Raw genomic sequence first — 140,026 nt, forward strand, 5'->3', positions numbered from 1 at the left:
GACTCATAGTTTAAGAGAGTGTATGACTGATGGTTTTAGTGAGAATAAGACTGACAGTTTGGGTGACAATATGACTTCGGTTTGACAGACACTATGAATTAGCTTTTTAGTTAGGATAAGACTGATAGTTTGACTGACAATATGACTGACGGTTTGACACACACTATGACTTACGGTTTTAGTTAGAATATGACTGACAGTTTGACTGACAATATGACTGACGGTTTGACACACACTATGAATTAGCTTTTTAGTTAGAATAAGACTGACAGTTTGGGTGACAATATGACTTCGGTTTGACACACACTATGAATTAGCTTTTTAGTTAGAATAAGACTGATAGTTTGAGTGACAATATGACTGACGGTTTGACACACACTATGAATTAGCTTTTTAGTTAGAATAAGACTGATAGTTTGAGTGACAATATGACTGACGGTTTGACACACACTATGAATTAGCTTTTTAGTTAGAATAAGACTGACAGTTTGACTGACAATATGACTGACGGTTTGACTGACAACATGACTGTTGATTTGAATGAGTGTATGATTGACAATTTGGGTGACAATATGACTCATAGTTTAAGAGAGTGTATGACTGATGGTGTTAGTGAGAATAAGACTGATAGTTTGACTGACAATATGACTTACGGTTTTATTTAGAATAAGACTGACAGTTTGGGTGACAATATGACTGTTGATTTGAGTGAGTGTATGACTGACCGTTTTAATGACAATATGACTGACGGTTTGAGTGACAATATGAATTACGGTTTTAGTGAGAATAAGACTGATAGTTTGGATGACAATATGACTGACGGTTTGACAGCCTCTATGACTTACGGTTTTATTTAGAATATAACTGAGAGTTTGGGTGACAATATGACTCATAGTTTAAGAGAGTGTATGACTGATGGTTTTATTTAGAATAAGACTGACAGTTTGGGTGACAATATGACTGTTGATTTGAGTGAGTGTATGACTGACAATTTGAGTGACAATATGACTTCGGTTTGACAGACACTATGAATTAGCTTTTTAGTTAGAATAAGACTGACAGTTTGAGTGACAATATGACTGACGGTTTGACAGCCTCTATGACTTAAGGTTTTATTTAGAATAAGACTGAGAGTGTGGGTGACAATATGACTGTTGATTTGAGTGAGTGTATGACTGACAATTTGAGTGACAATATGACTTCGGTTTGACAGCCTCTATGACTTAAGGTTTTATTTAGAATAAGACTGAGAGTGTGGGTGACAATATGACTGTTGATTTGAGTGAGTGTATGACTGACAATTTGAGTGACAATATGACTTCGGTTTGACAGCCTCTATGACTTAAGGTTTTATTTAGAATAAGACTGACAGTTTGGGTGACAATATGACTGTTGATTTGAGTGAGTGTATGACTGACCGTTTTAATGACAATATGACTGACGGTTTGAGTGACAATATGAATTACGGTTTTAGTGAGAATAAGACTGATAGTTTGGATGACAATATGACTGACGGTTTGACAGCCTCTATGACTTACGGTTTTATTTAGAATATAACTGAGAGTTTGGGTGACAATATGACTCATAGTTTAAGAGAGTGTATGACTGATGGTTTTATTTAGAATAAGACTGACAGTTTGGGTGACAATATGAATTACGGTTTTAGTGAGAATAAGACTGATAGTTTGAGTGACAATATGACTGTTGATTTGAGTGAGTGTATGACTGACAATTTGAGTGACAATATGACTTCGGTTTGACAGCCTCTATGACTTAAGGTTTTATTTAGAATAAGACTGAGAGTGTGGGTGACAATATGACTGTTGATTTGAGTGAGTGTATGACTGACAATTTGAGTGACAATATAACTGACGGTTTTAGTGAGAATAAGACTGATAGTTTGGGTGACAATATGATTGTTGATTTGAGTGAGTGTATGACTTACAGTTTGACTGACAATATGACTGACGGCTTTAATTAGAATATTACTGACAGTTTGAGTGACAATATGACTGTGGTTTGACAGACACTATGAATTAGCTTTTTATTGAGAGTAAGACTGACGGTTTGACCGACAATATGACTGACGGTTTGACAGCCTCTATGACTTACGGTTTTATTTAGAATATAACTGAGAGTTTGGGTGACAATATGACTCATAGTTTAAGAGAGTGTATGACTGATGGTTTTATTTAGAATAAGACTGACAGTTTGGGTGACAATATGAATTAGCTTTTTAGTTAGGATAAGACTGATAGTTTGACTGACAATATGACTGTTGATTTGAGTGAGTGTATGACTGACCGTTTTAATGACAATATGACTGACGGTTTGAGTGACAATATGACTTACGGTTTTAGTTAGAATATGACTGATAGTTTGACTGACAATATGACTGTGGTTTGACAGACACTATGACTGTTGATTCGAGTGAGTGTGTGCTTGAGAGTTTGGGGGACAATATGACTCATAGTTTAAGAGAGTGTATGACTGATGGTTTTAGTGAGAATAAGACTGACAGTTTGGGTGACAATATGACTTCGGTTTGACAGACACTATGAATTAGCTTTTTAGTTAGGATAAGACTGATAGTTTGACTGACAATATGACTGACGGTTTGACACACACTATGACTTACGGTTTTAGTTAGAATATGACTGACAGTTTGACTGACAATATGACTGACGGTTTGACACACACTATGAATTAGCTTTTTAGTTAGAATAAGACTGACAGTTTGGGTGACAATATGACTTCGGTTTGACACACACTATGAATTAGCTTTTTAGTTAGAATAAGACTGATAGTTTGAGTGACAATATGACTGACGGTTTGACACACACTATGAATTAGCTTTTTAGTTAGGATAAGACTGATAGTTTGACTGACAATATGACTGACGGTTTGACACACACTATGACTTACGGTTTTAGTTAGAATATGACTGACAGTTTGACTGACAATATGACTGACGGTTTGACACACACTATGAATTAGCTTTTTAGTTAGAATAAGACTGACAGTTTGACTGACAATATGACTGACGGTTTGACTGACAACATGACTGTTGATTTGAATGAGTGTATGATTGACAATTTGGGTGACAATATGACTCATAGTTTAAGAGAGTGTATGACTGATGGTGTTAGTGAGAATAAGACTGATAGTTTGACTGACAATATGACTTACGGTTTTATTTAGAATAAGACTGACAGTTTGGGTGACAATATATGTTGATTTGAGTGAGTGTATGACTGACCGTTTTAATGACAATATGACTGACGGTTTGAGTGACAATATGAATTACGGTTTTAGTGAGAATAAGACTGATAGTTTGGATGACAATATGACTGACGGTTTGACAGCCTCTATGACTTACGGTTTTATTTAGAATATAACTGAGAGTTTGGGTGACAATATGACTCATAGTTTAAGAGAGTGTATGACTGATGGTTTTATTTAGAATAAGACTGACAGTTTGGTGACAATATGACTGTTGATTTGAGTGAGTGTATGACTGACAATTTGAGTGACAATATGACTTCGGTTTGACAGACACTATGAATTAGCTTTTTAGTTAGAATAAGACTGACAGTTTGAGTGACAATATGACTGACGGTTTGACAGCCTCTATGACTTAAGGTTTTATTTAGAATAAGACTGAGAGTGTGGGTGACAATATGACTGTTGATTTGAGTGAGTGTATGACTGACAATTTGAGTGACAATATGACTTCGGTTTGACAGCCTCTATGACTTAAGGTTTTATTTAGAATAAGACTGACAGTTTGGGTGACAATATGACTGTTGATTTGAGTGAGTGTATGACTGACCGTTTTAATGACAATATGACTGACGGTTTGAGTGACAATATGAATTACGGTTTTAGTGAGAATAAGACTGACGGTTTGACCGACAATATGACTGACGGTTTGACAGCCTCTATGACTTACGGTTTTATTTAGAATATAACTGAGAGTTTGGGTGACAATATGACTCATAGTTTAAGAGAGTGTATGACTGATGGTTTTATTTAGAATAAGACTGACAGTTTGGGTGACAATATGACTGCTAATTTGAATGAATATATGAGTGACGGCTTTAGTTAGAATATGACTTAGAGTTTAGCTGACAATTGGCTGACAGTTTGAGTGACAATATGACTGAGAGTTTGACTGACAATATGACTGACGGTTTGAGTGAGTGTATGAATGAGAATATAACTGACGTTTTGACTAACAATATGACTGACGGTTTGACATCGAAATTCATTCATATATATGTATTGATCAATGCAATCACCCTATTTAATATTATTATTTATCAATTAATTTTTCATTACTACATGCTCTCAATTATTATGACATTAATATTTATCAATAAATATTTCATTACTATATGCTCCCACCCAATTTGACATTATTGTTCTTTGACAAATTTTTCTTTATTAAAGACACTCTCACAAATTCATATCAATATATTTTAATTATCACCTATTCCAATCCATTTTCATATTCATATTCTTATTGAGTTAGAATAAATTGAGGATGACTGAGAATCAAATTATAATTAGTGAGAATCAATTGAAGAATACTGGGAGTTAATTAAGGTTGTTTAAGAATAAATTGTGAATAAGTGACAATCAATTGAGGATGAGTGAGAATCATTTGATTATTAGTGAGATTCAACTGAACATCAGTGAGAATCAATTGAATAATACTAAGAAGAAATTGAGGAAGAGTGAGAATCACTTGATTCTTAGCGAGAATCAATTAAGGATGAGTAAGAATCAATTAATAAGTAGTGAGAATCAATTTAGGGTGACTGAGAATCAATTGATTCTTAGTGAGAATCTATTGATAATTAATGCGAATCAATTGATTATTTGTGAGAATCAATTGATCAGTAGTGAGGATCAATTGATTATTTGTGAGAATCAATTGAAGATGAGTAAGAGTCAATTGAGGATGAATATGTGTCTATTCTGATATGACTTAGTATCTACTGAGGCTAGATGCTAACATCTTACTTTTATGATCATATTTTTTCAAGAGTAGGTGACAAAAGTGCATACTCTTAAATTAACCTTAAATGTTGATTGTTCGATATTTTCGGTATTAACCTTATTGTAAATTTTTCCGGTGATAAATTTATCACACTGAGGTTATTTTTCCGGTGAGATTTTTAACCTTGATTTAATGAAATTAATATATATAAATTTTATTATTTTTAATTTCGAATGAGTATAATAAAATATTTTTTATGTGTTTTTGTTTTTGATGTGATTTGAATTTTGTTAACTCTTTTCAAAATCACTTCATTTTTATGATTTCGGTGGACTTAGAGGAGCTTATTGCTTTTGGTATTAAACAGGAAGTCAAGGGGGGTGTCCCATACAGAAGAAGAACGGGATCTCCAAAGCAATATGTCACTTATTCATGTTCGTATCCCCTATGCAAGGCAAAATTTAGGGTTGAAGAACAAAATGGAGTGTTTACTATAAGCAAAGTTAATGAAGAACATTGCCATCATATAGGAGTTGAAATGGGTTCACATTACGCGAGTAAATTTTATCAAAAATGGATCGAACTTTATATTAAAAACGGTGGAAAGCAATTTCTTGCTCAAAAAGCATTTTTTGATAAGTTCGGAATTGATACGAATAACAAAGAAACGATGAAACTTTTCGCGCAGTCTACTGATGCTTTAAAGCACAAATTTTATCGCCTTGATGAGATTATTGCACAAAGATTATCAAACGATCCTTACACTTCTTTGGAAGCATTTTTGAATAATTTACAGGAAGAGTGCCCAGATGATCTCGTTCAATTTGATTACAATGGAGATTTTTCCGAGCTTACAATCATATATGCACCTTTTGCTGCAAAAGAATTGGTGCATAGCATTGATAACCCTCTCCACGTCGATTCCACTCATTCTTTAATTAAAGGAAAGATCCAATTGTTTGCAGTAACAATGAAAACAAGTCAAAACACAATTTTTCCCTTTTGCTATTTTTTAGTGAACCCTCAGACATCTGAAAAAATTCAAGAATGTTTGGTGAAATTCTGTGAGTTTGCGCACCTGGATCCACAGCATTGGAGCGCTGACTGTGCGCTAAACATTGCTCGCGCAATTGAGGACGGATTTCCTCTTGCGCAGCTCAGTTGGTGCGCTGTGCATGTTTTACGCGCATGTGCAAAAGTTGGAAGCTATTTTGACAATCCACAGAATTTTGAGAACTTCTATTTAGCAATGGACTTTTTGACATTACGTGCAGATGCAACGAATGCAGAAAAGCTGGCTGAAGAGTCTGATGAAACATATGAGTTCTTGACAACAATGTTAGAAGAAGAAGAACCGCGCGCTTTGAAGTATTTCGATAAACAATGGAGAAGAACCAAAGAACATTGGATGATGTTATATCGTGGAGAAGGTGATTCCACGAATAACATTGCGGAATCACACTTTCATCAATTAAAGCAAACATTTTTCTTGGGTAAGAAAAATGAGCGCATTGATGACATCGTCATAACTCTCATCACTGTTGTGATTCCAAATGCGATTATTAAGGTTCAAGTCGCTAATGTTTTGAATGAAGAAAGAGCAGTAAGAATTCTTACAAGGGCAGGTAATCAGATTGTTGAGCAAAGAGCTTCAAAACACGATGAATGTTTGAAATTAATTCAACACATTTTGGAAATTGTCGAAAGCCGAAGGATTGAACCTAATGTCCTTATTCCATCTTTGAAGGCAATATTAAATTTGGCACAAAGAAGTTTAAAGGAAGAGTAAGCAAGATTAGATAATTTGGACTTTTTTAAAAATTAATGAATAAACAGTATATTTTTGAAGTGTAAGCTTATTTACCTGAAGCTATATTACTTAATATAACATTCAAAGTATTATTGCTATTTATTGGAGAACAAATTTATGTAATTTTTACATGAAAATTGATAAATTTGTATTTCCTTATGATAATCAATTTTTGTATTTGTAGAGAGTCTCCCTGCATGATATCAAGACTTGGCTATAAGTCTTTATCCATTTTTGAAAATTGTATTGTAAATTGTAAGAATTTCTGAATACTACTACTATAAAATATAATTGCTTATCTATGTATATTCTCCCTGCATGATATCAAGACTTGGCTATAAGTCTTTATCCATTTTTGAAAATTGTATTGTAAATTGTAAGAATTTCTGAATACTACTACTATAAAATATAATTGCTTATCTATGTATATTCTCCCTGCATGATATCAAGACTTGGCTATAAGTCTTTATCCATTTTTGAAAATTGTATTGTAAATTGTAAGAATTTCTGAATACTACTACTATAAAATATAATTGCTTATCTATGTATATTCTCCCTGCATGATATCAAGACTTGGCTATAAGTCTCTATTCATTATGAGTATGACCCCATTTTTTTACAAAAAGTGCCAAATTGCAACTTTGTCCCAATCTCTAATTTTTCAACTCCATTAATATTTATAACAATATTTTGATTACTATTTAAATAATTTTATCAAATGATAATTATTAACATATATTAAGAGTATGTTTAATTTTCAACATACTCTTAAAAATCCGAAATTTTAAAAAAGTGACAATTTTTTTAATGCTAAACCATCTTCATCTACCATTAAATGTTTCGGATGATTTGATTTTAATTCAGTTGGGTTCTATTAGATGTAATAGTGTAAATTCTGATTCAACAATTTACCCAGATTGTTTTGGATTCATTATCAAATGCATATGTCGGAGATTCACCATCATATCCTTGGGGACAAATCGTTTCAAAAATCAAAGAATTAAACAGAAATATTAAGAATGTATATAATTTTGGACATAAATTATTTGGATTTGAAAATAAATCTATCATTTGTTATTTGGAGGAACTCAAAGAGCGTTTTATCTCGAATAGCGATGAAGTAAAGTATCTTCAAACATATGAAACAACACCTAAATTTCAGAAATCCGCTGAAGCTTTTACAGAAATGGTAAATATGATTATAAGTGAAAAATATTTGCAAACAGATCTCAGTCAAATTAAAATCAAAATCCCTCGTCTAGGGGAACAATATATTCTTAAATTTTTAGAAGCATTTATAATTGCCCGCCCCAAATTTTATGCACAGGTTATAGGTTTCTTACAAAATTTTTCATTTGACCAGGAATTATACTCAAAAGCAGGAATTTCTAAACCATTAATACAAGCAATAATTAATGGCGATAAAAGATATTCGAATATTTTTGCTTTTTCAGGAAAATCGTGTGATTTAACAATCGAAGATTTTATTAATGTTTTAATTTCAGATCAAACAAATCAAAATGGTGAAGAATATTATCAAATACGTATCAGATCTATATTGGATAATAGTAAATATTCTTTCTATGAACTAGCAGTTAAATTTGAATCAATTAATATTTTAAATTCGTGTAATATAGATAATGTTACACCAATCATGAAAGCATTGATAATGTCAAGCCCAAACGAAACAATTTTCAAAATGAATGATAAATTCAATTTGCAGACTTATCAATTTACAAACCAAATCAAGTATGTTTTATCTTTTGCATACAATATCTCAGAGTTATTTTCTACATTTAGAAATCCATTACTCTCTTCGATTGTTTCAATAAATAATATTATATCAGTAATGAATTTGAATGAAAGCAAAGTTATTCGTTTAAAGATTCATTTAATCTTCCATGAGGCCCTAATTCAAAATAATGATTTTATGTACAAGAACTTTAATGTTTTGAATCAAATAAAAAACAATGACCTTCTGGAAATTTTAGCAAAAGCTTGTTTGAAAGCTGACAAAAAAATTCAAGCAGATTTTGAACAAATCATGGGTATTAAATTTACAGCGATCAAACAATTTCATGAATCCATAGAAAAAATTCCAGTTGATCGGTCTCCAATTACAATAGATGGTAGTTAGTATCCCTAAGTCGTGTACTGTGGCACTGCGCGCCTCCGTACACCACTTAGCGGTTTTGACACTTTACGAAACCGGTAACGTATATTTTACAACACAACCATAACACCAACTTAACCTTAAATATTTACAAAACCATCTGACATATAAACGACTTCACTAATGACTTCACTAATGAATTCACTACCATCCTCACTAAATAAAAATAACCTTATTTTTATTTTTTTTAATTTTTTTATTTCATTACAAAGACATGTCCGACTACATTTACTATGACTCTTTCCCAGAACGTTTCCGTGAACTATTCAAAACTCAAGTAAAACTGAGAAACATGCATTTTAACAAAGATAGACCCATTGACGATGAAAGAAACCCCGAATATATTACAATCCCTTATGACGCAAAGTTCATTGCATACATTCCTTATGGTCGCAGAGGAACGAAAACTATTTCAACAAAGAACAAAAATTATTTCTGGAGCGATGAAGAAAATTGCCTTATCTACATAAATGCATACTTAAATAAAGCTACATATTGTACAAAAGAAGGTTGGACTGGATTTGAGCTCTACATATACGACGACGATGGAAACAGACGCTGTGTATACCCATACGATAATATGTACCATTGTTTTCATCAAGCATTAAACGAATACATAGTCAGTAAGGGTCTCATTCCTGCTGAGTAGATATGCTTTATTTTTGTTTTGTCATTTATATAAAAATAAACTTAAAAATAAAATAAAAAATAAATGATATCACCACCCTCACACGTATGAAAACATAGCACAAAAATAAATTTATGTTAGAATGTTAGATCTAACACGTTTTCTAACCTCATTTCTAACCTGTTGAATTCATTGCTTTATAACTCTCTTCCTTGGTTTCTTTTTAGTTGCTTTCTTCACGTCTGTCTCCAGCTTAACTGTCTTTCTTCTTCGTCCGTAATGATACCAGTTACTTCCACCAGTCAATGGGTCAAATGGTCTTTCGTAAGGATTTCCATACATTCCATAGGGACCATACGGAAGAACTACTGGTGGAGAAGAAACATTTTCTTTAGTTCTATCGAATCTATTTAAATGCATTGTTTCACCTTTCATCTGGTCATTAAAGTCTTTTGCGTGTTTTGCAAACTCATCGTCCTTTCCTAAAGCATTTTCTGACTCAGTCGCAACCAAATTGGATGCTTTATTTATGAGCCCTATTTTATTTAATCTTAACTTCTTTGCAACCCAGCCTCCAATCTTCCCTTTATTTGCATCTAATGTCTTCGAAACCCTTCCTCCACTCATTTTATTTACTGCGTCATAAGCCCCAAGTGCTTTTGCTCCAAATGCTAATGCTTTTGTTCCCATTGCGCCTAAAGCTGTCCAAGCTACCATTTACACCATATTAAAATCATCTCTCTTCAATATTATCTCATAAAAGTTCTCGTTACTGGAGAAAGTCAATGAAACATAAACATTCTCATTCATAAACTTCTTTCTTATCTCATCTATACGCTTCAAAATGTCTGAACAATTGCTAACATCTTCTACAACAGTTATTTCATCATGAATGACCTTCAAGAACAAGCTCATTTAATATGCTATTAAAATCATCTCAATAATGAGTCCATCCTTTCCATCTTTAGGTAGCACAACATCTTTCATTGAAGAAGGTTCGACAAGTCTTATGTTAAACTTACTGACAAAGTTTGTTATACTATAATGCTTCGGCGGCGAATACATGTAGTTTGAAAGACATAATATAGATTCTTCAGCAAATTCACTTATACTGGATTTTATAACAATGTTCTCACGAGACCAAATACCACCAATTGACAATCTTGTAAGCAATCCTGCTGAACCTTCTACTGTAAACGTCGATGGTAACATTCCACGAAGGTCATCTATTGACATCTTTGAGTCACTGAATTTAAATATTTTCTTAAAGCAATCGTCATTATCTAACCATGCAATAGCTTTGAAGTTTTCATTCGAATATACATCTGCTTCATTAAATGTAAAACCTGACTTCTTTGCAGAGACGACTTTAAAATCTATTGCATTTGTTTCAAAATTATATACTATGGTAACTTCTGAAGGTAATGGATGTCCTTCCGCAGTCAGTTGTTCTCTCACTACCGTTTGAAGCTTTGTGTTAAAAACTTTCATGTCATCTCCTGTGTCTAGGTTCACATACACAGCAACAGGAAAACTATCTTGCTTCTTTGTTTCATCATTATACCTCAAAACATTAAAGTTCTTCAATAATATTGTTCTTCCTGCTGGAATACTTCTAACTTGTCTTATTTCAATAGCTTTCTCACCTCCTACATACTCTACCCAGTGTCTTGGATATTCATAAGTATACTGACTTTCTTGAATTTTGGTAGGTTTCATCATAACATGTTCATAGTATATCTTTATACTCTTGTCAGTTAGACTCGGTGCTATGTTCTGAATATTTCTGACTTGCATTTTTAATGAAGATAAAATGAAGCATTTAATACATGACGTAGATGAAGACATGAATGAAAGCAGTGAAAAGCTCAACAGTTCTCTCATTCTTCCTTTCAGTAAGGACTATGAGTTCTGTTCAAATGGTGTGTATTTCTATTGTGGAAAGATGGGTTCAGGTAAGACATTCAACCTCATTCGTCATATACTCATAACAGAGCGTTTAGGAAACGACTCTTACTATGACCAAATCATTATATCAGCAACTTCAGACTCTATGGATTCAACAGCGAAAACATTTATGTCAAAAGTTCAAGCCTCTGTCGTTAAAGTTCCAGACAGTGAACTCATTGAATTTCTTCAACGTTACATTCGACGTAAGAGAAAATATTATGCCATTGTTGAATTTATACAGTCAGGAATGCAAAAGACTTCAGAAGAGATGGAAAGAATTATTGACAAACACCACTTACGTCAATACTCAGGAGTTTACGATATGAAACGACTGACAAACTACATTCTGTCAAAACTTTCAAAATACCCCTTCAAAAAGTATCCTTCAAACACTCTGCTCGTTTGTGACGACTTCGCCGGAAAAGGTTTAGTGTCAAAAGCAGACTCACCATTAGCTAACATCATAACTAAAGTCAGACATTACCACTTAACTGTAGCAATACTTATGCAAACATGGCGTTTCCTTGCTTTAAACATAAAACGTCTCATAACTGACTTCGTTATCTTTCAAGGTTTCTCACGCTATGATATTGAACTCATTTGGAAACAGTCAGGTATAACATTACCTTTTGAAGAAATTTGGGAAGCATATAAGTCTCTCATCTCTCCTCGTTCATACCTTGAGATTCATATCATGACTAATACCATTAAAGTCAAAAATATTCCATGGGAACGACCAACATTGTTTTAAAGTTTAACCTTCAATTGACTGATGGTAAACAAATTCCATGCATCTCTGTCGCCATTTCTGTTAATATTTTTGCTGTCATTCATATCATCCACTTCCCCATCCGTTAGCTTTTGAGGATATGTGTTAGAATAGCTGTTCTTAAATGAAGGCTTTTCACCTTTGAGAGCATAAACTCTATAACTTTCTGCATACTTTATGTTTGAACCTCCTGAGCCATCATTGACATAAATTTTATAGGCTTCCACCCTTTGTTCATATTCCTGCTTCTTCCCTTAGCTCTTTTGTTCAGTAGTTCTACATCTTTATACACAGCTCCTGTCTCAGTGAATTCAACAATATTTTCATTCGTTAGCTTTACATTCAAACCCTTGTCGAGTATATTGTTCATTTCATACATATAAAAGGTTTTTATTCTATATGAAATGAGAAGCAAATCCATCTTAGCTGGTGCCGTTAATGTTCCAATTGAACCAACATCAAATGTTGACTCACGAACGACAAACAATATTGTCATAAAGAACTATAGTTCAGAGTGTTTGAAAGAAAAAGAACCAGAACTTAAGTCGGGAGGGCTCAAAGAGCCCATCTTGGCGCATGGCGCCGTGAATTTAAACTCAGCTTCAAACGCTAACGCTACATCAGATGTTAAGTTAGAGTATCCACCACTGGACCAAATTCTTTCAAGAGAAGCCAACGACAACCCTTAACAAATGTTCAAACAAATCCTTCAGATAACGTAGACCATTACCTTCTTCAGTTATACCAAACAATTTTACTCAAAGACGATAAGAAGCTTTTGACAAATCTTATAAGCAAGAACCAAATAATTCTAACAAAGGAGGACCTTGAAAATGTTATATCACGAATAACAGGAAAGCAATGTGTCATTGACTATCTCGACCCTGAAATCGAATGCTGTGGTCAAACGCCACCATTCATGAAAATAGGTAACATCCGCATCATTGAAACACCAGGAACTACAGGAGTTGAGTTTAAGTATAAATATTCGAACGAGTATACAAAACTTTCAACAGAATATAAGCTTTGTTTGAAATATGTTTTAGTAAATTAAAGCAACTTATAGTATCTGTCCAAAACTTCTTCAACAGTATCGAACTCATCTTCATAATGCAAACCTAATCTTATATGACTTGGTGCAGTTTTCACTAACACAATATAGCGCTTTGCGCTCGGCGCCTTTGACGCCTTTTTCTGTTCTCTTGACTGGCATAACTAACTCATTTGTTTCATCAAACAGCAACAACCAAAGTTCATGACCTAATACATAACATTCATACTTTATATTTTTTAGCTCTGAGTTCTCTTGTAAGCTGTTGCATTTAATATTTTCTAAAAAAGTCAACTTCAACAGTCATTCGCACTGGTGCCTTCAGTTCTACAGGCTCTCTCTTGAAAGTCAACAAGTCTGAATTGCATGTCTTTCAAATTATGAGGACTAATGCGAACCCATTTACCTAAATGAGTTGCTATGACAGGAACGTTTGGAATGAACATTGAATTGACTGCATAACAGAAAGACTTATATTCTACTGAACCTTTACTATTAACTCCTGAAATACCTGTGACATTAGCTATTTTTGACTCAATGTATAAACAATTGCCATAACATACGTATGGAACAGATTTCATCTCAATCGTTTTGTCAATACTTTTCAAAGGAAATGTCATATGGTATGCTCCCAGAAGCAATTGAACTCTATGACTCATTCGTGTTATCTTAAACTCCTTCGCATAACTGAACTTCAAAACTCCTGCAATAAGTTTAACATTCATTAAGTTTTCTTCGTTTCTCCTTGTTTATTGTAGTATTTATGAGCGCATTTAAACACCCAGCTAATGTTTCCATCTTATATTCTACATTATTGTGAAATCTTATTTCATGCTTCTTTCCATCTATTTCAAGCTCCATGAAATCTGTTTCATCTGTTATAACGAATGAAGCGATAGTATTGAAGTCAACCATTCTGAATGCAAGTGGCTCATTCTGTAGACCTAAGTTTGTTTGTAGCTTTACTGTCCCGTATTCGTTTGGGTCTGTACTTTGCAAATAGAACAACATTTTATTCTCATTAAAATATATATAGCTGCATATGCGTATGAAGCTGACAGAGCTAAACGTTTATATTTTGGTCAATACTCTCTCACACTTACTGACAAATATATTGTTATCAGTGATGGAAATACCGAGAAATACATAACATGGAAGGACTATGAAAGTTTGACCCTAATTTTAACTCCATGTACAATGCCATTCATTGTAAATGGTGAAGTTGTCATGAAGAACGACACAACAGTATATAAGTCTGTATATGAAGCATTAGAATATATTGTTGAATTATATCCCGAAAGATTTGACCCAAGCACTACACCATGTGCAATGCCTTTTATTAAGGACGGTGAAATCGTAAGAGTTTCCGGATTCAACGGTTTATACTGCTGTTCAAAACAGTTTTACAAAACATTTTAGCGAATATCTTTAATTCAGAAACTACAGAAATAAAATTACCATATATAACAGATGCTAAAGAAATTAAATCAAAAACGACAACATTATTTACGTCAACTTAATGATTTAATGACTTATATCATTAATATTCCTGCACCAACTACAGCATTTGATCCAACTCGACGGTTTTGCAGTGTACCTTTCATAAAGTCGCAAAGCGACCAGGGCGAAGCCATGACAGTTCATTAATTACTTTAAGGGATTCAACAGTTAATGAATCATTAAAGGCGTCATTAATGAAAATCATTGATTTTAACTCATTCACGAATACATATAATTCATTCATTAATGTTTATATGCTTCTAAAGAAGGTGAGCCAAAAACTATCGATTAAAGCGGTGTAATGAAATAAAAGCATCAACGACGAAATTGAATTCGTTAACTTTTGAACGGTGATAGTTTCGTTAATGACATAACATCGGGGAAAACAATTTTAACGAAAGAATATTTAAAATCTCATGTTAGTGAGTTCGTTGAAATTGAAAAAGAAGGTGGAATTAAGTTCGATCCACTGAATTTCATTTTCAGCTTAGCGAATGCGGGTGTTAGTTTCGCTGAATGGACAACTATACAGAGTGAAATAAATGCAATTGGACGTTTTTGGGGTCAAAAGCGGGAATGGGTGAGCTTGTAAATGCTGCAAGAACATTAGGTGAAACAGGAAATTTTGTAGATGGGTTTTTAAAAGACTTGTTTCAAATGTTTTAACAAACACAAAGAAATTATTTAGATATACCATATCATAACGGACGGATTTTCGAAACAGGTAGCAACAAAACCCTCCGGTTATGGCTGCGTTGATGATGGTTAGAGATATAAAACCACGTAACGACGGGAACGAAGAACATGAACAACAGGATACTGGTCGGGTTATTCAAGACATTAAAAACGTGTATCCTGAAGTTATTGATTTATTTTAGAGGAGTTAATGATTCAATTTCAAAACATTCTATAACCCTCAATGAAGAGAATAAATTAACAGATTATATATTCGTCATTATTGCAGAACTAATGAAGAGAATAAATGAAAAAGGAATTGGTGATATCATTAATGTCAGCGATGTAATGATGAAAAGAAATTTTGACTCATTATTTACAAAACCGAAAACAGAATATAGTCTTTATGACGTAATTACCGAATTAATGAAAAAGATTAATGATAATAAGAGTTCTGGCGGAAGAGTTGAATTAGAAGTGAATGATGTTAATGAGAAATTAGCCGAAAAAGCAGATAAAAACCACGTTCATTATATAACTTCAGACGAACAGATTATAACGGACTACCATGGATATTTTAACACGAAGTGATGAAGCGAAGACAAAAAATGTTAATGAAAGAAGATATAAATACATTCGTGCTAAAGGTTATGACATAAGCTGTACTGTACAGTATGATGTAGCTAAAGCACCAGAAGCATTTGGTTATACCGGTGAAATTTATGCCTCTACTTTCAATGTTAACGGTGTTATTAGTTGAACCAAGATTTACTTTGAGAGTTAAGTCAAAAATAACGTTTGAAGATGCTATTAAAAGTAAAGCTGACAAAGATGAACTTGACGCAACGAACAAAGTTTTGAAATCTCATAACACAACATCTCCGATATAAATGAACTTCAAACTTCTTTAGACAGTAAAGCCGACAAGAACCATACACATAAATCCTTCACTACTGTTAGAGCAGACGACATAATATTGAACTTTGACCTTGGTTCAAGTGCACCTTTAGAGAATCCAAGTACAAGCGTAAAAAGATACACTAAACTCCTTAAATAGTAAATGTGATGAACATTGAAAGTCATGCCAGAAACTTTGAAACACATGAACTACCAGCAATGTTAGATAAGAAAGCAGATAAGAACCATACACATGATTTCTTCACAACTGTTGGTATAGAAAGTATTGAAGGAACGGTTGAAGAACTGGTGGGGATGCATTATATTGGAAACCTCCTAACTTTCCACAAGGTTTAACATCGGAGGAAAACATAACGACGATGAAATACATTAGATGTAGAAATGTTTTATGTCATGGAGGATGAAATAATGTTAAATTCACTGTCAAGATTTATATGATAAGAAAAGCGACAAGAACCATACACATAAATCCTTCACTACTGTTAGAGCAGACGACATAATATTGAACTTTGACCTTGGTTCAAGTGCACCTTTAGAAGAATCCGAGTACAAGCGTAAAAGATACTCTTAACAATTTAGATAAGAGTTGCAGGAATATCGAAGGTCATGCCAGAAACTTTGAAGCATATGAACTACCAGCAATGTTAGACAGTAAAGCCGACAAAACTTATGTGGATACAGAACTAACAAAGAAATTTTTCGAAACCAGATACAATGACATTTACAACAGAAATTATAAATGGTGAACCAGCAACTCCATTTGAATTTGTTAGAGGTCTTCAACCAGATACTTTTTGAATTTTTCTTGGATAATTCTATTGAACTAACATTACATTATAAAAGTGGAACAAATGCAACATTTCATCCGGGAGATACATTCCAAATGGTATTTAATGACATAAGTTCTTTAGAATATGTTTATAGAGTTATGAGCATATATGATTTAATATATCCTATAGGAGCTGTTTATACGTCTATGAATCCAATAAATCCAAACACTTTATTTGGTGGTAGATGGTATGAAATAGTTGACAGTTTTCCATTCTACACTAATACGCAGTCAATGAAGATGGGAGGTTCAAAGAAAATAGGTATTGAAAACCTTCCTTCACATATGCATAGGTTCAGTGGAAGAACATCTGTGGAAGGAAACCATTCACATTCAATAACAAAAAGAGGTTATACAAATCTTGCAGCGGGTTCGGATAGACAGGGAATGCATAGATATGATATCACAACTGACCCCAGAGATTAGCACAGGTATTTTCTGTGGAACTGCAGGAAATCATACACATGTTGTAGCTGGTATTACAGACCCAGCAGGTAATGGAAAAGATTATATGCCTCCTTATATAACAATGCACGCTTGGATACGAGTTGGTTAAAATCTTTAACTTTACATAAATGAGCTTGAAAGAAGTATTCGAACAACATCCATGGAGGTCATTTAAGAAATTCAATGAAGCTGCAAAGAGTTCGGGATTTACTAACAGAGCTGAAGTGAAAAGGTTCTTTGACAAAAATGTTGTACATCAAACAAAAATAAACCCTTACGACTACTTTTTACCAATTTACTCCAACACTCCTGACGCATACCAATTTGACACTCTCATTCAAAGCAGAAAAGGAGGACATAAACCATTCCTCATCTTCATAAATGTTAACACTCGTAAAGCATATGCATATAATGAAAATAAAGGAACTCATGAAGTGTTAAGAGTTTTACAAAAGTTTGTAGCAGAACATAGCCCAAGTATTTTAACATCAGACCAAGACGGTGCATACCTCAGCAACGAAATCACAGAATTTCTCATTAAGCATAACATAACTCACTACACTACTGAAGACCATAACCATAACATACTCGGCATCATTAACCGCTTCATAAGGACTCTCAGAGATTTAAATCAAGAGCGAGACTTTACCGAAGAAACAATGAAACATTTTCTCGAAGTATATAATTCCTCAACACATTCTACAACAGGACATACACCAAATTCAATGACACAACAACAAGAAGAAAAGTATATACAAAAGAAACGAAGCCAAACACAAAATATCAGAAATTCAACACAATTTACCTCATTCCTGGTACAAAAGTTCGTGTAGTTCTTGACGACAAACCGTTGACAAAGAAACGTTTAAGGTTAAGTCGAAATTATTATATCGTAGACTCTACGCAAGGTAATGGATATCTTATAAAAGCTGCTGACGACTCCATAGCATTTTACCCTCGACATAAATTAGTCGAAAGTAGTAATGGCAAACTTGCTGAAACCATTGACGAAGCAAAGCGAGGAGTGGTTATTGAAATACTTGACTACAACATAAACGATGACACTTATAAAGTAAGATATGAAGGAGGCGTTGAAGATGTTATACCATCTAAGAACTTGAGAGATCAAAGCCAACACATCTGGGACCATTAGAGCGGGAGTACTGGAAAGATAAAAACATGCCAGAAAGAATAAGAAAATTCTTCTAAACTTTTTCATTAGATGTAAATCAGACATGAACGAGAACAGTCATGATATCATTAATGGTACCATTTATTTACACCAAAAAATAATGTTTATGTTAGAATGTTAGATCTAACACGTTTTCTAACCACTTTTCTAACATGGTCTAAAACTCTCGAAAATCATGAATTTTTGACATTTCCTTATGAAAGAAAAATAACGCTAATTTTTTTCTAAGAAAAATTTTTATCTTGTATGTAAAGATATGATTTCAACAATCGCACAACAACAATTCAAACTACAGCACCAAACTCGTTAGTCATGAATCCAACATCTATGTTAGTAGAGATGAAAAGCTTCATTCCTTCTTCATATACTTTCGAAACAAAAATCCAGAAGATAAAGCAAGAACTTTTAACAAGTAATTTAGACTGTAGTGCGAAAGATGAAACAAATGAACAGTATCTTTATGAAATGCAGGACATTATTGACCATTTACCCAAATTGCCTGAAATCCAACAACAAAAACTAACTATTCCTGAATTCGACGAAATTGAAGTCAAAACAACTGACTCAGTAGAAATAAAGAAGTTCATACGTAAAGTAAATTATGAATTCCTTGGTTTTCATTGCAACCATAAAGTTATGGACAAAGATTGCGACATGGTTTATAAGAATGTTTCTGACATATATAAATCTGAAGAATTTAAGACCTACGATAACTTTGTTTCATTAGTTGCTGAATGTGTTTGGGAAATAAGAGATAAAGATAGAAGAGGCAAAGTATGGAACGAACAACTAAGACCCGCTATGTTTGAGATGAAGAGAGCAATTGACGCCTTAGTTGTTTTAGCAGGTCAAATTTCAATGTATAACGCAAAAATGAACCCGCAATGTTCAAAATGTAAGGCAGCGATGAGGAAATATAACTACTCCGTCAAAGAGATAGAAAGAATGAGAAACGACTATGCAGATTTAAAGAAAGAAGTAGAAAAGCCAGCAGAAGATAAAATGGACATGTTAGCATTTCTGAACAAAAATTATCCAACTGCTGACGATTTCCTTCTATCTGACGTCAAGAAGAAATATAAAGAAACCTTCGGCATTGTTAAAACATTCGATGTACTAAAAGAAGAAATAGAAGCTACAAAACTGTTTAAAGTCATGAACCATCGCAACATATACCATGTAAAACGCTTGTAAATAGTTATGTTAGAAAAGAGGTTAGAAAACGTGTTAGATCTAACATGCTAACATAAACATTATTTTTGCTGAATTCAGCACAAAATTCTGAGTAAAATGACATATGGCACGTGTCAAACCGTTGAGTTTTCACAAATTTTAAAAATTGCTGCGGAAAGTTCGTCAAAAAAGTGAAGGTTCCCGACGGTTTCAAACCGCCATACTTTACATGAAGATAGTTTACAATGTCAACTAAATATCATGTACGATAGAAACGGTTATGTAAAGTTTACATTTTGTAAAGTTTTGTCCTGATTCAAGACAAGTCTTGTATTTTTTCAGAACAAGTCTTGTATTTTTTCAGAACAAGTCTTGTATTTTTTCAAGACAAATCTTGTCCTGATTCAGAACAAGTCTTGCACTTTTTCAGGAAATCCTATCGTCTAACTTTACAAATGTCACTTTTTCAACATGATTGCATTTTGGTCGGGGAACAACTTTCTCTCATTTTGTCACTTTTTTCTATCGTCGTGTTTTGTCACTTTTCCCTCAGGGTGTGTGTCAGAAAATATCCAAAATCTTTATAGCCTCGTATCTCCTTCAATTCTTGACGGCTTGACATGTATGACACACCATTCAATTCAGAATTATGTGCTGAATCTTATGACCTTCATTTGTTCGTGACTTCTTTTCACATATGTAACCCTGAATTTTTAACATTTCTTTAACACAGAAAAATAAAGTTAGTTTTATTTTTATTTATTTTTTTATTTTGTATGTAAGGACAGATATGTCAACAACAGAGAACACAACAACTGCTATCGTTCATGAAGCCATAAATGAAGAATACGAGTGGGTTCAGTTTAACAAACAACTCCGTCTCATTCGTTCGGTCAAAGACGATATGTACCAAATGCAAAGTATTTTGACAGCATGTTTTGCTCCAGACACTAAACACGCAGACGACTGGTTCAAAAACCAAAGCACACAAGAACTTTTGAGTGAAATTTCTCTAGACCGACTTTTTTCGGTCATGCATAAAACACATGAAAATCGTAAAAATTTGCCAATAAATTTAAGAGGTTATTATGTTCATAGACTTTTAGTAAATGCAGTTGCAATGTGGGCTTCTCCTCGTTATGCATGGCATGTTTACAGACTTCTTGACGAAATTCATAGACAAGAACGTGGAGAGATGGAAAAGAAACTTCAAGCAAAAGATGAAGTCATTGAATCCAAAGACAAAAGCATACAGAAAAGAATACCACGTTCGGTACCAAAAGGAAAGGAAAAGAGTTATAAGTATATGATATATACTGAAGAGTTGGAGAAAGAAGAAGATAGAGATATGGTTATGTTGCATTTAGTCAGAAGAAACAACAAAAGCTTTTATGACCTTGCTAAGATTTACAAATCTGACAGAAACTGGTTCTATCGTGAAAACTTACCGATTTCAATGACACCGAATGAGCAAATAAAGGAAATTGTCAAAAATACTCTTCCTCAAACACACTATGACATCAAAGGTTGCACAATACTTACATTCAAAGAAGACTTAACATTACTGAAGGAAAAAATAACAGAATATTTCGATAACTTCAAAGAGGAAGAATAAAAAAATCTAAGCTAATTTTATTTTTTTTATAAAATTTTATCTCATATGAAAGAACATGAATTTAGAATATTCGGAACTCATGACAGAAGAAGAGAACGAACAACATGTAAAAGATTATGCAAAATTTCTGAAGACATACAAAGCATTTAAACAATATCTAAATGCTTCTAAAGATTATGCAAAATTTCTGAAGGTATATAAAGCTTATGAAAAAGCGTATGAAAAGTTTATACATTGGGGAATTGTTGTAAAATATCGATATGAAGACTAACCAAAAATATATTTTTGCTTAAATGACGTCAGGGTCAATTTCTTCAACCATTTCACTTCCTTCGTCAATGTCAATAGAAGCTTCTTCAACCTTTGGTAAGAACTTTTGTATAACATCTTTGTTCGTTATTGTTTTCAGAGATGAAGAATAATATTTCACATTTGTTTCACCCTTCTTATATTCTTTCTGTTCGGAAAGATTCATAGCAATACTGAAGAAGTCAATGTTGGAGTTCTTTATAATAGTATAATGAGTATCTTTGACATTCACGAAGAAACCTTTTGTTTCAAAACTACTGCTAACTCTTGTGAAGTATAACGTTTGCGGTCAATGACAATAGCTAATGGTCTGACATACTGACCAACTTAGATTCTTTCACAAACTTCTTGTTAAAGATAACATTACGTTTGAAGCATTATTGAACTCATTCTTGATGACAGTAGCGAGAGCATTGTATGAAAAGAACTTGCAATCTTGCATGTGTTTCATTAAAATAAAAATATTAAATTATTTTGAAAAATAACTTAAAAAAATCTAATCTAATTTTTTCAAAAAATATTTTTTTATTTCCTACTAAAGATGTATCGGAAGTTGTCTAAGTTAGAACACTCGGAAATAAAACAACTTCTTACAGAAGCTAATATAGATGTTGCAAAGCATTACACAACAAACAAAAAGGCACTCGCTGACATCCTCAATGACTATAATGGTGAAATAACTTATGATAGAATTCATGAGTTCATAAAGCCGCAACGCGGCGAGGACGAAGTCCATGCAAGAGCATTTCCTTTAAATGACGTTGCTATTGACTTATATCATAGACGTTCAATACCTCATGAAGTAAGAAGAGAAATGTTTGACATAACAAATGCAAACGTTGGTCATACTCGTAAAGCTCTTTCACATGACGTTCGTCAAGAGATGTTTGACATAACAAATGCAAACGTTGGTGAAACAAGAAGAGCTGTACCACATGAAGTAAGAAGAGAAATGTTTGACATAACAAATGCAAACGTTGGTGAAACACGAAAGAGAGATGACACACTGAAACAACAGAGAAGAGAGATGTTTAAAAGTGCTATAGAACAAGTTCGCAAAGCTAATAATGTCATTCGTTCCATTGACGACAAACCAAAAGAAGGTGAGAGATGGTTAAAGAAAGATGAAGAAAATAGGAAGAGGAATGTGAAGTCAGGCAATAGACTCATTGACTTTAACATCGAAGCTTTAGATGAACCAAACAGAGACTACTTACACAAACATTTCGGTAAGGTTTTCATGAGACTCTTAGAGAAAATTAAAATAAACTCCCAACAGAGATGGATGGTATGTTATAAACTTGGTGGAAAGTATGAATGTTCTACGTTAAACCTCAATAATATTGGAACATTACTACATCAGCTCTTGAAGGAGAACTTTATATCAGAGATAGAAGCAAATGCTGCAGGTATTGTTGAAATGCACTATGACTTCTTCTTGACAAACATAAAGAATCTTACTGAAATAAAGATGTATGATTTAACAGAATATGAAGGCTTAACGATGTCAGATGTAAAGAAAGGCAAACCAAAAAAGAGACCATATAGAGATGAAAGCACACTGACAAATGACCAGAAAGCCATTTTGGAAGCTCTTAAGCAAACAGGAAACCCAGCACTTATAGAAAGCTTTTGGAAAGATAATGGTGAAAAGAAGTTTTATAAGAAGAGAAGCGGTCAGTTCTGGAAGTATCTTTGCACATTACCTATAAATCTTGAACGCTACCAAATCTTCAATGAACTGAACAAAAGAACTGCAACACTTATGACAGAGACAATGTTCGTTTATGCTTGCATTCAGGCTGGAGTAAATGAAGAAACTATTGACCACATGAGAGAAGTCATTCGTGTTAGAGACTTTCCTCAAAGTAAAGTACAAGAAATTTCTGACGCAACAGGTATAGCATTTAATGTTACCATTGGTTATTCAATGACTCAAGACATAATGAAATAAAGAGATACATACCAAAAGAATGCGAAACTGTTGAACTATTGACTTACTTCTTGTTGAAGACCACTACATGCTAAATGAAAGACTTCCAATGACAACATATTTCATTCGAAACTATATAGAAATCTTGAAGGAGTGTGGTGGAATGAACATTGAAAACAGATGAAAATATATACAAAGAGAGAAGATAAATATGTAGTTCGCATGATAGAACTACACCGCTATGGGATGTTATGAAAACATTGTGGGAGTGCAAATATTTTGAACCTATTTCTTATGGAGAACTTTTCACATATACGACTGACTTATATAAACAGAACCTTGCACCATTTAAAGATTTGACATATGCTCCAAAGTATTGTGTACAACTGAAGAAGAAAGCAGAGTCAAAAGAAGTAAATAAAGCTAAATGTAAGTTCATACCTGAGCACGTTTTCTTTGCTGACTTTGAGTGTAGTACGGATGGCTTTCATAAAGCTTTTAACATCTGTTATGACAGTGAAGATGGTTCAGTTAGTGAAAGTATTTGGGGTCAAAACTGTGCAACAGAATTTTTGGAAAGACTTCCTGACAAGAGTTTAATATATTTCCATAACCTCAGTTATGACATAAACTTCATCTTAAGACACATGACAGAAGTGAAAGGAACTCCCATCATTAAAGGTTCACGAACAATGCAAATAACTGGTTTATATAAAGGACGGGCAATTATTATAAAAGACTCTTACAGTGTTATAAATAAGAAGCTTAAACTATTTCCTGCTATGTTTAACTTACAAACAGGACCGAAAGAAGTATTTCCATATAACTACTACAGCAGTGTTTTGTTAGCAAATGACAACAGAACTGGTGTCATTTCTGAAGCATGTAAGTTTATCCATGATGCAGATACATTTATGAAGAACATAGATTCCATCAAAGGTTGCAGAATAGATGAAAACCACTTCGACTTAGAAAAATATAGCACGTTTTACTGCAAACAAGATGTAAGAATTTTAAGAGAAGGTTTTGTAAAGTTCCGCAATGACTTATTGAAAGAGTTTGATTTAAACGTTTATGACTACGTTAGTATTTGTTCTATTGCTAACAAATTGTTTGAGAACAGAGTATACTTCCCGAATGGAAATCTTTATGACCTCTCAAATAAACCAAGAGAATTTATTTCGAGATGCATTCAAGGTGGAAGATGTATGTTGTCAGATAACATGAAACAAAAGAGCAAAAAGAAACTCATTGCTGACTTCGACACTGTTTCATTATATCCTTCAGCTATAGCAAGACTTTATACTTTAGAAGGTATTCCAAAAGTATTGAAGGAAGAAATGTTAAGCACAGAGTATCTCATGAGACATTTATTCGATGACGACCAAAAGGAACCCATTGGTGAAAAGTTTATGTCTGGCTTCTTTGTTCTCATTAAGATAACAGAGATTGGTATACCCAGACACTTTCATTTAATAGTTTGCGACCCTGAACTAAATCCAGAACTTAACGTTCCAAGAAGTTCAAACACTTGCTGTCTCATGTATGTTGACCATATAACATTACAAGACCTCATAAAATATCAAGGTGTCAAATGTGAAGTGTTGCAAGGATACTATTACGATGGAAACAGAGATATGAGAATAAGAGATGAAGTAAAGAAGTTGTTTGAGTTAAGGTTAAAGTATAAGAAAGAAGAAAACCCCTTACAAGAAATTATAAAACTCATTCTGAACAGCATTTATGGCAAAACTATTCTATCTCCTATTGAGTCAAAAATAACCATAGTAGATGACAAAGATGCTATAAGATATGCTATAAGAAATTACAACCATATAGTGAAGTTCGAAGGTTTGGATGGTTCAGATAAAACTATTTTCAAGCTAACGAAAAGCATTTGCAGACACTTTAACTTCTGTCCACTTGGTGTTAATATTCTGTCTATGTCAAAACGTATTATGAATGAAGTATTCTGTACTGCAGAGGACATGGGACTTCAAATCTTTTACCAGGATACCGACAGTATGCACTTATATAATGAAGACATCCCAAAGCTTGCAGCAGAGTTTAAGAAGAGATACGGTAGAGAACTTATAGGAAAGAACCTTGGTCAATTTCATAGCGACTTTGCAGAAATAACACCTGGAAAACAAAGTTTAGCTTATAAAAGTATTTTCTGTGGAAAGAAGACCTACATAGACTTACTCACTAACGATTTAAATGAAGTTGCATTTCACTGCAGAATGAAAGGCGTGAAGCAAGATGTTATTGCTTTAACCGCTAATGAAATGTTTCCTGAAGCTATACAATGCTATTACAATGAAGATAAGAACATTCACATACCTGTTGGAACATATGACAAAGACTCTGAGTTCAGTTTAATGAAACTTTACAAAGCACTTCATGATGGTCAAGAGATTGCATTCGACTTATGTAAGTCATGTCAACCTTGCTTTGCTGAAAAGTTCAACTTTTCAATAACGACTAAAACAAGCTTTATTCGTAAGTTGAAGTTCTGAGGTCATTTATTTTTGTCAGCAATGAGGTCATTCGTGATAAAAATAAAGCTAGCGTAGATTTTACAATACTGCGATGGTAGAGTTTAAGAGTTGTGCTTCAATGTAGAGACAGTCCTTCCCATCTGGAGGCAAGAACACTGGACATTTATGGTCATGAGTGGAGTACATGTCTATCCAAAACTCACGATTGAAGCCAGTTAATTTATAGTATTTAGGGTTAGGAAGTGGTGAAGTTCTTGTATGACCAATGAACTCATTTTCAACGCCTTTGGCTATATTAGAGTAAAGTATTGCTTGCTTTCTATCCCAAATGCCAGGTGTTACAATCTTTGAAAATTCATTTTTCCTCGGAAGCATTGCATCATAATTGAAAACATTCTTAAAATCATCACTTGGTTCGGAGATTTGAAATCTTATACGTAATGGATTTTCTTTCTTTTTAGCGACTTCATTGAATGGTGAGAATACAATGAATTGACAGTCATGAGTTCCATCTTCATTTTCATTAAATTCATAATGAAAGTCTATAAGTTGTGGCTGACTACCTTCTTCTTTCAGTTGTGCAAGAAACTCACGTAAAGGCTGTAAAGTTTGTACTTCAATGTTGAACTTTTTCTCGAACATCTCATTAAATGAAATCATACATTGTTGCAATGTTGTATCGTCTTTAAAGTATTTGTATATGTGAATGTTTTGGGCGCTTAAAGACTGTTCGTCATTTTCTATCTCGACTTGAAGTATAAAGTCAACCTTTCTGAAAGCACGTGTTATATACATAGATGTTATGCCAATGTACTTCTCTTCATTTATGTTCACAATCCAGTCTGTTGGAAACTTAAACGTTACTCTGTTCCCCTTTATTTTGACGTCAGGGTTTTCACTACTGAACGCAACAGTTAAAGGTATTTGTCTATACATTTAATTCGGATAAAAATAAACCATTTACTCTTTCTTTGCTTCAGCTTCTTTAGCTTTTGCTTCTTCTCTAGCTTTTTTCGCCAGCAAACGTGGGTTCTTCTGTCTTCCAGCAGCTAATGCAGCAAGTTGTTTTTCACTAAGTTTTCTCTTTGGTCTCTCTGGCTTTTGTTCTTGTTTTTTCCTTCAGTTCGGATAAAATTTGCTCACGAATTTCTTTCTTCAATGCTTCAACATCTATGACCCCCTGGGTCTTGTCCGTAGGACTTGTCTGAGTCATTTGACTGCAGATAAAAAACAAAATTAAAACTTTAACCGATGTAAAATGAGCTTGTCAAAATCAGAGCGAGAGTCTATTATATTAAATGACGCAAGAGGAATACAACATCCTTTCTATTATGTAAGTCAGAGTAAAGATGGTAAAATATACGTAAGAAAAAGAAAGGTTCCATTAGCGAATGCAGAGAGTGACAACATTAAGGTGCATAGCACCAAGGGTGAAGCCCATATAAAACCTTCTATTCAAACTGAAAAGTCAATAGAACAAGAAGAAAAGAAGCCAGATGTCTTTCAATAACGAACCAAGAGCTTATTGCAAAGTTCGTGAATTTCATTGAAAAACAAACCGAGTCAAAGACAGAACTTTAACGATTCCAAGGAAGTTCAAACACTTGCTGTCTCATGTATGTTGACCATATAAACATTACAAGACCTCATAAAATACAAGGTGTCAAATGTGAAGTGTTGCAAGGATACTATTACGATGAAACAGAGATATGAGAATAAGAGATGAAGTAAAGAAGTTGTTTGAGTTAAGGTTAAAGTATAAGAAAGAAGAAACCCCTTACAAGAAATTATAAAACTCATTCTGAACAGCATTTATGGCAAAACTATTCTATCTCCTATTGAGTCAAAAATAACCATAGTAGATGACAAAGATGCTATAAGATATGCTATAAGAAATTACAACCATATAGTGAAGTTCGAAGGTTTGGATGGTTCAGATAAAACTATTTTCAAGCTAACGAAAAGCATTTGCAGTTAGTATACCTATGTTGTGTACGGAGGCACTGCGTTTCACTTTACCCAATACTTGTGAATTTGACACTTTACAAAACCGTTAACGTATATTTTACAACACAAACGACAACACTAACTTAACATTAAATATTTACAAAGCCGCCAACCACTTCACTTCACTAACGTTTTCACAAACGACTTCATTAATGTAAAAATAAACGTTCTCACTTACAAAAGTATTGCAACTCCTCCCATTGCTGTGCTTCACATAACAGCTCATAATCTTCTGACTCACTTTCTTCTTCATATAGGTCAAAATCACTGTCAAAATAAATGTTAGTAAGTTTTGACAAAGCTAATGAAACACGTTTACCGTTTGTATCGTATGCTTGTATAAACTTTCCATTCTTCATTCCTTCATAAACGCTCAAACTAACTTTACCCTTTCTCCCTCGTATCTGATAGAATGTATTTTCACGAGGAACGAAGAACAAATTCTTGAACTCATGACCGTTGTAGTTTGTTATCTCAATAGTTTTCGTCATTTATATAAAAATAAACTTAAAAATTACATCAAAATAAACTTAAAAATTAATGATATCACCACCCTCACACGTATGAAAACATAGCACAAAAATAATTTATTAGAATGTTAGATCTAACACGTTTTCTAACCTCTTTTCTAACCCGTTGAATTCATTGCTTTATAACTCTCTTCCTTGGTTTCTTTTTAGTTGCTTTCTTCACGTCTGTCTCCAACTTGACTGTCTTTCTTCTTCGTCCGTAATGATACCAGTTACTTCCACCAGTCAATGGGTCAAATGGTCTTTCGTAAGGGTTTCCATACATTCCATAGGGACCATACGGAAGAACTACTGGTGGAGAAGAAACATTTTCTTTAGTTCCATCGAATCTATTTAAATGCATTGTTTCACCTTTCATCTGGTCATTAAAGTCTTTTGCGTGTTTTGCAAACTCATCGTCCTTTCCTAAAGCATTTTCTGACTCAGTCGCAACCAAATTGGATGCTTTATTTATGAGCCCTATTTTATTTAATCTTAACTTCTTTGCAACCCAGCCTCCAATCTTCCCTTTATTTGCATCTAATGTCTTCGAAACCCTTCCTCCACTCATTTTATTTACTGCGTCATAAGCCCCAAGTGCTTTTGCTCCAAATGCTAATGCTTTTGTTCCCATTGCGCCTAAAGCTGCCCAAGCTACCATTTACACCATATTAAAATCATCTCTCTTCAATATTATCTCATAAAAGTTCTCGTTACTGGAGAAAGTCAATGAAACATAACATTCTCATTCATAACTTCTTTCTTATCTCATCTATACGCTTCAAAATGTCTGAACAATTGCTAACATCTTCTACAACAGTTATTTCATCATGAATGACCTTCAAGAACAAGCTCATTTAATATGCTATTAAAATCATCTCAATAATGAGTCCATCCTTTCCATCTTTAGGTAGCACAACATCTTTCATTGAAGAAGGTTCGACAAGTCTTATGTTAAACTTACTGACAAAGTTTGTTATACTATAATGCTTCGGTGGCGAATACATGTAGTTTGAAAGACATAATATAGATTCTTCAGCAAATTCACTTATACTGGATTTTATAACAATGTTCTCACGAGACCAAATACCACCAATTGACAATCTTGTAAGCAATCCTGCTGAACCTTCTACTGTAAACGTCGATGGTAACATTCCACGAAGGTCATCTATTGACATCTTTGAGTCACTGAATTTAAATATTTTCTTAAAGCAATCGTCATTATCTAACCATGCAATAGCTTTGAAGTTTTCATTCGAATATACATCTGCTTCATTAAATGTAAAACCTGACTTCTTTGCAGAGATGACTTTAAAATCTATTGAGTTTGTTTCAAAATTATATGCTATGGTAACTTCTGAAGGTAATGGATGTCCTTCCGCAGTCAGTTGTTCTCTCACTACCGTTTGAAGCTTTGTGTTAAAAACTTTCATGTCATCTCCTGTGTCTAGGTTCACATACACAGCAACAGGAAAACTATCTTGCTTCTTTGTTTCATCATTATACCTCAAAACATTAAAGTTCTTCAATAATATTGTTCTTCCTGCTGGAATACTTCGAACCTGTCTGATTTCAATAGCTTTCTCACCTCCTACATACTCTACCCAGTGTCTTGGATATTCATAAGTATACTGACTTTCTTGAATTTTGGTAGGTTTCATCATAACGTGTTCATAGTATATCTTTATACTCTTGTCAGTTAGACTCGGTGCTATGTTCTGAATATTTCTGACTTGCATTTTTAATGGAGATAAAATGAAGCATTTAATACATGACGTAGATGAAGACATGAATGAAACTACAGACAAACTTAACTCTTCTCTCATTCTTCCTTTCAGTAAGACTATGAGTTCTGTTCAAATGGTGTTATTTCTATTGTGGAAAGATGGGTTCAGGTAAGACATTTAACCTCATTCGTCATATACTCATAACAGAGCGTTTAGGAAACGACTCTTACTATGACCAAATCATTATATCAGCAACTTCAGACTCTATGGACTCAACAGCGAAAACATTTATGTCAAAAGTTCAAGCCTCTGTCGTTAAAGTTCCAGACAGTGAACTCATTGAATTTCTTCAACGTTACATTCGACGTAAGAGGAAATATTATGCCATCGTTGAATTTATACAGTCAGGAATGCAAAAGACTTTCAGGAGATGGAAAGAATTATTGACAAACACCACTTACGTCAGTACTCAGGAGTTTACGATATGAAACGACTTACAAACTACATTCTGTCAAAACTTTCAAAATACCCCTTCAAAAAGTATCCTTCAAACACTCTGCTCGTTTGTGACGACTTCGCCGGAAAAGGTTTAGTGTCAAAGCCTGACTCACCATTAGCTAACATCATAACTAAAGTCAGACATTACCACTTAACTGTAGCAATACTTATGCAAACATGGCGTTTCCTTGCTTTAAACATAAAACGTCTCATAACTGACTTCGTTATCTTTCAAGGTTTCTCACTATGATATTGAACTCATTTGGAAACAGTCAGGTATAACATTACCTTTTGAAGAAATTTGGGAAGCATATAAGTCTCTCATCTCTCCTCGTTCATACCTTGAGATTCATATCATGACTAATACCATTAAAGTCAAAAATATTCCATGGGAACGACCAACATTGTTTTAAAGTTTAACCTTCAATTGACTGATGGTAAACAAATTCCATGCATCTCTGTCGCCATTTCTGTTAATATTTTTGCTGTCATTCATATCATCCACTTCCCCATCCGTTAGCTTTTGAGGATATGCGTTAGAATAGCTGTTCTTAAATGAAGGCTTTTCACCTTTGAGAGCATAAACTCTATAACTTTCTGCATACTTTATGTTTGAACCTCCTGAGCCATCATTGACATAAATTTTTATAGGCTTCCACCCTTTGTTCATGTTCCTGCTTCTTCCCTTAGCTCTTTTGTTCAGTAGTTCTACATCTTTATACACAGCTCCTGTCTCAGTGAATTCAACAATATTTTCATTCGTTAGCTTTACATTCAAACCCTTGTCGAGTATATTGTTCATTTCATACATATAAAAGGTTTTTATTCTATATGAAATGAGAAGCAAATCCATCTTAGCTGGTGCCGTTAATGTTCCAATTGAACCAACATCAAATGTTGACTCACGAACGACAAACAATATTGTCATAAAGAACTATAGTTCAGAGTGTTTGAAAGAAAAAGAACCAGAACTGAAATCCGTGAATTTAAACACAGCTTCAAACGCTAACGCTACATCAGATGTTAAGTTAGAGTATCCACCACTGGACCAAATTCTTTCAAGAGAAGCCAACGACAACCCTTACACAAATGTTCAAACAAATCCTTCAGATAACGTAGACCATTACCTTCTTCAGTTATACCAAACAATTTTACTCAAAGACGATAAGAAGCTTTTGACAAATCTTATAAGCAAGAACCAAATAATTCTAACAAAGGAGGACCTTGAAAATGTTTATCACGAATAACAGGAAAGCAATGTGTCATTGACTATCTCGACCCTGAAATCGAATGCTGTGGTCAAACGCCACCATTCATGAAAATAGGTAACATCCGCATCATTGAAACACCAGGAACTACAGGAGTTGAGTTTAAGTATAAATATTCGAACGAGTATACAAAACTTTCAACAGAATATAAGCTTTGTTTGAAATATGTTTTAGTAAATTAAAGCAATTTGTATAATCTATCCAAAACTTCTTCAACAGTATCGAACTCATCTTCATAATGCAAACCTAATCTTATTGACTTGGTGCAGTTTTCACTAACACAATATAGCGCTTTGCGCTCGGCGCCTTTGACGCCTTTTTCTGTTCTCTTGACTGACATAACTAACTCATTTGTTTCATCAAACAGCAACAACCAAAGTTCATGACCTAATACATAACATTCATACTTTATATTTTTAGCTCTGAGTTCTCTTGTAAGCTGTTGCATTTAATATTTTCTAAAAAAGTCAACTTCAACAGTCATTCGCACTGGTGCCTTCAGTTCTACAGGCTCTCCTTGAAAGTCAACAAGTCTGAATTGCATGTCTTTCAAATTATGAGGACTAATGCGAACCCATTTACCTAAATGAGTTGCTATGACAGGAACGTTTGGAATGAACATTGAATTGACTGCATAACAGAAGGATTTATATTCTACTGAACCTTTACTATTAACTCCTGAAATACCTGTGACATTAGCTATTTTTGACTCACGTACAAACAATTACCAAACATACGTATGGAACAGATTTCATCTCAATCGTTTTGTCAACACTTTTCAAAGGAAATGTCATATGGTATGCTCCCAGAAGAAGTTGTACTCTATGACTCATTCTTTGGTATCTTAAACTCCTTCGCATAACTGAACTTCAAAACTCCTGCAATTAAGTTTAACATTCATTAAGTTTTCTTCGTTATCCTTGTTTATTGTAGTATTTATGAGAGCATTTAACACTCCAGCTAATGTTTCCATCTTATATTCTACATTATTGTGAAATCTTATTTCGTGCTTCTTTCCATCTATTTCAAGCTCCATGAAATCTGTTTCATCTGTTATAACGAATGAAGCGATAGTATTGAAGTCAACCATTCTGAATGCAAGTGGCTCATTCTGTAGACCTAAGTTTGTTTGTAGCTTTACTGTCCCGTATTCGTTTGGGTCTGTACTTTGCAAATAGAACAACATTTTATTCTCATTAAAATATGAGTATAGCTGCATATGCGTATGAAGCTGACAGAGCTAAACGTTTATATTTTGGTCAATACTCTCTCACACTTACTGACAAATATATTGTTATCAGTGATGGAAATACCGAGAAATACATAACATGGAAGGACTATGAAAAGTTTGACCCTATTTTAACTCCATGTACAATGCCATTCATTGTAAATGGTGAAGTTGTCATGAAGAACGAACAACAGTATATAAGTCTGTATATGAAGCATTAGAATATATGTTGAATTATAATCCCGAAAGATTTGACCCAAGCACTACACCATGTGCAATGCCTTTTATTAAGGACGGTGAAATCGTAAGAGTTCCGGATTCAACGGTTTATACTGCTGTTCAAAACAGTTTACAAAACATTTTAGCGAATAATCTTTAATTCAGAAACTACAGAAATAAAATTACCATATATAACAGATGCTAAAGAAATTAAATCAAAAACGACAACATTATTTACGTCACTTAATGATTTAATGACTTATATCATTAATATTCCTGCCCCAACTACAGCATTTGATCCAAACTCGACGGTTTGCAGTGTACCTTTCATAAAGTCGCAAACGGACTCTTTGAGTCCTGAAGGTCTTTCAGACCGAAGCGACCAGGGCGAAGCCCATGACAGTTCATTAATTACTTTAAGGGATCAACAGTTAATGAATCATTAAAGGCGTCATTAATGAAAATCATTGATTTTAACTCATTCACGAATACATATAATTCATTCATTAATGTTTCATATGCTTCTAAAGAAGGTGAGCCAAAAACTATCGATAAAGCGGTGTATGAAATAAAAGCATCAACGACGAATTGAATTCGTTAACTTTTGACGGTGATAGTTTCGTTAATGACATAACATCGGGGAAAACAATTTTAACGAAAGAATATTTAAAATCTCATGTTAGTGAGTTCGTTGAAATTGAAAAAGAAGGGGGGAATTAAGTTCGATCCACTGAATTTCATTTTCAGCTTAGCGAATGCGGGTGTTAGTTTCGCTGAATGGACAACTATACAGAGTGAAATAAATGCAATATGGACGTTTTTGGGGTCAAAAGCGGGAATGGGTGAGCTTGTAAATGCTGCAAGAACATTAGGTGAAACAGGAAATTTTGTAGATGGTTTTAAAAGACTTGTTTCAAATGTTTAACAAACACAAAGAAATTATTTAGATATACCATACATAACGGACGATTTTCGAACAGGTAGCAACAAACCCTCCGGTTATGGCTGCGTGATGATGGTTAGAGATATAAAACCACGTAACGACGGGAACGAAGAACATGAACAACAGAGCCCAACGGGCTCAGAGCCACATAGTGGCGAGGATACTGGTCGGGTTATTCAAGACATTAAAAACGTGTATCCTGAAGTTATTGATTTATTTAGAGGAGTTAATGATTCAATTTCAAAACATTCTATAACCCTCGATGAAGAGAATAAATTAACAGATTATATATTCGTCATTATTGCAGAACTAATGAAGAGAATAAATGAAAAAGGAATTGGTGATATCATTAATGTCAGCGATGTAATGATGAAAAGAAATTTTGACTCATTATTTACAAAACCGAAAACAGAATATAGTCTTTATGACGTAATTACCGAATTAATGAAAAAGATTAATGATAATAAGAGTTCTGGCGGAAGAGTTGAATTAGAAGTGAATGATGTTAATGAGAAATTAGCCGAAAAAGCAGATAAAAACCACGTTCATTATATAACTTCAGACGAACAGATTATAACGGACTACCATGGATATTTAACACGAAGTGATGAAGCGAAGACAAAAAATGTTAATGAAAGAAGATATAAATACATTCGTGCTAAAGGTTATGACATAAGCTGTACTGTACAGTATGATGTAGCTAAAGCACCAGAAGCATTTGGTTATACCGGTGAAATTTATGCCTCTACTTTCAATGTTAATGGTGTATTAGTTGAACCAAGATTTATGTTAAGAGTTAAGGCAAAAATAACGTTTGAAGATGCTATTAAAAGTAAAGCTGACAAAGATGAACTTGACGCAACGAACAAAGTTTTGAAATCTCATAAACACAACATCTCCGATATAAATGAACTTCAAGCTACATTAGACAGTAAAGCTGACAAGAACCATACACATAAATCCTTCACTACTGTTAGAGCAGATGACATAATATTGAACTTTGACCTTGGTTCAAGTGCACCATTAGAGAATCCAAGTACAAGCGTAAAAGATACACTAAACTCCTTAAATAGTAAATGTATGAACATTGAAGGTCATGTCAGAAACTTTGAAACACATGAACTACCAGCAATGTTAGATAAGAAAGCAGATAAGAACCATACACATGATTTCTTCACAACTGTTGGTATAGAAAGTATTGAAGGAACGGTTGAAGGAACTGGTGGGGAGGGCGGAGCCCCGCCGCACGCGGCTGCATTATATTGGAAACCTCCTAACTTTCCACAAGGTTTAACATCGGAGGAAAACATAACGACGATGAAATACATTAGATGTAGAAATGTTTATGTCATGGAGGATGAAAATAATGTTAAATTCACTGCTCAAGATTTATATGATAAGAAAGCTGACAAGAACCATACACATAAATCCTTCACTACTGTTAGAGCAGACGACATAATATTGAACTTTGACCTTGGTTCAAGTGCACCATTAGAAAATCCAAGTACAAGCGTAAAAGATACTCTTAACAGTTTAGATAAGAGTTGCAGGAACATTGAAAGTCATGCCAGAAACTTTGAAGCACATGAACTACCAACAATGTTAGATAAGAAAGCAGACAAAACTTATGTGGATGCAGAACTAACAAAGAAATTTTCGAAACCAGATACAATGACATTTACAACAGAAATTATAAATGGTGAACCAGCAACTCCATTTGAATTTGTTAGAGGTCTTCAACCAGATACTTTTGAATTTTTCTTGGATAATTCTATTGAACTAACATTACATTATAAAAGTGGAACAAATGCAACATTTCATCCGGGAGATACATTCCAAATGGTATTTAATGACATAAGTTCTTTAGAATATGTTTATAGAGTTATGAGCATATATGATTTATATATCCTATAGGAGCTGTTTATACGTCTATGAATCCAATAAATCCAAACACTTTATTTGGTGGTAGATGGTATGAAATAGTTGACAGTTTTCCATTCTACACTAATACTCAGTCAATGAAGATGGGAGGTTCAAAGAAAATAGGTATTGAAAAACCTTCCTTCACATATGCATAGGTTCAGTGGAAGAACATCTGTGGAAGGAAACCATTCACATTCAATAACAAAAAGAGGTTATACAAATCTTGCAGCGGGTTCGGATAGACAGGGAATGCATAGATATGATATCACAACTGACCCCAAAGATGTTAGCACAGGTATTTTCTGTGGAACTGCAGGAAATCATACACATGTTGTAGCTGGTATTACAGACCCAGCAGGTAATGGAAAAGATTATATGCCTCCTTATATAACAATGCACGCTTGGATACGAGTTGGTTAAAATCTTTAACTTTACATAAATGAGCTTGAAAGAAGTATTCGAACAACATCCATGGAGGTCATTTAAGAAATTCAATGAAGCTGCAAAGAGTTGGGGATTTACTAACAGAGCTGAAGTGAAAAGGTTCTTTGACAAAAATGTTGTACATCAAACAAAAATAAACCCTTACGACTACTTTTTACCAATTTACTCCAACACTCCTGACGCATACCAATTTGACACTCTCATTCAAAGCAGAAAAGGAGGACATAAACCATTCCTCATCTTCATAAATGTTAACACTCGTAAAGCATATGCATATCCAATGAAAAATAAAGGAACTCGTGAAGTGTTAAGAGTTTTACAAAAGTTTGTAGCAGAACATAACCCAAGTACTTTAACATCAGACCAAGACAGTGCATACCTCAGCAATGAAATCACAGAATTTCTCATTAAGCATAACATAACTCACTACACTACTGAAGACCATAACCATAACATACTCGGCATCATAAACCGCTTCATAAGAACGCTCAGAGATTTAAATCAAGAGCGAGACTTTACCGAAGAAACAATGAAACATTTTCTCGAAGTATATAATTCCTCAACACATTCTAAAACAGGACATACACCAAATTCAATGACACAACAACAGAAGAAAAGTATATACAAAAGAAACGAAGCCAAACACAAAATATCAGAAATTCAACACAATTTACCCTCATTCCTGGTACAAAAGTTCGTGTAGTTCTTGACGACAAACCGTTGACAAAGAAACGTTTAAGGTTAAGTAGAAACTATTATATCGTAGACTCTACGCAAGGTAATGGATATCTTATAAAAGCTGCTGACGACTCCATAGCATTTTACCCTCGACATAAGTTAGTTGAAAGTAGTAATGGCAAACTTGCTGAAACCATTGACGAAGCAAAGCGAGGAGTGGTTATTGAAATACTTGGCTACAACACAAACGATGACACTTATAAAGTAAGATATGAAGGAGGTGTTGAAGATGTTATACCATCTAAGAACTTGAGAGAGTCAAAGCCAACACATCTGGGACCATTAGAGCGGGAGTACTGGAAAGACAAAAATAAGCCAGAAAGAATAAGAAAATTCTTCTAAACTTTTTCATTAGATGTAAATCAGACATGAATGAGAACAGTCATGGAATTATTAATGTTTTCATAAATTTACACCAAAAATAATGTTTATGTTAGCATGTTAGATCTAACACGTTTTCTAACCTCTTTTCTAACATGGTCTAAAACTCTCGAAAATCATGAATTTTCAAGACTTCATCGAACTTAAATGTTTTGTCAAGACTTCATTGTAAATGACCAAAAATAATGTTTATGTTAGCATGTTAGATCTAACACGTTTTCTAACCTCTTTTCTAACATGGTCTAAAACTCTCGAAAATCATGAATTTTTGACATTTCCTTATGAAAGAAAAATAACGCTAATTTTTTTCTAAGAAAAATTTTTATCTTGTATGTAAAGATATGATTTCAACAATCGGCACAACAACAATTCAAACTACAGCACCAAACTCGTTAGTCATGAATCCAACATCTATGTTAGTAGAGATGAAAAGCTTCATTCCTTCTTCATATACTTTCGAAACAAAAATCCAGAAGATAAAGCAAGAACTTTTAACAAGTAATTTAGACTGTAGTGCGAAAGATGAAACAAATGAACAGTATCTTTATGAAATGCAGGACATTATTGACCATTTACCCAAATTGCCTGAAATCCAACAACAAAAACTAACTATTCCTGAATTCGACGAAATTGAAGTCAAAACAACTGACTCAGTAGAAATAAAGAAGTTCATACGTAAAGTAAATTATGAATTCCTTGGTTTTCATTGCAACCATAAAGTTATGGACAAAGATTGCGACATGGTTTATAAGAATGTTTCTGACATATATAAATCTGAAGAATTTAAGACCTACGATAACTTTGTTTCGTTAGTTGCTGAATGTGTTTGGGAAATAAGAGATAAAGATAGAAGAGGCAAAGTATGGAACGAACAACTAAGACCCGCTATGTTTGAGATGAAGAGAGCAATTGACGCCTTAGTTGTTTTAGCAGGTCAAATTTCAATGTATAACGCAAAAATGAACCCGCAATGTTCAAAATGTAAGGCAGCAATTAGGAAATATAACTACTCCGTCAAAGAGATAGAAAGAATGAGAAACGACTATGCAGATTTAAAGAAAGAAGTAGAAAAGCCAGCAGAAGATAAAATGGACATGTTAGCATTTCTGAACAAAAATTATCCAACTGCTGACGATTTCCTTCTATCTGACGTCAAGAAGAAATATAAAGAAACCTTCGGCATTGTTAAAACATTCGATGTACTAAAAGAAGAAATAGAAGCTACAAAACTGTTTAAAGTCATGAACCATCGCAACATATACCATGTAAAACGCTTGTAAATAGTTATGTTAGAAAAGAGGTTAGAAAACGTGTTAGATCTAACATGCTAACATAAACATTATTTTTGGTCATTTACAATGAAGTCTTGACAAAACATTTAAGTTCGATGAAGTCTTGAAAATTCATGAGTTTTGTATGTTTTAGACCATGTTAGAAAACGTGTTAGAAAACATGTTAGATCTAACATTCTAACATAAAATATATTTTTGGTCATTTACGCTCATTACGATGAAGAAGTCTTGACAAAACATGGAATCTCTTTCCTCGGAAAACCGAGAGAAGCAATCATATGACAAAGTCTTGACAAAACATTTAAGTTCGATGAAGTCTTGAAAATTCATGAGTTTTGTATGTTTTAGACCATGTTAGAAAACGTGTTAGAAAACGTGTTAGATCTAACATGCTAACATAAAATATATTTTTGTCTGATTTACGCTCATTACGATGAAGAAGTCTTGACAAAACATTTACGAAGAAGTCTTGACAAAACATTTACGAAGAAGTCTTGACAAAACATTTACGATGAAATCATGAAAATTCATGAGGTGAGAAAACATGTACGATGAAATCATGAAAATTCATGAGGTGAGAAAACAGGTGAAAAAACAGGTGAGATCTAACATGCTAACATAAACATTATTTTTACTGAATTCCGTATGAAAATCATGAATTTCCTTAAGATAGAAAAAATAAAATTAGTTTTATTTTTATTTATTTTTTTATTTTGTATGTAAGGACAGATATGTCAACAACAGAGAACACAACAACTGCTATCGTTCATGAAGCCATAAATGAAGAATACGAGTGGGTTCAGTTTAACAAACAACTCCGTCTCATTCGTTCGGTCAAAGACGATATGTACCAAATGCAAAGTATTTTGACAGCATGTTTTGCTCCAGACACTAAACACGCAGACGACTGGTTCAAAAACCAAAGCACACAAGAACTTTTGAGTGAAATTTCTCTAGACCGACTTTTTTCGGTCATGCATAAAACACATGAAAATCGTAAAAATTTGCCAATAAATTTAAGAGGTTATTATGTTCATAGACTTTTAGTAAATGCAGTTGCAATGTGGGCTTCTCCTCGTTATGCATGGCATGTTTACAGACTTCTTGACGAAATTCATAGACAAGAACGTGGAGAGATGGAAAAGAAACTTCAAGCAAAAGATGAAGTCATTGAATCCAAAGACAAAAGCATACAGAAAAGAATACCACGTTCAGTACCAAAAGGAAAGGAAAAGAGTTATAAGTATATGATATATACTGAAGAGTTGGAGAAAGAAGAAGATAAAGATATGGTTATGTTGCATTTAGTCAGAAGAAACAACAAAAGCTTTTATGACCTTGCTAAGATTTACAAATCTGACAGAAACTGGTTCTATCGTGAAAACTTACCGATTTCAATGACACCGAATGAGCAAATAAAGGAAATTGTCAAAAATACTCTTCCTCAACACACTATGACATCAAAGGTTGCACAATACTTACATTCAAAGAAGACTTAACATTACTGAAGGAAAAAAAAACAGAATATTTCGATAACTTCAAAGAGGAAGAATAAAAAAAATCTAAGCTAATTTTATTTTTTTATAAAATTTTATCTCATATGAAAGAACATGAATTTAGAATATTCGGAACTCATGACAGAAGAAGAGAACGAACAACATGTAAAAGATTATGCAAAATTTCTGAAGACATACAAAGCATTTAAACAATATCTAAATGCTTCTAAAGATTATGCAAAATTTCTGAAGGTATATAAAGCTTATGAAAAAGCGTATGAAAAGTTTATACATTGGGGAATTGTTGTAAAATATCGATATGAAGACTAACCAAAAATATATTTTTGCTTAAATGACGTCAGGGTCAATTTCTTCAACCATTTCACTTCCTTCGTCAATGTCAATAGAAGCTTCTTCAACCTTTGGTAAGAACTTTTGTATAACATCTTTGTTCGTTATTGTTTTCAAGAGATGAAGAATAATATTTCACATTTGTTTCACCCTTCTTATATTCTTTCTGTTCGGAAAGATTCATAGCAATACTGAAGAATCAATGTTGGAGTTCTTTATAATAGTATAATGAGTATCTTTGACATTCACGAAGAAACCCTTTTGTTTCAAAACTACTGCTAACTCTTGTGAAGTATAACGTTTGCGGTCAATGACAATAGCTAATGGTCTGACATACTGACCAAACTTAGATTCTTTCACAAACTTCTTGTTAAAGATAACATTGACGTTTGAAGCATTATTGAACTCATTCTTGATGACAGTAGCGAGAGCATTGTATGAAAAGAACTTGCAATCTTGCATGTGTTTCATTAAAATAAAAATATTAAATTATTTTGAAAAATAACTTAAAAAAATCTAATCTAATTTTTTCAAAAAATATTTTTTTATTTCCTACTAAAGATGTATCGGAAGTTGTCTAAGTTAGAACACTCGGAAATAAAACAACTTCTTACAGAAGCTAATATAGATGTTGCAAAGCATTACACAACAAACAAAAAGGCACTCGCTGACATCCTCAATGACTATAATGGTGAAATAACTTATGATAGAATTCATGAGTTCATAAAGCCGCAACGCGGCGAGGACGAAGTCCATGCAAGAGCATTTCCTTTAAATGACGTTGCTATTGACTTATATCATAGACGTTCAATACCTCATGAAGTAAGAAGAGAAATGTTTGACATAACAAATGCAAACGTTGGTGAAACAAGAAGAAGAGACGACACACTGAAACAACAGAGAAGAGAGATGTTTAAGAGCGCTATAGAACAAGTTCGCAAAGCTAATGATGTCATTCGTTCCATTGACGACAAACCAAAAGAAGGTGAGAGATGGTTAAAGAAAGATGAAGAAAATAGGAAGAGGAATGTGAAGTCAGGCAATAGACTCATTGACTTTAACATCGAAGCTTTAGATGAACCAAACAGAGACTACTTACACAAACATTTCGGTAAGGTTTTCATGAGACTCTTAGAGAAAATTAAAATAAACTCCCAACAGAGATGGATGGTATGTTATAAACTTGGTGGAAAGTATGAATGTTCTACGTTAAACCTCAATAATATTGGAACATTACTACATCAGCTCTTGAAGGAGAACTTTATATCAGAGATAGAAGCAAATGCTGCAGGTATTGTTGAAATGCACTATGACTTCTTCTTGACAAACATAAAGAATCTTACTGAAATAAAGATGTATGATTTAACAGAATATGAAGGCTTAACGATGTCAGATGTAAAGAAAGGCAAACCAAAAAAGAGACCATATAGAGATGAAAGCACACTGACAAATGACCAGAAAGCCATTTTGGAAGCTCTTAAGCAAACAGGAAACCCAGCACTTATAGAAAGCTTTTGGAAAGATAATGGTGAAAAGAAGTTTTATAAGAAGAGAAGCGGTCAGTTCTGGAAGTATCTTTGCACATTACCTATAAATCTTGAACGCTACCAAATCTTCAATGAACTGAACAAAAAACTGCAACACTTATGACAGAAGATAACTGCTTCGTTTATGCTTGCATTCAGGCTGGAGTAAATGAAGAAACTATTGACCACATGAGAGAAGTCATTCGTGTTAGAGACTTTCCTCAAAGTAAAGTACAAGAAATTTCTGACGCAACAGGTATAGCATTTAATGTTACCATTGGTTACTTCAATGACTCAAGACATAATGAAATAAAGAGATACATACCAAAAGAATGTGAAACTGTTCGAACTATTGACCTACTTCTTGTTGAAGACCACTACATGCTAAATGAAAGACTTCCAATGACAACATATTTCATTCGAAACTATAAAGAAATCTTGAAGGAGTGTGGTGGAATGAACATTGAAAAACAGATGAAAATATATACAAAGAGAGAAGATAAATATGTAGTTCGTTATGATAGAACAACACCGCTATGGGATGTTATGAAAACATTGTGGGAGTGCAAATATTTTGAACCTATTTCTTATGGAGAACTTTTCACATATACGACTGACTTATATAAACAGAACCTTGCACCATTTAAAGATTTGACATATGCTCCAAAGTATTGTGTACAACTGAAGAAGAAAGCAGAGTCAAAAGAAGTAAATAAAGCTAAATGTAAATTCATTCCTGAGCACGTTTTCTTTGCTGACTTTGAGTGTAGTACGGATGGCTTTCATAAAGCTTTTAACATCTGTTATGACAGTGAAGATGGTTCAGTTAGTGAAAGCATTTGGGGTCAAAACTGTGCAACAGAATTTTTGGAAAGACTTCCTGACAAGAGTTTAATATATTTCCATAACCTCAGTTATGACATAAACTTCATCTTAAGACACATGACAGAAGTGAAAGGAACTCCCATCATTAAAGGTTCACGAACAATGCAAATAACTGGTTTATATAAAGGACGGGCAATTATTATAAAAGACTCTTACAGTGTTATAAATAAGAAGCTTAAACTATTTCCTGCTATGTTTAACTTACAAACAGGACCGAAAGAAGTATTTCCATATAACTACTACAGCAGTGTTTTGTTAGCAAATGACAACAGAACTGGTGTCATTTCTGAAGCATGTAAGTTTATCCATGATGCAGATACATTCATGAAGAACATAGATTCCATCAAAGGTTGCAGAATAGATGAAAACCACTTCGACTTAGAAAAATATAGCACGTTTTACTGCAAACAAGATGTAAGAATTTTAAGAGAAGGTTTTGTAAAGTTCCGCAATGACTTATTGAAAGAGTTTGATTTAAACGTTTATGACTACGTTAGTATTTGTTCTATTGCTAACAAATTGTTTGAGAACAGAGTATACTTCCCGAATGGAAATCTTTATGACCTCTCAAATAAACCAAGAGAATTTATTTCGAGATGCATTCAAGGTGGAAGATGTATGTTGTCAGATAACATGAAACAAAAGAGCAAAAAGAAACTCATTGCTGACTTCGACACTGTTTCATTATATCCTTCAGCTATAGCAAGACTTTATACTTTAGAAGGTATTCCAAAAGTATTGAAGGAAGAAATGTTAAGCACAGAGTATCTCATGAGACATTTATTCGATGACGACCAAAAGGAACCCATTGGTGAAAAGTTTATGTCTGGCTTCTTTGTTCTCATTAAGATAACAGAGATTGGTATACCCAGACACTTTCATTTAATAGTTTGCGACCTGAACTAAATCCAGAACTTAACGTTCCAAGAAGTTCAAACACTTGCTGTCTCATGTATGTTGACCATATAACATTACAAGACCTCATAAAATATCAAGGTGTCAAATGTGAAGTGTTGCAAGGATACTATTACGATGGAAACAGAGATATGAGAATAAGAGATGAAGTAAAGAAGTTGTTTGAGTTAAGGTTAAAGTATAAGAAAGAAGAAAACCCCTTACAAGAAATTATAAAACTCATTCTGAACAGCATTTATGGCAAAACTATTCTATCTCCTATTGAGTCAAAAATAACCATAGTAGATGACAAAGATGCTATAAGATATGCTATAAGAAATTACAACCATATAGTGAAGTTCGAAGGTTTGGATGGTTCAGATAAAACTATTTTCAAGCTAACGAAAAGCATTTGCAGACACTTTAACTTCTGTCCACTTGGTGTTAATATTCTGTCTATGTCAAAACGTATTATGAATGAAGTATTCTGTACTGCAGAGGACATGGGACTTCAAATCTTTTACCAGGATACCGACAGTATGCACTTATATAATGAAGACATCCCAAAGCTTGCAGCAGAGTTTAAGAAGAGATATGGTCGCGAACTTATAGGAAAGAACCTTGGTCAATTTCATAGCGACTTTGCAGAAATAACACCTGGAAAACAAAGTTTAGCTTATAAAAGTATTTTCTGTGGAAAGAAGACCTACATAGACTTACTCACTAACGATTTAAATGAAGTTGCATTTCACTGCAGAATGAAAGGCGTGAAGCAAGATGTTATTGCTTTAACCGCTAATGAAATGTTTCCTGAAGCTATACAATGCTATTACAATGAAGATAAGAACATTCACATACCTGTTGGAACATATGACAAAGACTCTGAGTTCAGTTTAATGAAACTTTACAAAGCACTTCATGATGGTCAAGAGATTGCATTCGACTTATGTAAGTCATGTCAACCTTGCTTTGCTGAAAAGTTCAACTTTTCAATAACGACTAAAACAAGCTTTATTCGTAAGTTGAAGTTCTGAGGTCATTTATTTTTGTCAGCAATGAGGTCATTCGTGATAAAAATAAAGCTAGCGTAGATTTTACAATACTGCGATGGTAGAGTTTAAGAGTTGTGCTTCAATGTAGAGACAGTCCTTCCCATCTGGAGGCAAGAACACTGGGCAGTTATGGTCATGAGTGGAGAACATGTCTATCCAAAACTCACGATTGAAGCCAGTTAATTTATAGTATTTAGGGTTAGGAAGTGGTGAAGTTCTTGTATGACCAATGAACTCATTTTCAACGCCTTTGGCTATATTAGAGTAAAGTATTGCTTGCTTTCTATCCCAAATGCCAGGTGTTACAATCTTTGAAAATTCATTTTTCCTCGGAAGCATTGCATCATAATTGAAAACATTCTTAAAATCATCACTTGGTTCGGAGATTTGAAATCTTATACGTAATGGATTTTCTTTCTTTTTAGCGACTTCATTGAATGGTGAGAATACAATGAATTGACAGTCATGAGTTCCATCTTCATTTTCATTAAATTCATAATGAAAGTCTATAAGTTGTGGCTGACTACCTTCTTCTTTCAGTTGTGCAAGAAACTCACGTAAAGGCTGTAAAGTTTGTACTTCAATGTTGAACTTTTTCTCGAACATCTCATTAAATGAAATCATACATTGTTGCAATGTTGTATCGTCTTTAAAGTATTTGTATATGTGAATGTTTTGGGCGCTTAAAGACTGTTCGTCATTTTCTATCTCGACTTGAAGTATAAAGTCAACCTTTCTGAAAGCACGTGTTATATACATAGATGTTATGCCAATGTACTTCTCTTCATTTATGTTCACAATCCAGTCTGTTGGAAACTTAAACGTTACTCTGTTCCCCTTTATTTTGACGTCAGGGTTTTCACTACTGAACGCAACAGTTAAAGGTATTTGTCTATACATTTAATTCGGATAAAAATAAACCATTTACTCTTTCTTTGCTTCAGCTTCTTTAGCTTTTGCTTCTTCTCTAGCTTTTTTCGCCAGCAAACGTGGGTTCTTCTGTCTTCCAGCAGCTAATGCAGCTAGTTGTTTTTCACTAAGTTTTCTCTTTGGTCTCTCTGGCTTTTGTTCTTGTTTTTGTTCCTTCAGTTCGGATAAAATTTGCTCGCGAATTTCTTTCTTCAATGCTTCAACATCTATGACACCTTGGGTCTTGTCCGTAGGGCTTGTCTGAGTCATTTGACTGCAGATAAAAAACTAAATTAAAACTTTAACCGATGTAAAATGAGCTTGTCAAAATCAGAGCGAGAGTCTATTATATTAAATGACGCAAGAGGAATACAACATCCTTTCTATTACGTAAGTCAGAGTAAAGATGGTAAAATATACGTAAGAAAAAGAAAGGTACCATTAGCGAATGCAGAGAGCGACAACATTAAGGTGCATGGCAAGGGTGAAGTCCACGAAGCCCATATAAAACCTTCTGTTCAAACTGAAAAGTCAATAGAACCAGAAGAAAAGAAGCCAGATGTACTTTCAATAACGAACCAAGAGCTTATTGCAAAGTTCGTGAATTTCATTGAAAAACAAACCGAGTCAAAGAACCCTGACCCGCCAGTGAAAGAAGTTGAGACAAAAGAGAATGTACAGTTCATTGAAAATGTCAAGAAACAACTTCCACCACGAATTCCAAGAAGAAGAGTGAGAATAATGAAGTAAATAGATATTTTTATCTGAAGTAAATACATGCAGAACGAACAGCTAAACGAATTTACTCCAGCAGAGCATATTCATCAGATTCGCTCATATTTCGATATCATAGACAATGCAGTTCAAATTGGTGACACTAATAGAAAATATTCTGACGCAAAGATTCCATCACAACCTGGAACTGCTAAAGATAACACATGGGTAACATTCAATCTCTCACCTCCTGGTGAAAATATGTTGGACCTTTACAATACATTCATTACGTATAAAATGGAAGGTCAATTTATTGCAGATAAAGAAATTGGTTCAGGTTCCAATAAAACAAACCCACCAGGATTTTGGATTGGTTTCGATGACGCTTTCTATGCAGTTGCTGGATATCAAATCCTTGCAAATGGTCGTATCGTATATTCTCAAGACAACGCAAGAGAAGAAGCATATATAACTTCAAACTCACAAACTACCGAACAAATAAAGAAAGTAGATGTTTTCTCAAAGACTCGACATGAAGATGTATGGAGTCATTCGGGAACATGCAGAACAGGACAAATTGTTAGTGGTCCAATTACAGCAGGAAAATCATTTGATTTTAAGCTTCGTTTAAGAATTCCTGTTAGAAGATTCCTTCCATTAGAAGCTATTCGATTTATTCCAGCTTTTGCAGGAAACATTCAGCTTAAAGTAAAGTTCAGTAGCGACGCCTTACAATGCACATCTATATCTGTAAATGATATCATTGCTTTCAATCCAACTCTTAAAGTTGCATTTGCTTCAGATTCAAATCCACCGACAAATAAATTTGTTCCATGGAATGAACCATTCACTATGATAACGAAGGCAATAGAAGCTAGTGGAACAGTTACTATTACAACTGTAACCCAGCAACTATTTCGAACAAAGATGGATTTTAATGAATGTTTCATTCATCCAAAGTCATTCTCTTTAGACCCTAACATTTATACAGAACTTGTAGAACATTATACAAACGAGGCTTTATGTTTTCCTGTTAAAGTTATGGATTGGATTCCTATGGACGGTTCATTCTCAAAGAATACAGATAGTTCAAGTGCAACATTTACAGCAGCTTATACGCCTATTAATGTTAAAAGTATTTGGGCACTATTTAGAAAGAAAGACAACTATTATGTTAATTTTGAGAACCCTAAGTTTAAATATCTTCAGCTTTCCATGGGAGCTTATGGAAATATGCCTGCAGAACCTGAAAAATCATATGGACCTGTATTTTATGAAATGGTTGCGAACGCTTGCAATACAAACAATGATATGATAGGATTTAATGAAGATGTTATGAGGTCATTGGTGGATGATGGTAGTGTGGAACATAAATGGGATAGCTATGACAACACACATTTCTTATGTGGTTTTCCAACAGAAGTGGACTTTTGCTTCCAGCAAGGTCAAACATCTACTGCTCCAATAACATACAAATTGTCTGTTAAAGGACCTATTGAACTAGCAACTGAAAATGTACCAAAGCCACTTATTGGATTTATGAGGGATTGTTGCTTTGCAATACAAGTAAGACAGTCAGGCATACCAATAATAAGACTTGACGACTATAACTTAGCAACTGACGACAGTGAGGAATAAAGGATGAACGTTTATTTTTAAAGCTTATAAATGAGTTCTTCATCAAGCTCTCGTGAACCTTCACCATCTGTGAAACAAACTTTACCAAACGATTATGGAGCACCTATTGAATATTTCTTACGAGCTGCACAATGGCAAAGAGCAGTTTCACCAAGGTTAGGTGTTCCACCAGCTCCTGTCAAAAATAGCATTTGGTCAAGTCCTTATATAAGATATGGTCTCCCACTAGGTTTGCTAGCTACAGCAGGAGCAGTTATGATGTTGAAAAGAAATAAAGCAAATGTTATAAATAATACTGAAGTAGCTGAAGTTAAACAAACTCCAACACCTTCGTCAAAACCAACGCCTTCACAAGCAAAACCTTCAATGACTCCTGAACCTATGGAAGTACAAACTCCTGTTCAAAAGTCAACTCCTAAACCGACTCCAACATTTAAACCAGAACCTACTCCTCAAATAAATCGTAAAACTCCTGCGTTTCCTTACTGAAAAATAACGTTATTTTTATTTTATTTGAACATTTTTATTTGATTGAAATGACGACTAAAGTCACTGAAGCAATGAAACAAAAGTTTTTGGTAGAATACATTAAATCAGGAACTATTCCAGAAGGTTTTTACGTTCATACTATGAAGGATGGTAGAGTTCAGTTTAGAAAGATAAAGCAACCATTAGATAGAGAAGGAATTTTGAGAAAGATTAAACTTCATGAGGACAACATTGCTGAACTTAAGAAGAAGTTAGAAGAGTTGGAGAAAGGAAGAGAGTTATAAAGCAATGAATTCAACGGGTTAGAAAAGAGGTTAGAAAACGTGTTAGATCTAACATTCTAACATAAACATTATTTTTGTGCTATGTTTTCATACGTGTGAGGGTGGTGATATCATTAATTTTTAAGTTTATTTGGATGTAATTTTTAAGTTTATTTTTATATAAATGACGAAAACTATTGAGATAACAAACTACAACGGTCATGAGTTCAAGAATTTGTTCTTCGTTCCTCGTGAAAATACATTCTATCAGATACGAGGGAGAAAGGGTAAAGTTAGTTTGAGCGTTTATGAAGGAATGAAGAATGGAAAGTTTATACAAGCATACGATACAAACGGTAAACGTGTTTCATTAGCTTTGTCAAAACTTACTAACATTTATTTTGACAGTGATTTTGACCTATATGAAGAAGAAAGTGAGTCAGAAGATTATGAGCTGTTATGTGAAGCACAGCAATGGGAGGAGTTGCAATACTTTTGTAAGTGAGAACGTTTATTTTTACATTAATGAAGTCGTTTGTGAAAACGTTAGTGAAGTGAAGTGGTTGGCGGCTTTGTAAATATTTAATGTTAAGTTAGTGTTGTCGTTTGTGTTGTAAAATATACGTTAACGGTTTTGTAAAGTGTCAAATTCACAAGTATTGGGTAAAGTGAAACGCAGTGCCTCCGTACACAACATAGGTATACTAACTTTTGCAGACACTTTAACTTCTGTCCACTTGGTGTTAATATTCTGTCTATGTCAAAACGTATTATGAATGAAGTATTCTGTACTGCAGAGGACATGGGACTTCAAATCTTTTACCAGGATACCGACAGTATGCACTTATATAATGAAGACATCCCAAAGCTTGCAGCAGAGTTTAAGAAGAGATATGGTCGCGAACTTATAGGAAAGAACCTTGGTCAATTTCATAGCGACTTTGCAGAAATAACACCTGGAAAACAAAGTTTAGCTTATAAAAGTATTTTCTGTGGAAAGAAGACCTACATAGACTTACTCACTAACGATTTAAATGAAGTTGCATTTCACTGCAGAATGAAAGGCGTGAAGCAAGATGTTATTGCTTTAACCGCTAATGAAATGTTTCCTGAAGCTATACAAATGCTATTACAATGAAGATAAGAACATTCACATACCTGTTGGAACATATGACAAAGACTCTGAGTTCAGTTTAATGAAACTTTACAAAGCACTTCATGATGGTCAAGAGATTGCATTCGACTTATGTAAGTCATGTCAACCTTGCTTTGCTGAAAAGTTCAACTTTTCAATAACGACTAAAAAGCTTTATTCGTAAGTTGAAGTTCTGAGGTCATTTATTTTTGTCAGCAATGAGGTCATTCGTGATAAAAATAAAGCTAGCGTAGATTTTACAATACTGCGATGGTAGAGTTTAAAGTTGTGCTTCAATGTAGAGACAGTCCTCCCATCTGGAGGCAAGAACACTGGGCAGTTATGGTCATGAGTGGAGAACATGTCTATCCAAAACTCACGATTGAAGCCAGTTAATTTATAGTATTTAGGGTTAGGAAGTGGTGAAGTTCTTGTATGACCAATGAACTCATTTTCAACGCCTTGGCTATATTAGAGTAAAGTATTGCTTGCTTTCTATCCCAAATGCCAGGTGTTACAATCTTTGAAAATTCATTTTTCCTCGGAAGCATTGCATCATAATGAAAACATTCTTAAAATCATCACTTGGTTCGGAGATTTGAAATCTTATACGTAATGGATTTCTTTCTTTTTAGCGACTTCATTGAATGGTGAGAATACAATGAATTGACAGTCATGAGTTCCATCTTCATTTTCATTAAATTCATAATGAAAGTCTATAAGTTGTGGCTGACTACCTTCTTCTTTCAGTTGTGCAAGAAACTCACGTAAAGGCTGTAAAGTTTGTACTTCAATGTTGAACTTTTTCTCGAACATCTCATTAAATGAAATCATACATTGTTGCAATGTTGTATCGTCTTTAAAGTATTTGTATATGTGAATGTTTTGGGCGCTTAAAGACTGTTCGTCATTTTCTATCTCGACTTGAAGTATAAAGTCAACCTTTCTGAAAGCACGTGTTATAATACATAGATGTTATGCCAATGTACTTCTCTTCATTTATGTTCACAATCCAGTCTGTTGGAAACTTAAACGTTACTCTGTTCCCCTTTATTTTGACGTCAGGGTTTTCACTACTGAACGCAACAGTTAAAGGTATTTGTCTATACATTTAATTCGGATAAAAATAACCATTTACTCTTTCTTTGCTTCAGCTTCTTTAGCTTTTGCTTCTTCTCTAGCTTTTTTCGCCAGCAAACGTGGGTTCTTCTGTCTTCCAGCAGCTAATGCAGCTAGTTGTTTTTCACTAAGTTTTCTCTTTGGTCTCTCTGGCTTTTGTTCTTGTTTTTGTTCCTTCAGTTCGGATAAAATTTGCTCGCGAATTTCTTTCTTCAATGCTTCAACATCTATGACACCTTGGGTCTTGTCCGTAGGGCTTGTCTGAGTCATTTGACTGCAGATAAAAAACTAAATTAAAACTTTAACCGATGTAAAATGAGCTTGTCAAAATCAGAGCGAGAGTCTATTATATTAAATGACGCAAGAGGAATACAACATCCTTTCTATTACGTAAGTCAGAGTAAAGATGGTAAAATATACGTAAGAAAAAGAAAGGTACCATTAGCGAATGCAGAGAGCGACAACATTAAGGTGCATGGCAAGGGTGAAGTCCACGAAGCCCATATAAAACCTTCTGTTCAAACTGAAAAGTCAATAGAACCAGAAGAAAAGAAGCCAGATGTACTTTCAATAACGAACCAAGAGCTTATTGCAAAGTTCGTGAATTTCATTGAAAAACAAACCGAGTCAAAGAACCCTGACCCGCCAGTGAAAGAAGTTGAGACAAAAGAGAATGTACAGTTCATTGAAAATGTCAAGAAACAACTTCCACCACGAATACCAAGAAGAAGAGTGAGAATAATGAAGTAAATAGATATTTTTATCTGAAGTAAATACATGCAGAACGAACAGCTAAACGAATTTACTCCAGCAGAGCATATTCATCAGATTCGCTCATATTTCGATATCATAGACAATGCAGTTCAAATTGGTGACACTAATAGAAAATATTCTGACGCAAAGATTCCATCACAACCTGGAACTGCTAAAGATAACACATGGGTAACATTCAATCTCTCACCTCCTGGTGAAAATATGTTGGACCTTTACAATACATTCATTACGTATAAAATGGAAGGTCAATTTATTGCAGATAAAGAAATTGGTTCAGGTTCCAATAAAACAAACCCACCAGGATTTTGGATTGGTTTCGATGACGCTTTCTATGCAGTTGCTGGATATCAAATCCTTGCAAATGGTCGTATCGTATATTCTCAAGACAACGCAAGAGAAGAAGCATATATAACTTCAAACTCACAAACTACCGAACAAATAAAGAAAGTAGATGTTTTCTCAAAGACTCGACATGAAGATGTATGGAGTCATTCGGGAACATGCAGAACAGGACAAATTGTTAGTGGTCCAATTACAGCAGGAAAATCATTTGATTTTAAGCTTCGTTTAAGAATTCCTGTTAGAAGATTCCTTCCATTAGAAGCTATTCGATTTATTCCAGCTTTTGCAGGAAACATTCAGCTTAAAGTAAAGTTCAGTAGCGACGCCTTACAATGCACATCTATATCTGTAAATGATATCATTGCTTTCAATCCAACTCTAAAGTTGCATTTGCTTCAGATTCAAATCCACCGACAAATAAATTTGTTCCATGGAATGAACCATTCACTATGATAACGAAGGCAGTAGAAGCTAGTGGAACAGTTACTATTACAACTGTAAACCAGCAACTATTTCGAACAAAGATGGATTTTAATGAATGTTTCATTCATCCAAAGTCATTCTCTTTAGACCCTAACATTTATACAGAACTTGTAGAACATTATACAAACGAGGCTTTATGTTTTCCTGTTAAAGTTATGGATTGGATTCCTATGGACGGTTCATTCTCAAAGAATACAGATAGTTCAAGTGCAACATTTACAGCAGCTTATACGCCTATTAATGTTAAAAGTATTTGGGCACTATTTAGAAAGAAAGACAACTATTATGTTAATTTTGAGAACCCTAAGTTTAAATATCTTCAGCTTTCCATGGGAGCTTATGGAAATATGCCTGCAGAACCTGAAAAAATCATATGGACCTGTATTTTATGAAATGGTTGCGAACGCCTGCAATACAAACAATGATATGATAGGATTTAATGAAGATGTTATGAGGTCATTGGTGGATGATGGTAGTGTGGAACATAAATGGGATAGCTATGACAACACACATTTCTTATGTGGTTTTCCAACAGAAGTGGACTTTTGCTTCCAACAAGGTCAAACATCTACTGCTCCAATAACATACAAATTGTCTGTTAAAGGACCTATTGAACTAGCAACTGAAAACGTACCAAAGCCACTTATTGGATTTATGAGGGATTGTTGCTTTGCCATTCAGGTGCGTGCTAATGGCATCCCCATAATAAGATTAGATGACTATAACTTAGCCACGGACGACAGTGAGGAATAAAGGATGAACATTTATTTTTAAAGCTTATAAATGAGTTCTTCATCAAGCTCTCGCGAACCTTCACCATCTATGAAACAAACTTTACCAAACGATTATGGAGCACCTATTGAATATTTCTTACGAGCTGCACAATGGCAAAGAGCAGTCTCACCAAGGTTAGGTGTTCCACCAGCTCCTGTCAAAAATAGCATTTGGTCAAGTCCTTATATAAAATATGGTCTCCCACTAGGTTTGCTAGCTACAGCAGGAGCAGTAATGATGTTGAAAAAAATAAAGCAAATGTTATAAATAATACTGAAATAGCTGAAGTTAAACAAACTCCAACACCTTCGCCAAAACCAACGCCTTCACAAGCAAAACCTTCAATAACTCCTGAACCTATGGAAGTACAAACTCCTGTTCAAAAGTCAACTCCTAAACCGACTCCAACATTTAAACCAGAACCTACTCCTCAAATAAATCGTAAAACTCCTGCGTTTCCTTACTGAAAAAATAACGTTATTTTTTATTTAATATTAAAATTTTTATTTGATTGAAATGACGACTAAAGTCACTGAAGCAATGAAACAAAAGTTTTTGGTAGAATACATTAAATCAGGAACTATTCCAGAAGGTTTTTACATTCATACTATGAAGGATGGTAGAGTTCAGTTTAGAAAGATAAAGCAACCATTAGATAGAGAAGGTATTTTGAGAAAGATTAAACTTCATGAGGACAACATTGCTGAACTTAAGAAGAAGTTAGAAGAGTTGGAGAAAGCAGACGACAGTGAGTTATAAAGCAATGAATTCAACAGGGTTAGAAATGAGGTTAGAAAACGTGTTAGATCTAACATTCTAACATAAACATTATTTTTGTGCTATGTTTTCATACGTGTGCGGGTGGTGATATCATTAATTTTTAAGTTTATTTTTAAGTTTACTGAAATTTTTTATTTGGATGTAAATGACAGAACAAAAGCAACTCATACAAATCAAAACATATAACAAACATACATTTAAACATTTATTCTTCCTTCCTGAGCATAACATGTTCTTTCAAATACATCCGAGACCAGTTGACTTTTCATTGACTGTTTATAAAGATAGAAATAGTTATATCATTAAACCATACGATGACGAAGGTAAGTTATGTAAATTGTACGTTAAGAAGTTAGAGAAAGTTTATGGCTTCAAGTATGACTACAATAGGGTTAACACTGATGATGAAGATATTGAGGAAAATTTATGAGAACATTAGTGAAGTCGTTAGTGAGAACGATAGTGAGTTCGTTTATTTTTACATTAGTGAGTTCGTTAGTGAAGTGAAGTGGTTGGCGGCTTTGTAAATATTTAAGGTTAAGTTAGTGTTGTCGTTTGTGTTGTAAAATACACGTTAACGGTTTTGTAAAGTGTCAAATTCACATATAATGGGTAAGTAGGTGCGCAGTGCCACAGTACCCAACTAACCCATACTAACTTCTTATAGAGAAGTACGCAGATACTTCAAAGAAAATCATTTCACCAAGACGCGATTAGAGCATGCCGGGCCAGAAACAGCAGTAAGATATTGGGCGCTTTCACCCAATCTTATCTGGCACGCAGATGTTCATTATTTTAGGGGTGTTCGTGGCCAGTATATTTATGGCATAATTGACAATTTTAGCCGCAAAGTCCTAGCGTGTATACAAATACCAGATATGCTGGCAGCGACGACAGCGAACGTTGCGGCTTCCGCCTTCATTGAATTTGGCGCCCCTTATTGTTTCTGGACCGACAACGGTTCAGAAAATAGGGGCGCCTTTCAAGATCTACTTGATCTTTGGGGCGTCCAATGGCGGCATACAGACTCTCATTCTCCCTACCAAAATGGGAAGATTGAGAGATTCTGGCCGACATTGGAGCGCTGCCAAAGCATTCAGGCTATTCCTGCCTTATTTTGGGAGTACAATAATAACACACCGCATGAAGATCTCCCAATTAATCCATTAACTGGAACAAATTACACGCCAAATCAAATGTATCAGCTGAAACCGAAATACACAAATGCAGATACAGAAAGGTTGTGGCAAATATGGGATACAGATACAGGCATGACCGCTGTTGACACATTCACAGCGTAATAATAAACATAATTTTTTAATTTCATTTTTAACAAGTTTTTTTAAATGTATGTAATGAATAATTCATTAGAATATGATAATGCACATTGTAACAGAATAGAACAATCACCAAATTTTTTTTGAAATTAAAAAATAAAAGTAAAAAGTATAAAGTAATCTAACCAAAAAAGATATTTAAAAGAATTTTGGAAAAAACAGAATAAGGATAATGATATTATTTTAGATACACAATCGATGTACTGAAGAATAATCCGGTAAAATGATGATATAAAATTAGATTATTTTACAAGTAGCTAAAAGAATAAAACTATAATATAAAATAAATGAAGTTTAATGAAACAATAAAGGTTAAATAAATAATAAAGATTTTTATTTTATATCAGTATTGAGAAGAAGTAACAGCTGACACTTGGTAGACAACTTCTTTATGTCTAGAAAATTCTATCTTGCCTTTTATTTTTTTCTCGCTGTGAAACGTATTCGGTCATTTTTTTAAAAATTAATTTTTTGTTAGAGATAAGAGCTAAAACTCGGTAAACAACTTCTTTATGTCTAGAAAATTCTATCTTGCCTTTTATTTTTTCTCGCTGTGAAACGTATTCGGTCATTTTTTTAAAAATTAATTTTTTGTTAGAGATAAGAGCTAAAACTCGGTAAACAACTTCTTTATGTCTAGAAAATTCTATCTTGCCTTTTATTTTTTTCTCGCTGTGAAACGTATTCGGTCTTTTTTTTAAAAATTAATTTTTTGTTAGAGATAAGAGCTAAAACTCGGTAAACAACTTCTTTATGTCTAGAAAATTCTATCTTGCCTTTATTTTTTTCTCGCTGTGAAACGTATTCGGTCTTTTTTTTAAAAATTAATTTTTTGTTAGAGATAAGAGCTAAAACTCGGTAAACAACTTCTTTATGTCTAGCAAATTTAACATTCGTCTCCCATTTTTATATATTTGGTTTAGAATGTTCGAAAATGCGTAATATGGTCATTAATATTAATTGAAAAGAACCTTGAATTAATTCAATCTGATCTCACAAAATATTTTAAATTACAAACTTTGTAGTTTGAATAGATAATTAGTATTAAACTCAAATAGCTAGTTTATTTTTGAATAAAAATTATTTGAATTTATTCAATTTTGTGAATTTTCCTTCAAAAATCAAGTTTAAATATCTTATTTGCCATATAATTATAAATACAATGAAACATATTCGAAATTGAAAAGAACGACTTTTTCTGTTCTTTCAATCATTCAATTTGAATTTTGCAATATTGGATTTCTCATTAAATAGCTATTAAAAACAACAAGAAATTTAACTTACATTCAAATTTATTTGTGTTATATTCAATCTTCTCAAAACTTATAATTTTCGGCTATAGCATGATTATATGCTATATAATATAATAAACCTATAATAGTATCATTCTTTCAATTATTTGAAGAGAAAACCGAAAAAATCTATTTTCGGTCTATAACAACTCTAACGAATCAAATCAGTTCATACTTTTATCCAATTTTACTTTTCGTTATTATACAAATATAATAATATATAATACAATAGTGATGGTATCGACAATTTTCGTTTTTACCAGCATCGAGTCTGTGAAGATGGCATTTTCTTTTTTTCAATTTGTTAAGTCGCTGAATTAGACATACATTCTTCATTAACCTACAGGATATAGCACTATTTGCACTTGATTATGCATTGTTTTGACCTTTTTCTATATCGAACTGATTTCGTGAGCTTTTAAATCATCTCTCCTTATTTGTCCTTGCGCTTATTATGCATATCATATAAATTACAGAAAGAATTACTTAGATTCCAATACGGTGCATGAGAAAACAATACTAAATTTTTGACAAAATAATATCGCGTATTTTATTGAATTATATTATGTAAAGCATAATAAAACAAACATTTTTCGCTCGAAAAATTTCAGATATCAAAGTTGATGTTTATTTTTTTAAATCGTCAAATTTAAGATTTTTGTTTAACTACTAATGCTGATTTTGGATAAGTCTTAAACTTAAATTTGAAAACTCGACGCTCGCTATCAAAGGTCTGAGCATTTTGAATGCAATTCAAAAATATTTCCCGTTTAAATCATACAAATATTAATTAATAAATAAAAATAAGGTGCTCATTTTCTGACCGAACTTTTTTTCTATAGTTTTAGCATCATCAAAATTGTGTACCATCTTTTTTATACAATTCTCAAAATTTATTTCAAATGCTATAGCAATACACCCTTATCATTTAATTAAATTATTAATTTTTTTTGACATAATCTCGTTTCTTATCAAAATAACTTATGTGCTAATTTTAATCCAGATCTCATATTCTTATCATTATATCAATACCGCACTTTTCTATCAAAATTATTTGAAAGGAATTCATCATTTTTTATGACTGCAGAACTCGAGAGTGTAGACATTCCTTCAAACGCCGTACAGCAAATCGAACTCCAAAGTTTACTCAATGGACTCAACGCTAGTAACGTTGAAGACATGGCTGGTCAGATACTTAATTCCTCTTTTATCAAGAGCTCAGCAATGAAATACGAGCTTTGTTCAGAGTTAAAGATCATCCATCGTATCAGACCATTATTAACACCCTGCTTCTCAAAGCTAATTAAACTGTTGTCCGAAAAAATGCCTCGCTTCGATGTTGTTTCACATGTATTCGAAGCAGAGCGTCCAATCTTCCATCCAGATATCATTTTAATGCACCAATGCTTCCAGGATGGCATAATTTCCTCTGATTTTGTTGTCAATTTTCACAAGCATTTACTTAACCGAACAATACCTTTTGCCCTTTACTTTGCTCCTTACATTAAGTACTTTGATGACTACATTCTTTCAAAGAAGACATGCAACGACGATCGTTTCCAAGAAGTTTTCAAGAACTACAGTATTTATCGCGAAAACGACTTCGCCTTACTTCGTAACTACATTGAGTATGGCTGGAAAATAAATTCCCTTGGTTTTTACCTTAAATACGATGACGCCGAAAACTTCATCTACAAACACAATGACATGAGGATCGATCTCAATACCACATTGTACTCCCCATTCGAACACATCCTCGATGGTCAAACTTCCATTATAAACCTTGCAGCTCTGTATGGTTCTGTCTCCATCTTCAAGTACCTCATTGTTTCTTATGTAGCATTACCAAAAGACCTTACAGAGTTCGCTGTAATCGGCGGCAACTACGAAATCATCAGAATCTGCACACAATCAGGTTTAGATTTCTCATCCGCAATTACAGCAGCAGTTGAGTATCACAGGAACGATATTCTCAACTGGCTAACAGTCCAAGGCATTGCTGCTTCTACATTTTACTCAAGCGTCATGAAGGACAACTTATTGGCCTTGATTTATTTCATTTCTCAAGGTTTCAGCGTTGACTTCAACGAGAACGAGTGGTCCACACCATTACACATGGCAGTTACATACGGATCTAGCGCTGTCATCGATTTCTTGATCTCATCCGGCTGTGATTGGAAGGCCGTAGATGAGAATGGCTGGAGACCACTCGATCTCGCTGACTCTGAGTATCAGAAGCACTTTATCAACGACTGCATCAATCGCGAACTTTTGGCATAGCCAAATTGTTTCATCTTATATTGTTTTTTTGAATTATTTTTATTCAATTAGTTATAATTCCAATAACAAAAAAATTGAAAAAAATAAAAATGTTCATATATGTGTAATTGTAAAACATTTTTAAACAACAAGGCATCAACATATATAAGATAGATTCCTTTGGACATCTATGAGTTCTTCAATCTATTAACAATGAAGTTTTTGTCTTTAGAATCCCTTGTTATCATGTGTCAAAAAACTCTCTTTATTAAACATCACTCAAGCTTTATATCCCAATTTTCTATGAAAAAAGTTAATAGTTTTGATCGGGAAAGAGTTATTATAAATCACTACCTAGTACTTCATATAACTTTTATACCTTTTTGTTATTAAAATAAAGATATGTTGATATTATTGCAGCATGTCAGAGAGTGGTATGTGGACTCTTAAATTATAGCATACTTCAAGTGAATGTATTTTGCCAAATGGATAGTTTAACAAGAAATTACATAGTACAACATGTGTATACATGAACTATAGTATTTAGCGGATACTTTATCATTGAATGAAATCAAAACAATATGAGGAAAATAAAGATGATTTTCAGTCTTCTGAGTTTGAGTATGCTTTTGCATTTCCAAAGTAGGATGAGAAATAGTTATCGAATTTAGACAAATAATGAATTGTACATCAAAACAACATAAAATATTTTATTACATTAATTTCCTTTTAAAGTGAAAAAATAAGGAGGATTGAGGTTAATTTTAACAAATCAATCTCAATTATATACAATTTGTATAGTTAACAAAACAAGAAAATTGTCACATGGTCTAATCAAAATTAGATCCAGACATATCCTGGTCTTTGTCTGCAAGCATTCGCAGCATGATATGTTCAAGTGCTTCAACAGTGATTGTATATCCATTTATCCCCAACTCTTTAACGTTTTCATCCATAAATTTTAACAATTTTGGAATTTCGTCACAAACAGGGATCATTATTGACTCAGACATCTCATAGTCTAAAACAGCATTTGGAACTATTTTCTGAATGAAATTCAAGACTTCTTCTGCTTTATCAACAATTTGCGTTTCATTATCCATCAAAAACTTCAGTCTGTAGCCGCATTTGTATCTTGCTCGTAACTCTGAAGGTGTTCCCATGAAAATTATTTTTCCTTCGTCCATCACGAAAACTCTACTTGCAACACTTTCTCCTTCTTCCAGACTATGGCTTGCAATTATCGTTGTAGTGTTCACGAAATAAGAAGCCATCTTCCAAAGAAGCTGTCTTTCGTAAGCATCAACTCCAGACGTAGGTTCATCCAAGATTACTAAAGAAGGTGCTCCGATGTATGCCATAGCAACAGAAACACATCTTTTCTGGCCGCCAGAGAGATTTTTCGGATCACTAAATAACAAATCATCAATATTAAGTTTTGATGTTATATAATCTATATGATCTTGGATCTTTTCATTACTAGCTCCTCTCAATCGACCAAAAAACTCAAGATGCTCCTTCACAGTCAATCCTTCAGCAAAAACATTTTCTTGGTAACAGAAGCCAGTACATTTCTGGAGATCAACGAAATCAGCATTGAATCCATTAACCTTAAGTTTTCCTTCATCACAAGGAATGGCTCCTGTTAATGAAGATAATAATGTTGTTTTTCCGCTTCCGTTTGGGCCAATGATCAAAATTTTTTCTCCACTGCCTATAGCAAAGTCAAGGGAATCAATAGCTTTTATAACTCTCTTTCCTTTGTATACTTTTGTTAGGTGAGAGACAGAAAGAAAGGGGGTATCACCACAATTTGCAGGTGCCATATCTTTTCTTGATTTCCAAAATCGTTTCCAAGCTGTCAAGGAGAACATTTTTGTTATTCCTATCTCAGGAATACCCCACTCCTTAGGAGATATTAAAATTAAGAACACAAGAATCGTAAAATAACAAATTATTTGAATAACCAAAGCAATAATAAGAGTTTTGTTCGAATGTGATATATATGGGTGTCTAGGATCTAAATTTGTCTATCCCATGTTTGAAAAATAACTCTGTACCGTACAAGCCGGAAATAATAAATCTAAGTTTTCATATTTGAATCCAGGAAGAAGATCAAAGGCCCATCCAGCTTCAATCATAAGTAAATAGTAGATTGTAAGCAGTCCAAACTTTTTTGGAGTGTTAAAAAGCGGAACAAAGCAAATTCCAACGAAATATATAGCAAAAGAAGCCAGAAGTAAGAATAAATACAACTCTCCAAATTTTACATTTGCAATTTTGTATGCATCATGTGTTGTTTCCAAAATTGCAAAAATAAAAGATGAAACAGCACAAAAACAAAGATCTATTAACACAAAACCTGTCCAGAGAATGATATCACTAATACCTGATGTATTCATCAGTACTAATGTCTTGTTATGCATCCAATTACTTAGAATATCAAAATTACTTACCATATAAAAGAAATAAACAGATGCAAATAAAACAACTTCCCATATGAATTTATGACGAATTTTATAGCCTTGAAATGAATAAATAGATGCCTTTGCACCAATTTTGTTTTGGATTTTTGAAATTTTTTCTAGAAAGATAAAGTGATTGCTGGAAACTGTTGTGATATTGATCTTTTTAAAATTATCTGATGAGCTAATGTCAAATGTATCCTTAATATTTAAAAATTTAGTTGAATTTCTATAACAAATTAGCTCTGGATGATTGTTTTCATATGATATATTACCAATAAGACTGTTATCATATGAATCCGGTCGAATTGTAATTGATTTTGATTGAGGATAATCATTGATTGATGAATACTGAGAAAATGAATAGTTTTGTGATGGAATAATCTTAACATGCTTCATATCAACGATATTTGCAAAGATGAGAGAAACTGAAATGTAGAAAAGAGGGTAATACTGATATGACTTCATGCGCATCTGAATGACTATCCTCATCCAGCATCTAAAGGAGTTAACCAGGGTGATCTTACCCAAATCTTTACTATGCATCATTAAAGATCGTTGCATTTCATTCAATTAGCGATCGTAAAAATCAACTGATCCAATTTTTTCCGAGGTTAATAAATAATTCAAAATCCCTCAACTTTTCAGAAGATTGAGAATACTCTCAATTTTTTTGAATCAGGAGACTAACAATTCCAAAAGGTTAATTGTTTGATTTCAAATCTTTAATCACAAGACTCTTTGTATATCTTTACTATTGCGCCATTTTTTTTCCAGCTTTCGGAATTAAAATCAAGGTGTTTTTGAATTATTGAGACAAAATTACTTCATGACACATCTGCAAAAGTATCAATGGGTTATATGAATGTAGTTTTGTATTATAGAAATAACAATCTCTCAAGCAAGTTTGCAACATAAAACTTTTCACCAGTTCTCTCGAATAAATGAGTTAAAGATAGTTGTTCTCAGATCCAGCTGTTCATTTTGGGATCATATGAATTATGGAAAAAACCTAAAGATACTAGACTATTTATGCATTATTACCCAATCTGCACTACATTTTGCAGTACATTTCATGAACATATCCAATGAAAAAATGATTTTTTTTCCGGCCAAAATTTCAATTTTCCATATAAATTCGCATATTTTGATTGTTTTTTATTGACAATATTTTTTTTATCATATATCATTGATGTCGCATCGATATCAGAAGCATTAACTATCACAGTGGATAGTAGTATATGGATTACGCTATTGTGATATGCTGGGCTGTATTTTTTCCATGTTTCAAAAAAGTTGTTCAGAAATTGAACTCATTTTAAAATTTTAAGATCAAATGTTACGGTTTATGAAACACACAGTAATTTTAATATGAAAGTCAAAAAATCGGGAATGAAATACAATAATTCAAAATAACATTTTATTAATCGTTTCTAATTCATCAAAGTTCAGCTCAAAATGAATAAACTTGAAGGGTCCATACTATTTGTCTTAATAAGGTCAAGCAAATGAAGTGTTCCAATGAAGCCAGAATATTGCATTCCCAACAGGTCAGGATAACTGCTACTGTCATTGAGGGAATCCATTACTATATTATTGTATTCAACTTTAGACTGAAATTCAACTGGAGAAGACTTTTGCTCGTGATTTTGTATCATCTTCATCATAAATTCATCGGGTTGGATACCAAGATCTCTTGGGAATTTCTTTGAAATAAGCTGGTATCTATATCTGCATTGAACATCTGTTCTTCCAACCAAAACATTTGAAACTTTGGTCCATGAATGATCTCCAAATTGCTGCACGGATGAAATAAGAAGAGAATCTTCTTCTTGAGACCATTGACTCTTATTAATTAATGGACAGAGAGATCTGTTCCACCTCTGTGTGCATTGACTTCTTGTTCTTCCACTTCCGACATATGAAGAAACAGCCTTAAAATTATTCAGACCGAATTTATGAATTCCAGTGATTAGCCTTATGTCTTCAGTAGAAGACCAGAACGTGAAATTCTTGGATTTAGAATTAGAATTTTTGTAATACGAGGGGTTATGGGATCCATATTCATCCATCATACTCTTAAGGCTAGATATAGGGGCAGACGTGCCACATGCACCCTTACATTTGTCTAAAGCATTTTCATACGAAAATTGCTTTGTGATGAATCCATAGAGTACAGTCCTTACAGCCTGCTGGCATTCTACAGCAACATTCCTGATCAAGTTCTCGATAAAATGTTTGAGAATGTTTTGTGTTACTTAGCTCTTTTTGTGAAGGAATTGAAAAAAGAAATTGAATAAAAATTATAGCTTTGAAAAAATAATGGCATATTAATCAGTATCATGATCACTTTATAATTAAATCTTGTTATTGATGACATTTTTTATTTTTCTATGATTCGTGTTTAAATAATATCGAGATATATGCATGCATAATAACTATGAATCAGATTTAATTAATAATTGCTTTATCAAAATTCTATATGAATATTAAATTGACATGTTTACTTCGATGTTGTAAACAGAAATTCATCAAAAGTGACACCTCAGAAAAGCTAAAATATTGAATTTTTGGAACTTTTGATAGAGCACGTTTTTAAATATTAATTAAAGTAAATGTATATTTTGTAAAGATTCTTTTTAATAAAAAAATAAAATTTTGAAGAAGAACACAAAATCTTCTGAAAAATAATATCACATAAACTCATATTATTTTCTAATATATAACTATTTTATATAAAAATCAAATTCAATGATCTTAAAAGCGAAGGATAAACCTCAAAATTTACGAATATAATGAGTGGGAATATAATGCTTATCTATCATAAAACCATATGAAATATCAATTTTTGCTTTACGCCTAATTTTTGACGACAATTAGCAAAAAATGTTAAGGGTATAGTCCACTAAAAATTTTTAAGTTTTGACAATGAAAATAAGCTCTGTGACCATGTAAATATATATCTATGCAAAACGAGAGGTTATGCCATATTTTTTTTAGTTATCAAATTTTCCTTTTTTTGAGAGAAGTCTCTCAATAATTTGAGAAGAATCTTTGATATAAAGAGATACACATTTGTAGAACGAAGTAAGTGTTTTCCAAACATTTTATATGTTCATCCTGTATAACAATATAAAGCTGCATAGTGCCATCTTGTGCGTTTGCTATTTTATGTACTTTTCATTGAAATAATCCCTCTTCTTGGGTGATTTTAACAGTCAACTCAATTTTAAAATAAAGATTTCATCAAAATGATTTCGAAATTCGGATATTGATTATATAAATAGCACTGTTAACATATTTTGGATGAGTAAAAAATACCTTGTTTTGTATGCATTTAGTACACCTTTATTTTTGATTAAAACTATAAAATTTTTATTCCTTATATAATAAATAGTATATGTTACATAAACATGAAATTCAATAGCATTCAATTTTGGATTTTTTAGATTTGGTAAATTTTAGAAGAAATAAAATCAGCAATCAAAATAAAGAAACTTTTTTTGTATCTTCTATGATTACCTTTTGGTACTAAATTTTGCATTAATAAGTAAATTATCTGTATTATTCTGTGAGCACAAGCCCTCAGTTATGCTGGTAGTGAATGATGAATCGTCATTTTGCGAAGAGAACGCGATTATTAAGGTAATTTTGAGAATTGTCTTGAATTATTTAAAATTAAAGTTAATTGAATAGGTAGGATAACTAGCCTTTGCTAAATTTGTATAATTTGACCTTATTCTAGTTGGATCTGAGAATATTTTGCTGAAATAATAAATTATATCGCCGATTTATGAAAATTTCTCTGATGGGACCGACTCGCTGAAACGTATTAGTGTTAATGGTAACTTGTCTGAATTTTCAAATTTTTTTCGAAATCCAAAAAATCACAAACAAAAGCATCAAAATTAGATTTGCATTTAAGGTTTTCATTTTTTTTGGAAAATAAAAATATTTTTTCCCCAATAAAGTTTTTTTTACTTTTGAGAGGAATAGAAACGTTATTTTGGAATTTTGAAACGACAGAAATGTTCCATTTTTAATGTAGATTCTAAAATGGGGTCAAATTTTTGATTGAACCGTTATCCATTGAAAAACCTCGATTTTAAAATGTTATTCCAAAATATTCATCTAATGATATAGTATATATTTATTAATTATTACTTTTTATTCAATTTTCACTTTTGGCGGGATTTCATTTTTTTGTTGTTGTATGGGCCATATTGTTCACCCAAAACGGAAAACAAAGGCAATGCATAACATTTTACTCCACGAACGTCGTCGACTCTCAGCGCGACAGATGCTTGGTGCTTGCATAATGACCGGAATGCCATATACAAAAGGTGCTCGCTTTCTTTCTCTTTGTGGAACTAAGCCCCCTGTGAAGAGTGGTGTCATGAGACAACAGAGATTTTGTGACGATAAGATTAGAAGACTTAAAAGTATTTCCCTAATGCTGTCGAGAAAGTCCTTCAGTGGTTACTTATCCATTGATGCAAGATGGACGCACAGGCGAAACTCGCCAAGTTGTACAGTAACTGCGCTCGATGCTGTCACAAAAAGAGTTCTTGCATGCGTGAACATCAACCATATTGGTGGAAACAGACAGCATGCTCAGTATTCCGGAGCTTCCAACAATATGGAAAGTGCTGGAACTCGAATCATCTTGAAGCAATTAAAGAAATACAATATCTTGAAAGATGTTAAAGAGATTATTAAAGACCGAGATAACAAAAGTGTCTCTGTCTTTAAAGAATTTGGCGTCTCTCATCTTGAAAGATTCGATCCAGGTCATGTATCAAAAAATATCTCAAAAGATTTTACAAAGTTCTCAGCTTCTCATAAGACAGTTGAAGTTTTCAACGACAAGACTCAGAAGATTGAAAAAATAGAGAGACCTTTCTGGGGTCTGAATGCAAGCCTAAGTATGTGGCTTTGGTCATGTTTTGCCGAAGAAAATATTGACAAACGTACGAAAATGTGGGAGAATTGTGTCTACCATTACGTAGGCAATCATTCTTTTTGCGAACCGCACAATTACAAATGCTTTGAATGGCAAAAAGGTGTCAATTCGATCCAACTTCAATTCATGCTCTATGACTGGGTTCACAAATGGACACCCATAGTTTCCAAAGTTTCTTCCATTGGATCTACCTGCATGAATGAAGCGTTTAACTCCAAAATTGCATGCTATTTGGACAAATCAAGAGCCTGGAAGAACATTAACATTAGAGTTAACGTTGCAATCTTAGAATGGAATGATCCAGAGCATTTTCTCGGAGATATACAAAAAGCATTACATCTTCCCCCACTTCCAGAAGATTGTGTCAAATCATTTGAAGAGAATTGTTACTCCAAAATGATATTGAAACAAAAAACTGTTACAAAAGGTTCTAAAAAACAGAACAAATACAAAAAATCCATTCAGAGTGTACCAGGAGGAGATTATCAAGTTTTCAAGTCCGAATGGGAATCAGAAGACGAAGACATTGATGACTTTGATTAACGAAAATTACATTTTGTTTATTGTTTTTGTTTTTAATTAAATTATTATTATGCTCATTTTCTTATTTTGATTTTTTCTCATTATGATATAAATAATTTATTAATGCATTTATCCAATAATTATGCTATGATATTTTTATGCCATATTTCATTTCTCTTATATTTGATAATCTGGTAAAATATAGTTCAGACTATAATCATTTTAGATTATTGATATATTTATATAGGTTAGAATAAAATTAGTTTCATTTTCTACTTTTATTTTGAATTAATAATTTATAATATCAAATATTATGGCGTAACCTCTCCTTTAAAATATAGATATATATAGGCCTATAGAGTTTATTGGCACTCTCAAAACTCTAGAATTTTGAGTTTACTATACCCTTAAATGTTAACACTCAGTCCATTTGAATATGAAAAATAAAATTGACTTTGATTAAATGTTTTTATTTATCATGCAATTCTTCTTGCGACCAAAGATTTGAATAAAAGTTCAAAAAATAAGATAGCTTAAAAAATAATATACGGTAGTGTTTACCAATAGATGAATAGTATATAAATTCTATTAAAATGGATTTGATCCAAAAAAATATAAAACCAAAAATAATTGTTATAATTTAAATGAAGAAGTAATTTAAAACGATTTTATTTATGATCAAATTTTATATATTTTTTTGGATCAAATCCATTTTAATAGAATTTATTAGGGCTGTACAAAATCGAGAAAAACATTGCCGTGCGGTAATATAGGGTCAAAAAAATCGCGCCTCGGCGGCTCCGCCGCCTCGGCACTATTAAGTGCGCATTATATTTAATATGTCCTTCTTTTTTTTCTTTTTTCTTCTTCTTCTTTTCCTTTCCTTCTTCCTCTCCTTTCTCTTCTTTCCTTCTCCTTCTCTTTTTACAACAACGTCGAAGATCTTCGAATTTGATTGTTGGAAAAGCATCTATTTCAGATAAAGGATGCCTTTCTCACAGTCAACATACGAGAGTCCTGGCTGAAAAGTTCTCAAAAAGCCTGAGATGGTAATTCTCTGATCACTCATAGCTGGGCAGGTAGTCATTGCTGACAATACCTGTCTTTATGCATGCACGCTTTCATGTATATGGGTTTACACTATCAATTCGCAAAGTTGTTCCGAATTCTTCCAAAATGGAAGGACCCGAAACAACTTTGCTTGTTAACGATACAGACGCATTACTTTGCATTGATACTGTGCTGAGTTGTGTAGAAAGTTTGATTAGAGTTGTTTTGTTCTGGTATCTCTCATCTTCTGATGAGAGAAATCAAAGCAACACAACTCTAATGAGTTTGTTTTCACTCATTTGTATGTAGGTTTTTAGTTCGATTGGAGCTGCTTCATAATGAGATCTCTCATCAATTGATGAGGGAGATCATAACAAAGCAGCTCTAATGTATATGCTCGTATTAACCGGGTTGTAATGCGTTGTAACGTCAGCTTGTAGTTCGTTTGGAGCCACTTCACATTGAGATGAGAAGAAATGATTAAAGGACTCTGAAAGACTTTGACCGTTGATGTTGTAATCGCATTACTTGGAACTAGCTGGATGCTAAGCTGTGTAGAATGTTCGATTAGAGCTGTTTTGATATGATTTTTCTCATCATAAGATTGGAGGAATCATAGCAAAACAACTCTAATGGGTTTACCATCATCTACTTGTATGTAGATGTTTGGGAAATTGTCTTGTTAATCGATTTTCGAGATGACTTTCAAATGCTATAATCAAATGACAAACAAGTCTAAGATTTCTCGACAATACATCAAATCATGATGCTTGTAAGTGCGATGAGATTAGAGTTTTTGAAGGAATGACAAGAGAAGTAGGGAAGCTCGGCATTCGCAGTTAGTATACATATCTTGTGTATGGAGGCGCGCAGTGTCTCAGTACACCACTTAGCTGTGCCTTTGGCTATAAATAGAGTAAAGTATTGCTTGCTTTTCTATCCCAAAAGCCAGGTCTACAATCTTGAAATTCATTTTCCTCGAAGCATTGCCATCATAATTGGAAAACGATTCTTGAAATCATCACTTGTCAGAGATTTGAAATGCTTAATAGCGTAATGGATTTTTCTTCTTTTTAGCTACTTCAATTGAATGGTGAGATACAATGAATTGACAGTCGAGTTCATCTTCCATTTTCATTAAATTCATAATGAAGTCTATTAAGTTTGGCTGACTACCTTTCTTCTTTCAGTTGAGCAAGAAAAACTACGTAAGGTGATAAAGTTTTTGTATTCAATGTTTAGAACTTATTTCCTCGAAACATCTTCAATTAAATGAAATCATCACATTGGTTTGCAATGTTGTACTCGTCTTTTAAAGTATTATGATAACTGTAGATGTTTTGGCAGCTTAAGAGACTGTTCTCATTTTCTACTCTGACTTGAAAGTATAATGTCAACCTTTTTGAAAGCAACGTTGTATCGTAAGTAACATAGATCGTTATGCAAGCAATGTACTTCTCTTCATTATGTTCAACAATCCAGCTCCTGTTGGAACTAAACGTTAACTACTGTTCCCCTTTTTTGCGTCCAGGGTTTCACTACTGAACGCAACAGTAAAGGTATTTGTCACTAGCCATTTAATTCGGATAAAAATAAACCATTTTACTCTGTTCTTTGCTTCAGCTTCTTTTAGCTTTGCTTCATTCTTTCTAGGCTATTCCTTCGCCAGCAAACGTTGGCGGTTCTTTCTGTCTTCCAGAGCTAATGCAAGCTAGTTGTTTTCACTAAGTTTCTCTTTGGCTCTCTCGGCTCTTTGTTCTGTTTTGTTTTCTTTTTTCTTCAGTTCCCGGACTGAACCAATTTGCTCTGCACGACCTCTTCTTTCATTTCAATGCTTCAACACATCTCATGACACTGTGCGCCTCTTCGTCGCGTCAGGGCTTCGTACTGAGTCATTTGCTCGCAGATAAAATAACTAAATTAAAACTCAACCGATGTAAAAATGAGCTTGGGTCGAAAAATCAGAGCTGAATGTCTGATTATACTTTAATGCACGCAAGAGAAGTACAACATCTTTCCTATTACGTTAAAGTCAGAGTAAAAGCATCCCGTAAACATTATAGTAAGAAAAGAAAGGTTCCATTAGCGAATGCAGAAAAGCCAGACAACATTAATGGTGCATCGGCCATAGGTGTGAAGTCACGACAGCACATATAAAACCTTTCGTGTTCAACTGAGAAAATCAATAGACCAGAAGAGAAAGAAGCCAGATTGTACTTTCAAATAACGATAACCAAGAGCTTATTCGCAAAGTTCGTGAATTTCATTTGAAAAACAAACCGAGGTCAACAGAACCCCTGACCCCCAGTGAAAAGAAGTGAGACAAAATGAGAATGCTACAGTTTCAATTGGGGCGCGAAAAATGTACAAGAAACAACTTGTCCACCACGAATAATCCAAAGAAAGAGTGAAAATAAGAAAGTAAATAGATATTTTTATCTCGAAGTACAATAATGCAGAGGGGTTAGAAGTCACCTTACCGTAACGTTATAACGTAATTTACTCCAGCAGAGGCATCATCACTCACATCTCCGCTCATATTTCGAATATCACTAGACAATGCAGTTCACAATGGTGACACTAATAGAAAATATTCTGACGCAAAAAGATTCCATCACAACCCTGGAACTGCTAAAAGATAACACAATGGGTAACATTCAATCTCTCACCCTCCTGGGAAAAGTTATTGGGACCTCTTACAATACATTCATTACGTATAAAATGGAAGGTCATTTGTTGCAGATAAAGAAATTGGTTCAGGTTCCAATAAAACAAACCCACCAAGGATTTTGGATTGGTTTCGAATGACGCTTTCTATGCAGTTTGCTGGATATCAAGTATCCTTGCAAACTGGTCGTATCGTATATTCTCAAAGACAACGCAGAGAAGAAGCCATATATAACTTCAACTCACAACACTACCGAACAAATAAAGAAAGTAGATGTTTTCTCAAAAGACTCGACATGAAGATGTAACTAGGATGTCATTCGGGAACGATGCAGAACAGGACAATTGTTAGTGGTCCAATTACAGCAGGGGAAAATCATTTGATTTTAGCTTCGTTGAAGAATTCCTGTTAGAAGATTCCTTCCATAGAAGCTATTGATTTATCCAGCTTTGCGAGGAAACATTGCAGCTTAAAGTAAAGTTTCAGTAGCGACGCCTTAACAATGCATCATCTATATCTGTATAATGATATCATTGCTTTCAATCCAACTCTTAAAGTTGCGATTGCTTCAGATTCAAATCCACCGACAAATAAATTTGTTCCATGGAATGAACCATCACTTATGATACGAAGGCAATAGAAGCTAGTGGAACAAGTTACTATTACAACTGTCACCCAGCAACTATTTCTGAACAAAGATGATTTTAATGAATGTTTCATTCATCCAAATCATTCTCTTTAGACCCAACATTTTAACAGAACTTGTAGAACATTTATACAAACGAGGCTTTATGTTTTCCTGTTAAAGTTATGGATTGGATTCCTAATGGACGGTCATTTCTCAAAGAATACAGATAGTTCAAGTGCATCATTTACAGCAGCTTATACCCTATTATGTTAAAAAGTAATTTGGGCACTATTTAAGAAAGAAAGACAACTATTATGTTAATTTTGAGAACCCTAAGTTTAAATAATCTTCAGCTTTCCATGGGAGCTTATGGAAATATGCCTGCAGAACTGAAAAATCATATGGACTGTATTTTATGAATGGTTGCGAACGCTTGCAATACGAAACAAATGATATATAGGATTAATGAAAGATGTTATGAGGTCATTGGTGGATTGATAGTAGTGTGGAACATATAATGGGGATAGCTATGACAACACAATTTCTTAATGTGGTTTTCCAAACAGAAGTGGACTTTTGCTTCCAGCAAGGTCAAACATCTACTGCTCCCAATAACATACAAATTGTCTGTTAAAGACCAAATTTTTGGAAAAAAAAACTAGCAACTTGAAAATGTACCAAAGCCACTTATTGGATTTATGAAGGGATTGTTGCTTTGCAATACAGAGTAAGACAGTCAGGCATCACCAATAATAAGACTTGACGACTAATAACTTAGCAACTGACGACAGGAAAGGAATAAAGAATGAACGTTTTATTTTAAAGCTGTAATAAATGAGTTTCTTCATCAAGCTCTCGTGAACCTCACCATCTGTGAAACAAACTTTACCAAACGATTATGGACACCTATTGAATATTTCTTACGAGCTGCACAATGGCAAAGAGCAGTTTCACCAAGGGTTAGGTGTTCCACACAGCTCCTGTCAAAATAGCATTTGGTCAAGTCCTTATATAAGATATGGTCTCACACTAGGTTTTTGCTAGCTAACAAGGAGCAGTTTATGATGTTGAAAAAGAAATAAAGCAAATGTTTATAAATAATACGGAAGTAGCTGAAGTTAACAAACTCCAACACCTTCGTCAAAACCAACGCCTTCACAAGCAAAACCTTCAATGACTCTTCTGAACCTGATGAAGTATACAAACTCTGTTCAAAAGTCACTCCTAAACCGACTCCAACATTCTAACCAGAACCTACTCTCAAATAAATCGTAAAGCTCTTGCGTTTCCTTATCTGAAATAATACGTTATTTTTATTTTATTTGAAACATTTTATTTGATTTGAAATGACGACTAAAGTCACTTGAAGCAATGAATACAAAAGTTTTTGTAGAATACATTAAATCAGGAACTATATTCCAGAAGGTTTTACGTTCATACATGAAGGATTGGCTGAGTTCCAGTTTAAGAAAGATAAAGCAACCATTAGATAGAGAAGGAATTTTGAGAAAGATTAAAACTTCATGTAGGACAACATTTCGTGAACTTAAGAAGAAGTTAGAAGAGTTGGAGAAAGGAAGAGAGTTATAAAGCATGAATTCAAGTGGGTAGAAAAGAGGTTAGAAAAGTGTAGATCTAACATTCACTAAATTATTTTTGTGCTATGTTTTCATACGTGTGAGGGTGTGATATCATTTTTTTTAAGTTTATTTTTATTTTTATTTATTTTTATATAAATGACGAAAACTATTGAGATAACAAACATACAACGGTCATGAGTTCAAGAATTTGTTCTTCGTTCCTCGTGAAAATACATTCTATCAGATAGAGGGAGAAAGGGTAAAGTTAGTTTGAGCGTTTATGAAGGGAATGAAGAATGGAAAGTTTATACAAGCATACGATACAAACGGTAAACGTGTTTCATTAGCTTTGTCAAAACTTACTAACATTTATTTTGACAGTGATTTTGACTCTGATATGGAAGAAAGAAATGAAGAAATATGACTTTGTGTGAAGCACAGCAATGGGAAGAGTTGCAATACTTTTGTAAGTGAGAACGTTTATTTTTACATAGTGAAGTCGTTTGTGAAAACGTTAGTGAAGTGAAGTGGTTGGCGGCTTTGTAAATATTTATAGGTTAAGTTGTTGTTGTCGTTTGTGTTGTAAAATATACGTTAACGGTTTTGTAAATTGTCAATCACAAAGTAATGTGGTAGTGAAACGCAGTCTCCGATACACAACATGGATACAACTTTTGTCAGACACTTTAATTCTGTCCACTTGGTGTTAATATTCTGTCTATGTCAAAACGTATTATCGAATGAAGTATTCTGTACTGAAGAGCATAGGGACTTCAAATCTTTTACCAGGATACCGACAGTATCAAACTTATATAAATGAAGCATCCCCAAAGCTTGCAGCAGAGTTTAAGAAGAGGATATGGTCGCGAACTTATGAACAGAACCTTGTCAATTTCATAGCGACTTTGCAGAAATAACACCTGGGAAAAACAAAGTTTAGCTTATAAAAAGTAATTTTCTGTGGAAAAGAAGAACCTAACATAGACTTACTCACTACGATTTAAATGAAAGTTGCATTTCACTGTAGAAATGAAAGGCGTGAACAAATGTTATTGCTTTAAACCGCTAATGAAATGTTTCCTGAAGCTATAAAATGCATTACAATGAAGATCAGAACATTCACATACCTGTTGAACATATGACATAAGACTCTGAGATTCAGTTAATGAAACTTTACAAAGCACTTCATTGAATGGGTGCAAAGAGGATTCATTCAACTTATGTAGGTGAAGTCATGTCAACGCTTGCTTGCTGAAAAGTTAACTTTTCAATAACGACTAAAAAAAGCTTTATTTCGTAAGTTTGAAGTTCTGAGGTCATTTATTTTTGTCAGCAATGGAGGTCATTCGTGAATTAAAAATAAAGCTAGCGGTAGATTTATTACAATACTGCGATGGTAGAGTTTAAGAGTTGTGCTTCAATGTAGAGACAGTCCTTCCCATCTGGAGGCAAGAACACTGGGCAGTTTGGGTCATGAGTGGACGAACATGTCTATCCAAAACTCACGATTGGAAGCAGTTAATTTAATAGTATTTTAGGTTAGGAAGTGTGAGTTCTTGTATTTGACGCAATGAAACTCATTTTCAACGCCTTTGCTATATTAGAGTAAAGTATTGCTGCTTTCTATCCAAAATGCCAGGGTGTTTACAATCTTTGAAATTCATTTTTCCTGCGGAACATTGCATCATAATTGAAAACAATTCTTAAAATCATCAACTTGGTTACGGAGATTTGAAATCTTATACGTTTAATGGATTTTCTTTCTTTTTAGCGACTCATTGAATGGTGAGAATACAATGAATTGACCAGTCATGAGTTCATCTTTCATTTTCATAAATTCATAATGAAAGTCTATAAGTGTGGCTGAACTACCTTCTTCTTTCAGTTGTGCAAGAAACTCACGTAAGGCTGTAAAGTTGGTACCTCAATGTTGACTTTTTCGTCGAACATCTCATTAATGAAAATCCATACATTGTTGCAAATGTGTATTCCGTCTTTAAAGTATTTGTATATGTGAATGTTTTTTGGGCGCTTACAGACTGTTCGTCATTTTCTATCTCGACTTGAAGTATAAGTCAACCTTTCCTGAAAGCCACGTGTGTTAATACATAGAGTTATGCCATGTACTTCTCTTCATTTTTATGTTCACAATCCACGTCTGTTGGAAACTTAAACTCGTTACTCTGTTCCCCTTATTTTTGATCGTCAGGGTTTCAAACTACTTGAACGCAAACAGTTAAAGTATTTGTCTATACTTTAATTCGGATAAAAATAACCATTTAATCTTTCTTTGCTTCAGCTTTTTAGCTTTGCTTCTTCTCTAGCTTTTTTCGCGAGCAAACGTGGGTTCTTATGTCTTCCAGCAGCTAATGCAGCTAGTTGTTTTTCACTAAGTTTTCTCTTTGGTCCTCTCTGGCTTTTTGTTCTTGTTTTTTGTTCCTTCAGTTCGGATAAAATTTGCTCGCGAATTTCTTTCTTCAATGCTTCAACATCTATGCACCTTGGGTCCTTGTCCGTAGGGCTTGTCTGAGTCATTTGATGCAGATAAAAAACTAAATTAAAACTTTAACCGATGTAAAATGAGCTTTGTCAAAATCAGAAGCGAGAGTCTATTATATTAAATGAGCAAGAGGAATACAACATCCTTTCTATTACGTAAAGTCAGAGTAAAGATGGTAAAAATATACGTAGAAAAAGAAGGTACCATTAGCGAATCAGAGAGCGACAACATTAAGGTGCATGGCAAGGGTGAAGTCCACGAAGCCCATATAAAACCTTCTGTTTCAAACTGAAAAGTCAAATAGAACCAGAAGAAAAGAAGCAGAGTACTTTCAATAACGAACCAAGAGCTTATTGCAAAGTTTCGTGAATTTCATTGAAAAACAAACCGAGTCAAAAGAACCCTGACCCCGCCAGTGAAAAGAAGTTGAGACAAAAGAGAATGTACAGTTCATTTGAAAAGTCAAGAAACAACATTCCACCAGAATACCAAGAAGAAGAGTGAGAATAATGAAGTAAATAGATATTTTTTATCTGAAGTAAATACATGCAGAACGAACAGCTAAACGAATTTACTCCAGCAGAGCAATATTCATCAGATTCGCTCATATTTCGATATCATAGACAATGCAGTTCAAATTGGTGACACTAATAGAAATATATTCTGACGCAAAGATTCCATCACAACTGGAACTGCTAAAGATAACACATGGGTAACATTCAATCTCTCTCACCTCCTGGTGAAAATATGTTGGACCTTTACAAATACATTCATTCGTTATAAAATGGAAGGTCAATTTATTGCAGATAAGAAAAATTGGTTCAGGTTCCAATAAAACAAACCCCACCAGGATTTTGGATTGGTTTCGATGACTGCTTTCTATGCAGTTGCTGGATTCAAATCCTTGCAAATGGTCGTAATCGTAATATTCTCAAGAACAAAGCAAGAGAAGAAGCATATATAACTTCAAACTCACAAACACCGAACAAATAAAGAAAGTAGATTTTTCTCAAAGACTCGACATGAAGATGTATGGAGTCATTCGGGAACATGCAGAACAGGAACAAATTGTTAGTGGTCCAATTTACAGCAGAAAATCATTTGATTTTAAGCTTCGTTTAAGAATTCCTGTTAGAAGATTCCTTTCATTAAAGCTATTCGATTTATTCCAGCTTTTGCAGGAAACATTCAGCTTAAAGTAAAGTTCAGTAGCGACGCCTTACAATGCACATCTATATCTGTAAATGATATCATTGCTTTTCAAATCCCAACTCTAAAAGTTGCAATTTGCTTCAGATTCAAATCCACCGACAAATAAATTTGTTCATGGAATGAACCATTCACTATGATAACGAAGGCAGTAGAAGCTAGTGGAAACAGTTACTATTACACTGTAAACCAGCAACTATTTCGAACAAAGATGGATTTAAATGAATGTTTCATTCATCCAAAGTCATCTCTTTAGACCCTAACATTTATACAGAACTTGTAGAACATTATACAAACGAAGGCTTTATGTTTTCCTGTTAAAGTTATGGATTGGATTCCTATGGACGGTTCATTCTCAAAGAATACAGATAGTTCAAGTGCAACATTTCAGCAGCTTATACGCCTATTAATGTTAAAAGTATTTGGGCACTATTTAGAAAAGAAGACAAACTATTATGTTAATTTTGAGAACCCTAAAGTTTAAATATCTTCAGCTTTCCATGGGAGCTTATGGAAATATCCTGCAGAACCTGAAAAATCATATGGACCTGTATTTTATGAAAATGGTTGCGAACGCCTGCAATACAAACAATGATATGATAGGATTTAATGAATGTTATGAGGTCATTGGTGATGATGGTAGTGTGGAACATAAATGGGATAGCTAAGACAACACACATTCTTATGTGGTTTTCCAACAGAAGTGGACTTTTGCTTCCAACAAGGTCAAACATCTACTGCTCCAATAACATACAAATTGTCTGTTAAAGACCTATTGAACTAGCAACTGAAACGTACAAAGCCACTTATTGGATTTATGAGGGATTGTTGCTTTGCCATTCAGGTGCGTGCTAATGGCATCCCCATAATAAGATTAGATGACTATAACTTAAGCCACGGACGACAGTGAGGAATAAAGGATGAACATTTATTTTTAAAGCTTATAAATGAGTTCTTCATCAAGCTCTCGCGAACCTTCACCATCTATGAAACAAACTTTACCAAACGATTATGGAGCACCTATTGAATATTTCTTACGAGCTGCACAATGGCAAAGAGCAGTCTCACCAAGTTAGGTGTTCCACCAGCTCCTGTCAAAAATAGCATTTTGGTCAAGTCCTTATATAAATTATGGTCTCCACTAGGTTTGCTACTACAGCAGGAGCAGTAATGATGTTGAAAAAAATAAAGCAAATGTTATAAATAATACTGAAATAGCTGAAGTTAACAAACTCCAACACCTTCGCCAAAACCAACGCCTTCACAAGCAAAACCTTCAAAATAACTCCTGAACCTAATGGAAGTACAAACTCCTGTTCAAAAGTCAACTCCTAAATCCGACTCCAACATTTAACCAGAACCTACTCCTCAATAAATTCGTAAAACTCCTGCGTTTCCTTACTGAAAAAATAACGTTATTTTTTATTAATATTAAAATTTTTATTTGATTGAAATGACGACTAAAGTCACTGAAGCAATGAAAACAAAAGTTTTTGGTTAAGAATTACATTAAATCAGGAACTATTCCAGAAAGTTTTACATTCATACTATGAAGGATGGTAGATTTCAGTTTAGAAAGATAAAGCAACCATTAGATAGAGAAGGTATTTTTGAGAAAGATTTAAACTTCAATGAGGACAACATTGCTGACTTAAGAAGAAAGTTAGAAGAGTTGGAGAAAGCAGACGACATGAGTTATAAAGCAATGAATTCAACAGGGTTAGAAATGAGTTAGAAAAACTGTTAGATCAACATTCTAACATAAACATTTTTTTGTGCTATGTTTTAATACGTGGCGCGGGTGGTGGATATCATTAATTTTTAAGTTTATTTTAAGTTACTGAATTTTTTATTTGATGTAAATGACAGAACAAAAGCAACTCATACAAATCAAAACATATAACAAACATACATTTAAACATTTATCTTTCCTTCCTGAGCATAACATGTTCCTTTCAACATACAATCCGAGACCAGTTGAACTTTTCATTGACTGTTTATAAAGATAGAATAGTTTAATCTATTAAACATACGATGACGAAGGTAAAGTTAATGTAAATTGTACGTTAAGAAGTTAGAAAAGTTTATGGCTTCAAGTATGACTTACAATAGGGTTAACACTGATGATGAAGATATTGAGGAAAATTTATGAGAACATTAGTGAAGTCGTTAGTGAGAACGATAGTGAGTTCGTTTATTTTTACATTAGTGGAGTTCGTTAGTGAAGTGAAGTGGTTGGCGGCTTTGTAAATATTTAAGGTAAGTTAGTGTTGTCGTTTTGTGTTGTAAAATACAACGTTAACGGTTTTTGTAAAAGTGTCAAATTCACATATAATTGGGTAATAGGTGCGCAGTGCCACAGTACCCAACTAACCCATACTAACTTCTTTAGAGAAGTACGAGAATACTTCAAAAAAATCATTTCACCAAGACGCGATTAGAGCATGCCGGGCCAGAAACAGCAGTAAGATATTGGGCGCTTTCACCCAATCTTATCTGGCACGCAGATGTTCATTATTTTAGGGGTGTTCGTGGCCAGTATATTTATGGCATAAATTGACAATTTTTAGCCGCAAAGTCCTAGCGTGTATACAAATACCAGATATGCTGGCAGCGACGACAGCGAACCGTTGCGGCTTCCGCCTTCATTGAATTTGGCGCCCCTTATTGTTTCTGGACCGACACAACGGTTCAGAAAATAAGGGGCGCCTTTCAAGATCTACTTGATCTTTGGGGCGTCCAATGGCGGCATACAGACTCTCATTCTCCCTACCAAAATGGGAAGATTGAGAGATTCTGGCCGACATTGGAGCGCTGCAAAGCATTCAGGCTATTTCCTGCCTTATTTTGGGAGTACAATAATAACACAACCGCATGAAGATCTCCCAATTAATCCATTAACTGGAACAATACACCCCAAATCAAATGTATCAGCTGAAACCAAATACACAAATGCAGATACAGAAAGGTTGTGGCAAATATGGGATATACAGATACAGGCATGACCGCTGTTGACACATTCACAGCGTAATAATAAACATAATTTTTTAAATTTCATTTTTAACAAGTTTTTTTAAATGTATGTAATGAATAATTCATTAGAATATGATAATGCACATTGTAACAGAATAGAACAATCACCAAATTTTTTTTGAAATTAAAAAAAAAAAGTAAAAAGTATAAAGTAATTAACCAAAAAAGATTATTTAAAAGAATTTTGAAAAAAACAGAAATAAGGATAATGATAATTATTTTAGATACACAATCGATGTACTGAAGAATAATCCGGTAAAATGATGATATATAAATTAGATTATTTTACAAGTAGCTAAAAGAATAAAACTATAATATAAAATAAATGAAGTTTAATGAAACAATAAAGGTTAAATAAATAATAAGATTTTATTTTATATCAGTATTGAGAAGAAGTAACAGCTGACACTTGGTAGACAACTTCTTTATGTCTAGAAATTCTATCTTGCCTTTAATTTTTTCTCGCTGTGAAACGTATTCGGTCATTTTTTTAAAAATTAATTTTTTGTTAGAGATAAGAGCTAAAACTCGGTAAAACAACTTCTTTATGTCTAGAAAATTCTATTCTTGCCTTTTATTTTTTTCTCGCTGTGAAACGTATTCGTCATTTTTTTAAAAATTAATTTTTTGTTAGAGATAAGAGCTAAAACTCGGTAAACAACTTCTTTATGTCTAGAAAATTCTATCTTGCCTTTTAATTTTTTTCTCGCTGTGAAACGTATTCGGTCTTTTTTTAAAAAATTAATTTTTTGTTAGAGATAAGAGCTAAAACTCGGTAACACAACTTCTTAATGTCTAGAAAATTCTATCTTGCCTTTTATTTTTTTCTCGCTGTGAAACGTATTCGGTCTTTTTTTTAAAAATTAATAATTTTTGTTAGAGATAAGAGCTAAAACTCGTAAACAACTTCTTTATGTCTAGCAATTTAACATTCGTCTCCCATTTTTATATATTTGGTTTAGAATTTCGAAAATGCGTAATATGGTCATTAATATTAATTGAAAAGAACCTTGAATTAATTCAATCTGATCTCACAAAATATTTTAAATTACAAACTTTGTAGTTTGAATAGATAATTAGTATTAAACTCAAATAGCTAGTTTATTTTTGAATAAAAATTATTTGAATTTATTCAATTTTGTGAATTTTCCTTCAAAATCAAGTTTAAATATCTATTTGCCATATAATTATAAATACAATGAAACATATTCGAAATTGAAAAGAACGACTTTTTTCTGTTTCTTTCAATCATTCAATTTGAATTTTGCAATATTGGATTTCTCAATTAATAGCTATTAAAAACAACAAGAAATTTAACTTACATTCAAATTTATTTGTGTTATATTCAATCTTCTCAAAACTTATAATTTTCGGCTATAGCAATGATTATATGCTATATAATATAATAAACCTATAATAGTATCATTCTTTCAATTATTTGAAGAGAAAACCGAAAAAATCTATTTTCGGTCTATAACAACTCTAACGAATCAAATCAGTTCATACTTTTATCCAATTTTACTTTTCGTTATTATACAAATATAATAATATATAATACAATAGTGATGGTATCGACAATTTTCGTTTTTACCAGCATCGAGTCTGTGAAGATGGCATTTTCTTTTTTTTCAATTTGTTAAGTCGCTGAATTAGACATACATTCTTCATTAACCTACAGGATATAGCACTATTTGCACTTGATTATGCATTGTTTGACCTTTTTCTATATCGAACTGATTTCGTGAGCTTTTAAATCATCTCTCCTTATTTGTCCTTGCGCTTATTATGCATATCATATAAATTACAGAAAAGAATTACTTAGATTCCAATACGGTGCATGAGAAAACAATACTAAATTTTTGACAAAATAATATCGCGTATTTTATTGAATTATATTATGTAAAGCATAATAAAACAAACATTTTTCGCTCGAAAAATTTCAGATATCAAAGTTGATGTTTATTTTTTAAATCGTCAAATTTAAGATTTTTGTTTAACTACTAATGCTGATTTTGGATAAGTCTTAAACTTAAATTTGAAAACTCGACGCTCGCTATCAAAGGTCTGAGCATTTTGAATGCAATTCAAAAAATATTTCCCGTTAAAATCATACAAATATTAATTAATAAATAAAATAAGGTGCTCATTTTCTGACCGAACTTTTTTTCTATAGTTTTAGCATCATCAAAATTGTGTACCATCTTTTTTATACAATTCTCAAAATTTATTTCAAATGCTATAGCAATACACCCTTATCATTTAATTAAATTATTAATTTTTTTTTTGACATAATCTCGTTTCTTATCAAATAACTTATGTGCTAATTTTAATCCAGATCTCATATTCCTTATCATTATATCAATACCGCACTTTTCTATCAAAATTATTTGAAAGGAATTCATCATTTTTTATGACTGCAGAACTCGAGAGTGTAGACATTCCTTCAAACGCCGTACAGCAAATCGAACTCCAAAAGTTTACTCAATGGACTCAACGCTAGTAACGTTGAAGACATGGCTGGTCAGATACTTAATTCCTCTTTTATCAAGAGCTCAGCAATGAAATACGAGCTTTGTTCAGAGTTAAAGATCATCCATCGTATCAGACCATTATTAACACCCTGCTTCTCAAAAGCTAATTAAACTGTTGTCCGAAAAAATGCCTCGCTTCGATGTTGTTTCACATGTATTCGAAGCAGAGCGTCCAATCTTCCATCCAGATATCATTTTAATGCACCAATGCTTCCAGGATGGCATAATTTCCTCTGATTTTGTTGTCAAATTTTCACAAAGCATTTACTTAACCGAACAATACCTTTTGCCCTTTACTTTGCTCCTTACATTAAGTACTTTGATGACTACATTCTTTCAAAGAAGACATGCAACGACGATCGTTTCCAAGAAGTTTTCAAAGAACTACAGTATTTATCGCGAAAACGACTTCGCCTTACTTCGTAACTACATTGAGTATGGCTGGAAAATAAATTCCCTTGGTTTTTACCTTAAATACGATGACGCCGAAACTTCATCTACAAACACAATGACATGAGGATCGATCTCAATACCACATTGTACTCCCCCATTCGAACACATCCTCGATGGTCAAACTTCCATTATAAACCTTTCAGCTCTGTATGGTTCTGTCTCCATCTTCAAGTACCTCATTGTTTCTTATGTAGCATTACCAAAAGACCTTACAGAGTTCGCTGTAATCGGCGGCAACTACGAAATCATCAGAATCTGCACACAATCAGGTTTAGATTTCTCATCCGCAATTACAGCAGCAGTTGAGTATCACAGGAACGATATTCTCAACTGGCTAACAGTCCAAGGCATTGCTGCTTCTAACATTTTACTCAAGCGTCATGAAGGACAACTTATTGGCCTTGATTTATTTCATTTCTCAAGGTTTCAGCGTTGACTTCAACGAGAACGAGTGGTCCACACCATTACACATGGCAGTTACATACGGATCTAGCGCTGTCATCGATTTCTTGATCTCATCCGGCTGTGATTGGAAGGCCGTAGATGAGAATGGCTGAGACCACTCGATCTCGCTGACTCTGAGTATCAGAAGCACTTTATCAACGACTGCATCAAATCGCGAACTTTTGGCATAGCAAATTGTTTCATCTTATATTTTGTTTTTTTTGAATTATTTTATTCAATTAGTTATAATTCCAATAACAAAAAAATTGAAAAAAATAAAAATGTTCAAATATGTGTAATTGTAAAATTTTTAAACAACAAGGCATCAACATATATAAGATAGATTCCTTTGGACATCTATGAGTTCTTCAATCTATTAACAATGAAGTTTTTTGTCTTTAGAATCCTTGTTATCATGTGTCAAAAAACTCTCTTTATTAAACATCACTCAGCTTTATATCCCAATTTTCTATGAAAAAGTTAATATTTTTGATCGGGAAAGAGTTATTATAAATCACTACCTAGTACTTCATATAACTTTTATACCTTTTTGTTATTAAAATAAAGATATGTTGATATTATTGCAGCATGTCAGAGAGTGGTAATGTGGACTCTTAAATTATAGCATACTTCAAGTGAATGTATTTTGCCAAATGGATAGTTTAACAAGAAATTACATAGTACAACATGTGTATACATGAACTATAGTATTTAGCGGATACTTTATCATTGAATGAAATCAAAACAATATGAGGAAAATAAAGATGATTTTCAGTCTTCTGAGTTTGAGTATGCTTTTGCATTTCCAAAGTAGGATGAGAAATAGTTATCGAATTTAGACAAATAATGAATTGTACATCAAAACAACATAAAATATTTTATTACATTAATTTCCTTTTAAAGTGAAAAAATAAGGAGGATTGAGGTTAATTTTAACAAATCAATCTCAATTATATACAATTTGTATAGTTAACAAAACAAGAAAATTGTCACATGGTCTAATCAAAATTAGATCCAGACATATCCTGGTCTTTGTCTGCAAGCATTCGCAGCATGATATGTTCAAGTGCTTCAACAGTGATTGTATATCCATTTATCCCCAACTCTTTAACGTTTTCATCCATAAATTTAACAATTTTGGAATTTCGTCACAAACAGGGATCATTATTGACTCAGACATCTCATAGTCTAAAAACAGCATTTGGAACTATTTTCTGAATGAAATTCAAGACTTCTTCTGCTTTATCAAACAATTTGCGTTTCATTATCCATCAAAATTCAGTCTGTAGCCGCATTTGTATCTTGCTCGTAACTCTGAAGGTGTTCCCATGAAAATTATTTTTCCTTCGTCCATCACGAAAACTCTACTTGCAACACTTTCTCCTTCTTCCAGACTATGGCTTGCAATTATCGTTGTAGTGTTCACGAAATAAGAAGCCATCTTCCAAAGAAGCTGTCTTTCGTAAGCATCAACTCCAGACGTAGGTTCATCCAAGATTACTAAAAGAAGGTGCTCCGATGTATGCCATAGCAACAGAAAACACATCTTTTCTGGCCGCCAGAGAGATTTTTCGGATCACTAAATAACAAATCATCAATATTAAGTTTTTGATGTTATATAATCTATATGATCTTGGATCTTTTCATTACTAGCTCCTCTCAATCGACCAAAAAACTCAAGATGCTCCTTCACAGTCAATCCTTCAGCAAAAACATTTTCTTGGTAACAGAAGCCAGTACATTTCTGGAGATCAACGAAATCAGCATTGAATCCATTAACCTTAAGTTTTCCTTCATCACAAGGAATGGCTCCTGTTAATGAAGATAATAATGTTGTTTTTCCGCTTCCGTTTGGGCCAATGATCAAAATTTTTTCTCCACTGCCTATAGCAAAGTCAAGGGAATCAATAGCTTTTTATAACTCTCTTTCCTTTGTATACTTTTGTTAGGTGAGAGACAGAAAGAAAGGGGGTATCACCACAATTTGCAGGTGCCATATCTTTTCTTGATTTCCAAAATCGTTTCCAAGCTGTCAAGGAGAACATTTTTGTTATTCTATCTCAGGAATACCCCACTCCTTAGGAGATATTAAAATTAAGAACAACAAGATTCGTAAAATAACAAATTATTTGAATAACCAAAGCAATAATAAGAGTTTTGTTCGAATGTGATATATATGGGTGTCTCTAGGATCTAAATTTGTCTATCCCATGTTGTGAAAAATAACTCTGTACCGTACAAGCCGGAAAATAATAAATCTAAGTTTTCATATTTGAATCCAGGAAAGAAATCAAAGGCCATCCAGCTTCAATCATAAGTAAATAGTAGATTGTAAGCAGTCCAAACTTTTTTGGAGTGTTAAAAAGCGGAACAAAGCAAATTCCAACGAAATATATAGCAAAAGAAGCCAGAAGTAAGAATAAATACAACTCTCCAAATTTTACATTGTGCAATTTTGTATGCATCATGTGTTGTTTCCAAAATTGCAAAAATAAAAGATGAAACAGCACAAAAACAAAGATCTATTAACACAAAACCTGTCCAGAGAATGATATCACTAATACCTGATGTATTCATCAGTACTAATGTCTTGTTATGCATCCAATTACTTAGAATATCAAAATTACTTACCATAAAAGAAATAAACAGATGCAAATAAACAACTTCCCATATGAATTTATGACGAATTTTATAGCCTTGAAATGAATAAATAGATGCCTTTGCACCAATTTTGTTTTGGATTTTTGAAATTTTTCTTAGAAAGATAAAGTGATTGCTGGAAACTGTTGTGATATTGATCTTTTTAAAAATTATCTGATGAGCTAATGTCAAATGTATCCTTAATATTTAAAATTTAGTTGAATTTCTATAACAAATTAGCTCTGGATGATTGTTTTCTATATGATATATTACAATAAGACTGTTATCATATGAATCCGGTCGAATTGTAATTGATTTTGATTGAGGATAATCATTGATTGATGAATACTGAGAAAATGAATAGTTTTGTGATGGAATAATCTTAACATGCTTATCATCAACGATATTTGCAAGATGAGAGAAACTGAAATGTAGAAAGAGGGTAATACTGATATGACTTCATGCGCATCTGAATGACTATCCTCATCCAGCATCTAAAGGAGTAAACCAGGGTGATCTTACCCAAATCTTTACTATGCATCATTAAAGATCGTTGCATTTCATTCAATTAGATCGTAAAATCAACTGATCCAATTTTTTCCGAGGTTAATAAATAATTCAAAATCCCTCAACTTTTCAGAAGATTGAGAATACTCTCAATTTTTTTTGAATCAGGAGACTAACAATTCCAAAAGGTTAATTGTTTTGATTTCAAATCTTTAATCACAAGACTCTTTGTATATCTTTACTATTGCGCCATTTTTTTTCCAGCTTTCGGAATTAAAATCAAGGTGTTTTTGAATTATTGAGACAAAATTACTTCATGACACATCTGCAAAAGTATCAATGGGTTATATGAATGTAGTTTTGTATTATAGAAATAACAATCTCTCAAGCAAGTTTGCAACATAAAACTTTTCACCAGTTCTCTCGAATAAATGAGTTAAAGATAGTTGTTCTCAGATCCCAGCTGTTCATTTTGGGATCATATGAATATTGGAAAAAACCTAAAGATACTAGACTATTTTATGCATTATTACCCAATCTGCACTACATTTTGCAGTACATTTCATGAACATATCCAATGAAAAAATGATTTTTTTTCCGCCAAAATTTCAATTTTCCATATAATTTCGCATATTTTGATTGTTTTTTATTGACAATATTTTTTTATCATATATCATTGATGTCGCATCGATATCAGAAGCATTAACTATACACAGTGGATAGTAGTATATGGATTTACGCTATGTGGATATGCTGGGCTGTATTTTTTCCATGTTTCAAAAAAGTTGTTCAGAAATTGAACTCATTTTAAAATTTTAAGATCAAATGTTACGGTTTATGAAACACACAGTAATTTTAATATGAAAGTCAAAAAATCGGGAATGAAATACAATAATTCAAAATAACATTTAATTAATCGTTTCTAATTCATCAAAGTTCAGCTCAAAATGAATAAACTTGAAGGGTCCATACTATTTGTCTTAATAAGGTCAAGCAAATGAAGTGTTCCAATGAAGCCAGAATATTGCATTCCAAACAGGTAGGATAACTGCTACTGTCATTGAGGGAATCCATTACTAATATTATTGTATTCAACTTTAGACTGAAATTCAACTGGAGAAGACTTTTGCTCGTGATTTTGTATCATCTTCATCATAAATTCATCGGGTTGGATACCAAGATCTCTTGGAATTTCTTTGAAATAAGCTGGTATCTATATCTGCATTGAACATCTGTTCTTCCAACCAAAACATTTGAAACTTTGGTCCATGAATGATCTCCAAATTGCTGCACGGATGAAATAAGAAGAGAATCTTCTTCTTGAGACCATTGACTCTTATTAATTAATGGACAGAGAGATCTGTTCCACCTCTGTGTGCATTGACTTCTTGTTCTTCACTTCCGACATATGAAGAAACAGCCTTAAAATTATTCAGACCGAATTTATGAATTCCAGTGATTAGCCTTATGTCTTCAGTAGAAGAACCAGAACGTGAAATTCTTGGATTTAGAATTAGAATTTTTTGTAATACGAGGGGTTATGGGATCCATATTCATCCATCATACTCTTAAGGCTAGATATAGGGGCAGACGTGCCACATGCACCCTTACATTTGTCTAAAGCATTTTTCATACGAAAATTGCTTTGTGATGAATCCATAGAGTACAGTCCTTACAGCCTGCTGGCATTCTACAGCAACATTCCTGATCAAGTTCTCGATAAAATGTTTGAGAATGTTTTGTGTTACTTAGCTCTTTTTGTGAAGGAATTGAAAAAAGAAATTGAATAAAAATTATAGCTTTGAAAAAATATGGCATATTAATCAGTATCATGATCACTTTATAATTAAACTTGTTATTGATGACATTTTTTATTTTTCTATGATTCGTGTTAAATAATATCGAGATATATGCATGCATAATAACTATGAATCAGATTTAATTAATAATTGCTTTATCAAAATTCTATATGATATTTAAATGACATGTTTACTTCGATGTTGTAAACAGAAATTCATCAAAAGTGACACCTCAGAAAAGCTAAAATATTGAATTTTTGGAACTTTTGATAGAGCACGTTTTTAAATATTAATTAAAGTAAATGTATATTTTGTAAAGATTCTTTTTAAATAAAAAAAAAATTTTGAAGAAGAACACAAAATCTTCTGAAAAATAATATCACATAAACTCATATTATTTTCTAATATATAACTATTTTATATAAAAATCAAATTCAATGATCTTAAAAGCGAAGGATAAACCTCAAATTTACGAATATAATGAGTGGGAATATAATGCTTATCTATCATAAAACCATATGAAATATCAATTTTTGCTTTACGCCTAATTTTTGACGACAATTACGCAAAAAATGTTAAGGGTATAGTCCACTAAAAATTTTTAAGTTTTGACAATGAAAATAAGCTCTGTGACCATGTAAATATATATCTATGCAAAACGAGAGGTTATGCCATATTTTTTTTAGTTATCAAATTTTCCTTTTTTGAGAGAAGTCTCTCAATAATTTGAGAAGAATCTTTGATATAAAGAGATACACATTTGTAGAACGAAGTAAGTGTTTTCCAAACATTTTATATGTTCATCCTGTATAACAATATAAAGCTGCATAGTGCCATCTTGTGCGTTTGCTATTTTATGTACTTTTCATTGAAATAATCCCTCTTCTTGGGTGATTTTAACAGTCAACTCAATTTTAAAATAAAGATTTCATCAAAATGATTTCGAAATTCGGAATATTGATTATATAAATAGCACTGTTAACATATTTTGGATGAGTAAAAAATACCTTGTTTTGTATGCATTTAGTACACCTTTATTTTTGATTAAAACTATAAATTTTTATTCCTTATATAATAAATAGTATATGTTACATAAACATGAAATTCAATAGCATTCAATTTTGGATTTTTTAGATTTGGTAAATTTTAGAAGAAATAAAATCAGCAATCAAAATAAAGAAACTTTTTTTGTATCTTCTATGATTACCTTTTTGGTACTAAATTTTGCATTAATAAGTAAATTATCTGTATTATTCTGTGAGCACAAGCCCTCAGTTATGCTGGTATGGAATGAGGAATCGTCATTTTGCGAAGAAGAACGCGATTATTAAGGTAATTTTGAGAATTGTCTTGAATTATTTAAAATTAAAGTTAATTGAATAGGTAGGATAACTAGCCTTTGCTAAATTTGTATAATTTGACCTTATTCTAGTTGGATCTGAGAATATTTTGCTGAAATAATAAATTATATCGCCGATTTATGAAAATTTCTCTGATAGGACCGACTCGCTGAAACGTATTAGTGTTAATGGTAACTTGTCTGAATTTTCAAATTTTTTTCGAAATCCAAAAAATCACAAACAAAAGCAGCAAAATTAGATTTGCATTTAAGGTTTTCATTTTTTATTGGAAAATAAAAATATTTTTTCCCCAATAAAGTTTGTTTTTACTTTTGAGAGGAATAGAAACGTTATTTTGGAATTTTGAAAAGACAGAAATGTTCCATTTTTAATGTAGATTCTAAAATGGGGTCAAATTTTTGATTGAACCGTTATCCATTGAAAAACCTCGATTTTAAAATGTTATTCCAAAATATTCATCTAATGATATAGTATATATTTATTAATTATTACTTTTTATTCAACTTTCACTTTGGCGGATTTCATTTTTTTGTTGTTGTATGGGCCATATTGTTCACCCAAAACGGAAAACAAAGGCAATGCATAACATTTTACTCCACGAACGTCTCGACTCTCAGCGCGACAGATGCTTGGTGCTTGCATAATGACCGGAATGCCATATACAAAAGGTGCTCGCTTTCTTTCTCTTTGTGGAACTAAGCCCCTGTGAAGAGTGGTGTCATGAGACAACAGAGATTTTGTGACGATAAGATTAGAAGACTTAAAAGTATTTCCCTAATGCTGTCGAGAAAGTCCTTCAGTGGTTATACTTATCCATTGATGCAAAGTGGACGCACAGGCGAAACTCGCCAAGTTGTACAGTAACTGCGCTCGATGCTGTCACAAAAAGAGTTCTTGCATGCGTGAACATCAACCATATTGGTGGAAACAGACAGCATGCTCAGTATTCCGGAGCTTCCAACAATATGGAAAGTGCTGAAACTCGAATCATCTTGAAGCAATTAAAGAAATACAATATCTTGAAAGATGTTAAAGAGATTATTAAAGACCGAGATAACAAAAGTGTCTCTGTCTTTAAAGAATTTGGCGTCTCTCATCTTGAAAGATTCGATCCAGGTCATGTATCAAAAAAATCTCAAAAGATTTTACAAAGTTCTCAGCTTCTCATAAGACATTTGAAGTTTTCAACGACAAGACTCAGAAGATTGAAAAAATAGAGAGACCTTTCTGGGGTCTGAATGCAAGCCTAAGTATGTGGCTTTGGTCATGTTTTGCACATATACGACTGACTTATATAAACAGAACCTTGCACCATTTAAAGATTTGACATATGCTCCAAAGTATTGTGTACAACTGAAGAAGAAAGCCGAGTCAAAAGAAGTAAATAAAAATAAGTGCAAGTTCATTCCTGAGCACGTTTTCTTTGCTGACTTTGAGTGCAGTACCGATGGCTTTCATAAAGCTTTTAACATATGTTATGACAGTGAAGATGGTTCAGTGAGTGAAAGCATTTGGGGTCAGAACTGTGCAACAGAATTTTTGGACGACTTCCTGACAAGAGTTTAATATATTTCCATAACCTCAGTTATGATATAAACTTCATCTTAAGACACATGACAGAAGTGAAAGGAACTCCCATCATTAAAGGTTCACGAACAATGCAAATAACTGGCTTATATAAAGGAAGGGCAATTATTATAAAAGACTCTTACAGTGTTATAAATAAGAAGCTTAAACTATTTCCTGCTATGTTTAACTTACAAACAGGACCGAAAGAAGTATTTCCATACAACTACTACAGCAGTGTTTTGTTAGCAAATGACAACAGAACTGGTGTCATTTCTGAAGCATGTAAGTTTATCCGGGATGCAGATACATTCATGAAAAACATAGATTCCATCAAAGGTTGCAGAATAGATGAGAACCACTTCGACTTAGAAAAGTATAGCACATTTTATTGCAAACAAGATGTAAGAATTTTAAGAGAAGGTTTTGTTAAGTTCCGCAATGACATATTGAAAGAATTTGATTTAAACGTTTATGACTACGTTAGTATTTGTTCAATTGCTAACAAATTGTTTGAGAACAGAGTGTACTTCCCGAATGGAAATTTATATGACCTCTCAAATAAACCAAGAGAATTTATTTCACGCTGTATTCAAGGTGGAAGATGTATGCTGTCAGATAACATTAAACAAAAGAGCGAAAAGAAACTCATTGCTGACTTCGACGCTGTTTCATTATATCCATCAGCTATAGCAAGACTTTATACTTTAGAAGGTATTCCAAAGGTTATGAAGAAAGAAATGTTAAGCACAGAGTATCTCATGAGACATTTATTCGATGACGACCAAAAGGAACCCATTGGTGAAAAGTTTATGTCTGGCTTCTTTGTTCTCATTAAGATAACAGAGATTGGAATACATAGACACTTTCCTTTAATAGTTTGTGACCCTGAACTAAATCCAGAACTTAACGTTCCCAGAAGTTCAAACACTTGCTGTTTAATGTATGTTGACCATATAACATTACAAGACCTCATAAAATATCAAGGTGTCAAATGTGAAGTGTTGCAAGGATACTATTACGATGGAAACAGAGATATTAGAATAAGAGATGAAGTAAAGAAGTTGTTTGAGTTAAGGTTAAAGTATAAGAAAGAAGGAAATCCTTTGCAAGAAAATATAAAGCTCATTCTGAACAGTATTTATGGCAAAACTATTCTATCTCCTATTGAGTCAAAAATAACCATAGTAAATGACAAAGATGCTATAAGATATGCCATCAGAAACTACAACCATATAGTGAAGTTCGAAGGTTTGGATGGTTCAGATAAAACTATTTTCAAGCTAACGAAAAGCATTTGCAGACACTTTAACTTCTGTCCACTTGGTGTTAACATTCTGTCTATGTCGAAGAGAATAATGTGTGAAGTATTCTGTACTGCTGAGGACTTAGGAATGGACATCTTTTATAGCGATACGGACAGTATGCATCTCTACAATGAAGATATCCCTCGTTTAGCTGAAGAGTTTGAGAAACGTTATGGAAGAGTTCTCATTGGTAAAAACCTTGGTCAATTTCATAGCGACTTTGCAGAAATCACACCTGGAAAACAAAGTTTAGCATACAAGTCAATATTTTGTGGAAAGAAGACTTACATAGACTTACTCACGAATGATTTAAATGAAGTTGCATTTCACTGCAGAATGAAAGGCGTGAAGCAAGATGTTATTGCTTTAACCGCTAATGAAATGTTTCCTGACTCTGTTCAGTGTTTCTATGATGAAGATAAAGGTTTAATGGTTCCGCAAGGAACATATGACAAAGACTCTGAGTTCAGTTTAATGAAACTTTACAAAGCACTTTATGACGGTCAAGAGATTGGATTTGACTTATGTAAGTCATGTCAACCTTGCTTTGAAGAGAAGTTTAACTTCTCAATAACGACTAAAACAAGCTTTATTCGTAAGTTGAAGTTCTGAGGTCATTTATTTTTGTCAGCAATGAGGTCATTCGTGATAAAAATAAGCCCATGTGGTCATTTACAATACTGCGATGGTAGAGTTTAAGAGTTGTGCTTCAATGTAGAGACAGTCCTTATGGTCTGGAGGTAGCAAAACAGGTGCTTTATGGTCATGAGTGGAGAACATGTCTATCCAAAACTCACGATTGAAGCCAGTTAATTTATAGTATTTAGGGTTAGGAAGTGGTGAAGTTCTTGTATGACCAATGAACTCATTTTCAACTCCCTTACTTAAGTTTGAATATAATATAGCTTGCTTTCTATCCCAAATACCTGGAAATCTAATTTCGGAAAATTCATTTTTCCTCGGAAGCATTGCATCATAATTGAAAACATTCTTGAAATCATCACTTGGTTCAGAGATTTGAAATCTTATACGTAATGGATTTTTTTCTTTTTAGCTACTTCATTGAATGGTGAGAATACAATGAATTGACAGTCATGAGTTCCATCTTCATTTTCATTAAATTCATAATGAAAGTCTATAAGTTGTGGCTGACTACCTTCTTCTTTCAGTTGTGCAAGAAACTCACGTAAAGGCTGTAAAGTTTGTACTTCAATGTTAAACTTTTTCTCGAACATCTCATTAAATGAAATCATACATTGTTGCAATGTTGTATCGTCTTTAAAGTATTTGTATATGTGAATGTTTTGGGCGCTTAAAGACTGTTCGTCATTTTCTATCTCGACTTGAAGTATAAAGTCAACCTTTCTGAAAGCACGTGTTATATACATAGATGTTATGCCAATGTACTTCTCTTCATTTATGTTCACAATCCAGTCTGTTGGAAACTTAAACGTTACTCTGTTCCCCTTTATTTTGACGTCAGGGTTTTCACTACTGAACGCAACAGATAAAGGTATTTGTCTATACATTTAATTCGGATAAAAATAAACCATTTACTCTTTCTTTGCTTCAGCTTCTTTAGCTTTTGCTTCAGCTTCTTCTCTAGCTTTCTTCGCCAGCAAACGTGGGTTCTTTTGTCTTCCAGCAGCTAATGCAGCAAGTTGTTTTTCACTAAGTTTTCTCTTTGGTCTCTCTGGCTTTTGTTCTTGTTTTTGTTCCTTCAGTTCGGATAAAATTTGCTCACGAATTTCTTTCTTCAATGCTTCAACATCTATGACCCCTTGGGTCTTGTCCGTAGGGCTTGTCTGAGTCATTTGACTGCAGATAAAAAACAAAATTAAAACTTTAACCGATGTAAAATGAGCTTGTCAAAATCAGAGCGAGAGTCTATTATATTAAATGACGCAAGAGGAATACAACATCCTTTCTATTACGTAAGTCAGAGTAAAGATGGTAAAATATACGTAAGAAAAAGAAAGGTTCCATTAGCGAATGCAGAAAGCGACAACATTAAGGTGTATGGCAAGGGTGAAGTCCACGAAGCCCATATAAAACCTTCTGTTCAAACTGAGTCAATAGAACCAGAAGAAAAGAAGCCAGATGTACTTTCAATAACGAACCAAGAGCTTATTGCAAAGTTCGTGAATTTCATTGAAAAACAAACCGAGTCAAAGAACCCTGACCCACCAGTGAAAGAAGTTGAGACAAAAGAGAATGTACAGTTCATTGAAAATGTCAAGAAACAACTTCCACCACGAATGCCAAGAAGAAGAGTGAGAATAATGAAGTAAATAGATATTTTTATCTGAAGTAAATACATGCAGAACGAACAGCTAAACGAATTTACTCCAGCAGAGCATATTCATCAGATTCGCTCATATTTCGATATCATAGACAATGCAGTTCAAATTGGTGACACTAATAGAAAATATTCTGACGCAAAGATTCCATCACAACCTGGAACTGCTAAAGATAACACATGGGTAACATTCAATCTCTCACCTCCTGGTGAAAATATGTTGGACCTTTACAATACATTCATTACGTATAAAATGGAAGGTCAATTTATTGTAGATAAAGAAATTGGTTCAGGTTCCAATAAAACAAACCCACCAGGATTTTGGATTGGTTTCGATGACGCTTTCTATGCAGTTGCTGGATATCAAATCCTTGCAAATGGTCGTATCGTATATTCTCAAGACAACGCAAGAGAAGAAGCATATATAACTTCAAACTCACAAACTACCGAACAAATAAAGAAAGTAGATGTTTTCTCAAAGACTCGACATGAAGATGTATGGAGTCATTCGGGAACATGCAGAACAGGACAAATTGTTAGTGGTCCAATTACAGCAGGAAAATCATTTGATTTTAAGCTTCGTTTAAGAATTCCTGTTAGAAGATTCCTTCCATTAGAAGCTATTCGATTTATTCCAGCTTTTGCAGGAAACATTCAGCTTAAAGTAAAGTTCAGTAGCGACGCCTTACAATGCACATCTATATCTGTAAATGATATCATTGCTTTCAATCCAACTCTTAAAGTTGCATTTGCTTCAGATTCAAATCCACCGACAAATAAATTTGTTCCATGGAATGAACCATTCACTATGATAACGAAGGCAGTAGAAGCTAGTGGAACAGTTACTATTACAACTGTAACCCAGCAACTATTTCGAACAAAGATGGATTTTAATGAATGTTTCATTCATCCAAAGTCATTCTCTTTAGACCCTAACATTTATACAGAACTTGTAGAACATTATACAAACGAGGCTTTATGTTTTCCTGTTAAAGTTATGGATTGGATTCCTATGGACGGTTCATTCTCAAAGAATACAGATAGTTCAAGTGCAACATTTACAGCAGCTTATACGCCTATTAATGTTAAAAGTATTTGGGCACTATTTAGAAAGAAAGACAACTATTATGTTAATTTTGAGAACCCTAAGTTTAAATATCTTCAGCTTTCCATGGGAGCTTATGGAAATATGCCTGCAGAACCTGAAAAATCATATGGACCTGTATTTTATGAAATGGTTGCGAACCTGCAATACAAACAATGATATGATAGGATTTAATGAAGATGTTATGAGGTCATTGGTGGATGATGGTAGTGTGGAACATAAATGGGATAGCTATGACAACACACATTTCTTATGTGGTTTTCCAACAGAAGTGGACTTTTGCTTCCAGCAAGGTCAAACATCTACTGCTCCAATAACATACAAATTGTCTGTTAAAGGACCTATTGAACTAGCAACTGAAAACGTACCAAAGCCACTTATTGGATTTATGAGGGATTGTTGCTTTGCCATTCAGGTGCGTACTAATGGCATCCCCATAATAAGATTAGATGACTATAACTTAGCTACGGACGACAGTGAGGAATAAAGGATGAACGTTTATTTTTAAAGCTTATAAATGAGTTCTTCATCAAGCTCTCGTGAACCTTCACCATCTATGAAACAAACTTTACCAAACGATTATGGAGCACCTATTGAATATTTCTTACGAGCTGCACAATGGCAAAGAGCAGTCTCACCAAGGTTAGGTGTTCCACCAGCTCCTGTCAAAAATAGCATTTGGTCAAGTCCTTATATAAGATATGGTCTCCCACTAGGTTTGCTAGCTACAGCAGGAGCAGTTATGATGTTGAAAAGAAATAAAGCAAATGTTGTAAATAATACTGAAGTAGCTGAAGTTAAACAAACTCCAACACCTTCACAAGCAAAACCTTCAATGACTCCTGAACCTATGGAAGTACAAACTCCTGTTCAAAAGTCAACTCCTAAACCGACTCCAACATTTAAACCAGAACCTACTCCTCAAATAAATCGTAAAACTCCTGCGTTTCCTTACTGAAAAAATAACGTTATTTTTATTTAATATTAAAATTTTTATTTGATTGAAATGACGACTAAAGTCACTGAAGCAATGAAACAAAAGTTTTTGGTAGAATACATTAAATCAGGAACTATTCCAGAAGGTTTTTACATTCATACTATGAAGGATGGTAGAGTTCAGTTTAGAAAGATAAAGCAACCATTAGATAAAGAAGGAATTTTGAGAAAGATTAAACTTCATGAGGACAACATTGCTGAACTTAAGAAGAAGTTAGAAGAGTTGGAGAAAGGAAGAGAGTTATAAAGCAATGAATTCAAGTGGGTGAAAAAACAGGTGAAAAAAGAGGTGAGATCTCACCACTTCACCTAAATTTATTTTTGTGCTATGTTTTCATACGTGTGGGAGTGGTGATATCATTTATTTTTAAGTTTATTTTTTTTATTTTATTTTTATATAAATGACGAAAACTATTGAGATAACAAACTACAACGGTCATGAGTTCAAGAATTTGTTCTTCGTTCCTCGTGAAAATACATTCTATCAGATACGAGGGAGAAAGGGTAAAGTTAGTTTGAGCGTTTATGAAGGAATGAAGAATGGAAAGTTTATACAAGCATACGATACAAACGGTAAACGTGTTTCATTAGCTTTGTCAAAACTTACTAACATTTATTTTGACAGTGACTTTGACTCTGACGATTGGAGCGACAGCAGCGATACTGAAGAATATGAACTATTGTGTGAAGCACAGCAATGGGAAGAGTTGCAATACTTTTGTAAGTGAGAACGTTTATTTTTTACAGTAGTGAAGTCGTTTGTGAAAACGTTAGTGAAGTGAAGTGGTTGGCGGCTTTGTAAATATTTAAGGTTAAGTTGGTGTTGTCGTTTGTGTTGTAAAATATACGTTAACAGTTTTGTAAATTGTCAAAACAGCTAAGTGGTGTACTGAGACACTGCGCGCCTCCATACACAAGATATGTATACTAACTTTCGCCGAGCAAATTAAAAATTAACGTATGGATTAAATTTTAAGAGGAATTCAATTTTAATTACGGGTTGTTCAAATATTGATTAATATAAATTTATTAATAAGAATAAACAATTTTTGTTTTTGAATTTATTCAATTTATAGCTTTACATATGGTTTCAAAATTGTACAACTATGATTATTTCAACAAAAAATATCTTACTTTTTCACTTCACTTTCACACTCACTTTTTCCGTAATTCAAATTTCAACATTATGTATTTTAATTCCTTATAGTATTTTTAACATAATTAATCAAATAATAATTGGAAGTTCTGAACTCACTTTTTCCGTAATTCAAAATCAAAAATATGAATAATATATCTATTTATTATATACTAATGCTATTTTCAACTAGAAGTGAGGTACGGTAATCTTACGGATTCCCGTAACTCAATTTTACGGAAAAAGTGCAATAAACTACTCAATTTACGGAAAAAGTGTCGTAAACTATTGATGTGGCGGTAAAATCACGGTAATTCACGGAAAGCTATATGCGAAAATTTGAAATTATACAAAATCGAGCGAAACACTTTTAAATAGGTTGTTCTCGTATTTAAAATACTATTCCCAGATTTATTGTCGTCAGAATATTTCCAAATTTTTGCCGATTTACAAAAAATGATTTACAAAGCATATTTTTTAATCTAAAAAATTCCTTAAAAAAGGAACCGGTGTGCGGAAACCTCGGTAAATTACCGCGGTTCCCGTTGGGACTGCCATAGAATTTATATACTATTCATCTATTAGTAAACACTACCGTATATTATTTTTTAAGCTATCTTATTTTTTGAACTTTTATTCAAATCTTTGGTCGCAAGAAGAATTGCATGATAAATAAAAACATTTAATCAAAGTCAATTTTATTTTTCATATTCAAATGGACTGAGTGTTAACATTTAACATTTTTTGCTAATTGTCGTCAAAAATTAGGCGTAAAGCAAAAATTGATATTTCATATAAAAAAAAGGTAGTGGGGCTTCCAGGCGCGTTGCGCCCTCTAGCCCATAAAAAATTTCTGAGGACGAGCCAGCCGTTGACTTTTTTGTAGAGCACTCAAAATAGTATAACTTTGTCCGGACAAGTAAGGGTCTATCGTCGCTACAGGAAAAGTTACAGGCGTTCCAAGGAAGTATACTTTGAGAAGCCTTTCCCCCCTTATAGAATGAGATAGGACGGTTATTTTACAAAACTTACAACATTTTGACCGAGTAGTTTTTTGAGCTGAACAAAAAGTGTCATATAAACATCTGTCAAAAACCGCTTTTTAACTTCACTTAAAATGCCACGTAAGCTACGTAAGAATATACGTAAGAGGAAGGGAGCATTGAAACATCCAATAGTAAAACTGACACCACAACAACAGTTGCAACAACAAATGATGAATGACCCCACTATGTTGCAACAAATGTCAAGCAACCCTATGCTTTTAAACCGAGTTATTGGTGCACAGAGTGGAGGTTTAAGAGCGGCACTTTTAGCGAAATGGCAGGCTATGGTGGAGCTGCAGACGGAACAGCTATATAACCCTCAAAGTCAAATGAATTTGAGTTCACTCAAAAATCAAATAACAGATGTCAAAAAGTCAAACATAGACATACAGAAACAAATAAGTGAAAACGAAAAGAAACTAGAATATGACAGACAGACAAAGAAACTAAATGAGTTAAACGTAGAGAAAAGAAGAAAGAAGAACAACTGAAAGAACTAAGTACAGAGGAATATGCGAAAAAAGTGTCAGAAAAAGCAGCAGAAGTAGCAAAAATGGAAACAAGATGTTATAAATTTGAAAAACCATACTACTCAATATAAAGTACTGAAAGATGAAGAGAGATAAAACAAAAAGCCCTGAAGACATATATGGATAGCGATGAGTATAAAAAAGAAGTTGAAGCAAATGTAAAGGCAGAAAAAACTTTTACAGTTGCAAAACCAAAACCGTACAGTATGAAAACTTAGCACAAGAAAGTAAAAATAACGACGCAGCCATGCAAAAGGCAATGAAAAGCGCAGATATTATAAAAGCTAATAATGACTGGTTAGATGCCAAGCCAACGCTAAAGCAGCCCAACTTATAGGGTCAATAAGGACAAAAATACAAGCGGATTGAAGACAGTTCAAATGAAGCTTTAATGAATGCTGACTTTAAGAATGCCTTCGAAGCTCTTCATAGTAAGGTGAAACTAGTGAACGATTTCTCATCTGGAAAGAAACTGAAGTCTGAAGGTTTCGACAAAGAGTTAAGAGAAGTAGCCACAAAAATATGACGAAAAATAACAGATGCAGCAACGAGAAGGCAGTTCAAAGTTGCCTATGACGCCGTTAGAAGCAACTGTTGTGGAAAGTCAAGAAAAAGAGTTACAACAGACCAAAACAGACCTAGTAAATGCTTTCTTAAGAACGAAAAGTCAGGTAGGACATTATGCTGCAGATGGAACATATGTGCCAGCTGGTGGAACTTATATACCACCAAACCCTCCAAGAGAAGCACCTGCACCAGGACTATCTAAAACATTTACATCGTCACATGGACACAGACACAGGCATGCACCAAAACCAACACAACAACCAACAGTTCAAAATCCAGCACCACAACAACAACCAAAACCAACAGTTCAAAATCCTGCACAACAACCAACAGTTCAAAATCCAGCACAGCAACCAACAGTTCAAAATCCAGCACCACAACCAAAACCAGCACAACAACCACCTCCACAACCAGCACAGCAACCAACAGTTCAAAACCCTGCACAACAACAACCACAAACAGAGCAAGGACATAAAAGAAGAAGAGAAAAAGGAAACCAAGAATTCTTAAAAATGCTTAAGGAAGATTATGGTTACCAAGATACTCTTGACTTTAGTGACAGATATAAAGAAGCTATTAGAAAGTTCAAGGAAGGAAATACTGACCCGAACCTATTTAGCTTTATGGTTCAGCATCAAATCGGATATAATCTCAAACATGGAAAATACAAGCTCGCTAAGGGATATGATTTAATAGCATATCATCCAAATGACATGAATGAATTTACTCCGAGATATTTGATGTCAGAGCTAAATGATAATTCAACTCTCTTCATGAAACGCGGAAAAATAGAGACGGAACGAAAGAAGAAAGGTTTATGAGTCCGGATGACTTAGATAGGGAACTTGTTAAAAACGGTCTCGGAATATATGAAATGCCAGCAGATGAGGTACAAGAAACTCAACAGGAAGAAGTTCAGATACAACCAGACATGGAAGAAATAGTTCAGCAACAACAGCTAGAAGAGCCTGAAGGAAACGAACAAGTCCCTCCTTTGGAAACTAACTTCACAGAACTAGATGAAGATTTGGAACAGCCGAAAAATCTTGACCCTCAACAAGAGTATGCGGAGAATATGGAATCTTTCCAAGAGTCTAAGAAAAATTCGGCTGACATAGTAGAAGAATATCGAAAAATGTTCACCGACATACAAAAGACTCCAACATCAGATGAAAATATTCAGCATAGAATGGAAGTACTGAAAGAAAATGTACGCAAATACAATAATCCTTTTTACTTACGACCATATAACATTCAATCTTTGGCTGAACTTGGTGAAAATAAAAGGTTAAATTTCAACAAAACATATAGAAATGAAACATTGTTTAAAGTTCATTCAGAACCTAACCAATATGGAAACAAACCTACTTTTGTTTCTGCAGACTATGGAACTACAATGAGATGGGGTCATAAAGCTAATCCGGATAGGTGGTTCATAAACTTACAACCTCAATTCCAAGAAGTTGTAGACGCAATGGAAGTGAATGGTAAACCAGATATAGCTGGTATTTTCAGCGCGGCTTTAATGCCATTGAAAGATATGAAAGATGCAGATATTTTGGACCAGTATGAAATGAACATGACTGAGGGAAATATAACACCTGACGTTCTAGAACATTTATCTCAAAGAACTATACAGAACCATAGAGATGGTTTATTTGGTGAAGAGTTTAGAAAGAAAGTTAGGGAGAGAGAAGGAAGAGAACCTATTGTACATGACCTTGCAAACGAAAGTTTGCAAAATGTCATAAAAACTTACTTTGCAGACAATGAACCGAGAAGGGATGAATATTTAAGAAAACTCAAATGGACAGTACCAAATGAAATGTTAGTATTGAAAAACATGTTCCATGACAAAATAAAACCAACTACAGAAATAAATGACGCAAGACTGAAGCGTTGGGTAAAAGCTTTCCCATTCACAAAAGATATTATTGGTAACATGGAAAGAAAACCAGAATGGCTACAAAAACATATATTTGGAAACGAGCTTATTCCATATGGACAAGCTCTGTTTGAAGAGCTTGAACCGGAAACTCAGGAAAGAGTCATGCAAACAATAAGCGAAGACTCAAATACAAACTATGACAAAATCTTTCTAGGATATAGGTTACCTGAGATGGGCGACCAGAGCCCAAAGGCAAAAAGGACATGGGAAATTTACAACATACTAGGTGAACATGAGGCAAAGATGCAACAACTTGAAGCAGAGAGCAAGTTACCAAAAGCGACACCAAAGAAGAAGAGAAGAGTAGAACAAAGTGAAAGTAGTGAAGAAGTAACTTCATCTAGTGAAAGTAGTGGCAATGAAGGAAAAAGAAGAGTTAAAAACTCAGTCAGGAAGAAAGTAAAGCTTGGTCCGAAACAATTATGACAAATAAATCCAACTATTCTATATTTTTACCCATATGAAATGTACGCCGCTCAGAATATAACACCAACAGTTTTGGATGCCATGAACGGAAATGTTTCCGAATGGTATAACGAATGCGACAATGCCATTAGAAGGTCAGAAATAGTTCCTGGAACTTACGAATATACAACTGCTGTTTCTTATGGAAACGTAGGTGAGTTTGGAGAAGGTTCTTCAACAACAGTAGATATTGCTTGCGACAGGTTTCACATTATTTCTATTGACAACTCATTCTTATACGTGGAACAAGACATTGAAATAAAACCTTCTGCCAAGTTGTCTGACAAGAAAGGTTGCAATGGAATTTTCTATGTCGGATACCAATATGCTCCAGAAGTTTTCATGGGATATAAGATATATTCTAACTCTGACTTAGTTCAAACAGTAACATGGGCAAACTATGAATGGTTCGCTTTGAGAAACTCAGTACAACCCAAAGCTAGAGAACAAACAGACCAGTATGCAACTATTGAGAAAATAAGAAGACTTGACCCTAACGTTCCAGGAGTTTATGTTAACCTTTCTGGACAAACTGCAGCAGCAGTAACCAAAGTAAAACTGAAACTTAGAGTTCCTTTGTCATCTTTCCTCATCTTCAGGTTTTTAAGATACTTGCCAAACTGGGCAGGAAAAATTTCTATCGAACTTACTCCAAGCAAAAATAACTTAGTCATTGCACCAACACAAGACCCATTCAGCATTACTGTAGCTGGAACTGGTGGAGCCAAGTTCTGTGACTTTTGCAAAGACAAAGTTGACTTAGACTTTGGTTTCTCAAACCTCAACACTGAAGTAAACTATTATTTCAATGCTGCTGGAGATGTTTGGGACCCAGTTAAGTTCACATGCGAACAGTTTGAATGCAAGAGAATAGAAAGCAGACTTGCCGTTTATATGTTGGACCCAGATATTTCAAATGCTTTAGCTGCCAAATATATTGCAGTTCCACTTATGTTCCCTATACACCAAATATCTGTCAAAGACTTTGCAGGTGAAGTTGGAAACCAAAATCCAGGAGCCGCAGGTGCAAGAACAGATATTGCTTTAACAACTGCAATGAAACATGCAGATACTATGTTTGTACTGTTCAGACGAACTATAAATGACTATTCTTGTTTCTACAACCCTGGTATTAAATATCATATAAACATAGATGGCAAATATTATCCAAGAGAAGAATATTCTACAGTTGAGGATATGAGGTCATACAACTTGACATTAGATGCTATGAACTTTAACAACAACTTCACAACAACTATTAACCCTGAAATGCAAAGTTCTATTATGCCATATGTGAAAGTATGGACTCATACAGGAGGTCAAAAAACTCAATATACAAATGGAGACCGTTCAAACTTTTGGCTTGGCATTCCATTTGCTGACTCAGAAGACTTTATGGGTGGTATTTCAACTGTTGGTACAGTTCAAATACAATATACTGGTGACAGAGACGGTCCAGATGAATTGAGAGCAAAGAAGTTTACAAAACCAATAGCACTTTTCACGGAAGATGCTCTTTTGAAGATTCGTTCGATGAAACCTGCTGGGGCTCCTCAGATTGGCATAACGACAGCTTCCATCGAGCAGATTTTGGCAGCAGGTCAGTAAGTTGTTCTTGAACTGACTTCTCTCCGTCAAATATTGACAGTACGCCAGTTTTGACATAATATTGTATTATAAACTTTCCTTTAGTAATATCTGTAAGTTTTGAAGTTATATTTTTGTCTGCTTCAAGAACTTTCACCATTTCAGTTATACCAACTTTCTTTGCTTTATGAAAATATTTTGGTTCAGCAAAGACTGCTATTCTATAACATTTTCCATTGTTTGTGTAAAGAACTATTCTGTCAATGTATTTGTATTGTTTGTGAGTATAAACTTTGTTCTGCTTCAATTCAATAAGATATCCGAATGCGTCCATCTTTTTATTCTAAGTAAAATGTCATTTCCGAAAAATAGAAGCGTAAGTGTTTCAAAAGGTTTAATGGCGGTGGCAGATGTGAAGTTAAATTCACCAACTCAAACAAACAGTCAAAGTGTTGTTGTCAATGTCAAAGACAGAGATGTTGAAGTGGGGAAACCATACGAAGACGAAGATGGTATAACAATTGTTCCTGTAAAAGAACCAACATATCCTGAAGTTAGCAGAGACTTAAGTTCTGTTGCAGATATTCGAAACGACTACCAACAACTGAAAGACAAACTTAAAACTCAGGAGAAGATTTGTCAAGCTTTAAGTATAATGTTAAACTTGGTCGAACACAACCCTGTAAAAGTGAACTCATATGTCATTGCACCTCATGAAGTTTTGAAAGAACTATTGAAACTTTTGACAGAGGCAGACGATATAAACATCAAAGAAATAGAACCCGACCTTAGTTGCTGTGGTGTTTCATATAATGTCATTGACAAGATATACGTTATGAAAGGAGGTGAAACGTTGAACTTAAAATATAGTTTCCCAGACGTTATAAAAATATTTGACGACCACAACATTTCATTAAAGTTTATTTGCTAAGTAAATGGCAGAAGACATAATGGTTTATACTATTACGACTAAAAACCCTGAGTCATATAATTCTATAACAACAAACTTACAAAGTCCTCAAGGACGATATTGTAAACTAACCTTAAACACAATGACGACTAAAGCCTGTTTTGCTCTTTTGACACCAGAAGACTTTATTGTTGTGAATGGTAAAAAATACTCCTTTGAAGATACTTACTCAGATATACCACCAACAGGTTTTGTTGACTTATTTAATACTTTAAGTACGGGTGTAACATGTGCTGCAACTAGAGCAGGTTTCATTATGTTTGGATGTCCGACCGAGTTTAGTATAAACGATATGAGCTATAATACAAAACTTATTTCTGGTTTTTACTACCAACAGTTTCCTATAACAGGAAAAGGTGTCATACAAGGAATGTCTATTCCATTGACATTAAGCACACCAATCTTATATATTGTTTCAAACTTAGGTTCAAAGTGTTATTCGAATGTCGACAGAAACTATTATGACCAAAAGATACTTATGCGTATAAACAATACTTTCTCTGCTGGTTTGCCTATTGTTCATTCGAATGCAGAATTTTCAACCTTAGTGAACTCAAACACTTTGGCAAGTATAACGTTGACATTAGTTGACGCAAACTTTGTTCCTGTAAAACTTTTATGTCCTATGTATTTGTCAATGACGGCAGAAAGTTTCGAATTGGAAGATGCAACTGGTGAAAGTATTGTATTACAAGAACAACTTCAACAACAAATAGCTCAAGAACAACAAATGCAACAAATGGAACAACAAAGTCAAGAATAAAAAAATAATATTTTTTTTATTTTTATAAAAATGTACAGAATAGATGTTTCAGATTTTTATGACTTCCAAGCATTCAGAAATATGTGTCCATTTAGAGACTATAACAAAGCAGTCGAGAATTTTAAACGTTTAGTCATTTATGTTGACTCTGCTCCAGAATGTTATGTCATGAAAGAATGGGATGTTGTCTTTAACAAACCAAGAGCAACAATAGTGTCTGAACAAGAATGTAGACAGAAACTTAAGAAAATAAAAGTTGTACAAGTTGGAATGAAGATGTTAGATGCTTGGGATATCTTATTGTCAAAGTTAGAAGATTTTTCAGTTCGTGGTATAAAGTTTTATACACCTTCTCCAAACTTCTATTCTATCTTCACTGGATATAAATATGAACAAGTAGAATGGAAACACAGTATTATAGAAGCTTGGTTAGACCATGTCAAAGAAATTATATGCAATGGAAACGAAAAGGTTTATGAGTATATCTTATGTTGGTTTGCAAACATCTTACAACATCCAAGTGCTAAAAATGAAACTGCTCTCATTATAATTGGAAAACAAGGAACTGGTAAGAACACATTCTTTACAGATATCTTATGCAAACTGTTAGAAGGTTATTCGAATCCGAATATGACAAACTTAGAAAACATCTGTGGTAAATTTAACTCTTCAATAGAGAATATGAAACTTATAGTTTGCAATGAACTTCAAAGTATAGATACAACAAAAGTTTTGAACTCAGATGCTTTGAAGAGTCTTATAACAGATAAAGTTGGAGTTGTTGAAAGAAAGTATAAAGACCAAAGAGTTTGTGAAAATGTTGCAAACTTCATTATGGTTTCAAACAATGCTGTTCCGATGAAGTTAGAAAGTTCTGACAGAAGATATGTAGTTGTCAGAACGTCAGATTCTCATATGCAAGATACAGAATATTTTGACGCTTTGTCAGAATGTTTGACATCTGACTTTTACAACCATTTGTTCTCATATTTCATGACATTAGATATTTCTAAGTTCAATCCAAGACAAATTCCACATACCGAAGAGAGACAAACATTGTTAGAAGCAAACAAGAGTGTATATGAACTGTTCATAGATGAAACTGACTTTGTGTCATTAGATGAAAGGTCATTGTACGATTCGTATAAACAATATTGTCAAGAATATGGTTATATGGCAGCTTCTAAACGTACATTCTTGGCAAATGTCAAAAGTCTTTTAGATGTTCAGAATGGTATATATACAAAGAAAAATTTTTCTGAGTAAATTTTAAAAAAATATTTTTTATCCGATAGAAAAGATGACGAAATATATTTCAGTAAACAAGTACATGTCAGGACTTAAAGAAGAACTAGAACCATTCGCTTATTTGAATGTTTACTTCTACCATTTTGAAAAGTCTTCATTCAGCAAAGTTTGGAACATCGAACCAGTTAAGTTTGCTATTGTGACTAAAAATGGTGCGAAATTTGAAGACTTATACATTGACGGTATGTTGACAGTCAAAGAAAATTTTGACAGAAAGTTCTCAAACCTTAAAGAAGGCAAAGCATACAAACTTGTTATACCTTATGAACCAAAGAAGACAGACGACTATGAATATTATGAGTCTAAAGTTGTAGAAGTTCAAGGTAAATTGGGTAAAAAGATTTTAGAGTCTAAGCCAGTGTTTACTCCTAAAGAGGAAGAGAACATTGACATTGACCCAGAAATGTTCTAAAAATAAAATTTTATTTTTACATGTCATATCTCCCCTTCTCTGGAACTGGTTCAGGTTCTTTCTTCTCTTCTTCTACTTTCTTTTCTTTCTTTTCTCTCTTCTTCTTTTCTGGTGGAGTTATGTCAAATTTGGCGCAACTATATTTATGTAAAAGTTCTTTGTCCTTTAATAGCTCATCTATTCTGTTTTCTATTTCATCTTCAAGAACAGCGCATGTGTCTTCTTTGCATTCTAAGAACTTTTGTTGGACTTCATCTTTCCAATCGGCGTCATCTCTGTCAACAAGTCTGTCATTGACAAATTTTAAGACTGCTCTTTGTAATGTTTTATGGTTCTTGTCATATTCCAGAAACAGAACTTTAGAACAAATTCCCCTTTCTTGTTTACACTATGTAAGATTTTATGGTCGACAGATGTTTTGCTGTCAAAAAGTTTGTCTCGAATATAGATAGCGAAATCGCTAGACATTTTCTAAAAGATAAAAATTTTAATTTTTCTAAAAATATGTTAGAAAAAAAGTTTGCTGACATTGACAAGAAATTTGAGAATGTTTTAAACAAGAACAAGAGGAAGTTAGAAAATGCTCAGATAAAGCCTATACATGACAAGTTCTTATTTGCTCAGAATGGTATAACAGGTCTAATTGCACCACCTGGGTCGGGTAAGACTTTCACTTATCTTAAAATGGCTGCACAACAACAAGAACTAGATGAGAAGAACCCATTCTATGAGTTAGTTGTTATTTGTAGTACTTCTGGTCAATTTGACCAAACCGTCAATTCGTTCAAAGATATTATAAAGAAGTCTAAGTTAGTATGTATAAAGGATACTGAGTTGTTAGATTGGATAAAGAAGTACCAAAGAAGAGTTTTGAAGTATAATGCTATAAATGAGTATATAAATTCTAAGTTTAAAGACCCAAATGAGGAAATGCAGAGAATATTAGAGAAGAAACACTTCAGAAACAAACAGAAAGAGATAGAATACATTTCGAAGAAATTGCAATCTTACGATTGGAAGACTTACCCTCATAGATGTCTTCTTATTTTAGATGATTTCGCCTCTCATCCTTTGTTAAAGAACAGAGAACAAGATATGTGTCGAATTCTTAAGAAGCTCAGATACTTTAACATTTCAGTCGTAATATGTGTACAGACAGCAAAGAGTTTAAGTAAGGATGTTAAAAGAATACTTACTGACATAATACTTTTCCCGGATTGTCCGAAGACGATTTCATGGAACTTATGAAAGAGTCCATGGCAGGTAAGTTTGACAGACATGAACTATGGGAGAAGTACAAAGTCATACAAGACCCTCATACTTCTTTCAGAATTCATATCTACGCAAACAAAGTTCAAATTGTAAAAAGTCAATAAAAATAAAGAGTGCATCTACCCTACTTGTTTGAAGTTGTCAAAATACTCTGTTATTTTTTCTTTCAGTAGCGGTAAGTCTTCTTTGAATGTAAGTATTGTACAACCTTTCATATCATAGTGTGTTTGAGGTAACGTATCTTGAACTATTTGTTTCACATCTTCATTTGGGGTCATTGAAATCGGTAAGTTTTCGCGATAGAACCAATTTCTGTCAGATTTGTAAATCTTAGCAAGGTCGTAAAAGCTTTTGTTGTTTCTTCTGACTAAATGTAACATAACCATGTCACTGTCTTCTTCTTTCTCCAACTCTTCAGTATAAATCATATACTTATAGTTCTTTTCCTTTCCTTTTGGTACCGAACATGGTATTCTTTTCTGAATGCTTTTGTCTTTTGCTTCAAGCTTGTTTTCCATCTCTTCACGTTCTTGTCTATGAATTTCGTCAAGAAGTCTGTAAATATACCAAGCATAACGAGGCGAAGCCCACATTGCAACAGCATTTACAAGAAGTCTATGTACATAATATCCTCTCAAACCGTTTGGCAATTTTTCACGATTTTCATAGAGTTTTGGCGATTGGGGTTTTTCTCCCACTCGAGTTTTTGCGACTACGGGATTTCTCGTAGTCGAATTTTCAGCTTCATTTAATAGTTCAATAGTGCTTTGGTTCCTAAACCAGTCTTGTGGTTTCTTATTGTCGGGTGCAAAACATGCTGTCAAAATACTTTGCATTTGGTACATATCGTCTTTGACCGAACGAATGAGACGGAGTTGTTTGTTAAACTGTATGTACTCGTATTCTTCATTTATAGCTTCATGGACTATAACTGTTGTTGTGTTCTCTGTTGTTGACATTACTGTCTTTACATACAAAATAAAAAAATAAATAAAAATAAAACTAACTTTATTTTTTCTATCTTAAGGAAATTCATTATTTTTGTGCTGAATTCAATAAAAATATATTTTAGGTGAAGAGGTGAGATTTCACCTCTTTTTTCACCTCATTTCTACCCCAGTTATTTTATAAACGTTTCACATGGTAAACGTTATTTTTTAAATTTTGTGAAAACTCAACGGTTTGACACATGCCCTAAAAATTATTTTACTCAGAATTTTGTTGCTGAATTCAGCAAAAATATATTTTAGGGTAGATGGTTAGATCTAACCCGATATCTACCCTCATTTCTACCCCAGTTATTTTATAAACGTTTCACATGGTAAACGTTATGAATTCGTGAGACTCTAAACAGTTTTGTAGCTTCTATTTCTTCTTTTAGTACATCGAATGTTTTAACAATGCCGAAGGTTTCTTTATACTTCTTCTTGACGTCAGATAATAGGAAATCGTCAGCAGTTGGATAGTTTTTGTTCAGAAATGCTAACATGTCCATTTTATTTTCTGCTGGTTTTTCTGCTTCTTTCTTTAAGTCTGCATAGTCGTTTCGCATACGTTCTATCTCTTTGACGGAGTAGTTATATTTCCTCATTGCTGCTTTACATTTAGAACATTGCGGATTCATTTTTGCGTTATACATTGAAATAAAACCAGCTAGAACAACCAAGGCGTCAATGGTTTTCTTTAAATCTGAAGCAGTTGGTTTTATCTGTTCATTCCATACCTTACCTCTTCTATCTTTATCTCTTATCTGCCATACACATTTTGCAGCTAATGAAACAAAGTTGTCGTATGTCTTAAACTCCCCAGATTTATATATGTCAGAGATGTTCTTATATACCATGTCGCAATCTTTGTCCATAACTTTATGGTTGCAATGAAAACCAAGGAATTCATAATTTACCTTTCGTATGAACTTCTTTATTTCTACTGAGTCAGTTGCTTTGACTTCAATTTCGTCGAATTCAGGAATAGTGAGCTTTTGCTGCTGAATTTCAGGTAGTTTAGGCAAATGGTCGATGAGGTCCTCCATTTCATAAAGATACTGTTCATTTGTTTCATCTTTCGCACTACAGTCTAAATTACTTGTTAAAAGTTCCTGCTTTATTCTTTGTATTTCTGTTTCGAAAGTAAATGAAGAAGGAATGAAGCTTTTCATCTCTACTAACATAGATGTTGGATTCATGACTAACGAGTTTGGTGCTGTTGTTTGAATTGTTGTTGTGCCGATTGTTGAAATCATATCTTACATACAAAATAAAAAAAATAAATAAAAATAAAACTAACTTTATTTTTTCTATCTTAAGGAAATTCATGAAAATTCAAGAGGGTAGAAATGAGGGTAGAAATGAGGTTAGATCTAACCATCTACCCTAAACATTATTTTTGCTGAATTCAGCAACAAAATGAACGAGGTCAGGATGTATGTAAATACCTTTGAATTCATTTATAACGCCCTTAGTAAGCTCATAAAATGCTTGTTTTGAGGTCGAGCCACTTTTGGCTCCACCGTATTCTTTCAACCAAAACTCAAGAATTTCCTGCATGAATTTTGTATAAAAAGCAACCGCCGGAATTCAGACTGTTGCTATATTCTTCACAAAACGCCTTATAATACTCTTCCCAGGACTTATTTTCCAACAACTTTCTAAAGTCTTTCCTAAACTGACTGACTGACTGACGGCACAAAGTGGCTTAACGAAAACATTAATATATAAAATTCATGAAAATTCAAGAGGGTGAAAAAACAGGTGAAATCTCACCTCTTCACCTAAATTATATTTTTTGGTCCGGGAACAACTTTCTCTCAATTGGAGCTGTAGCATACTCTTTGCGTAAGCGGTTCAGACCTTCTTCGAAGTCTTGGTCTCTCTTGGACTGAGATTGGAATTGATGGGGTGGAGCTTGCTGGAACATCCAAGGGTTGGGGAAGTAAGGCATAGGCTGAGGAGGGTAGTTCGGGAAGCCTTGTGGTGGGTAGTAACCTTGAGGTGGAAATTGGTAGTAATTCGGAGGTCCTTGCTGGAACTGAGGTTGCTGAGGAGACTGTTGTGGTTCTTTAGGTTCCTCTGGTTTGGGAATGGACTCGGTTGGTGGTACGTCGGACATTCGTTTGTGGCTTAACCGTCGGACCACAACGATAAAAATCTCTGCTACTAGCAGTACTTTTACTGACAGTAGCAGTACTTTTTCTGACAGTAGCAGTACTTTTTCTGACAGTAGCAGTACTTTTTCTGACAGTAGCAGTACTTTTACTGACAGTAGCAGTACTTTTACTGACAGTAGCAGTACTTTATCGTCGAAAACCCTCTCAAATTTTCCTTTTTACTGACAGTAGCAGCAGTTTTACTGCTACTAGCAGTACTTTTACTGACAGTAGCAGTACTTTTTCTGACAGTAGCAATGGTCGAGGTCGAACCTACCGACGAGGCAATTTACCTAATTGAAATTAACGAGCTTGTTAAAGACTTCCTCAGGCAGAATGTAAAAGACAAGCTTGTTAACGGTTGGATAACGGAAAGGTCTACACTTCAGCTCGAGACTTCGACTGGAATTCCAATTCAAATACCAGAAAACACTCCTGTAGACGACATAAAGGACGCCAAAAGAGAAGCTCTTGTTAAGTTCCTAAACAAACGTCCTTGGATACAACTTCCAAACAGAGAGAGTCCAATTCCACGAATTATACAAATTCTCAGAGCACTGTTCCACTTCTCGGGTCAGCCGTTCTACATAACCTCAGAAGGCGACATCCAACCAGTTCAGTAAACATCTCATTTTAACTTCACTTTTTTATGTTTTTTGTGAAAGTGTCAAAAATAAATTGTTTTCATGAGTTTTCTACGATGTTAGAAAAAATGTTATTTTCTAATATCTTCACATTCAATACTTTTTCAGCACTTTTCCGTAGTTATATATGAAAGACAATTCGAGATAAAAGTCATAGTACAATGGAATAATATGTTGCACACCATTTGTTGTGAACCAAACTTGAAAGTCAGAGAAACTGTTACTAGGTGGTTCGTAGAATTTAGAAGCAAAGTCATAAAGGTCCTTACCAGTACATAGAAAACTATTGTTGCTTGAACTGAAACTTGCATGACACATAACATTTTGAGGGTCAAACACGTTTCTATAAACTGTCAAATCTGCTGGTGGAAGTATAAATTTAAATGGACCATCTGGTGGTAATGGTTCGTTCTGGTTTAGTAACCGAAGAAATTGTGCCCAAGAACGTTTGTCTACTTCCCAAAATAAAAACTCTGTATCTCTTGGAGGGTTAATTTCAATCTTTTGAAATGAAACGGTGGAGTTCATCTTGTCATATTCTAGTTTCAGATAGTATGTTCCATTTAGTAAAGAGTCGTATTTTTTTTTGAAATTCCCAATAATATTTGTTCATTTGAGTTTGAAAGTCATCTAGAGTTTTCTCAAGACTTTCGTCTGAACGAACTGTAAAGATTCTCATTTCGTCAAATTTGTCTATTAGACCATCAGAACCTTCATACTGCCCATGAAAATATACTGCGAACATAAATGCGTTAGTTCTATTTGAAAACAAAACTCTTCTAAATCCTATTGCCTTTGCATCTGAAGGACTTTGAAGCCAACGAATTGGATAGTCAAACCTGTATGCTCGGGATGAAATTTCTTCATCTGAAATAGTCCTACCAGCATTTGTAAAGATATAGTCTAACGGTTTTGTATCTGCTACTTTTGTTCTTTGTTTTTCAACCTGAAGCATTTAATATATGTAAAAAATATATTGTTTTAAAATGGTATGCCATTTCATATTTCTCATCTAACAAACAAGTTTCCCAACGGTCTTCTCCAACAAACTCAGCGTACATTTCAAATAAAATAAAAAAAATGTCACTTTTTTTAAAATAAATTTTTTACTTCATGCAATGTTTTATTTCTGTGCCGTCTTCAAGTATGCCCCAATATTTCCTTTTCGATATTACATGAACTTCGGAAAATACTTTATCTAGCTTAAAGCAGCCCATCTTTTCACCGACCATTCCCATTTCAATGAGTTTGTTGTATCCTTCTTCGTTCGTCATGAGTGCGTCAATGTTCTCATAGTAAACCTTGACTTTGGATTTGACTTCGGAGAAGAATTTGTTGTAGTTGTCAAGGACTGCCTTTGCGAACTGAGGGTAAGACCAATGTTCGACAATAGGTTTTAATGTGGTTACTAAGCCACTTTGACCTTGAGTGAATTCGTACTTCAAAACAAAAGGAGAAAACCTTTCAACAAAGTTGTCGAACTTCTCATAATGTTTACTCTTCATCTCTTGAGGTTTCTTAATGGAATATCCCCATGTCGAATTCATAAGCAATTTGAGTGTCATTGCAAGTTTGGGGTTTGAAGCTTTCCTAATATCATACAGTTGTTGTATGACTTTTCCAACTGTATAGTTCCTTCCTGGGAACTCACCATCTTCGTTTGGAATTCCAGTCGGAATATATTGGACAAACCTCATGTATGCAGCGTTAAGGTCGACATAGTATATCTTTTCATCTGAGTCGAACTTGTCGCAACCAATTGGTCCAGTTTGTGGAAATTCAAGTGAGTCTCTTATCTTCTGAGAAACTTCTCCTGTTATCTCATAAACATCGTCGAAGCAACCTGTTTCATATAAAACCTTCTGACCTAACTCAGATGCTCTCCAATACAATTTGACGTCAATTGGATGTCTCAATGGAAGTTTGTTTATAGCATCTTGAAGTTCTTGCAACCTCATTGGAAGTTCTTCTGGTTCAGGTTGGTATCCGAACATACCAACCCCTTGTGGAACTGTGTACTTCTTTTGTACTAGAACTTTGTCTGGAACAACTTTTGGTCTTGCTAACAATGAAAAGTTTGTTTCGTCTTTTGGTACAAAAGTTTCTGTCAGCTTGTCATCTGGAATTGGTTCCAACAAACCTTTCTCGAAAAGAATGTTTACAGCTCTGACAATGTTGCACTTACTTTTACCAAAGAATGGGTTTGTAAGACTTTCGTTCAACATGAAGTGGTTGTGGACAATCTTCAACCATGGTAAGTCTTTGTCAACAACATAGTCGTCATGTGAAGAACCTTTAGCTGTAGGTATGTTGACTCGGATATTGACATTTGCCAACGGTGCAATTTTTGCCAATTGACCTCTGAGAATGTACCTTGTCTTCACACATGACTCAAGATACTTCATCTTCTCATCTGTAACAAGACCAGAGTTCCTGAGACATGTAAGAATACAAGGTTCATTGACAATTGTTTCAATTGAATTGTAAATTCCATACTTTGTCAAGTCAATGTCAGACTTATTTATGAACGGGAAGTATCCAGCATGTTGTCTGACTGCTTGAAGGTTAGGTTGGTACCATTCGAACTTGACACTTGCAATTCCTTCAATTGCATTCAAAATGTCTGAGTCGGAGTCAACCATTTGTTCTCTCTTTGTAGTCTTGAAAGCGTCAAGAAGTTTTGCGGCTGTTTGTTCATTGCCATGTGCATAGTAAATGTAACCATCCAAATCTGTTATGGTCAATCTGAGATTGTGTCCTTTCTTATTTCCGTCTTGAATTGCAGCAAGTACTCCCATGAAGCCTTCTTTGTTCTTTCCTTCGTCAAAGTTTACTGTAAAGGTTCGACTAGATGTAATTTGACTTCTAACTTCACGATACTTTTCATATGCATATCTTGTTCTTTCCATGGGAGCATGTGTGTCTTCACCTTTTCCTTTTTTCCTTCTCAAAGGATGCAATTGTTCGTCATGTTTCCAGTAGAATCTGGCAAAGCCGTCGTGTCCTTCAACTTGAGGTTCACTAACATCGAAAGGCATGTCCATAAGACGTTCTTCTTCTAACCTCTCTAGTCTGTTTGGATAATTGGCACGTGCTGTTCCAAATCCATTTTAGCGAAGACCAGACAATTTGTCATAGACTTTTATGGGTCTTCCCTTCCTATATTTAAAATTCTTCGAAACTCTCCAACCATATCTTTGTAACTCTGCTTTTATTCTAGCAGACTTTCTATCCATTCTATATGGGGGCATTTTTATAAAAAATAAAAAATTTTTTTTTTCTTTACTTTACATAACCGCCTGCTGCCATAAGTCTTTGACGCCAACCCATACCAGCTAATGAAGGTTGACTTGGTTTAGTTTGGAAACTAAACTTTGGTTTTGGTTTATCTTCAGTTTTGGTTTTTTCTTCTTCTATCGGTTTTTCGTCACTTTTCGGTTCCTCTGACTTTACTTCACTTGCAGGAACAGTTGTGTCGTCAACATCTTCATAAATATCATATGCCATTTGTTTTTGTTTTCCTTTCAACTTTTTGTGTTTGTTGTAAAGTTTAGAATATTTCGACTCTAAGTCAATGAGATGTTCTATAATGAACTGTTGGTCAGTGAAGTAAACTTTTCCATCTGTTGTCTCGAAAGCTCCTTCAGACTTCAATATTTTATTTGTGAGAGTCTGTTTCTTTTTTGAGATACTAGCCGTTCCATTTCTATGAAAAGTGACTTTATAGTTAGGTTTGTATTTCCAGACCTGGCACTTTCTATTATTGAATTTTTCTCTTCATCTGTAAGTTCTTTGACAGGTTTTGACAATGGTTCTGAACTTTTTGTTTGTGTGTCAAATCTACCGTTTCAACTTCTTCGGTCATTTCATCTCAGTAAAAAATTTTAGTTTGGTTTGTTTTCAACTGGTTGTTGTTGTTTTTTAAGTCGGTCTAAAACTTCCTGAGGTATAGGAAGAACTTTACAAACACGTGGTGTAACTGCTGGAAGCCGACAAATCCATCTTGAACTCATTTGTCTCAATGCTGCATTGTTCATTTCATCTCAATAAAAAACTTTACATTCCCCACGTTTGAGGCGGTTTGAGGTTGGTTATTGTTTACCCACTGTTGTGCATGGTTATATCCTCTGTTAAAGAATCTTTCACCTTGGTCCATATAGTGTCCTGCTTGGTTATAGTAGTCATTTGCTTTGTTATAATAGTTTCCTGCTTGTCTTCCTACATTGTCCATCCATCCTTGAACTTTTCCTCTTGTTTCAGGATTTGGAATAAGATTTGTTGCATCTCGTGCTACATCCCAACCTTTCTGTACAGTTTGTATAATAGGTTGTGCTTTCTCTTTCAGTATACCTAATGTACTCAAAATCTTCCTTCCAATTCCAAATGCACCTCTGGCTATTGTTCCCACTGCGGGCAAAAATCTGGATGCAACTCCTGCTAATGCGCCAAATAAACCCATTTCTTATAGGGTAAAAAATGACGAATCCGAACAAGGACCCCTATGTTTCTAAAGCGACAAAGAAAGCACTCATGATAAAAATCTTTAGTTCAACACCAAATGCTTGGTTTATGGATATCTTGGAAAACATTCCGAGAGTTAGAACAGATGGACCTCCATACTGGTTAATATTTGTTGGTCAAAACACAAGATACTGTGAAGCCATACCATTATGGTCCAAAAATATTTTAGATGTGAAAACTGCTTTGACAATATTCGTTGACAAATACCATCCAACAAAACTGACATCTGACTGTGAAAGTTCTTTCAAATCAGATGATATTAAAAACTATCTGCGTTCAAAAAATGTAAACCAATATTTCATTGTCGACCAAAACCATTCTGCTCTTGGTGTCATTGACGGATGTATAAAAATGTTAAGAGACTTAAACCAACCACAAGGTGGTGAAGCAAATGAAATGTCATATGACGACAAATATAGACACTTCTCCATGGCAAAGATGAGACAAGTTTTAAATATTTACAATAACCGTAAACAAAAAGGTTTGGGAAACCACTCCCCGAAGAAATGAAAAACAACCCTGACTTAGAGAAAGACTATATATTTAATAATTTAGTCAAAAGAGACAAACAAGAAAGAATGCCGGGCTTCAAACTTCAGAAAGGTGACAAAGTAAAAATAGAAATACCTAAACGCGACCCATATGAAAATACTATTGACTATGACAACAATGGGAACCCGACAGGTACTCACATTCGTGTTCGTAAAAATAGAAGAAAGTATACAAGAGAATATTATGAAGTTTTAGGCAAACATGGCAAAATGTACACACTGCAAGCAGAAGATAAAACTACTATTGCCAGACCTCGTTTCAAACTTGTCAAAGTTCAAGGTGGTATACTTTCAAAGACAGTTCCTAACAAATATGAGACAACTCCTGACGAATATGCTAAAGAAGTTGAAAATGACGACTAAGCAATTCTATACCATGCGTAAACTGTCATGTAAGGTGGCATGTATTCTTTACTTTGTCCCGTTGTTTGTGTATATCCTGAAACGAAATGTGTATGGTTTCCTTCTCCCTGAGTGTCACTCCAGTAACAATTTATAGCAAACTTAACGTCGTCTTTAACATCATATCCTTTACCATTTGTCATTCCTGACCAATCCCAATATCTATGCTTATGCCAACCTGCTTGAGATGTACTTAAATCTATGTAATGACTGTGTGCAGGTAAATTTTCACCTGAAATCGTTTTACTTCCACCTGTTTCCTTTGAAGAGTTTGCACAATACAAAAACCTGTCGACTATTTGTTCCCATGCACCAACACCAAACATTACTTGAGGACCTCTTGCATCCATAGATGTATAAATAGAACCTACTGGGTTCATTAAATCAAACATATGAGATACTATAGGATTGTCTCTTTTGAACTTAAAATATAGTGCAACTATTTCAGGTTTCTTCTGGTTTGTGTCAGAATATTTTTTATAATATAATCTTATGTTTTCAGGGTAGGTAAAATCTTGACTATAATATTTATTTCTGTCATCTGTATAATAATATACTATTCTCGTTTTTTCTATTGCATTATATCTTTTATATCTATAATAATCTAAATATAATGTTAGCTTTTGTTCATCTACATGTGGTGTTCTGTCGTCATCTCCATAGTCATAATAATGTGGTGCTGGAGCTGGGTCAGGCAATGTCATATCTGCCATTTCATAAACTCTTAAATATTTCTTTTGTTCGTCTCCATATAAGTTTAAGTAGCAGTTGTTGTCTAATGGAACTTTAACTTGTGTACCATCATTCTTTTTATAGCTTACATACATTTCATTGTTATTTTTCGGAATGAGTTTATACCGTGTACCATTTTCTAAGGACTGTACCAACTGCCATCTAAAATATTTATTTTCTTCATTGACAGAAAAGTCACCAACAATAGTTTCAATATTTTTTGTTCCTATCAAACTTTGGTATATTTCATTGACATATGTTTTATCTGCTTTATTTTCAAGGCTAACGTTTAAGTCTGTTATTTCAGAAGATGTATGTGTATGTCCAACGGCACTTTTCCTGTTTAAGGTTTCTTGTAAGTTTGTAATATCAGATATAGAATGTGTATGTCCAACGGCACTTTTCCTGTTTAAGGTTTCTTGTAAGTTTGTAATATCAGATATAGAATGTGTATGTCCAACGGCACTTTTCCTGTTTAAGGTTTCTTGTAAGTTTGTAATATCAGATATAGAATGTGTATGTCCAACGTCACTTTTCCTGTTTAAGGTTTCTTGTAAGTTTGTAATATCAGATATAGAATGTGTATGAGTCTTATCTGCTTTTGTCTCTAATGTTTCCTTAAGACTTGGTATTTGGTTAATATAATGTATATGAGTCTTTTTAGAATATTCGTTTTCAGCTCTTGTCACTTCACTTGACATTTTATTGTCAACATATGTTTTGTCTGCTAGTTCAGGATGAGTATGTTCTTTTGTTGCATAAGCATTGTTAGCTCTTTCTTCTTCTTTTGCTATTGCATCGTCTACATATTCTTTGTCAGCTTTGTTGTCAACATCTGCTTTCAAAAGAAGTTCATTTATAGGTTTCTCGTTTAAAGTTCCTTTTGTTGGATTTATACAGACAGTATTGTTCTTATTGTCTTGAAACAGAAACTCATCTGTCATTGGGTTTATTGTCAGTTTTAAGTCACCCCCTTTCAATGACTCAGATATCTTAGAATAGTTTGAAAAGTTTGTTGTGTTCTTATTTAGAGCTTGCATAATGAGTTGTCGGTTGTGTTGTATTTCTCTCATAGACGCTGTTTCATTTGACATTTTTATTATAGATAAAATATGCTTCCAATAGAAAAAGAAAATTCTAGAGTTGCTACAACTAAACCATTAGATGAAATTTTTACTAATGTCGGTTAAAAGTTTGAGACCGATACCGTAAAGCATGAAGGCTATCGTTTTGACTACCCATTAAGATGGTTAAGAGACCCATCCGTCACAAAAGCTATTGGCTTTCGTAGAATGAAGTTCATTTCAGAAGCCATACATGGTTTCCCATTTACGGTCGGTTTTGAAGTTCGATACTATAACAAAGAAAAACGTATGTATGAGAAATTTGAACAGGGAAAACTTTTACAAGTTAGTTTGCTTATAAACTTAGAAACAACTCTTCAAGCTTTTCAAGAAAAAATAAACGATATCTATATTGAATATGCAAACCAGTATAACATTGACGAAGGAGAATACCATCTCGATATTATTTATGACAGGAAAAATGCAACTGTTAAAATCAATAAAATAGATAGGGTTGTTAGATTCCCGACGATAGGTGTCTTGGAAGATTTGCCTGGTGTCATCATAGTGTCTTTAAATCAAAAATTTTATTTTGGAGTTAGTTTTATTGATTTTTCAATAAAAAACATTTCTAAAACAAGAAAATAAAACGATAAAATATTTATATTTTATATAAGGATCTTATATATTTAAAATAAATATCATTTTATTTTTTTCATTGGTGTCTGTCAAACCATAATACACTATTCAAAAATTCAATGTGTGTTGCGGTTTCAAAAGACACCTTCAAATTGAACGATAGCACAGACACTATTGAATTTTACCCATTGTATTTAGTTTTTACCCTTTTTATTTTTAAGAATTAATGACTGAAACACAAGATGAATATGAATCCAAATTTGAGGGATGGATTGATTGCAAACTTCCTCCCAAAAATATCCCTCGAAAAGTACCTCCCTTACCAAAATTCGAGGATACTAAATTCTCAACTAATAATAAATGTCGAGTATGCTTCAATATTGCTTATCTTCCAGATACAAGCGAAAAATCGAAAGAACGAAAAAGACTTTATTGTTATTGTTTAGCGATACATTACAATTTACTAACAAAAACATATATGCGCTGCATTTATCATCGAAAACCATCAGAATTTGATGAAGATCATCAGCATATATATCAAATACAATGTGAAAATAATCCATATACGAGAAGAGATTTAATAAAACAAGATAGAAAATTACTTTATGTTGTAAAATTTGTTGTGGATACCAACATGTCAATCAATATGGCCGCTTCAGGTGTACTAGAAGATTTCGCCCGACATGTCTACTCCACCTTCAAGGGAGTAATCAATTTTCAACTCAAGATCCCATATAGAAGAGACGAGATAAGGGATGGAATCATTACATTAGCCGACTTGGTAGCTCCAAAAATACACGTTGAGCTTGACAAGATGGGCTACTATTCGATAACAATTGATGCGGCATCACACGGAAGCCGGCATGGCTTTTTTGTGATGGCTAGCAATCCAGCAAAAATGAAGAACCATATCTTCATTGATACTATGATCGCTGATGGTTGGAATGCCAGGGATTACAATAATTTCCTTTCTGCAATTGTTGCCGATGGATGCCCCGCCCAAGTTAAAGGGCTGTGCCACTGGAGGAGATGCGGAGCACTATATCCGGGTCTTCAAACCGTTTATATCCGATGTGTTGCGCATCTCCTCAACTTAGTGGTGAAGCATACGGCAGACAATTGTGCAGCTTTCGCAATGCAAATTAATTATTGCAAAGCGATAAGCAAGGAGTTATCGAAGCCGGACACGAGAAGGGCATTGAATATGAGGGTTATTCATGTTCCGGATCATCGCTGGATGTTTTTCTGGGATCTTCTGAAGTGGATAAAAGAAAAACACCCTAAAATTTATGAATTGTTCAATATGGATGATCCACCGGAATCTGTTCAGATCTTAAGGGATATGGAAATTGATTTCAAGGATGGACTTCCACAATGGTTGTTAAATTTCGAAGAGATTCTTTTACCAATCAAGAAACTCTTGAATTATGCAGAGAGTGACGTTGGCTGCTTCTGCTACATCTATCCAATGTTTCAATCGACGATTGAGCAGTTGACCGGAATTGCAAATCGTCCTGAATTATCAAGTTCGTCAAAGCGCATTGCAGATGCATTAATCGCCAACATGAATGAAGTTTTTGACAAACAGGGCAACTACGCTTTGATGAAATTTGCCTTTGGTCTAACTCCATGGGGCCGGTCAGTCATCCGCGCAGAATTGAACATGCATACTGAGTACAAGCCAGACGTTTCACTCTTCTTCCAAGAACCAATACCTATCAATGCTGAACTTGAAATCCCTCCAAGGAGCTACACCCCTGATCATTTGGATGAAGTGGCAGAGGATCAATTGGACAGAAATCTAGATATAGAAGAGCCCGAGATTGAGAACGAAGCAATTGAAGGTGATGGCCAAGTAGATGCAGAAGACATTGCTCAGGATGAAGAAGTTGAAGAGAATGAACCAAGGAGGAGACTAGGCAGGAACCTTGGTGAATGGGCGTCTCTGTCAATGCAAGAAGTGGAAGAGTACAGCTTCAACGATTTTATGATCGAGATGCTTTCGAGACGTGCAGAAGCAGAAGCGAGGTTCTACAAGAGAAGTTCGGCCAAGAACATAGCTAATGAGTACAAGAAAGCTCTTTCCAACTTTATACATATGAATGAGAGTAAAATCAGGAACAACACCGACATCACCTGCTTGGATTAAAGGTTTTGGGTAGCATGTGATGCAAATTTCAAGGCATTGAAAGAGATTGCCTTAAAATTCATGTCTATTGCTGCAACCGAAGCTGATGTGGAAAGAATGATTTCAATTGTGCGGAACCTGCGTAATAGGTTTAATCAAAACGCACGTGAAGATCCAATAAAGTGTAGAATCCTATTGAAGCTTTTCATGACAAATGAAATCCTGAAAAAGATATTTCCAGATCTGACTGATCTTTAACTTGCCGTAGCTCCTTGATGCTGTAGCTCCATGCTGCAGCTTGACCTACTGTAGCCCCTTGATGCTGCTTGATTGTAGATGTTGGCCTTGAATGATGCCGCTTGACCTGCCGTAGCCCCTTGCTGCCGTAGTTCGTTGCTGCCGTAGCTCCTTGCTGCTGCTTGATCATAGATGTTGCCCTTGAATGCTGCCGCTTGACCGTAGATGTTGGCTGTGAATGTTATCGCTTCAACCGCTAGCTCCTAACTGCCTCCAAACAGCCGTTTTGCTATGACCTCAATCACTTTTATTTATTATTTTAAATATTATTTAATTTTATTATTTGAATAGGCCAACTTATATTTGAGAAGCTCAATTTGAGACCACTTAAAACATTGAAATATCATAAATATTGAAATATTAAAAAGTGTATTTCAAAATATTGAAATTATAAAAATTTATAATACTGAAATTGAGACAAATTAATAAATTCAATGCGTTTTTTTTTGAAATAACTCTCAAATATTATTTTTTTGTTTATTTAATGATGAATAAATATGATTGCTTTAGTCAATCATAAAAACTAATTTAAGTTTAAAATAATGAAAGGATAATTTGATCGTTTTTTAAAATACAATTATTTTTGATGATTTGCAAGAATCTTTGAAAAGAATATAATATAGGTTCTATTTTTGTAAAATTTATCCAAATCATGTATTACATAAATTACGATTAAAACGATGAAAGAACCAAAAAGTGTGTTTTGTGTTTTGTTGTTGCGTGTTGGATGCGGGATCCTGTTATTTCCGAAATCGACAAAAAATTTGGAAATTTAATTTCCGAAATCGAAATTATATTAATGTTTTTAATATTCTTATATCAAAAGGATTAAAGTTCATTAAGAGAAAAACAATTCGTCTTCTTCAATCTATTGGCGCATTTATTTCTACACGCCAATAAGGAAGGGAAAATTATAAGACACCATGGTGTCTTCAAAACGCTAATTTTTGATATTTTTAACAACCCTAAAAATAGAAGACCTTGGAGAAAACGTTTATATTTCTACAAAATATAACAACTTGGCATGGTATAGATTTATGAGGATGTTAAATCAGCCTGCAGCATATCCAGTGCACCCGGACTATTATGAAGTCGAAAACCCTAATGGAACATATGAAAATATTTTCGACCCAGATGCTATTATTGTTCATGCTTCATTTTCTGGCGCCCAAAACTCTTTCTTATGCTTGGCAAATGACTTTTACGAAAAACCTACAAAGTTATACGAACCACCAAGTGGAAGTATTTCAGACTTTCAAGTATGGTTTACTACAGATGGAAGAAAAAGAATAATTCCATTATACCATGCGTTTTACTTAGAACTTAGTTTCATATACAACTACTATCGAACGGTAAAAATATAATTTTTTAATACGGTTGAGGTGTTGGATTTGGTTGCCAACTAGACTGTGGTGCAGGTTCAGGCTGTTGTATAACAGGAGCTTGTTCTTCTGGTTCAGGGTCTTTATGTATAATACCAACAAACTGACCTACTCTTTTACCAATATTTTTGACACCGTTCCATACTCCTCTTCCGACAGATTTTATTCCATTCCATATACCTCTTCCAACATTTCGAAAGAAGTTTCCTATCTTACTGAAGAAACCCATTTTACTATATGTAAAAATCTAATGTCCACCTAGTCTCTTACGTTTCCTGTTGAGTTCCATAGCATTCTTTAACTGGAACTCATACATTCTGTTTCTCCTCTGGTAGAAAACATATTCTGGGTCAACTCCTGTGTTCGCGTCATCTGCATAAAGTTGTTTATATCCCACTTCAGGGTTTGTATAAAACTCTTTCCATCTCATATTTGCATACCATGGTGGCAAACCTAACGCAGCGTCATTTGACATGGCAGTTTGCATTTGTACATCTGTTGGCACTTGACCATAGTTTGCCATTGCAGTTTGTATTCTAACTTCATTTGGAATATTCTCTGGGTTTGGTTGTCCAGGTTGCTGTGCATTCGCTAAGTTCTGTGCGTCCATTTAATATTAGATAAAAATATCTCTTACGAGTACATATGCTGAACATTTGCAGGCATTGGTTCATCTTCATATTCTCTGTACTTTTCTGCCACGTCAAATAAATAAATGACACAATGGAAAAAACCTAAAACAAGTAGTCCTATTTCAAACCACATTTACTTACTAATAAAATTTCTTTATTGTGACACTTTCTCCAGTTTATAGGACCTCTCTCATATTCTATCTTGTCATATATAAACTCATAGTCATGTATGTCCTCTAACCATCTCATAACGGTTTCCAAACCACTTTTATCGGATGTAAAGTAAAAGCATGGATGGTTATGTATAACGTCTAAAGTTTCTAAAGAGTCTCTCAAAGTCCAGTCTACTTGGTATTGAAAATCCCATGTGTTATAGAACGGCGGGTCCACTATAAAGAAAACATTTTCCTTGTCTTTATATTTTCATACAACTCTGTCCAATGACATCTCACAAACTCTATACCTCAATATATTTTTCTATGTCCTCTTTGAAAACCTTTGTATAGTTAAGATATAAAACTTTTGACATAAGTGTTTCAATGTCATGAACTCTTATAGAACCACTATATAATAGTCTAGCAGATATACTATCCCAGTCTATATATTCTGCTTTTTTCAAAACCTCTCTCACAATATTTTTCTTATCTAATGGTATACGTTCCATCTTACCTATAGGTATCTTTTCTTTTAACTCTTTCAATATATTGTTTGTGTCTGGTATATGTTTGAGACGGTCCATATAGTTGTCGAAGTCATTGCATATAATCTTTGAGTCAGGAAATATTGTATGGCACAAATGGGATATATAGAAACTTCCACCGAACAAATCTACAAATGTTAGACCATTCGGTAGTTTCTTAAGTTCTCTCAATATAATATCTTTACATTTACTCTTATTTCCAAAGAACGGTAACAGTGGTTTTGTAAAATTCATTTATATATAATAATAAAAATTTTTTACCCGAAAAGTGACAGAAAAGTGACAAAGCATGAAAACATATATAATTTGTGAAAAGCGACACATTATATATGTTTTCGACCCAGAAGAAGGCTTCTTCCCAGAAGCAATGGAGGAAGAAGAAGAAGAGGAGGAAATACAAGACTCTATCCAAGAAGAGTCCTCCGAATTCACACCAGAAGACTAACAATTTTCCGAATAAAAACTTCATTTATACTAAACATCTTCGGGGCTAGAGGGCGCAACGCGCCTGGAAGCCCCACTACCTTTTTTTTTCATATGGTTTTATGATAGATAAGCATTATATTCCCACTCATTATATTCGTAAATTTTGAGGTTTATCCTTCGCTTTTAAGATCATTGAATTTGATTTTTATATAAAATAGTTATATATTAGAAAATAATATGAGTTTATGTGATATTATTTTTCAGAAGATTTCATTCTATATGCCTATGAAAAGTACTCTCAAAACTAACTTTTTCCTAATTATAATTAAATCTAGAATATTGTATTATGCTTAGTAAGGGTTTCGTTTTGCTAAAATTGTCACTTTTATAGCATGTTTGTTTTTGGATGTTTTGCGAAACCAAAAAAAAAAAACTATGATATACAATGTGTGTGTAAAGAAAATACTTTATTTACTAGTTAAAAAATCATTTGGTATTGATCAAGTTATTTTTTCTGGATAAGATATTATATGGATAATTGGATAGAAAATACAATTATATAATCTTGTACCTGGTTTAATTAAGCTAATTGTCATCAGAAACTTGTAATTTTTATGAATTTCAGATTTTCTTTTCATTACTGCTTTTCTTAATAGGTCAAGTTCTTATTTACGTTATAAAGTATGATATTTACAAATATCAAGTTATCATGTTTTTTGAGAAATTATGAGAAACAAACAAAAATGAAAAAGATAGGAATAGCAATGAATAGTGATGTGGGTATAGAAAATGTAAGAGATATGAATGCAAAGCAATCAGTATTTAGGATATTGACCATAGATTTCGAAAAAAAAATGCTGCATATTGAGCGAAAACTATGATTATATTATAAGGCTGTCATTTAAAGCATAATGAAACTATTCCCTTTTCATTTTAATCGAATAAGATAGTAAAGATTTTTGAATTAGCTAGAAACTGATGAGATGTTTTCACAAATCAGATTTTTAATCTCTATAATGCATAATTCACTCAATATCTCAATTTTGATATTGCGAGATATTTTTGCTATCGGTTTCGCAATTTTGACACAATAGCAAGAGGGTTCTATAAGCATTATTATCAACGTAGAATCTGAATATCATATCAGAAAATGTCGCAAATCTGACATCTACCCGACCAAATAGCAAAAATAATTGAATACTTTTCGCAAAAACTTTAAAAATCGATAAAAATATGAAATATAGATATTAAAGAGACTTTTTATATAATATTCATAAAGATTTTCCAAAAATATGATACCGCAAAATTAAAAAAGTGACGTCTTGAGTGGAGTCAAAGGTCGAAATTGCTAGCTAAATGTTTTTTAGCGAAATTGCGTATTGTACGTTTTCTTCGCAAAACGAAACCCTTATGCTTAGTATTATTTCATTTTTCTCATTCAATTTAGAATTTACAAATGTCAAAAAATTGAGAGCTGTCACTTTTGATGAATTTCTGTTTATTACAATATACTAATAAATTTATTCGCTTAAAATGTTTTCAATTAAGGGTGGCTTCCGACCAAATTGTCACTTTTTAGCCCAAGTGAGAAAATTTCGTAATTTATAACCAAGTTTTTTAAAATCTATATTTAATAAAGATTCTATTTTTCTTATTAAATTTCAAAAATGAGGGGGTTCGGAATCGTCCACAAATTGCCGAAAGGGTTTTTGCTAGTTTTGAATCCGCTTATTTTTATCGACCAAAATTATAATAAATATAATTTTCGATAAGTATTCTACCCAAATGATTCTTCAAAAAATTATTTTTCGGATTTTATTCCGTAAAAAAACGTTGCAGAAAACGCCTAGAAAATTTCGAATTTTCCCTAAAAAATTCAGTGCAGGTCGATTTAAGAGATTTTTCAAAAATAATCATATCAGTAGATAGGGTATAATATAGAGGAGCTTTATGAATAACTCAAAATCCGGGAAACTCAATATTCAACGAGAAAAACGCTTAACGAATCTCACTTTTGGTGTAAACATCACAAAAAATTGAGAGAGCTTTCTGGTCGGAAGCCTCCCTTAAAAAAATTCTCAAAGAATTTTTTTACATCCCTGTTCCAACGTTTGTCCCCAACGTTAATGAAACATTTCATAATAATATAGAATGAGTTCAAATATGCGAACAGTTGTGAATTCTGAATTTTGAAAGTAAAAAATGAATATTGAATTATGCTATCATAATGATGGTTTAAATATATTGCTCAAATAAATCAGCAAAAGAAACAGATAAAAGATAAAATTTTGGATTGGATATTATATTATTCTTTGATACGATTTGATTTGTACATAATTTCTCATATTGATTCCTAAGAATGAATATCTTTTATTTTTTGAAATTCAAAAATGGATTTTGAAATTTGAAGAATTTTCGAATTTTGTTTATAATTTATTGATATACTATATTGATTGGATCTTATTCTAGTTGGCATAATTTTCAATTTAAATAATTTTTCTAAAATTGAATTTCCAAATAATATTGAATCGATCATATTATTCTTAGCTAATTATCTTGTATTTCATCATTTATTGAACCAATTTAACAATTTAAAAATCGATGATATTCAATTTTTGCTGAGTCAGCATTGTAGAAATACATATGATCTGTATGGCTAGCTAACATATTAATCATTTGGTTAAAATTAAAGATTTCAATGCATTGGCAATAATAGAATCAACATCTTTATCAGTTTTTGAAGCGATTATTTTTTAATATCGGCATTTAATACCACTTCATCTCAGATAATATTTGCCATTACTTTTTTTCCCATGCATTCATTTCAATTATTTTTTCAAAGCCTTATGAAAAGTTGTAACTCACAAAAATATTTATACTACTTCCAGTCTCAATTGAAGAAACATAACTTATTATATCATATTGTATAATAAAAACACTTATCCATAAATTGAAAGAATCGTTATATGATCAATTTTTCAGATAGATTCCTTTTCAATGATTATTTTATTCTTCAATTATTTTTACGTAATAATGTCCAACTCATGTAGAATAGATTATCGATTTCAAAATTAAAATTACATTTTTTCTAGAAAATCGAAGCTTAGTTAGCCAAGACAAGTCCCAAACTTAGCGATCAGCATTTTAAGTACTACATAATATCGGATAATGATCTACTAAATAAAATTATAAAAACCTCGATTTTTTAAACAGAAAAATTTAATAAACAAGAAAGTACAGAAAAATGATAACAAAATTAAACAAGTCTGCTTTTCAATTGTTTTCGCATATGTTGAATAAGCTATATGGATCGGAAGTGGATACTTTTAACATATCAATTAAATTTTTGGATAATGGAGTATAACTATCCATTTCAACGTTTTTCTTATTAGAAAATTCCTGCAAATTTTCTGAAGATTGAGCCATTGGCAATGGAATTTGAATACCATAAGATTGCGTGATGAATTCATTTGGTTTTATTCCTAAGTCTGATGGATATTTTTGATAAATTAGTTGATATCTATATCTACATTGAACATCTGTTCGCCCATGAATTTCATTTGCAACCTTGGTCCAACTATGGTCTCTATTGATTGCAACAGCACGCATAAGCATTATATCTTCTTCTTGGGTCCATGGAGATTTTACAATAGTTGGATTGAGTGAGCGGTTCCAACGTTGAGAACATTGACTTCGAGTTCTTCCATTTCCGACAAAATTGGCCACTAGACGAAAATCGGATATACCAAATTTATGTATGCCCGCGAGAAGTCTTTGATCTTCGTATTGTGTCCAAGAATTAAAAGTTTTGTTAACGAATTTCTTTCTACTCGAGCTTGAAACCGGAATAGGCCTGGAATCTACTTCTAAGAGCTTAATTAAATTATCGAGTGGCTGAGTTGTTCCCAAAACCGAAATGCATTGTTTTAATAATTCGTTAGCTGGGGTTTTATTGATAATGAAGCTGTAAAAGATTTCCTTCATCTTCATAACTTTCAACTCATCGTAGCCTGAGAGGAAAACGTCATAAATATTAAGAAGAGATGGTTCTTCTGCCATCTCAGAAAATGAACAGTTTTGAAATCGTCTAAAGGTCTATTCAAAATTTTAATCCCAATTTAAAGTTTTTTAATTATTTGACTATAAAGGACTGTAAAAGCATATTTTGTTCAAATTCAAATTTTGATCTTTTGAAAAATTGAAGAACATTTAATAATTAAAAATTTCATGTTCTACGCTTTGTCCTCTAATTTAGATAAGTAATTGCTAAATGTAAATTTTAAGATGAACGGTTATTTGATAAAAAAAATTTCTATTATTCAAATTTTCTCTTTTAGAAAATGTCGACGAATGTAAAACAAATACGAATCTTTTCGATCTAGATATCTACCCATTCAAAAAATAATTATATGAAATTTTTAAAATCGTAATGATATATTTTACAAATCTCATGAGAGAGCTCTAAATCAACTTTTATTTTTTTTACCATCTTTTTTTTGAAATTTCAGAAAATCTTTTTTTGAATTTAAAATTTGAAACCAAGCTTGGAAATATTTTCAATATTTGTAACTTAAATCATATGCATATATTAATTTAGCAAATAATAACAATTTAATTGTGTAATTTTTTATTGGTGAAAATAACACAATCTTATCATTAAAAAAACATTAATTGTTTATTCATCTCATATCATTATAATTCTATTTTTATATATATCTTATGTACTTTATCTGTAAAAAATTATTTATTAAAATGTTTTGTAGAATTGATATCCATTAGAATGGATTTTAAATTCCATACAAGTGTATTATAAAACCATCTATTTGATTTTTTGTTTTCGTTTATATTTATATATTTTGAATAATTAGAAATGTGTAAGTAATAATTCTATTCGATTAATTTGATGATAGTGGTCTAAAAGTTAATTTTTGAATAATTTGTAATTATCGTTTTATGAAAAAATGGGATAAATATTCATTATATTGTTTCTCATCGAAAAATATGATATGTTTAAAAAAAAAAAAAAAAAAAAAAAAAAGGTAGTGGGGCTTCCAGGGGCTGCGCCCCTTCTAGCCCCGAAGATGTTTAGTATAAAATGAGGTTTTTATTCGGAAAATTGTTAGTCTTCTGGTGTGAATTCGGAGGACTCTTCGTGTTTCTCTTCTTCGTGTTTCTCTTCTTCTTCCTCTTCCATTGCTTCTGGGAAGAAGTCTTCTTCTGGGTCGAAGACATTATATAATGTGTAATTGAATGACACATTATATCTTTCTTTGAGTTCGCTCCTGACAAAGAACTTAGTTCCAGGAATACAGAAGACTTCTGTGCGTTGGAAAAGCTGATGTCCTGGAACAAATTTGGCAATTAGAGACTTCTTTTTTCCGAATTGTTCAGGAGTTTCCATGACGACAGTAACAACATCTCCATCTGCGAGGTCTTGTTGTTGTTCGGAAAGGTAAAGAGCAATGATATAAATGGTTGCTGCGTTGAATTCGAGAAAGTCGAATTCAAATTGTGTAGTCGTATAGCAGTCAAACCATTTTGTACAGTTGTCTCCGAACTCGTCAATGTATTCATCTTGGTCATATCCGTAACTAAAGACTTGGAATTCGGCAATTGTCTTGTCGAATGACCGTTGGATGTTACGAGGAAGATTTTGACGAACTTGGTATAAAGTTCTCAACATTATGAGCTTAGTAAATGTTGGAAAATACTGAACTAAGACATCGCTAAGCTCAATTGGACTTGGAATTGTCTTAGTAAGTTCAATTGAACTAGCAATTGCTTTGTTCAGAACTTCACAGAACTGAGTATTGTATATAGCGTCTGGTTGTGTGTTTTCTTCGGCGTCTTTGAGATATTTAGAGCAAATTTGTTGAAGAATTTCTCTTAATTCGCTGTTAGACTTTTTGGCGGTTATTCTAACAGCTGTGCCAGTTCTTGGAGGTTGTGGGGCTTTGGCTTTGGTTAGCGGTTGAGAATTGTTAATGTTGGCTTCCATTAGACAAAAATAAACTGTTTTTTTCGGACTACTCATAGAAAAGTTTAAAATAAACCGTTTTCGTCAACGGTAACCCCCTCTATTTTTTTATTTTATTTAATAGTTACCGTTGGCAAACCGTTCCATCTCAAATATTGAATGAACTATAAACGTTTTTTGTTTTCTATATATACTTTTTTGTCCAACGGTAAAACTTTTTACACAACGGTTTTTGAGAGTCGTCGCCGTTGACTTTTTTGTAGAGCACTCAAAATAGTACAGCTTTGTCTGGACAAGTAAGGGTCTATCGTCGCTACAGGAAAAGTTACAGGCGTTCCAAGGAAGTATACTTTGAGAAGACTTTCCCCCTTATAGAATGAGATAGGACGGTTATTTTACAAAACTGACAACACTTTGACCGAGTAGTTTTTTGTGCTGAACAAAAAGTGTCATATAAACATCTGTCAAAAACCGCTTTTAACTTCACTTAAAATGCCACGTAAGCTACGTAAGAATATACGTAAGAGGAAGAGAGCATTGAAACATCCAATAGTAAGACTGACACCACAACAACAGTTGCAACAACAAATGCTGAATGACCCCACTATGTTGCAACAAATGTCAAGCAATCCTATGCTTTTAAACCGAGTTGTTGGTGCACAGAGTGGAGGTTTAAGAGCGGCACTTTTAGCGAAAATGGCAGGCTATGGTGGAGCTGCAGACGGAACAGCCTATAACCCTCAAAGTCAAATGAATTTGAGTTCACTCAAAAATCAAATAACAGATGTCAAAAAGTCAAACATAGACATACAGAAGCAAATAAGTGAAAACGAAAAGAAACTAGAATATGACAGACACACAAAGAAACTCAATGAGTTAAACGTAGAGAAAAAAAGAAAGAAGAACAACTGAAAGAACTAAGTACAGAGGAATATGCGAAAAAAGTGTCAGAAAAAGCAGCAGAAGTAGCAAAAATGGAACAAGATGTCATAAATTTGAAAAACCATACTACTCAATATAAAATACTGAAAGATGAAGAGATAAAACAAAAAGCCCTGAAGACATATATGGATAGCGATGAGTATAAAAAAGAAGTTGAAGCAAATGTAAAGGCAGAAAAACTTTTACAGTTGCAAAACCAAACCGTACAGTATGAAAACTTAGCACAAGAAAGTAAAAATAACGACGCGGCTATGCAAAAGGCAATGAAAAGCGCAGAATATATAAAAGCCAACAATGACTGGTTAGATGCCCAAGCCAACGCTAAAGCAGCCCAACTCATAGGGTCAATAAGGACAAAAAATACAAGCGGATGAAGATAGTTCAAATGAAGCTTTAACAAATGCTGACTTTAAGAACGCCTTCGAAGCTCTTCATAGTAAGGTGAAACAAGTGAACGACTTCTCATCTGGAAAGAAACTGAAGTCTGAAGGTTTCGACAAAGAGTTAAGAGAAGTAGCACAAAATATGACGAAAATAACAGATGCAGCAACGAGACAGGCAGTTCAAAGTGCCTATGACGCCGTTAGAGCAACTGTTGTGGAAAGTCAAGAAAAAGAGTTACAACAGACCAAAACAGACCTAGTAAATGCTTCTTAAGAACGAAAAGTCAGGTAGGACATTACGCTGCAGATGGAACATATGTGCCAGCTGGTGGAACTTATATACCACCAAACCCTCCAAGAGAAGCACCTGCACCAGGACTACCTAAAACATTTACATCGTCACATGGACACAGACACAGGCATGCACCAAAACCAACACAACAACCACCTCCACAACCAGCACCACAACCAACAGTTCAAAACACTGCACAGCAACCAACACAACAACCAACAGTTCAAAACCCTGCACAACAACAACCACAAACAGAGCAAGGACATAAAAGAAGTAGAGAACAAGGAAACCAAGAATTCTTAAAAAGCTTAAAGAAGAGTGTGGTTTCCCAGATACTGTTGACTTTAGTGACAGATATAAAGAAGCTATTGGAAAGTTCAAGGATGGAAATACTGACCCGAACCTATTTAGCTTTATGGCTCAGCACCAAAAACGGATATAATCTCAAACCTGGAAAATACAAGCTCGCTAAGGATATGATTTAATAGCATATCATCCAAATGACATGGATGAATTTACTCCGAGATATTTGATGTCAGAGCTAAATGACAATTCAACTTTCGTCATGAAACGCGTAAAAATAGAGACGGAACGAAAGAACAAAAGCTTATGAATGCGGATGACGTAGATAGGGAAATTGTTGAAAACGGTCTCGGAATATATGAAATGCCAGCAGATGAGGTACAAGAAACTCCACAGGAAGAAGTTCAGATACAACCAGACATGGAAGAAATAGTTCAGCAACAACAGCTAGAAGAGCCTGAAGGAAACGAACAAGTCCTTCCTTTGGAAACTAACTTCACAGAACTAGATGAAGATTTGGAACAGCCGAAAAATCTTGACCCTCAACAAGAGTATGAGGTGAATATGGAATCTTTCCCAAGAGTCTAAGAAAGATTCGGCTGACATAGTAGAAGAATATCGAAAAATGTTTGCCGACATACAAAAGACTCCAACACCAGATGAAAATATCCAGCATAGAATGGAAGAACTGAAAAAAAATGTACACAAATACAACAACCCTTTTACTTACGAGCATTTAACGTTCAATCTTCGGATGAACTCGGTGAAGATAAAAGGTTAAATTTCAAGAAAACATATAGAAATGAAACATTGTTTAAAGTTCATTCAGAACCTAACCAAGATGGAAACAAACCTACTTTTGTTTCTGCAGACGATGGAACTACAATGAGATGGGGTCATAAAGCTAACCCGGATAGGTGGTTCATAAACTTACAACCACAATTCCAAGAAGTTGTAGACGCAATGGAAGTCAATGGTGAACAAGATATAGCTGGTATTTTAAGCGCGCGCTTTAATGCCATTGAAAGATATGAAACATGCAGATATTTTGGACCAGTATGAAATGAACATGGCTGATGGAAATATAACACCTGACGTTCTAGAACATTTATCTCAAAGAACTACACAGAACCATAGAGATGGTATATTTGGTGAAGAGTTTAGAAAGAAAGTTAGGGAGAGAGAAGAAGAGAACCTATTGTACATGACCTTGCAAACGAAAGTTTACAAAATGTCATAAAAACTTACTTTGCAGACGATGAATCGAGAAGGGATGAATATTTAAGAAAACTCAAATGGACAGTACCAAATGAAATGTTAGTATTGAAAAACATGTTCCTTGACAAAATAAAACCAACTACAGAAATAAACGACGCAAGACTGAAAGATTGGTAAAAGCTTTCCCATTCACAAAAGATATAGTTGGTAACATGGAAAGAAAACCAGAATGGCTACAAAAACATATATTTGGAAACGAGCATATTCCATATGGACAGCACTGTTTGAAGAGCTTTGAACCTGAAACTCAGGAAAAGAGTCATGCAAACAATAAAGGAAGACTCAAATACAAACTATGACAAACTCTTTCTAGATATAGGTTACCTGAGATGGGCGACCAGAGCCAAAAGGCAAAAAAGGCATGGAAATTTGCAACATACTAGATGAACATAATGCAAAAGATGCAACAACTTCAAGCAGAGGGCAATGAAGGAAAAGAAGAGTTAAAAATCAGTCAGGAACAAAGTAAAGCTTGGTCCACGTGGGTTCTATTATGACATATAAATCCAACTATTCTATATTTTTACTCATATGAAATGTACGCCGCTCAGAATATAACGCCAACAGTTTTGGATGCCATGAACGGAAATGTTTCCGAATGGTATAACGAATGCGACAATGCCATTAGAAGGTCAGAAATAGTTCCTGGAACTTACGAATATACAACTGCTGTTTCTTATGGAAACGTAGGTGAGTTTGGAGAAGGTTCTTCAACAACAGTAGATATTGCTTGCGACAGGTTTCATATAATTTCTATTGACAACTCTTTTCTTATACGTGGAACAAGACATTGAAATAAAACCTTCTGCCAAGTTGTCTGAAAAGGTTGCAATGGAATTTTCTATGTCGGATACCAATATGCTCCAGAAGTTTTCATGGGATATAAGATATTTCTAACTCTGACTTAGTTCAAACAGTAACATGGGCAAACTATGAATGGTTCGCTTTGAGAAACTCAGTACAACCACAAGCTAGAGAACAAACAGACCAGTATGCAACTATTGAGAAAATAAGAAGACTTGACCCTAACGTTCCAGGAGTTTATGTTAACCTTTCTGGACAAACTGCAGCAGCAGTAACCAAAGTAAAATTGAAACTTAGAGTTCCTTTGTCATCTTTCCTCATCTTCAGGTTTTTAAGATACTTGCCAAACTGGGCAGGAAAAATTTCTATAGAACTTACTCCAAGCAAAAATAACTTAGTCATTGCACCAACACAAGACCCATTCACTCTTACAGACGTAAAGGGAACAAATCAAACGTCATTCGCCGACTTTTGCAAAGACAAAGTTGACTTAGACTTTGGTTTCTCAAACCTCAACTGAAGTAAACTATTATTTCAATGCTGCTGGAACTGCTTGGACCCAGTTAAGTTCACATGCGAAAAGTTTGAATGCAAGAGAATAGAAAGCAGACTTGCAGTCTATATGTTGGACCCAGATATTTCAAATGCTTTAGCTGCAAATATATTGCAGTTCCACTTATGTTCCCTATACACCAAATATCTGTCAAAGACTTTGCAGGTGAAGTTGGAAACCAAAGTGCTGACCCAGGTGCAAGAACAGATATTGCTTTAACAACTGCAATGAAACATGCAGATACTATGTTTGTACTGTTCAGACGAACTATAAATGACTATTCTTGTTTCTACAACCCTGGTATTAAATATCATATAACATAGATGGCAAATACTATCCAAGAGAAGAATATTCTACAGTTGAGGATATGAGGTCATACAACTTGACATTAGATGCTATGAACTTTAACAACAACTTCACAACAACCATAAACCCTGAAATGCAAAGTTCTATTATGCCATATGTGAAAGTATGGACTCATACAGGAGGTCAAAAAACTCAATATACAAATGGAGACCGTTCAAACTTTTGGCTTGGCATTCCATTTGCTGACTCAGAAGACTTTATGGGTGGTATTTCAACTGTTGGTACAGTTCAAATACAATATACTGGTGACAGAGACGGTCCAGATGAATTGAAAGCAAAGAAGTTTACAAAACCAATAGCACTTTTCACGGAAGATGCTCTTTTGAAGATTCGTTCGATGAAACCTGCTGGGGCTCCTCAGATTGGTATAACGACAGCTTCCATCGAGCAGATTTTGGCAGCAGGTCAGTAAGTTGTTCTTGAACTGACTTCTCTCCGTCAAATATTGACAGTACGCCAGTTTTGATAATATTGTATTAAAACTTACCTTTAGAAATATCGGTCAGTTTTGTTGTTATATTTTTGTCAACGTCAAGAACTTTCACCATTTCAGTTATACCAACTTTCTTTGCTTTATGAAAATATTTTGGTTCAGCAAAGACTGCTATTCTATAACATTTTCCATTGTTTGTGTAAAGAACTACTCTGTCAATGAACTTGTATTGTTTGTGTGTGTAAACTTTGTTCTGCTTCAATTCGAAGAGATACTCGAATACGTCCATCTTTTTATTCTAAGTAAAATGTCATTTCCGAAAAATAGAAGCGTAAGTGTTTCAAAAGGTTTAATGGCGGTGGCAGATGTGAAGTTAAATTCACCAACTCAAACAAACAGTCAAAGTGTTGTTGTCAATGTCAAAGAAAGAGATGTTGAAGTGGGGAAACCATACGAAGACGAAGATGGTATAACAATAGTTCCTGTAAAAGAACAACCAACATACCCTGAAGTTAGCAGAGACTTAAGTTCTGTTGCAGATATTCGAAATGACTACCAACAACTTAAAGACAAACTTAAAACTCAGGAGAAGATTTGTCAGCTTTGGGTATAATGTTAAACTTGGTCGAACACAACCCTGTAAAAGTGAACTCATATGTCATTGCACCTCATGAAATTTTGAAAGAACTATTGAAACTTTTGACAGAGGCAGACGATATAAACATCAAAGAAATAGAACCCGACGTTAGTTGCTGTGGTGTTTCATATAATGTCATTGACAAGATATACGTTATGAAAGGAGGTGAAACGTTGAACTTAAAATATAGTTTCCCAGACGTCATAAAAATATTTGACGACCACAACATTTCATTAAAATTTACTTGCTAAGTAAATGGCAGAAGACATAGTGGTTTATACTATTACGACTAAAAACCCTGAGTCATATAATTCTATAACAACAAACTTACAAAGTCCTCAAGGACGATATTGTAAACTGACCTTAAACACGATGACGACTAAAGCCTGTTTTGCTCTTTTGACACCAGAAGACTTTGTTGTTGTGAATGGTAAAAAATACTTCTTTGAAGATACTTACTCAGATATACCACCAACAGGTTTTGTTGACTTATTTAATACTTTAAGGACGGATGTAACATGTGCTGCAACTAGAGCAGGTTTCATTATGTTTGGATGTCCGACTGAGTTTACTATAAACGATATGAGCTATAATACAAAACTTATATCTGGTTTTTACTACCAACAGTTTCCTATAACAGGAAAAGGTGTCATACAAGGAATGTCTGTTCCATTGACTTTAAGTACACCAATCTTATATATTGTTTCAAACTTAGGTTCAAAGTGTTATTCGAATGTCGACAGAAACTACTATGACCAAAAGATACTCATGCGTATAAACAACACTTTCTCTGCTGGTTTGCCTATTGTTCATTCGAATGCAGAGTTTTCAGCTTTAGTAAACTCAAACACTTTAGCAAACATAAACTTAACCTTAGTTGACGCAAACTTTGTTCCTGTAAAACTTTTATGTCCTATGTATTTGTCAATGACGGCAGAAAGTTTCGAATTGGAAGATGCAACTGGTGAAAGTATTGTACTACAAGAACAACTTCAACAA

General features: G+C 33.7%; 53 protein-coding genes and 10 pseudogenes across 63 annotated transcripts, besides 23 other annotated features; 41 read left to right on the forward strand and 22 right to left on the reverse strand.

Moving 5' to 3' along the window:
* The first annotated feature begins 5,050 nt into the window (after positions 1-5,050).
* Positions 5,051-7,469: a mobile genetic element.
* Positions 5,325-6,794, forward strand: TVAGG3_0697680 (MULE transposase domain-containing protein; the record flags this gene model as incomplete). The annotated part of the gene is made up of 1 exon (XM_001329120.2): positions 5,325-6,794. One exon carries the CDS (start codon positions 5,325-5,327, stop codon positions 6,792-6,794), a length of 1,470 nt encoding a protein of 489 aa, XP_001329155.2.
* A 532-nt stretch (positions 7,470-8,001) lies between the features above and the next one.
* TVAGG3_0697690 (uncharacterized protein) lies at positions 8,002-8,714 on the forward strand (the record flags this gene model as incomplete). Its single annotated transcript, XM_001329121.2, has 1 exon — positions 8,002-8,714. A coding segment is annotated over one exon (713 nt), but the record flags the coding sequence as incomplete, so codon positions are not given.
* Positions 8,715-8,946: 232 nt separating this feature from the next.
* Positions 8,947-28,176: a mobile genetic element.
* On the reverse strand, positions 10,532-11,413 carry TVAGG3_0697710 (uncharacterized protein; the record flags this gene model as incomplete). Its single annotated transcript, XM_051243253.1, has 1 exon — positions 10,532-11,413. The coding sequence occupies one exon, from the start codon at positions 11,411-11,413 to the stop codon at positions 10,532-10,534; it is 882 nt and encodes a 293-aa protein (XP_051089840.1).
* TVAGG3_0697720 (protein of unknown function, DUF4106 family) lies at positions 11,430-12,295 on the forward strand (the record flags this gene model as incomplete). Its single annotated transcript, XM_051243254.1, has 1 exon — positions 11,430-12,295. A coding segment is annotated over one exon (866 nt), but the record flags the coding sequence as incomplete, so codon positions are not given.
* TVAGG3_0697730 (uncharacterized protein) lies at positions 12,740-12,971 on the forward strand (the record flags this gene model as incomplete). The annotated part of the gene is made up of 1 exon (XM_051243255.1): positions 12,740-12,971. A coding segment is annotated over one exon (232 nt), but the record flags the coding sequence as incomplete, so codon positions are not given.
* Positions 16,627-17,451, forward strand: TVAGG3_0697740 (annotated as a pseudogene). Its single transcript has one exon. A coding segment is annotated over exon 1 (825 nt).
* TVAGG3_0697750 lies at positions 17,935-18,964 on the forward strand (annotated as a pseudogene). The gene has a single exon. A coding segment is annotated over exon 1 (1,030 nt).
* Positions 19,584-20,141, forward strand: TVAGG3_0697760 (organellar and viral DNA polymerase type B; the record flags this gene model as incomplete). Its single annotated transcript, XM_051243256.1, has 1 exon — positions 19,584-20,141. One exon carries the CDS (start codon positions 19,584-19,586, stop codon positions 20,139-20,141), a length of 558 nt encoding a protein of 185 aa, XP_051089843.1.
* Positions 20,911-21,476, forward strand: TVAGG3_0697770 (KilA, N-terminal/APSES-type HTH, DNA-binding family; the record flags this gene model as incomplete). Its single annotated transcript, XM_051243257.1, has 1 exon — positions 20,911-21,476. A coding segment is annotated over one exon (566 nt), but the record flags the coding sequence as incomplete, so codon positions are not given.
* On the forward strand, positions 25,936-26,496 carry TVAGG3_0697780 (organellar and viral DNA polymerase type B; the record flags this gene model as incomplete). The annotated part of the gene is made up of 1 exon (XM_051243258.1): positions 25,936-26,496. The coding sequence occupies one exon, from the start codon at positions 25,936-25,938 to the stop codon at positions 26,494-26,496; it is 561 nt and encodes a 186-aa protein (XP_051089845.1).
* On the reverse strand, positions 26,557-27,414 carry TVAGG3_0697790 (uncharacterized protein; the record flags this gene model as incomplete). The annotated part of the gene is made up of 1 exon (XM_051243259.1): positions 26,557-27,414. One exon carries the CDS (start codon positions 27,412-27,414, stop codon positions 26,557-26,559), a length of 858 nt encoding a protein of 285 aa, XP_051089846.1.
* On the reverse strand, positions 27,442-27,691 carry TVAGG3_0697800 (annotated as a pseudogene). The gene has a single exon. A coding segment is annotated over exon 1 (250 nt).
* Positions 28,177-28,450: 274 nt separating the features above from the next.
* Positions 28,451-49,606: a mobile genetic element.
* TVAGG3_0697820 (uncharacterized protein) lies at positions 29,852-30,658 on the reverse strand (the record flags this gene model as incomplete). Its single annotated transcript, XM_051243260.1, has 1 exon — positions 29,852-30,658. The coding sequence occupies one exon, from the start codon at positions 30,656-30,658 to the stop codon at positions 29,852-29,854; it is 807 nt and encodes a 268-aa protein (XP_051089847.1).
* On the reverse strand, positions 31,629-32,030 carry TVAGG3_0697830 (uncharacterized protein; the record flags this gene model as incomplete). The annotated part of the gene is made up of 1 exon (XM_051243261.1): positions 31,629-32,030. The coding sequence occupies one exon, from the start codon at positions 32,028-32,030 to the stop codon at positions 31,629-31,631; it is 402 nt and encodes a 133-aa protein (XP_051089848.1).
* On the forward strand, positions 35,664-36,654 carry TVAGG3_0697840 (keratin-associated protein family; the record flags this gene model as incomplete). Its single annotated transcript, XM_001294771.2, has 1 exon — positions 35,664-36,654. A coding segment is annotated over one exon (991 nt), but the record flags the coding sequence as incomplete, so codon positions are not given.
* On the forward strand, positions 37,240-37,863 carry TVAGG3_0697850 (integrase core domain containing protein family; the record flags this gene model as incomplete). The annotated part of the gene is made up of 1 exon (XM_051243262.1): positions 37,240-37,863. A coding segment is annotated over one exon (624 nt), but the record flags the coding sequence as incomplete, so codon positions are not given.
* Positions 38,705-39,287, forward strand: TVAGG3_0697860 (organellar and viral DNA polymerase type B; the record flags this gene model as incomplete). Its single annotated transcript, XM_051243263.1, has 1 exon — positions 38,705-39,287. A coding segment is annotated over one exon (583 nt), but the record flags the coding sequence as incomplete, so codon positions are not given.
* Positions 39,323-39,643, forward strand: TVAGG3_0697870 (organellar and viral DNA polymerase type B; the record flags this gene model as incomplete). Its single annotated transcript, XM_051243264.1, has 1 exon — positions 39,323-39,643. The coding sequence occupies one exon, from the start codon at positions 39,323-39,325 to the stop codon at positions 39,641-39,643; it is 321 nt and encodes a 106-aa protein (XP_051089851.1).
* TVAGG3_0697880 (KilA, N-terminal/APSES-type HTH, DNA-binding family) lies at positions 40,387-41,103 on the forward strand (the record flags this gene model as incomplete). The annotated part of the gene is made up of 1 exon (XM_051243265.1): positions 40,387-41,103. A coding segment is annotated over one exon (717 nt), but the record flags the coding sequence as incomplete, so codon positions are not given.
* On the forward strand, positions 43,149-44,083 carry TVAGG3_0697890 (organellar and viral DNA polymerase type B; the record flags this gene model as incomplete). Its single annotated transcript, XM_051243266.1, has 1 exon — positions 43,149-44,083. A coding segment is annotated over one exon (935 nt), but the record flags the coding sequence as incomplete, so codon positions are not given.
* Positions 45,281-45,841, forward strand: TVAGG3_0697900 (organellar and viral DNA polymerase type B; the record flags this gene model as incomplete). Its single annotated transcript, XM_051243267.1, has 1 exon — positions 45,281-45,841. One exon carries the CDS (start codon positions 45,281-45,283, stop codon positions 45,839-45,841), a length of 561 nt encoding a protein of 186 aa, XP_051089854.1.
* TVAGG3_0697910 (uncharacterized protein) lies at positions 45,902-46,618 on the reverse strand (the record flags this gene model as incomplete). The annotated part of the gene is made up of 1 exon (XM_051243268.1): positions 45,902-46,618. One exon carries the CDS (start codon positions 46,616-46,618, stop codon positions 45,902-45,904), a length of 717 nt encoding a protein of 238 aa, XP_051089855.1.
* TVAGG3_0697920 (uncharacterized protein) lies at positions 47,084-47,518 on the forward strand (the record flags this gene model as incomplete). The annotated part of the gene is made up of 1 exon (XM_051243269.1): positions 47,084-47,518. One exon carries the CDS (start codon positions 47,084-47,086, stop codon positions 47,516-47,518), a length of 435 nt encoding a protein of 144 aa, XP_051089856.1.
* TVAGG3_0697930 (uncharacterized protein) lies at positions 48,335-49,120 on the forward strand (the record flags this gene model as incomplete). Its single annotated transcript, XM_051243270.1, has 1 exon — positions 48,335-49,120. The coding sequence occupies one exon, from the start codon at positions 48,335-48,337 to the stop codon at positions 49,118-49,120; it is 786 nt and encodes a 261-aa protein (XP_051089857.1).
* A 270-nt stretch (positions 49,607-49,876) lies between the features above and the next one.
* Positions 49,877-50,582: a mobile genetic element.
* Positions 50,583-55,922: a mobile genetic element.
* TVAGG3_0697960 lies at positions 52,444-52,876 on the forward strand (annotated as a pseudogene). The gene has a single exon. A coding segment is annotated over exon 1 (433 nt).
* On the forward strand, positions 53,881-54,478 carry TVAGG3_0697970 (annotated as a pseudogene). The gene has a single exon. A coding segment is annotated over exon 1 (598 nt).
* On the forward strand, positions 54,509-54,837 carry TVAGG3_0697980 (annotated as a pseudogene). Its single transcript has one exon. A coding segment is annotated over exon 1 (329 nt).
* A 1,293-nt stretch (positions 55,923-57,215) lies between the features above and the next one.
* Positions 57,216-58,055: a mobile genetic element.
* A 930-nt stretch (positions 58,056-58,985) lies between these two features.
* TVAGG3_0698000 (Ankyrin repeat family) lies at positions 58,986-60,188 on the forward strand (the record flags this gene model as incomplete). The annotated part of the gene is made up of 1 exon (XM_001299966.1): positions 58,986-60,188. The coding sequence occupies one exon, from the start codon at positions 58,986-58,988 to the stop codon at positions 60,186-60,188; it is 1,203 nt and encodes a 400-aa protein (XP_001299967.1).
* A 397-nt stretch (positions 60,189-60,585) lies between these two features.
* Positions 60,586-60,616: a mobile genetic element.
* A 381-nt stretch (positions 60,617-60,997) lies between these two features.
* Positions 60,998-62,041, reverse strand: TVAGG3_0698020 (ATPase activity, coupled to transmembrane movement of substances; the record flags this gene model as incomplete). Its single annotated transcript, XM_001299967.1, has 1 exon — positions 60,998-62,041. The coding sequence occupies one exon, from the start codon at positions 62,039-62,041 to the stop codon at positions 60,998-61,000; it is 1,044 nt and encodes a 347-aa protein (XP_001299968.1).
* Positions 62,042-64,072: 2,031 nt separating this feature from the next.
* TVAGG3_0698030 (RNA polymerase II transcription regulator recruiting protein) lies at positions 64,073-64,883 on the reverse strand (the record flags this gene model as incomplete). The annotated part of the gene is made up of 1 exon (XM_001299968.1): positions 64,081-64,704. One exon carries the CDS (start codon positions 64,702-64,704, stop codon positions 64,081-64,083), a length of 624 nt encoding a protein of 207 aa, XP_001299969.1.
* A 261-nt stretch (positions 64,884-65,144) lies between these two features.
* Positions 65,145-65,182: a mobile genetic element.
* Positions 65,183-65,525: 343 nt separating this feature from the next.
* Positions 65,526-68,524: a mobile genetic element.
* TVAGG3_0698060 (uncharacterized protein) lies at positions 66,846-68,138 on the forward strand (the record flags this gene model as incomplete). Its single annotated transcript, XM_001293843.2, has 1 exon — positions 66,846-68,138. The coding sequence occupies one exon, from the start codon at positions 66,846-66,848 to the stop codon at positions 68,136-68,138; it is 1,293 nt and encodes a 430-aa protein (XP_001293844.2).
* Positions 68,525-68,893: 369 nt separating the features above from the next.
* Positions 68,894-69,043: a mobile genetic element.
* Positions 69,044-69,375: 332 nt separating this feature from the next.
* Positions 69,376-69,635: a mobile genetic element.
* Positions 69,636-70,067: 432 nt separating this feature from the next.
* Positions 70,068-74,716: a mobile genetic element.
* Positions 74,717-80,121: a mobile genetic element.
* A 1,299-nt stretch (positions 80,122-81,420) lies between these two features.
* Positions 81,421-82,263: a mobile genetic element.
* A 2,535-nt stretch (positions 82,264-84,798) lies between these two features.
* Positions 84,799-84,830: a mobile genetic element.
* A 647-nt stretch (positions 84,831-85,477) lies between these two features.
* Positions 85,478-85,759, reverse strand: TVAGG3_0698130 (ATPase activity, coupled to transmembrane movement of substances; the record flags this gene model as incomplete). Its single annotated transcript, XM_051243271.1, has 1 exon — positions 85,478-85,759. The coding sequence occupies one exon, from the start codon at positions 85,757-85,759 to the stop codon at positions 85,478-85,480; it is 282 nt and encodes a 93-aa protein (XP_051089858.1).
* Positions 85,760-89,358: 3,599 nt separating this feature from the next.
* Positions 89,359-89,396: a mobile genetic element.
* Positions 89,397-89,738: 342 nt separating this feature from the next.
* Positions 89,739-89,760: a mobile genetic element.
* Positions 89,761-91,790: 2,030 nt separating this feature from the next.
* Positions 91,791-98,726: a mobile genetic element.
* On the forward strand, positions 92,134-94,005 carry TVAGG3_0698170 (organellar and viral DNA polymerase type B; the record flags this gene model as incomplete). Its single annotated transcript, XM_051243272.1, has 1 exon — positions 92,134-94,005. One exon carries the CDS (start codon positions 92,134-92,136, stop codon positions 94,003-94,005), a length of 1,872 nt encoding a protein of 623 aa, XP_051089859.1.
* TVAGG3_0698180 (uncharacterized protein) lies at positions 94,419-94,922 on the reverse strand (the record flags this gene model as incomplete). The annotated part of the gene is made up of 1 exon (XM_051243273.1): positions 94,419-94,922. One exon carries the CDS (start codon positions 94,920-94,922, stop codon positions 94,419-94,421), a length of 504 nt encoding a protein of 167 aa, XP_051089860.1.
* Positions 94,947-95,207, reverse strand: TVAGG3_0698190 (uncharacterized protein; the record flags this gene model as incomplete). Its single annotated transcript, XM_051243274.1, has 1 exon — positions 94,947-95,207. One exon carries the CDS (start codon positions 95,205-95,207, stop codon positions 94,947-94,949), a length of 261 nt encoding a protein of 86 aa, XP_051089861.1.
* On the forward strand, positions 96,501-97,284 carry TVAGG3_0698200 (annotated as a pseudogene). The gene has a single exon. A coding segment is annotated over exon 1 (784 nt).
* On the forward strand, positions 97,315-97,755 carry TVAGG3_0698210 (repellent protein 1 family; the record flags this gene model as incomplete). Its single annotated transcript, XM_001298620.1, has 1 exon — positions 97,315-97,755. The coding sequence occupies one exon, from the start codon at positions 97,315-97,317 to the stop codon at positions 97,753-97,755; it is 441 nt and encodes a 146-aa protein (XP_001298621.1).
* On the forward strand, positions 97,804-98,040 carry TVAGG3_0698220 (uncharacterized protein; the record flags this gene model as incomplete). Its single annotated transcript, XM_001298619.2, has 1 exon — positions 97,804-98,040. The coding sequence occupies one exon, from the start codon at positions 97,804-97,806 to the stop codon at positions 98,038-98,040; it is 237 nt and encodes a 78-aa protein (XP_001298620.2).
* TVAGG3_0698230 (uncharacterized protein) lies at positions 98,195-98,521 on the forward strand (the record flags this gene model as incomplete). Its single annotated transcript, XM_001298618.1, has 1 exon — positions 98,195-98,521. The coding sequence occupies one exon, from the start codon at positions 98,195-98,197 to the stop codon at positions 98,519-98,521; it is 327 nt and encodes a 108-aa protein (XP_001298619.1).
* A 2,300-nt stretch (positions 98,727-101,026) lies between the features above and the next one.
* Positions 101,027-101,892, forward strand: TVAGG3_0698240 (annotated as a pseudogene). Its single transcript has one exon. A coding segment is annotated over exon 1 (866 nt).
* Positions 101,893-102,410: 518 nt separating this feature from the next.
* Positions 102,411-120,450: a mobile genetic element.
* On the forward strand, positions 102,915-103,445 carry TVAGG3_0698260 (protein of unknown function, DUF4106 family; the record flags this gene model as incomplete). The annotated part of the gene is made up of 1 exon (XM_051243275.1): positions 102,915-103,445. One exon carries the CDS (start codon positions 102,915-102,917, stop codon positions 103,443-103,445), a length of 531 nt encoding a protein of 176 aa, XP_051089862.1.
* TVAGG3_0698270 (protein of unknown function, DUF4106 family) lies at positions 103,827-104,832 on the forward strand (the record flags this gene model as incomplete). Its single annotated transcript, XM_051243276.1, has 1 exon — positions 103,827-104,832. A coding segment is annotated over one exon (1,006 nt), but the record flags the coding sequence as incomplete, so codon positions are not given.
* On the forward strand, positions 105,469-106,002 carry TVAGG3_0698280 (protein of unknown function, DUF4106 family; the record flags this gene model as incomplete). The annotated part of the gene is made up of 1 exon (XM_051243277.1): positions 105,469-106,002. The coding sequence occupies one exon, from the start codon at positions 105,469-105,471 to the stop codon at positions 106,000-106,002; it is 534 nt and encodes a 177-aa protein (XP_051089864.1).
* TVAGG3_0698290 (uncharacterized protein) lies at positions 106,412-106,804 on the forward strand (the record flags this gene model as incomplete). The annotated part of the gene is made up of 1 exon (XM_051243278.1): positions 106,412-106,804. One exon carries the CDS (start codon positions 106,412-106,414, stop codon positions 106,802-106,804), a length of 393 nt encoding a protein of 130 aa, XP_051089865.1.
* On the forward strand, positions 106,835-107,667 carry TVAGG3_0698300 (uncharacterized protein; the record flags this gene model as incomplete). Its single annotated transcript, XM_051243279.1, has 1 exon — positions 106,835-107,667. A coding segment is annotated over one exon (833 nt), but the record flags the coding sequence as incomplete, so codon positions are not given.
* Positions 108,105-108,524, forward strand: TVAGG3_0698310 (protein of unknown function, DUF4108 family; the record flags this gene model as incomplete). Its single annotated transcript, XM_051243280.1, has 1 exon — positions 108,105-108,524. The coding sequence occupies one exon, from the start codon at positions 108,105-108,107 to the stop codon at positions 108,522-108,524; it is 420 nt and encodes a 139-aa protein (XP_051089867.1).
* On the reverse strand, positions 108,541-108,849 carry TVAGG3_0698320 (uncharacterized protein; the record flags this gene model as incomplete). The annotated part of the gene is made up of 1 exon (XM_001306296.2): positions 108,541-108,849. A coding segment is annotated over one exon (309 nt), but the record flags the coding sequence as incomplete, so codon positions are not given.
* TVAGG3_0698330 (protein of unknown function, DUF4106 family) lies at positions 109,029-109,772 on the forward strand (the record flags this gene model as incomplete). Its single annotated transcript, XM_001298617.1, has 1 exon — positions 109,029-109,772. One exon carries the CDS (start codon positions 109,029-109,031, stop codon positions 109,770-109,772), a length of 744 nt encoding a protein of 247 aa, XP_001298618.1.
* TVAGG3_0698340 (KilA, N-terminal/APSES-type HTH, DNA-binding family) lies at positions 109,916-110,755 on the reverse strand (the record flags this gene model as incomplete). Its single annotated transcript, XM_001298616.1, has 1 exon — positions 109,916-110,755. The coding sequence occupies one exon, from the start codon at positions 110,753-110,755 to the stop codon at positions 109,916-109,918; it is 840 nt and encodes a 279-aa protein (XP_001298617.1).
* TVAGG3_0698350 lies at positions 111,027-112,038 on the reverse strand (annotated as a pseudogene). Its single transcript has one exon. A coding segment is annotated over exon 1 (1,012 nt).
* Positions 112,572-112,904, reverse strand: TVAGG3_0698360 (uncharacterized protein; the record flags this gene model as incomplete). The annotated part of the gene is made up of 1 exon (XM_051243281.1): positions 112,572-112,904. One exon carries the CDS (start codon positions 112,902-112,904, stop codon positions 112,572-112,574), a length of 333 nt encoding a protein of 110 aa, XP_051089868.1.
* Positions 113,679-114,330, reverse strand: TVAGG3_0698370 (annotated as a pseudogene). Its single transcript has one exon. A coding segment is annotated over exon 1 (652 nt).
* On the reverse strand, positions 115,013-115,990 carry TVAGG3_0698380 (DNA/RNA polymerases family; the record flags this gene model as incomplete). The annotated part of the gene is made up of 1 exon (XM_051243282.1): positions 115,013-115,990. A coding segment is annotated over one exon (978 nt), but the record flags the coding sequence as incomplete, so codon positions are not given.
* TVAGG3_0698390 (uncharacterized protein) lies at positions 117,470-117,622 on the reverse strand (the record flags this gene model as incomplete). Its single annotated transcript, XM_051243283.1, has 1 exon — positions 117,470-117,622. The coding sequence occupies one exon, from the start codon at positions 117,620-117,622 to the stop codon at positions 117,470-117,472; it is 153 nt and encodes a 50-aa protein (XP_051089870.1).
* Positions 119,017-119,886, reverse strand: TVAGG3_0698400 (phage tail repeat-like family; the record flags this gene model as incomplete). The annotated part of the gene is made up of 1 exon (XM_051243284.1): positions 119,017-119,886. One exon carries the CDS (start codon positions 119,884-119,886, stop codon positions 119,017-119,019), a length of 870 nt encoding a protein of 289 aa, XP_051089871.1.
* Positions 120,451-121,364: 914 nt separating the features above from the next.
* Positions 121,365-124,887: a mobile genetic element.
* On the forward strand, positions 122,129-123,287 carry TVAGG3_0698420 (ribonuclease H-like family; the record flags this gene model as incomplete). Its single annotated transcript, XM_051243285.1, has 1 exon — positions 122,129-123,287. A coding segment is annotated over one exon (1,159 nt), but the record flags the coding sequence as incomplete, so codon positions are not given.
* TVAGG3_0698430 (uncharacterized protein) lies at positions 123,482-123,643 on the forward strand (the record flags this gene model as incomplete). The annotated part of the gene is made up of 1 exon (XM_001298306.1): positions 123,482-123,643. One exon carries the CDS (start codon positions 123,482-123,484, stop codon positions 123,641-123,643), a length of 162 nt encoding a protein of 53 aa, XP_001298307.1.
* Positions 124,888-124,956: 69 nt separating the features above from the next.
* On the forward strand, positions 124,957-125,246 carry TVAGG3_0698440 (uncharacterized protein; the record flags this gene model as incomplete). The annotated part of the gene is made up of 1 exon (XM_051243286.1): positions 124,957-125,246. A coding segment is annotated over one exon (290 nt), but the record flags the coding sequence as incomplete, so codon positions are not given.
* Positions 125,247-125,548: 302 nt separating this feature from the next.
* Positions 125,549-125,911, reverse strand: TVAGG3_0698450 (uncharacterized protein; the record flags this gene model as incomplete). Its single annotated transcript, XM_051243287.1, has 1 exon — positions 125,549-125,911. One exon carries the CDS (start codon positions 125,909-125,911, stop codon positions 125,549-125,551), a length of 363 nt encoding a protein of 120 aa, XP_051089874.1.
* Positions 125,912-126,922: 1,011 nt separating this feature from the next.
* Positions 126,923-127,078, forward strand: TVAGG3_0698460 (uncharacterized protein; the record flags this gene model as incomplete). Its single annotated transcript, XM_051243288.1, has 1 exon — positions 126,923-127,078. The coding sequence occupies one exon, from the start codon at positions 126,923-126,925 to the stop codon at positions 127,076-127,078; it is 156 nt and encodes a 51-aa protein (XP_051089875.1).
* Positions 127,079-128,526: 1,448 nt separating this feature from the next.
* Positions 128,527-128,563: a mobile genetic element.
* A 43-nt stretch (positions 128,564-128,606) lies between these two features.
* Positions 128,607-129,125: a mobile genetic element.
* A 1,207-nt stretch (positions 129,126-130,332) lies between these two features.
* TVAGG3_0698490 (RNA polymerase II transcription regulator recruiting protein) lies at positions 130,333-131,118 on the reverse strand (the record flags this gene model as incomplete). Its single annotated transcript, XM_001298307.1, has 1 exon — positions 130,333-131,118. The coding sequence occupies one exon, from the start codon at positions 131,116-131,118 to the stop codon at positions 130,333-130,335; it is 786 nt and encodes a 261-aa protein (XP_001298308.1).
* Positions 131,119-132,071: 953 nt separating this feature from the next.
* Positions 132,072-140,026: part of a mobile genetic element that runs on past the window's edge.
* TVAGG3_0698510 (uncharacterized protein) lies at positions 132,179-133,057 on the reverse strand (the record flags this gene model as incomplete). The annotated part of the gene is made up of 1 exon (XM_001298308.1): positions 132,179-133,057. One exon carries the CDS (start codon positions 133,055-133,057, stop codon positions 132,179-132,181), a length of 879 nt encoding a protein of 292 aa, XP_001298309.1.
* Positions 133,529-133,773, forward strand: TVAGG3_0698520 (protein of unknown function, DUF4106 family; the record flags this gene model as incomplete). The annotated part of the gene is made up of 1 exon (XM_051243289.1): positions 133,529-133,773. A coding segment is annotated over one exon (245 nt), but the record flags the coding sequence as incomplete, so codon positions are not given.

Source organism: Trichomonas vaginalis, chromosome III, assembly GCF_026262505.1.
Source record: "Trichomonas vaginalis G3 chromosome III, whole genome shotgun sequence".
Classification (NCBI taxonomy): domain Eukaryota; phylum Parabasalia; order Trichomonadida; family Trichomonadidae; genus Trichomonas; species Trichomonas vaginalis.